At 46.4% G+C, this 124,486-nt stretch overlaps 2 protein-coding genes across 2 annotated transcripts; one reads left to right on the top strand and one right to left on the bottom strand.

Annotated features, from left to right (window-relative positions):
* The first annotated feature begins 10,680 nt into the window (after positions 1-10,680).
* Positions 10,681-92,222, top strand: LOC119283591. Its single transcript, XM_037563070.1, has 4 exons — positions 10,681-10,769; positions 88,221-88,560; positions 91,730-91,786; positions 92,217-92,222. The coding sequence occupies exons 1-4, from the start codon at positions 10,681-10,683 to the stop codon at positions 92,220-92,222; spliced, it is 492 nt and encodes a 163-aa protein (XP_037418967.1).
* Positions 92,223-104,009: 11,787 nt separating this feature from the next.
* Positions 104,010-108,197, bottom strand: LOC119286476 (proline-rich receptor-like protein kinase PERK14). The gene is made up of 11 exons (XM_037565859.1): positions 107,840-108,197; positions 107,572-107,669; positions 106,947-107,068; positions 106,710-106,846; positions 106,063-106,620; positions 105,734-105,982; positions 105,485-105,651; positions 105,315-105,394; positions 105,072-105,219; positions 104,784-104,933; positions 104,010-104,685 (listed from the first exon to the last, which is right to left on the bottom strand). Exons 1-11 carry the CDS (start codon positions 108,051-108,053, stop codon positions 104,416-104,418), a joined length of 2,193 nt encoding a protein of 730 aa, XP_037421756.1. The 5' UTR covers positions 108,054-108,197; the 3' UTR covers positions 104,010-104,415.
* Positions 108,198-124,486: the final 16,289 nt, after the last annotated feature.

The following is a 124,486-nucleotide window of genomic DNA, read 5'->3' as shown; positions in this document are numbered from 1 at the left end:
GGCGGTCGCCGGCGGTGGCGGGGTGTTGGCGGGGCGGTGGGGTGGGGATCGTTGGAGAAAAAGCTTGGCATGAGGGGGGCTAGAGGGATGGCCGAGGCGGCGGCGGACCGGTGGTGGGGAGTGTTTTTGGGGCGGGCGGGGCGGTGCACCGCCGGCCGCGGGCGGCGGGGGGCTACTATTTGGCTGGTGGTAGCTGGCGGCTCAGGGGGGTGGAGGTTGAAGATGAACCACATGCCCTTGATTTCGTATCCAACAGCTGCAAAATCGACTGACCAGAGATGAAAAAGTCAGTCGGCCGACATGTAGCCTCACCTTGCTAGTGCGTTCAGTTTTGACAGCAAAATTCAGTTTTGACAGCAAATTCAGTTTCGACAGTTAAGTTTAGTTTTGACAGTTAAGTTTAGTTTCGACAGTTAAATTCAGTTTCGACAGTTAAGTTCAGAGATAAGCTGCTGATGTATTTTACATCTAGCACTTTGTGGTTATGTATTTTACGTCATGTATTGGAGATGCTATTAGAATTCCACTCAGGTTAACGTTGTTCGTTGTCTCTCTTGTCCTGCTTCAGCCTCAGCGTCGTACAACTCACCGGAGCTGATCCAACAGCGAAACCCTCCATCACAGCGGAGCAGTACCTCGGGCTCCATCTCCAGACGCCTAAGATCTTCTTCCCCTCCTCCGACAGCCAAGTCAGCCGGAGCATCCTCACCGGCCAACCCAATCACGCTGAGATCGACATGGCTTCGCCAAAGAGGTTGTACACTTGTTGCATCTCTTTTTTACTCTACATGTTATATATATTGTCCACTGAGCACTCGTAGTAACGGGAAATACGATTATTTTATCCTACTATATGACAAGCAGTGAGGTACCAGGCAACTTAGCTATCCGTGATGGACTCTCTTGAATGCCATTATTATTTATCTTTGCATGTTTGAGCTGTGCATTTGTCGATGGGCCTGGGAGTTGAGCTAGTATGGCAGTGGCCTGGGTCCAATGTAATAGAAGTAGCACAAAAACATTTTTCCAGTGTAGGATTTTCCTTGCTCAAGCCTGCCTACTAGAATCACCAGTGCTTGAAAGGAAAAGTGAATGAAAAACATCGGAATTGGAAAGTTTCCTATGGTACTACTTTTCATGAATTTGGTGCAAAGGAATGGAGCAAAGGAAAACTGTAGGATTTGTTCCTTTAGTGTCTCCTTGAAAGAAAAACCGTAGGAATTCTAATTTCCACTTCTCCTCCTTTTCATATTCCTATTCATCAAGCACAAGACTAAGAGATAGTAGCATAATAGCATTATAACCGTACATTTTCTTGCGGTTTGACTTAATCTCACCATGCTTTTTTGCATCTTGTGATCTTCCAATTGTTGTGAATCAAACACCCAGATTGGCAGAAATCCTGTGTTTTTAAATTCTCTGTTTTGCACGTGCATTCCTATCTATTTCCTATCCCTGCATTGTTAGAATCCTCAAATTCAAACAAGCCCTTACTCAATTACTTCTGTTATAGATATGTGTCAAAGAAAACCTTGTGTGGTTTGTCCTGCTCCTGCGGCGTTGTGTTCCACCCCAACTCAGCTGCTCCAATGATGGAAGGGTTCACCACAGCAGGCATCCGCTCTCCAGACTGTCTTTCGCCGCCTCAGATCTTCTTCCCCGCCGCCGGCAGCCACGACAACTGCATTACCATCATCAACTGAGCAGATGACCTTGAGGACTACACGGGTCCACAAGAGAGGTCGCACTCTTCCGTGTCTGCTTACGTTATGCGTCGCTTAATATGATGACATGCTACATTATCGTCGTGTTCACCTATTAGACTCCGAGTCAGGTCCAAACTGATGCTGAAACTTGAGTTTTTAAATGGTTGTGGGGTACATATTGGGGCAGCAATCAGTACTATTTGTCTACTATCTGGTTAATCTCCGGTGTCTACTATGAGTTTCATGTTGGGTGCAAACAAACATTAAAGGAGCCATTATCTGTATTTTTTAACTAAAGCTACTATCTGCATGCTATCATTTGTTTTGGGTCTATCCACAGTTTGCTACCATCACTCTAGATTTGTGCATGCACTCCTTACATAATCTCACTATGTTTTATTCCTATGCATGCCAGTTATTGTACACAATGGAACTGATCATGTAGAGCAAAAGAGACGAGCCTTGCGTGGCAATAAAATTTCATGCAGACGTCGTTCCATTGTGGGCGCAAAGGCAGCCCCCTCCACCCATTTCAGATCGTAATCAAGAGGAACATAACTGTTCTGAGGGGGATTCAGAAGGAGAAGACCACTCCTATTTACCCCATGAGGTCTTCGCTCTAACTTGGCATGCTGATGTTGGTAATATCATGCATATGGCGCCTTGCATTGCTTACTGTATACATAGAAGATGTCATCTGCTTAGTTTAGACATGCTTTGTGTCAATGCCATCTGTTTAGTTTCTTTATCGTATATGTGAATCATGCAATGCCATCTTGTCTAGCCAGGCATCATATATGTGAATTTTGCAATGCCACGCTGGTTAGCCAGTCATCTTATATGTGAATTATATCATGCCATCATTTTTTTATTACGTGTTAAATTTGTCAACAATTTTAGTACATTCAATTACTCTTCCTATGCATCAGCCATTCGGCACGGTCATGGAAAAATCTGGAGTGGAAACAAGGTCTTCAGAGCAGACAATGCTATCTGACGAAGCACATGTCCTGCTGGTTACTGATAGCTCCTCAGAGGAAGATTCAGAGACAGATGACCAGTCATATCCCCCCCAAGGTGCATGCCCTAACTTGGCAGGGTTATGTTGCTCATATCGTGTGTATGGTATCTTGCATTGCTATGTCATTTGCTTAGTTTAGACATGCTTTGTGTGAATGCCACCTGTTTAGTGTCTAATTATCATATATGTGAATTATGCAATGTCATCTTGTTGCAAGACATTATATATGTGAATTATGCAATGTTATCTTGTTGCAAGGCATTATGTATGTGAATTATGCAATGCCATGCTGTTTAGGCAAGCGTCATATATGTGAATTATATCATGTCGTCCTTTTTTTGTATTTCTCATTGCTTTTGTTGACAATGTTTGTATATTCAACTGCTCTTCCTATGCATCAGCCATTTGAATTGGTGATGGAGAAATCTGGGGTGAAAACAAGGTCTTTAGAGCAGACAATGCTACCTGCTGAAGCAGATATCTTGCTGGTTACAGATAGCTCTTCAAAGGAGGATTCAGAGGCAGATGACCAGTCCTATTATCCCCCTAAGGTGTATGCTCAAACTTGGAAGGGTTATATTACTCATATAATGCATATGTTGTATTACAATGCTTAGTTTTTACATCATATACACAATATTGAATGCCATCTCCTTAGTTGACACATCATATATGCGATTGCCCTCTGCTCACTTCCTTACTATATAAATCATATATTTGAATTATGTCATGCCATGATGTTTACATAGACAGCATGTATCTGAATTATGGCATGCCAACCCATTTTCTAAAGACATAATATAGTTATATCATCTCATCTTGTTTACATAGTCATCATATTTTAAATTATGTCATTCTATCCGTGAATTATATCATGCCATCATGTTTCCATCGACGACATGTTTGTGATTTATGGCATGCCAACCACTTTAATAGACACATCATATAGTTATATCATGTCATCCTGTTTACATAGTCATCATATTTTGAAGTATGTCATTCTATCATGTTTAGTTAGCCATCATACATGTGAAATTGTGTCATGCTATCCTGTTTAATTAGCCATCATATATGTGAAATTATGTCCTGCTATTCTGTTTGCTTAGACAACATAAATCTGAATTATTTCATGCCCTGTTTTCTTCCCTACTATCCATTGCACCTGTCTATCTTACAATGTCTGTACATTCAATTACTTTTCTTGTTTATCAACCATTTCAATTGGAGGGAGTGATGGTAGTATCTGTGGGAGTAAAAACATGGTCTTCAGAAAAGATCGTGCTACCTGCCGATGCAGATATAACCACGGTTGTACTTGCCCAAGAACCAGCCCCACCACACATAACCCACACTCATGCAGATTGTATCCCTACCCAGTTGGACAGAGAAGCAGCTACACCCCTTCTAACCCCAACCCCAGCAGATAGACACCCAGTTCCCATTGACACAGCACCGTCTCCACCACGGAGCACCCAAACACGAGCAGTTAGTAAGGCAACTGCAGTCCCCAAATCACGAGGACCACCACTCCGAACCCAAAGTCAACGCTTAAAGCAGAAGAAGAATTGTTCTCATGTCAGGTTCCGTAGCTATGGTTCATACTACTTTGCTCTTGCATCACTGTATTTACTGATACCAACTAATTTCAAATTTAAAGGATGCAATTGAAACTCCAATGGCGCAACAGGTATGTTTTAAACCTGTTTCTTCAACATGTTTGGTTGTTTGCTGGTGTAACTTGCTCTATGTTGATTTCAGTTTCAATTGAATAAACAGTTATGTTCTCATGCCATGCACATTACAAGTGTTGTTATTGCTGTGTAGTTTCCCACACTTATATTCTGTCTATGTTGCTTTGTCTTAAATAGATATGATTCGAACTATATCTATCTTGATTTGGCAACATAAACTAGAATGATATAGACCATACAGTGACCATACTACATATATATATATATATATATGTTTGTTTCATGCTGTTATCCTGTCCACCTTACTACTGAACTGTTTTACCAAAATGAGTCTCATATACTACATTGTAAACCTGAGATGTGTTTGTTTGTTTCTCTTTTAGAACACGGATAAAATATTGCAGGAGAGTACCCTGTTATGCAATGGTAAAGGAAGTAATGTAGATAAGGTTCAAGATAGTGAGACATCCCTGTTGGTCTCCAAGAAAGCTGATAAAAACTATACTGAAGACACTAAGACAACCCGAAAGTCCTGTCTTGATGTAGTGTTTGAGTTACTGGCTATCACTGCTAGCACCAGCTCTTTGAACTCGTTGCCTGAATCAGTTCGACTTCTTGAGTCTCAACTTCAAGTTGAAAGACATCGATCAGATGTATGTGACAGGAAGCCGAAGGACTGAGGAAGTCCCTGCAGAATTCAGATGCATACTTTCTGGTGCAACAGCAAGCGCTGGAGGACTTAAGCGCCAAACAAGAGAAAGTTAATAAGCTTGCTAAGCATCTTACCAGCATTATGGGTACCCAGGATATTGTTTCTTGAGCTCTTCTGAAGTGGTTTCAGTTCTGGACTTGTTTTGCTGTAGCGTTTATATGCTGCTGTGTTCCCTATATTTGCATTGGTGGCGAACTTCGATGCCCAGTGGATGTAATATGTGTAATAGCCATGATAGCCTAGTGTAAGTTGCTTGCTTATTTATTTCCTTGTTGTCTTGTTTATTTGTTTGCTTGTAGTCAGTGAAGTTCTTTTTCTGCGGTTTGCTAGTGGCTGCAATAACCTATTTTATAAAACTAGGCCACAATAACCGTGTGCTAATATTTACTATAGTGACACTGGGCCTCCTACGGGCCGTAGAAACAGTGGGCCTTCTACGGGCCGTATAAACAGTGTGCCTTCTATGGGCCGTAGAAACAGTGGGCCTTCTACGGGCCATAGAAACAATGGGCCTTCTACGGGCCATAGAAACAATGGGCCTTCTATGGGTCGTATCATCAATGGGCCTTATACGGGCCGTATGATCGATTGGCCAAACATGGGCCAAACAGACCAAATTCTGGCCATAAATGGGCTAGAGTTGGAATTGTCCGTTCATGGGCCGACCATAACGGGCCATCGTTAATAGGCCGTATTTGATGACACTATGAAAATGGCCCAACGTATTAACGGACCACAAACGTGCCGACTGTAACCATGGGCTGAATTTGGCCCACAAGCAGAAAATGACAGTAACGGGTTGTAAGTAAAGAATGCTGGAAAATAGCCCAAGAATAAATGGGCTCTGAGAAGGCCGAAAGATAACATGGGCTGGAAACGGCCCAACGGAATAACGGGCCGTTAATGGGTATAAAGTGATACACTGTTCTTTACGGGCCAGTTTCACCATGGGCCTTTAATGGGTGCAAAGTGATACACTGTTCATTATGGGCCAGTTTCACCACGAGCCATTAATAGGCCAAGAGTTACATAGGGCCTCATATGGGCCGAAAGACGTCATGGGCCATACATGGGCCAGAAGTGAAAACGGGCTGGAATCATATTGGATGGTCCAGATGACGCTACTAGGCCTAATTCGAATAGGGCGTAACGGGCCTTGGGTTAGTGGGCTGTAAATGGGCTATATGCGAACAGGCTGTTAACAGGCTTTCCATGGGCCGGCCCGCCGCTTTTTGACTAAGTCAAACGGGCCGGCCTTTTCACAGGAATGGGCCTCTGTTGGGCTGTGCCACGTGTCGATGTATCATAGGTGCCTTCTGTCCAATGAGTGGATGACATATGTCCCAGCGATGAGCCGACATGTGTTTCCTCCAGCCAATGATGATTTTACACGTGGAAAATCCCCATTGGTCGGGGCTGTTAACGGGTTATTAGATCCAAAACCCGACCTGATAGCTTAACGGTGTTCCGTTACGGTGGATGCCATGTGTCGGTCACCCTTGATGAAAGCACTTCTGTGACGCGCGATTTATCGTCATGGAAGTGGACACTTCCGTGATGATAATTTTGGTAATGTCATGGAACACTTCTACGACAGCACAGGTATGACTATCTTGATTCTGTCAAAAAATCATCATGGATGTACATGCATGACAGAAAACGCGACCTACTGTGACAAACACGTATCATCACGGAAGTGTATTTTTTTGTAGTGATATGTGCCCCGCATGATGGACTAGGAGTACACACTAGAAGACGATCCCGGTTCGTTCCTGGAGCCGGGCTGGGAAGAGGAAACGCTGGAAGCCGAGGCCTTCCAAGAGCCGCCCAAGGGCCTCGCCGACCATGCCAGCGACAATAGCTATAGGGTACCACTAATCTCTCAGGAACAGGCTTACGCTAACCATGGGTCGCGAGTGAATCAGGTCACAGCGGTGGACAATGGCCCCAGCGCTGAAGCCCCCCTCTCACCAGGGGAAGCGCATTGGGGGCTGTGGGGGAGGAGCTGGGAGCAAGGCCCCTCCCCGCATCGTACGGAGCAAGGCATCGCCCGGAGGTAGGTCCTCTGCCGAGGAGGCACTTGCGAGCCTTCCCCCCGGCAGAGGGCCCGTGATCCCCGACGGCGCCGCTAACGTCCCCTTTGCCCCTTGGTATCGTCCTGGTTTTCGGACACCCCAACGGTGGTCAAGGGCGGCGCAAGGTGGGGTCCTCGCCTGGCGATACGAAGTAAGGCTCACGCCTATGAAGGTCTCCACTCGTGACACTCTCACGTAATAATGAGTGGGGTTGTACACGCCCCGGAGTCTCCGGAGTGCCGCCCTCGGGCCTCGGGGGCTCCCGCCCACGTCCTAGTGGAAGCACCATGCTCCATGCTGGCCGTCGACACTGTCCCCCAATGACTATGCTCACGGCCGTGAAAGCACTTAGCTCCGCGCTAGTGAGAAGACTCGAAGACAAGAAGGCTAGCTAGGTGCCGGACGTGGCCATTTGCTTTTGACCTCTTTTCGGTATCTCAAGCTTGCAGCTTTTGATCTTGAATTTGAAGTTGCATTTTCATTAGCAATCGCGGGGGGGCATCCTTTCTTGTTCGCGTTGATTTCGTGAGTTTCTGGATTCGTGTTTTGTTTGAGATTTACGACCGCTATCTCCCCCCCCCCTTAGAAAACCTCGCCAACGGGGCAGCGGTGCACACGCACTGCGCGTGCGTCTCGCCATTACTGGTGCTCGCTACTCACGAGGCCCCCTCGGGTGGACCGATAGACCCCTCAGGAAACCAGAACCTCGCAAGCTCGTGAGGGGCTCCTCTCGGAAGGAATGCACGACCACGACAGCCAAACCAGTTTGAAGCTCAGCTAAAACAAAGTAAGTTACAACATCAAGCCTGCAAGGGGAGTTGCAAGCACCCAAAAGCACACTTTAAGCTTAGCCTAAGGAATGAAGTAGTAGTCTATTTACATGAGGGGCTTCCCCTCTCCAAAATACTCTTACATCGTGAGGGGCCGTACCCAAGCTTTTTGCGTGCAGGTTCAAAATAAAGGAGCAAGGGCTCAGCCGGACATATCGCTCGCCTCATCCTCCGAATCGCTCCCGGACAGGCCGGTAGCGCCGTCGCTGTCGCTGTCTCCACCGCCATCAGCAACACCACCATCAACCACACCACCATCAACCACGCCAATATTGACCACGTCGCCCTCATCCATCGCGACCACCACCGCGTCGTCATCAGAAGCAAAGTCCCTAACTAGAGCATCCACATTATCGTCCACCTAGTGCGTGAGGTTGCCCCAGACGACCGTGGGCACTGGGGCAATGGCGGCAGCAAAATCAAAGTCGGGATTGGTGTTTAGGAGATGGCTGAAGACGCGAGAGAATGCGCGCCCGAGCAGGCCTCAGCTCTTTTCGTCCACAAGCTCGCGAGCCCTCATAGCACGGTTCTCCAGGCGCGTCACAACATTAGTGAAGAAGCGAAGATGGCTGGCGTAATCCTGGGCGTGGGGATGAGGGACATGCTCATCGCAGATGACACCAAGCGCCTAGTTGGCCCTCGTCCTGAGGTCCCGAAGCATGGGAGCATGCTCGCGCAGCAGTGTCTGCCAGCAAAGTACCTCCTCCCTGCTTTGTTGTGCGAGGGACTCGGTGCTGGAAACTCGCTGCTGAAGGGAGAGCATCTCAGCACAGGCAGAGGCCAGCTTGGCCTGCGCCGAGATCAGGGCAGCTGCGGCGGCCTTCTCGCGCTGTTCCGCCTCAGCCAGCTCTGACCCGAGGGCAGCGGCCCTACCCACACCTTCGGCTTCCACGAGCTTCAACTTTAGGTCATACCTGCCAGCAAGATCCGGGCGAGCCTCGGCCACCCTGCGGTCGACCTCCTCCTGGGCCCTGGCCTCACGCGCGTCGACAACATCCTCTGCTTGGGACTTGGTGTTCCCTCGACTCCAACCGCTCGAGCTCGAGGCTGCGCTCTGTGGCCTCCAGCAACAGTGCTTCCTCGCGCCTCAAGATATCTTCCTCATTGGATGGGGCGCCCTTCATCGACGCCAGGGCAACTCTGCACGCCTCCACCTGCTGCTCCAGGGCGGCGTTCAAGGCCTGGAGTTCATGCCTGCGCTCCTCGGCGGCCGAGCGGCGATTTTCTGCCTCCCTGGCCTCCTCTAGGGTCCGGGCGCTGGCCTCTCAGGAGGTCGCCAGGGATGCCTCGGCCTTCGCATCGGCGTGCTCACGCTGGAGGCACCCGAGGTTGATAGCCACCTTCAGGCGATGCCACTCCTCCACTAGCCGGAGGCCTTCGGCTTCAAGGCGAGCACCGACATCTGCAAGTTCTCCACCGAGTCAGCTCATCGCGCCCATTGCCTCCTGAAAGAGCTCATGGCGGACGACACTCTGCTCGTGCGCAAGCTTAAGCACACAACCAGGTCCGTCCCCCGCAGTGGGTTCGCCGACAGGATCCGAAGCGGCTCACCCCCCTGCGCCAGGGGGCTGGGGCTGGCGCCTCCCGGGCCGCCGAACGGGCTTCGGCAGGGGTCCGGATTGGTTGAGGTCCGTTGATCGAAGAAGGAGCCAGGCAGAGGAGGAGGCCTTGGCACGCTTGACGCACCCCAGGCGAGGCCACGAAGGAAAGATGGAAAGGGCGCGGGCTCCAGGCGCCAAGCTAGCGTGTTTGCCTCTCCAGTTGACCTCGCGCCGGGCGCGGCATGCTGGCTTGGGGCGCTCAAGGCTAGCGGGGGATCCGAGGCAGGAGGAGGCTGCTTCCCCGAAGACTTCGCGGCCTTGGCAGAAGGGACCCTGAGGAGCCACTGTCAGGAGGTGAAGCAACACTTGAGAAATCACAAAGATAAGATACTCACTCATCTATGGCGATGTACTTCCTCTGCTTCAATGGTCGGAAGGCATCACTGCTGCAGCTTTGGGACCCCTTCCTCTTGCGGAGTGCATCAAAGTCCAGACGGAGCCGGCCGAAGCGTTGGACGTGGCAACCAGCGCGGGGCATGGTTGGTGAGGCTCCCGAGGAGGCGACCTCAGGGGTGCTGGGCTGAGGAGAACCCTCGGGCACAGCCTTATGATGGCTCGCTATGGCCTCGGAAGCTTTGGTCTCAGGAGCAGCGGATTGCATTGCCCCCTCGGCTGTCGCCCCAAGGCAAGAGTCGCAGGCTCCCGGGGATGGCACCTCGGGAGCCTCGAGCAGTGTCGACGCCTCAGCGCCCACGCCTCCGGCCTCCAGCGAAGCTCGCCCACCTGCACCCACACTTGGGGTGAGTTCGGCGCTGGCGGCAGGGAGGGGAACCACGAAGACAGATTTCTCACGGGGCCCTTCAAGGCCAACTGGATGCAGCCCCCATTCATCGAAGGGGGCATCTGCCCCGCAAGCTCCACCCTGTCCGAGCAGCAGTATAGAAGATAGCCCTCCGACAGCATGTCAGCTAGCGAGGGGTCGCCCGTCAAGACCTCGAGCACCGTTCTTCATGCCTCGAGCGGAAGCCCGCTTCCTGAAGCCTCATGCGATCCTGGCCACCGGACAAGGCCCACATCAGCCGGGAATGACGCTGGAGGGCAGCGATGCGGCGCCGGAGGAACTCCTTCATCACCATGGGTGCAGTCATGCCGATGTCCTTCAGCCTCTTCAACCGGTGCCAGACGAAGGCGAGGTGGGGGTCCACGAGCTTCTCATGACCCTAGTCGGAGCTGGGGACGGCGGGCGCCAATGGGGCGAGAGCAGGGGCTGAGCACACTGACGTCCACGAACACCCACCGTGTGCGAAACCCGCTCGCAGATGGTGGGAGCTCAAAGTCAATCCCCGAGCCTATCGTCACGGCCACAGCCTGGAAGTTCAGGCATCCCAAGCATTGTCGAGGATCGGTGAGGGAGTCCTGGATTAGGGGGTGTCCGGATGGCCGGACTATACCTTCAGCCGGACTCCTGGACTATGAAGATACAAGATTGAAGACTTCATCCCGTGTCCGGAAGGGACTTTCCTTGGAGTGGAAGGCAAGCTTGGCGATACGGATATGCAGATCTCCTACCATTGTAACCGACTTTGTGTAACCCTACCCTCTCCGGTGTCTATATAAACCGGAGGGTTTTAGTCCATAGGACAACATACACAACAATCGTACCATAGGCTAGCTTCTAGAGTTTAGCCTCTCCGATCTCGTGGTAGATCTACTCTTGTACTACCCATATCATCAATATTGATCAAGCAGGACGTAGGGTTTTACCTCCATCGAGAGGGCCCGAACCTGGGTAAAACTTCGTGTCCCTTGCCTCCTGTTACCATCCAGCCTAGACGCACAGTTCGGGACCCCCTACCCGAGATCCGCCGGTTTTGACACCGATATTGGTGCTTTCATTGAGAGTTCCTCTATGTCGTCGCCGTCAGGCTCGATGGCTCCTACGATCATCGATGGCGATGCAGTCCAGGGTGAGACCTTCCTCCCCAGACAGATCTTCGTCTTTGGCGGCTTCGCACTGCGGGCCAATTCACTTGGCCATCTGGAGCAATTCGAAAGCTATGCCCCTGGCCGTCAGGTCAGATTTGGAAGCTTAAACTACATGGCCAACATCCGCGGGGACTTGATCTTCGACGGATTCGAGCCACTGCCGAGCGCGCCGCACTGTCACGACGAGCATGATCTAGCTCTGCCACCGAACAGTGCCCTGGAGGCCGCACCCGTATCGGCTTCGACCCTTAATTCGGAGCCAACTGCGCCGATCGAGGATGGGTGGTTGGACACCGCCTCGGGGGCTACGATCCCAACGGTGATCGAGTCGAACACCAGCCCCGTACTCTGCGAGACTCGTGGCTCCAAGGAGCCGGACTCCTCTCCGGACTCCGAACCCTCCGCGCCCCTGCCAATCGAATCCGATTGGGCGCCGATTATGGAGTTTACTGCCGCGGACATCTTTCAGCCTGGCCTTTCGGCGATATTCTGAAGACACTAAAGTCTCTCTCTTTATCAGGAGAGCTCTGGCCGGACTACGGTCAGCAAGGTTGGGATTCGGACGATGAAGAAATTCAAAGCCCACCCACCACCCACTTTGTAGCCACTATCGACGACTTAACCGACATGCTCGACTTTGACTCCGAATACATTGACGGTATGGACGCCGATGAAGGAGACGATGAAGAACCAGCGCCTATCAGGCCACCTCGTCATATGACATATACATGGTGGACACCCCAAAAGAAGGAGATGGCGATGGAACAGCGGAGGATGACCCCTCCAAGAAACAGCCTAAGCGCCAGCGTCAGCAGTGCCACTCAAAATCCCGCCAAAACAAATACGGTGATTCCAGCACGGGAGATAACAATACTCCGAAAAGTGCCAAAGAAAACCCCCTCCAGCAAGATTTAGCACAGGGGGATGGAGGAACCAGCCCTCATGAGAGAGCGGCAGACAGAGAGGTCGAGGACGATAATTATATGCCTCCTTCCGAAGAGGAGGCAAGCCTCGACGACGACGAATTCGTCGTGCCAGAGGATCCCGTCGAGCAAGAGCGTTTTCAACGCAGGCTTATGGCCACGGCAAGAAGCCTCAAGAAAAAATAGCAACAGCTTAGAGCTCAAGATTTGCTAGTCGACAGATGGACTGAAGTCCTTGCGGCCGAAGAGCATAAACTCGAACGCCCCTCCAAGAGCTACCCAAAGCGCAGGTTGCTACCCCGATTAGAGGAGGAAGCACTTGATGCGGCCGACCGGCCACCTCGCAGCCACGACAAAGAGGCCTCTTGGCCCTCCACTCAAGCCGCACCCCATACCAAGGCACGGGAATATGCGCTGGATTTACGAGATATGTTGGAGGACAAGGCAAGGCAAACAAGATCGATCTGCGGATCACGTGGGCGCCCCGCGGCTCGAGACAGTAACCGTCACGCCGGCCACAAATTCGGCAGGGCCGAACATAGTAGACAAAGCTCATTGGAGCTACGTCGTGATATAGCCCAGTACAGAGGCGCCGCACACCCACTATGCTTCACAGACGAAATAATGGATCATCAAATCCCTGAGGGTTTCAAAACGGTAAATATCGAATCATATGATGGCACAACAGATCCTGCGGTATGGATCGAGGATTATCTCCTTCATATCCACATGGCCCGCGGCGACGATTTCCATGCCATCAAATACCTCCCACTCAAGCTTAAAGGACCAGCTCGGCATTGGCTTAACAGCTTGCCAACGGGATCAATTAGTTGTTGGGAGGACCTAGAAGCCGCATTCCTCGACAATTTCCAGGGCACTTATGTGCGACCCCCGGACGCTGATGACCTAAGTCACGTAATTCAGCAGCCAGAGGAATCGGCCAGGCAATTCTGGACACGGTTCCTAACAAAGAAATATCAAATAGTCGATTGTCCGGACGCTGAGGCCCTAGCAGCCTTCAAGCACAATATCTGTGACGAGTGGCTTGCCCGGCACCTTGGACAGGAAAAGCCGAAGTCTATGGCAGCACTCACGACACTCATGACCCGCTTTTGCGCGGGAGAAGACAGCTGGCTTGCTCGTAGCAACAATATGACCAAGAACCCTGGTAATTCGGATACCAGGGACAGTAGTGGCAGGTCGCATCGCAACAAGCAGAAGTGCCGCATTAACGGCGACAATACTGAGGATACGATAGTTAATGCCGGATTCAGAGGCTCTAAATCCGGTCAGCGGAAAAAGCCATTCAAAAGGAATCCCAGGGCCCGTCCAGTTTGGACCGTATACTCGACCGCTTGTGCCAGATACATGGCACCCCCGAAAAGCTGGCCAATCACACCAACGGGGATTGTTGGGTGTTCAAGCAGGCAGGCAAGTTAAATGCCGAAAACGAACACAAGGGGCTGCATAGCGATGACGACGAGGAACCCCGGCCGCCGAACAACAATGGACAGAAGGGTTTCCCCCCACAAGTGCGGACGGTGAACATGATATACGCAGCCCACGTCCCCCAAAGGGAGCGGAAGCGCGCGTTAAGGGACGTATACACGGTAGAGCCAGTCACCCCAAAGTTCAACCCATGGTCCTCCTGCCCGATCACCTTTGATCGAAGGGACCATCCCACTAGCATCCGTCATGACGGATTCGCCGCATTGGTTCTAGACCCAATTATTGACGGATTTCATCTCACTAGAGTCCTCATGGACGGTGGCAGTAGCCTGAACCTGCTTTACCAGGATACAGTGCGGAAAATGGGCATAGATCCCTCGAGGATTAAGCCCACCAAAACGACCTTTAAAGGCGTAATACCAGGTGTAGAGGCCAACTGCACAGGCTTAGTCACACTTGAAGTGGTCTTCGGATCTCCGGATAATTTCCTAAGCGAGGAGTTAATCTTCGACATAGTCCCATTCCGTAGTGGCTATCACGCACTGCTCGGGCGAACCGCATTCGCCAAGTTCAATGCGGTACCGCACTACGCATACCTTAATCTCAAGATGCCAGGCCCTCGAGGAGTAATTACGGTCAATGGAAACACCGAACGCTCCCTCCGAACGGAGGAGCACACGGTGGCCCTTGCAGCGGAAGTACAAAGCAGCCTCTCCAGGCAGTTCTCCAGTCCGGCCATTAAACGACCGGACACCGTCAAGCGCGCCCGGAGTAACCTACAACAAGACCGCCTAGCACGATCCGAGCAGGCGTAGCAATGCGGCCCCAACCCCAACCCTCGCAAAAAGGTGACACTAGTACTTCACGTACATAACTATGCTCTAGAAATACCATGGGTACAGGGGGAGGGGCACCATCACGGCATGCCCGAAACACGGCTTAAACCACACCAGGGGCTGCCGATTTTTTAATTTTCTCTTACTTTCAGGACTCCACTCTTCAGAAGGCCTGTTCGGTAGTTCAATTGCCGCACAAACGATGCAAGAACGAGGGAAGCAGACAAGCCACGCCGCATTACGGAACTCCCAGGTGGTCTCTATCACGAGCAGTATACCTGGTTCGCATACTATTCCGCAGCTTGCCCCTGGAACGGACGTGCTGCATAGTCCAACCTTTTGCTTATCGCATTATTTGTATCATTCTGCTTTGATCGCAACCCTCTTTAATAAACAGTGCATAGCTTTTATCTATTTTTGCATTACTCTTTTCTTTTATATATATATATATGTTCCTTACCGACATATTGCACCCGTACACTTTGGCACGGCCTAAATACGCCAGGGGCTTTAGCACCCCTCAATATGGTGTGAGAAGTCCGAACACTTTAACAAAGTGCGGCACCTCGAACTTATAGCATTATATGCATCGGCTTCGAATCATGTCTTGGGTCAATAGTTGGGTTTGCCCGGCTCCTATGTTTTGGTGCCTTAGGTTCCGCTATATCGGCTAAGGTACCACTAGGAGAACCACTGCGATTGTGCCCCAGTTGATCTGGGTCGAGCACCTCAGTGGAGAAAGCTAAAACTGACTGTCATGATGAAGCGAGAGCTGGTCGTTGTTCGAGAGGTTTTTCGAGTCCCTAATGACTTATGCCGCTTAGAGCGAGGAGCCGGCTCTGTCCGGCCAAGGCGTGGATAGCGCCCCGAACTCGGTCTTCCGAATACCAGGGGCTTCGCCGAAATTTAAAATTATAGAATTCTATGGCTAAGTGAGAGTGTTCACGCATTATAGTCCGATTGCCTTGTTCGTTGGGCTGAGCGCCTCCCTCGAAGGACCCAAACATGGGAAAAAGAGCGCTCAGGTTTATCCCCGAACACCCCAGCACTAGCGGCACGGGGGCAGAAGCCGACGACTTGCCATCTCTCAGAATTGATAAACAGCCGCACAAAAGGTAATATTTTAAATTCCAACAGCATTTCTTAGCGCATATGAACAAGTTTTCAGCGCACAGGACAAAACGAGCAAGTTTCACTCAAAAATTACATCCCTAGAACATTCATCCGCCACAAGGCATGCACCCTTCAGAACATCCTTATAATAATTCTCAGGCTTGCGATGCTCTTTCCCCGGCGGTGGCCCGTCCTTCACAAGATTCTCAGCATCCATCTTTCCCCAGTGCACCTTAGCACGGGCAAGGGCCCCACGGGCACCTTCAATGCAGACGGAGCGCTTGATGACTTCGAGCCTTGGACAGGCCTCCACCAGCCGCCGCACCAGCCCGAAACAGCTCCCAGGCAGAGCCCCTCCAGGCCACAGCCGAACTATGAGGCCCTTCATGGCCTGTTCGGCCGCCTTGTGGAGCTTGACCAGTTGCTTCAGCTGGTCGCTCAGGGGCACAGGGTGTCCGGCCTCAGCATACTGAGACCAGAACACCTTCTCTGTCGAGCTGCCCTCCTTGGCTCGATAGAATGCGGCGGCATCAGACACACTCCGGGGAAGATCTGCGAACGCTCCTGGAGAGCTCCGGATTCAGGTAAGTAACAAGTAACTCACGTTTATGTGTTTGCTTTGCATAAAGAATGCCTTACCCGCCGCTATCTTCTTCACCTCATCCAACTCCTGGAGGGTCTTCTGGGATTCGGCCTTGGCAGACTTGGCATTTTCAATAGCCACCGCGAGCTCGGACGCTCGCCTCTTTGAGTCAAGCTCCAAACTCTCATGTTTTTCCATGAGAGCCTGGAACTCTTGCCGTACCTTGCCAACCTCGGCCTCATACTTCTCCCGCTCGGTGCGCTCTGTGTCCGCCCTCTTCTCGGCCTCGACCAGCGCTTGCTTAAGGGTCGCCACCTCAGACGTGGCCCCTACAATAGCCATGATAATCCTGTCATTTTTTGCAATTGCACCTTTTTATATATATTTAAAAAAACAAGGTATTTCTTACCTTCATTGTCCTCGAGCTGCTTCCTGGCAAGCCCGAGCTCTTGCTCGGACCGCTCGAGGTTCTGCTTTAGCGTGTCCACTTCCGCAGTCAGTGCGGCGGACGCAAGCAGAGAAGCCTGCATACGCATATTGACTCATTTTTGTTAGACTCCTGCGAATTTTAGTTGATCCTCTATTCGTCTTTTCTTCCCGAACGCCAAACAGAGCATCAGGGGCTACTGTCTATGCGGCAATATTATTTACACATTCTTTACTTACCTCAAAGCCTGTTAAAAGGCTAGTACAAGCTTCAGTCAGTCCACTCTTGGCGGACTGAACCTTCTGGACCACCGCACTCATAATAGTGCGGTGCCCCTCGTCGATGGAGGCGCCTTGGAGCGCCTCCAATAGATTGTCCGGCGCCTCCGGTTGGACGGGGGTCACCGGCACGGTGGGCTTGCTCCTCTTGGAAGGAGGTCCCCCGCCGGACTCTGGAACCTTTGAGGGTTCCGGAGCGGTGTACGGCCTAGAGCCGGACTTGGAGCCCTGGGGGGGTTTCATCCCCTTTACTCCTAGAGTCCGGGAGGTCGCCTTGCGGTGCCTCCAGGACCACGTCCTCCCGGCTTGAAACCTATTGGGACAACACTTCGGTGTCGTCCGTAGGGCGGGGGGAGTGGGCCGTCGGAACCGAGTTCACATCCGACGAGTCCAGTGAGCCGCTCGACGACGCGTCGAGCCGGTGTTTGGGTGGGCTGCATAAACATATTCGACATAAGGGAAAGCTGTGCAATAAACGAATACTATGAATTACTCTGGTATCCGGATACTTACGATTTTGCCAGGGGCTTGGCCCTGGGCGGCCACTCCTCTCCGCCGTTGTCAATGTCGGTGGAGTAGTCCGGAGGAAGGGTTTTCCCCTTCTTGGACCCTCAGGCCTCCCCAGAGAGGGCGGCCTTCCTTTTCTTCTCTCCTCCCGCTGGAGGGGGAGAGGTCTCTTCTTCTTCCTCCTTGTCTTCACGGGAGGAATGCGCCTCGGAACCGTCGGATGATGGATTCGACACCTCCTGGCGCCGGGCACTCTTTCGAGTCCCCGTGGCCTTTTTCGCGGCCTTCTTCTCCGGCACCACATAGGGTGCCGGAACCAGTAGCTTCGCCAAGCGAGCATCCGCTGGGCCTTCGGGCAAAGGAGCCGGACAGTTGATCTGTCCGGATGTCACCTGCCAATCCTGTCAAAGGTAAGGGAGCTTAGATCCCGCATGGAGTCAAACTATGAAAAACAGATACCCTGTAAAAGGAAAAAACAGCTTACCGCATGAGCGTGACGCTGCGTGCTGAATCCGCGATCCTCGGTAGTGGAAGTGGGGGCCTCGGCGCCCTTGAAAAGCACCTTCTAGGCATCTTCGTACATCGTGTCGAAGAGCCTGCTCGGAGTTTGGTGCCGCGCTGGGTCGAACTCCCACATGTTGAAAGCTCGTTGTTGACACGGGAGGATCAGGCGGATGAGCATAACCTGGACAACGTTGACAAGTTTGAGCTTCTTGTCCACCAGGGTTTGGATGCATGTTTGGAGTCCGGTCAGCTCTCCTTTTTTACCCCATGACAGGCCCGCCTCCTTCCAGGAGGTGAGCCGTGTAGGGGGTCCGGATCGAAACACGGGGGCTGCGACCCATTCGGGGTCGCGCGGCTCGGTGATGTAAAACCACCCCGACTGCCACCCCTTCAGGGTCTCCACAAAGGAGCCCTCGAGCCATAAGACGTTGGCCATCTTGCCCACCATGGCGCCTCCGCACTCTGCCTGGTTGTCGCGCACCACCTTCGGCTTGACGTTGAAAGTCTTGAGCCATAGGCCAAAATGGGGGCGGATGCGGAGGAAAGCCTCGCACACGATGATAAACGCTGAGATGTTGAGGACAAAGTTTGGGGCCAGATCGTGGAAATCCAGACCATAGTAGAACATGAGCCCCCGGACAAATGGGTGAAGAGGGAAGCCCAGTCCACGGAGGAAATGGGGGAGGAACACCACCCTCTCATGGGGCCTAGGGGTGGGGATGAGCTGCCCCTTTTCGGGAAGCCGGTACGCAATGTCATTAGACAAGTATCCGGCCTTCCTCAGTTTTTTGATGTGTCCCTCCGTGATGGAGGAGACCATCCACTTGCCTCCCGCTCCGGACATGGCTGGAAAAGGTTGAGGTGGGGAGTGCGGACTTGGGCGCTGGAGCTCGAGTGCGCGAGAATGGATAAGCAAGGGAGGAAGAAGGCGTAGGTGAAAAGGTGGATCCTTATCCCCTTATATGGGTGGACGCAACTACGTGTCCCCACCAGCCTGGTAAAACTCGTTTATCTCCAAGCGCCGTAATCAATGGCGCGGTTGGGTTACCCACGCCCGTATTGATGAGAATCCCGGAATAAGGGGACACGATCTCTGCTTTAACCAGACATGCCAAGGAAACCGCCTCGCATGACGCGGTGAGGTGGGATAATGAAACGACTCGGATAAAGGCTTGACTGTGGTGTGTCACACTACGGAATACGTCAGCAGATTAGATTTGTGTAAATGTTATTCTCTCTATGGCAATATGTGGAAACTTATTTTGCAGAGCCGGACACTATCTTTGTGTTCAAAATCTTCTATGAAGTACTTGGAGGAGGAACCCGCCTTGCAATGCCGAAGACAATCTGCGCGCCGGACTCGTTGTCATTGAAGCCTGGTTCAGGGGCTATTGAGGGAGTCCTGGATTAGGGGGTGTCCGGGTGCCCGGACTATACCTTCAGCCGGACTCCTGGACTATGAAGATACAAGATTGAAGACTTCTTCCAGTGTCCGGAAGGGACTTTCCTTGGCGTGGAAGGCAAGCTTGGCGATACGGATATGCAGATCTCCTACCATTGTAACTAACTTTGTGTAACCCTAACCCTCTCCGGTGTCTATATAAACCGGAGAGTTTTAGTCCGTAGGACAACATACACAACAATGGTACCATAGGCTAGCTTCTAGGGTTTAGCCTCTCTGATCTCGAGGTAGATCTACTCTTGTACTACCCATATCATCAATATTAATCAAGCAGGACATAGGGTTTTACCTCCATCGAGAGGGCCCGAACCTGGGTAAAACTTCGTGTCCCTTGCCTCCTGTTACCATCCGGCCTAGACGCACAGTTCGGGGCCCCCTACCCGAGATCCGCCGGTTTTGACACCGACAATCGGTCAAGTGTAGCGAGAAGAAATGGCGCAATAGGGCCACGGAAGGGGGAATGCCCACCATGGCCTCATAGACGAAAGCAAAGACAGCGAGAAGGCAGATTGATTGGGGATCCAGGTGCAACATATGGATCTGATAGTGGGAGAGCACGGCATTGAAGAAGGCAGAGAAAGGAGGAACCAGGCCAGCCCACAAGGCGTCGATGAAGAATGGAACCTCGGTGGTTGTCCTGTTAACGGAGGCGCGAGAGGTGGGCCAGGCCGCCGTCCTCCCCCATTCGTTGGAGTCAGCAGCGAGCGCAGGGCGAACCTTGTCCATGGCTTCCTGGTTGAGCACCAGTGACCGGCCAACGGCGGGTTCAACGGCCGGGGTGGCCCGGCTAAAGACTGAGGCTTCCTCCTTTCCTTCTCTGTTCGCCAGGGTGCCATGGCAACGAGGAGGGCTGAGCTCGGAACCGATTGGAAGAGATGGTTATTGTTTGGAAAAGGCAGGAGAGTTGGAGGGGTGTGTCACCAGCAATAGGGGGATAATTGTGTAAGTCACGGTGGCCGCCTAGCCAGGCGGATATCAAGGCTGCGTGGGGAAGCGGAGACACCCACGTCCAATCGACTGCCACGCATCAAACAAGGTTGCATGCTGTTGGGGCCCACGGCGCTCCGCACTTGCCCCTTGGCTTCGCCTCGAAGCCAAGCCCGAACGTGCCTTGGGCCTGGGGGCTACTGTCGGCATCCTGGGAACGGGGGTCCCCAGACTTGCCTGCCTGCAGCCCACGGCGTGGCTCCACCAGCGGCCCTGTACGACCCCTCTTCACCAGCAAACACTCAAGACCCTCGCGAGGGGCCAAGCCTCGCGGGGCGGATGATGCAAGACCTCCTTGGGGGCGGCCTCACCAGGCTAGCTCACGAGGGGCGGAAAGATCAAGGCACGGGGCACCTCGCGAGGTTCCTGTGATGCAAGCCATGGCGACCAAGGCCAGGCGTGCACCAGGAGGGCGCCAGTGCGCTCAGTGTCCTCGTTTCCTCTTTGGTGCTAAATAAGCAAGCGCAGGCGCGGAGTCCCGAGGCATCAAGCAAAGGTTTCCATATCGGTGCAACGAGACCAAGACCAGCAGGACGGCAGGACGGAGGTCAGCGTGGATCCCAAGACAGTGTCATCACAAGAGCCTTTGGCAGGCGAAGACCATCTTTTGTCAGGATAGCTTGTACTAGTTGTCCCCCTTCAAACTGGCCGTTGTGGGATACCTTCCCGCCTAATATTTGGGAAGAGGACCCGGGCCTCTATAAATAGGGCTAGCCACCTATCGGCGTTCTGGGAACGGGGGTCCCCAGACTTGCCTGCCTGCGGTCCACGGCGTGGCTTTGCTAGCAGGCCTGTACGGCACATCTTCATCAACAAGGCATTCAAGACCCTCGCGAGGGGCCAAGCCTCACGAGGCGGACGACGCAAGACCTCCTCAGGAGCGGCCTCACCAGGCTGGCTCGTGAGGGGAGGAGAGTTCAAGGCTAGGCAAACCTCGCGAGGTTCTTGTGACGTGAGCCATGACGATCGAGACCAGGCGGGCGCCAGGAGGGCGCCAGCGCGCGAAGCGTCCTTGTTTCCTCTTTGGTGGTAAGGGGGCAAGCGCAGGCGCGGAGTACCGAGGCATCAAGCAAAGGTTCCCATATTGTTGCAACGAGACCAAGACCAGTAGGATGGCAAGACGGAGGTCACCGTGGAGCCCAAGAGGGCGTCACCACCAGAGCCTTTGGCAGGCAAAGACTGCTTTTGTCAGGATAGCTTGTACTACATGTCCCCCTTCGAATTGGCCATTGTTGGCTCCCTTCCCATTCAATATTTGGGGAGAGGACCAAGGCCACTATAAATAGTACTAGCCACCACCATAGCTACAGGACCGGATCTTAGATTGACGAACCAGATCTTATATTAGAGCCACCACATCCTTGGCCACACATCCACCGAGCACAAGAACACCTCAACCTCAGGAGGCTGTTCTTCTACTTGTACTGTTCATCATCAACCCAAGAGGAAATCCACCACCACCACACTGGAGTAGGGTAATACACCACAACGGTGGCCCGAACCAGTATAAATCTTGTGTCCTTTGTGTTGCAAGTTCGCCGAGTTAGTTCGTAAGATCTTAGATAAGTTAGGACGTGGATTGGCAGGGGGGAAATCTTCGCGCACCCCAGTGTTCGAACCTTAAGGGTTTTGCCGGAACCCGTGATCCGACACCACCACCTTAGAAAAGGGAGAAGAATCCTCAACCGCATCAAGCTCACCAAGCACAGGAGCACCTCTCCTCGGGAGGTTCTTCTTCCCTTGTAACTGTTCATCCCCAGCCCAAGAGGCAATCCACCACACCACTGGAGTATGGTATTACACCACATCGGTGGCCCGAACCAGTATAAATCTCGTGTCCCTTTGTTCTGTGAGTTTGACACGCTAAGGCTTGAGATTGCGGTGGGGGTGAGAGCTTAGGGGAGGAGAGATCTTCGTGTGCACCCCAGTGTTCGAACCTCAAGGGTTTTGTCGGAACCCGAAATCCGACACCGTCCTAAGTAAATTTGCATGTGCCACCTCTAAAAACTTCTAAAAAAATTATCCGTTTGTGTGCCTGGATCGTTCATGCAACGACAGGAGGTGGTCGATATCTTCTGTGCTAAGCATGTTATCCTCAGATCGAGTGTTTATTCACTTGCCGTCGCACGAGGAAATGGACGGTAATAGGGATGCCCAGTCCCAAACTGCAAAATACAAATAGAGTTCATCTCTTACATAATTAAACAAAAACTCCCAATGGAGTCAAAACCTTTACTTTCTGCTTGGGGACCTCTACCAGCGTGCTTAGCATGGAAGATGTTGATAGCTGATGGTCGTGAAGTGAATAAGAAGGGTGCATATCTCAAAATATCATTTATCTATGTTTTAAAAATTGAGCTCTGGCACCTCTGCAAATCACTACTTCCCTCTGCGAAGGGACTTTCTATTTACTTTTATGTTGTGTCACCACATTCTAAAAGCAAGCGCCAGAAACTGAGTAGAGCACAGCGGTCATGATTTATGCATTGTGTATATCTAATGTTGGGTGCATCATGACTGGATCTTTTCTACCATGAAATACAATGTTTAGTCGCTGCTTGAACTTCGGAGGTTCTCTGCATTTATGTTTTGCGGTCTCTGAAAGGGCTAGCGAGATACCATTATTGTCATATTATATCATGGTTGTTTTGACAATGTGTTGCTATTTGAGATATCTTATTATTGCTCGCTAGCTGATTATCTCATTGATATGAACCATTATAATCTTTAAGAGTTATTGTTGACATGGTTAGTAATAATGTTGGCTAAAAACCTAGGTGTTTTTAAGCCTATTTATGCAAACAAGAGCAAAGGAGTTCGTAAAAGTTTTTCTTTCTCACTTTCAGTTTATTAACTGTATTGCTTGAGGACAAGCAAAGGTTTAAGCTTGGGGGAGTTGATACGTCTCCAATGTATCTACTTTTTCTCACGCTTTTCCTCTTGTGTTGGACTCTAATTTGCATGATTTGAATGAAACTAACCCCGGACTGACGTTGTTTTCAGCAGAACTACCATGGTGTTGTTTTTGTGCAGAAATAGAAGTTCTCAGAATGGAACAAAACTTTGTGAGGATTTTTATACCAATAATAAGAATTTCTGTTGCCAAGACCCACCAGAGAGGGGCCCCTGGGTGGACATGACCCACCAGGGCGCGCCCCCCTCTCCTGGCGCGCCCAGGTGGGTTGTACCCGCCTGGTGGCCCCGCTGATGACCCCCTGATACTATAAATTTACATTATTCCAGGAAAAAAATCAGGGAGAAAGAATTATCGTGATCCATGAGACGGAGACGCCGCCAAGCCCTGTTCTTCCTCGGGAGGGCAGATCTGGAGTTCGTTTGGGGCTCCAGAGAGGGGATCTTCGTTCTTCGTCATCACCAACCCTTCTCCATCGCCAATTCCATGATGCTCCCTGTCGGCGTTGGAAGTCATGTTGCTAGACAACAATGAACCTACGAGCTATGGAGAAGCGATGGTGGGCCCGAATTCCGATAAATGGCTCGAGGCCATAAAATCCGAGAGAGGATCCATGTATGGAAACAAAGTGTAGACTTTGACAGAACAGCTCGATGGTCGTGAGGCTGTTGAGTACAGATGGATTTTGAAAGGAAGACGGACAATGATGGTAAATGTCACCATTAAGAAAGCTCGACTTGTCGTTAAGATGTTTTCCGACAAGTTCAAGGCTCTGCTGATTTTTAGTGAGGTTTGCCAAACTTTGCTCAATTCTCAGCGTGGATGCAATCAAGTAACTGAGCTGCTCTTGCTTGGTCTTCAAGAAATGGTCAGATGCCTCCTCTTGAGTAGGCATCCTGGCATCTTTTTCCTTCTTCGCCTTCTCCTTCTTTGCAAATGCTTGTGCAGACGATGGCTCATTCTCTGTCATCACAACTTCATTGTCCTTGAAATCTGGACGGATGGACAGGTGTTCCTTATCCAACAAATATACGCCCGTGCCCATCTTGGAGTTGATGAGCTCCTGAATCTGAGGGGCATATCCACAGCTCCTCTTCTGATCTGCAGTTGTCCTCTTAACGGTTTCCACAATGAGACTCATGACCTTGAATTTCTGAGGCACATCAAACACATGTAGCAAGTTGATAGCATGGCCTCTGATCATCTTGTGATCTCCAGACTTAGGCAACAGAGTGTGCCTTAGTATCCAATTGATAGTAGGCAATCCTGAGAGCAGATAATGCACTGAGCCAAACTTGAATGTGTCAAGTGCTTCATTGGGGATCTCCTTGTACATGTTGGACATTGAGTTATGATCCATTTTCTTCTTGGCATAGATATCCAAGTCCTCATCTTGCTCTTCTGGGGCATTAATGATCTGTGCCCACTCAGCCACTGTAGATTGGTACCTTGTACCCTCAGACATCCATGTGATCCTCCCATCTGGATAAAAGTGTGCCGTGGAGTAGAACTGCATGATAAGTTCCTCGTTCCACTTTGTGAGCTTCTACCCAACAAAGTTAGCTACTCCACAAGCACTAAAGCTGTCAAATACTCCTGGGTAGTACTCTTCATTCTCCTTGATATAGGTCCAGTCGACCCATCTCATGTCACAAACGATTGGCTTCTTGTCAAGCAAAACAGTCTCATAGAAATCTTGTTGCTCCTTGGTGTGAAATCTGTAAACCACGGCAGTCCTTCTCCTAGAAGCATATGGATCTACTTCTCTCCACTTCCTGAGCCCTGAGTCTCTCCTGAGCTTCATATCCTTAGCCACAGGATGAGCATCGTTGTGGTCTGGGATCTTGGGCTTGAGCTTCCGAAGGACACTCTCTTCCTCTTCTTCTGCAACTGTCTCAGGCACTGGGGCCTTGTTCTTTTCTGCAGCTGGGATGCTCCATATGTTTCTCTTTGGAGCTGTCTTAGGCTTTGATGCAGCCTTAGGAGCTTCCTTGGGCTTGGATGCAGCTGTACCTGACTTTATGGCATCTCCCATAAGTTTGGCTGCTTTGGGCGCTGGTGCAGCTGCCTCTTCTTCCTCCTCCTCTTCTACCATGATGGAGGCTCTCCCAAGCACTTTGGCTACAGTTTTCTTTACCCTCTCTTTCCTTTTCTTGCTCTCAGCAGCAATGGGCTCAATGGGAGCAGGTGCAGGCTTCTCAGTTGAAGCTCTAGCCTTTGACATTGGCTGCATGTCTGCTGGCCTCTTGACTTTCAGTCCTGGCTTTGAGCCTTGAGCTGGCTCAACTCTCTTGGAAGTGGCCTCTTCCTCTGCCACATAGTCCTCATCTTCAGAATCAGACGTTCTCTTCTTCCTTTGACGTGTGGCAGCCTTAGGCAGATTGCTGGGGGTGCTTCTGCTGCCATCATCAGAAGAACTTGAGGGGCTAGTGCCATCATCCGAACAACTTGCTGCTCTGAGAGGTTCTGGCTGTCACTTTGATCAGACATGTTGCAAACTGACTGCTGACCCTGTGAATAGATTATAGAAGAGATAGATTGGATGAGCATCACAAAAAGCAGAGATTTTTGCAAAAGATTAATTCAAAAACTTAGTTTTAGTTTTCCACAGAAAGCATCTTGGATCTACCGATTTTCAAACTCGGTGACACCGAAGCAGTTTTGGCACCAGAACTGGTGAACTCGGTAGGACCGAGTCACAGTTCGGTGGCACCGAGACTGCTAGGGTTTCACAGAATTCCAAAATCGGTCGCACCGATAAGTTATTCTCGGTCAGACTGAGTTTCACTTGTGCAATGGCAAAAGCCAGATCGGTGGGACCGAGTTTTTCAACTCGGTGGGTCCGAGATGGTTTCGGCGGAAACCTAACCCTAAAATTTTCGAATTAAACCTAATCTACGAGCGTTTTGACTGGATAGAAGTGTTTCAATCGTGGCAAGAATCATGATGATCACAATGTGCTAGGAATCAGATTGAGGAATAGCACAAAGATCAAGTCCATACCCTAGTTTGGCGTGGACTTGCTACGGCGGCAACGGCGGGGCAGAAATCCGTTGACGGCGGCGGAGACCAGCGACTTGAGGCTGCTGGCGGCGAGGAGGACGATCCGGAGACCCAGGAGGCAGAGCGAGCTATGCGCGGGCGAAGAGGTTTCAGAGAAATTTCCAAAATTCTGCCCGTGACTATATATAGCCCGACCCTGTCGGTGTGACCGAGTGGAACAACTCGGTGGCACCGAGATTCATAACTGCGTGCAGTTACTGAAACTCGGTGTGACCAAAATGTTCAACTCGGTTGCACCGAGATCGAAAACTTAGATCAACTTAATGATCTCGGTAGGACCGAAAGTGGAGTATCGGTCAGACCGATAATCATAAAGAGGTTTTGGAAGTTTAAGTCTATGACGAATCGGGGACTCCGATCGCTCCTCACACAGAGTGGTTCGAATCTGACTTGATCAAATTTTGTGATGCAGCATGAATAGAGTTTGAGACGAGAAAAGCATAGATAGCTAGAGGAGGTTCTTAGGCATTCTTGTCCATCCACTTGGCAAAAGAAGATAAAGCCGAACAATCAAAGCAACAAGTGGATGTCCTCGAATGAGTAAAATATGCAATCAGCATGCTCACACAATAAGATAGCAAATGAAATATGTGGCAAAGCATGCACAACCAATTTTAGCATCTATCAGGCAATTTGCGATGACTAGGTCATCTATATATGAGTATATTGACTTAGGATTCAAGTGAGAGCACTTGATCATAGGTCATACTCATCGTTTAAGCTCAAGTGGGGTTACCACTTTTACATAAAGCATTGTTTTGTTCACATCTTTAGAGTTGCTTTAGCTCATTCTTAGAGTAAAGCTCCCCCTAGATGTGATATCCCCCCTTAAGAGGGATGAACTAACCTTGGGTTTTGTCGATGATGACTTCATGTAGACATTGAAGATGTGGATGCTCAATGTTGATGTAGATCTCTTGGAGCTATCCATTTGAGTGAATTGCACTTTCAATACCTACATGGGTTAGTCCCACAAGGAACAAACAAGGATATCCATAGACATAGAGTGATGCACACAAAAGATGATGTCCATGAAAGCTTTGGGTTACCTTGTCCCTTGTCTTACCAACCAGAGGGTTTGTGACTCCTTGAACTAGTGCAAGATGTGGAAGTTGATTGCACTTGTTCTTGCCAAAATGATAAGAGTGAAGTATGTTGGCGGAGTCACCCTCAAGAACTCTCTAGTTCTTGTTCTTTTGGATCCACATCATCTTGATGGGAATCCTTGGAGTTGTAGTCGTACTTGATGAAGTTAAACTTGAAGTAGTCTTGGGAATCCACTTGACTAAGGTCTTAGGAGCTTCTTCAAATGCATCAATTTCCTCTTGAAGCTTGTCCTTGCCTTTTTGCTCGTAGTCTTGTGGTGGAAGATCATCTTGAGCTTGTGTCCCCTTGAAATAAGTATACTTCTCTTGTTGAGGGACAAACTTTGTCTTGGGGTATTGATCTTCTTCCCATTCAACTCCATTGGCATTGAACTTTCGTTCAAAACCAATACCTTGATTCTTCCGGTGCATTCCTTGCTTGCGCACAATTTCCTCGAATTGCTTACTCCCGGCAAGGCTTTTGTACACTCCTTTCTCTATAATTCCCTTCAATAAGCTATTTTCTTGCTCAAGTGTAACTTGGCTAAGAGAATCATTAGTGGAATTAAGAGAACTACTAGAAGCAACAATATTGGATTTAGCATGATCATTGTTACTACTAGCGGAAGAATCTTTCTTGTTAGATTTGACTTGAGGCATGTAAGTGGATATGAGTAAACGCTTGGCAATGTAAGAAGAACTTTTCTTGCGGAGATCATCATTGATTGCCTTTAAGAACTCATGCTCTTGCTCAAGATTGAGCTTTTCAAAGCGTAGCTTCTCATGAGCTCTTAAAAGTTCTCGATGAACTTCGAAGATAGTGTCATGAGCTAATTTAAGAGTTTTTAGTTCTTTAGTTAGAGCCTCAATCTTCTCCTTATCATTGTCATTCGTTTTATATTGATTAGCATGATTAATTGGTCTTTCATCATAGTATTCATCACTAGAGTTGTCACCAAGCAAATCATCACCTAACAAGTCATCTTCATCACTATCGAAATCAACATACTCGGGGTGTGTTACCTTAGGACCTTTGGCCATGAAGCACCTTCCAATTCCTTCATTTGGTGAGTCAAATATGTCGTAGGAGTTGGTTGACACAAGTGCTAGACCGGCAACACCTTCATCTTGAGTATCTTCGGAGTCGGAGTGATAACTTCTCTCAGAGTGGCTGTCGGAATCGGAGCCGGATACCCATTCACCAACATGAGCTTGATGTCTTCGTCTTGTGTAGCTCCTTGATGATTTTTCCTTCCTTTCCGAATCCTTGCTTCTCCGTGAGTATCTTCGTTCATAACGATCATCTCTACTCCTTCTCTCTCTTGGTGGTGATCCTTTGCTTCTTCTTTTTGGAGAATCTTCTCTTCTCTTGTAGGGAGCCGTACACTCATTGGAATAGTGTCCGGGTCTTCCACAATTGTAACCGTCTCTCTCTCGACTAGAAGATCTTTTGTCACTGTAGGACCTTGACTTGGAGCTTCTATCTTTGCTTCTACTCTTGTATAACTTGTTGAAGTTCTTCACCATTAAGCTCAATTCTTCATTGAAGTCTTGTTTCTCACTTGATGATGTAGGAGCTTCACATGAGGCTTTATAGGCACCACTTGACTTGTTGTGAAGTTCCTCTTTATCCTTAAGTGACATCTCATGAGCAACAATTCTTCCAATCACTTCCGTTGGCTTGAGATCTTTGTAATTGGGCATCATTTGGATCAATGTGCACACGGTATCATATTTTCCATCCAAGGCTCTTAGGATCTTCTTGATGATGAATCTATCGATCATCTCTTCACTTCCTAAGCCGGCAATCTCATTTGTGATGAGAGCAAGCCTAGAGTACATTTCAGCGACACCTTCACCATCCTTCATCTTGAACTTGTCAAGTAGGCTTTGAAGCACATCCAACTTGGATTCCTTGACGGAGTCGGTACCTTCGTGCATATCAATCAAAGTATCCCAAATTTCCTTTGCATTCTCAAGACGGCTGATTTTGTTGAATTCTTCGGGGCATAATCCGTTGAAGAGAATATCACAAGCTTGAGCATTGTATTGCAACATCTTCAACTCATCCGCGGTAGCTTCACGGTTTGGTTTTCTCCCATCAAAGAAGTCACCTTGCAAACCAACACACACAATAGCCCAAACAACGGGGTTATGTCCAAGAATATGCATTTTCATTTTATGCTTCCAACTAGCAAAATTAGTACCATCAAAATAAGGACCTCTATGGTGATAATTTCCCTCGCTAGACGCCATACTCTCCTAGGTTGTGAAACCAAGGCTATGACCACCAAAAGCTATGGAGATCAAGCAAGTGGAGACCAAAGCTTTGATACCACTTGTAGGATCGAAAGTATGTCTAGAGGGGGGGTGATTAGACTACTTGACCAAATAAAAACTTAACCTTTTCCCAGTTTTAGTTCTTGGTATATTTTAGCTGTTTTAGGACAAGTCAAGTAATCATCACACAATTCAAGCAAGCATGCAAAGAGTATATTGGCAACGGAAAGTAAAGCATGCAACTTGCAAGAATATAAAGGGAAGGGTTTGGAGAATTCAAACGCTATTGGAGACACGGATGTTTTTCCCGTGGTTCAGATAGGTGGTGCTATCCTACATCCACGTTGATGGAGACTTCAACCCACAAAGGGTAACGGTTGCGCGAGTCCACACAGGGCTCCACCCAAGGGCAACGGTTGCGCGAGTCCATGAAGGGCTCCACCCACGAAGGGTCCACGAAGAAGCAACCACCCACAAAGGGTCCACGAAGAAGCAACCTTGTCTATCCCACCATGGCCATCGCCCACGAAGGACTTGCCTCACTAGCGGTAGATCTTCACGAAGTAGGCAATCTCCTTGCCCTTACAAACTCCTTGGTTCAACTCCACAATCTTGTCGGAGGCTCCCAAGTGACACCTAGCCAATCTAGGAGACACCACTCTCCAAGAAGTAACAAATGGTGTGTAGGTAATGAACTCCTTGCTCTTGTGCTTCAAATGATAGTCTCCCCAACACTCAACTCTCTCTCATAGGATTTGGATTTGGTGGAAAGAAGATTTGAGTGGAAAGCAAGTTGGGAAGGCTAGAGATCAAGATTCATATGGTAGGAATGGAATGTCTTGATCTCAACACATGAGTAGGTGGTTCTCTCTCAGAACAAATGAGTTGGAATGATGTGTGTGTTCTGATGGCTCTCTCACTGAATGAGAAAGAGGTGGAGGGGTATATATAACCTCCACACAAAATCCAACCATTACACAGTTTTCCAATCTCGGTGGGACCGAATCATAAAACTCGGTCTGACCGAAATAGTAAACCTAGTGACTTTTAGGAATTTCGGTGGGACTGACATGCAACTCGGTGGGACCGATTCGGTTAGGGTTTGGGCATAACATAATCTCGGTGAGACCGATTACACAGACTCGGTGAGACCAAATTTGGTAATTAGCTAACCAGAGAGTTGGTCAGGCAAACTCGGTGGGACCGATTTGCTCTTTCGGTGAGACCGAGTGGAACTCGGTGAGACCGAAAAGTTACAAAGGGGAAACACTGAGTTTACATTGCAATCTCGGTGGGTCCGATTCGCTCTTTCGGTGGGACCGAAAAGTTACGAAAGGGAAACAGAGAGTTTGCAACCCCATCTCGATGGGACCGAGATCCTTATCAGTAGAACCGAATTGCTAGGGTTTGGCAGTGGCTAATGACAAGTGAAACTCGGTGGCGCCGGATAGGAAAAATCGGTAGGACCGAGTTTGGCTTAGAGTTTAGGTCATATGTGGATGTGGGAAAGTAGTTGAGGGTTTTGGAGCATATCACTAAGCACATGAAGCAAGAGGCTCATTAAGCAACACCGCATCCCTCCTTAATAGTATTGGCTTTTCCTATGGACTCAATGTGATCTTGGATCACTAAAATATAAAATGAAGAGTCTTGAGCTTTTGAGCTTGGGCCAATCCATTTTCCTTAGCATTTTGAGGGTTCCACTTTCACATCCATGCCATGCCAATCATTGAGCTTTTCCTGAAATAATCATCTTGGAATAGTATTAGCTCAATGAGCTATATGTTGTTATGAATTACCGAAACCACTTTCAGTGGGCTGCATAAACATATTCGACATAAGGGAAAGTTGTGCAATAAACGAATACTATGAATTACTCTGGTATCTGGATACTTACGATTTTGCCAGGGGCTTGGCCCTGGGCGGCCACTCCTCTCCGCCGTTGTCGGCGTCGGTGGAGTAGTCCGGAGGAAGGGTTTTCCCCTTCTTGGACCCTCAGGCCTCCCCAGAGAGGGCGGCCTTCCTTTTCTTCTCTCCTCCCGCTAGAGGGGGAGAGGTCTCTTCTTCTTCCTCCTCGTCTTCACAGGAGGAATGCGCCTCGGAACCGTCGGATGATGGATTCGACACCTCCTGGCGCCGGGCACTCTTTCGAGTCCTCGTGGCCTTTTTCACGGCCTTCTTCTCCGGCACCACATAGGGTGCCGGAACCAGCAGCTTCGCCAAGTGAGCATCCGCTTGGCCTTCGGGCAAAGGAGCCGGATAGTTGATCTGTCCGGACGTCACCTGCCAATCCTGCCAAAGGTAAGGGAGCTTAGATCCCGCATGGAGTCAAACTATGAAAAACGGATACCCTGTAAAAGGAAAAAACAGCTTACCGCATGAGCGTGACACTGTGTGCTGAATCGGCGATCCTCGGTAGTGGAAGCGGGGGCCTCGGCGCCCTTGAAAAGCACCTTCCAGGCATCTTCGTACATCGTGTCGAAGAGCCTGCTCGGAGTTTGGTGCCGCGCTGGGTCGAACTCCCACATGTTGAAAGCTCGTTTATGACACGGGAGGATCAGGCGGATGAGCATAACCTGGACAACGTTGACAAGTTTGAGCTTCTTGTCCACCAGGGTTTGGATGCATGTTTGGAGTCCGGTCAGCTCTCCTTTTTTACCCCATGACAGGCCCGCCTCCTTCCAGGAGGTGAGCCGTGTAGGGGGTCTGGATCGAAACACGGGGGCTGCGACCCATTCGGGGTCGCGCGGCTCGGTGATGTAAAACCACCCCGATTGCCACCCCTTCAGGGTCTCCACAAAGGAGCCCTCGAGCCATAAGACGTTGGCCATCTTGCCCACCATGGCGCCTCCGCACTCCGCTTGGTTGTCGCGCACCACCTTCGGCTTGACGTTGAAAGTCTTGAGCCATAGGCCGAAATGGGGGCGGATGTAGAGGAAAGCCTCACACACGATGATAAACGCTGAGATGTTGAGGACAAAGTTCGGGGCCAGATCGTGGAAATCCAGGCCATAGTAGAACATGAGCCCCCGGACAAATGGGTGAAGAGGGAAGCCCAGTCCACGGAGGAAATGGGGGAGGAACACCACCCTCTCATGGGGCCTAGGGGTGGGGATGAGCTGCCCCTTTTCGGGAAGCCGGTACGCAATGTCATTAGATAAGTATCCGGCCTTCCTCAGTTTTTTGATGTGTCCCTCCGTGATGGAGGAGACCATCCACTTGCCTCCCGCTCCGGACATGGCTGGAGAAGGTTGAGGTGGGGAGTGCGGACTTGGGCACTGGAGCTCGAGTGCGCGAGAATGGATAAGCAAGGGAGGAAGAAGGCGTAGGTGAAAAGGTGGATCCTTATCCCCTTATATGGGTGGACGCAACTACGTGTCCCCACCAGCCTGGTAAAACTCGTTTATCTCCAAGCACCATAATCAATGGCGCGGTTGGGTTACCCACGCCCGTATTGATGAGAATCCCGGAATAAGGGGACACGATCTCTGCTTTAACAAGACGTGCCAAGGAAACCACCTCGCATGACGCGCTGAGGTGGGATAATGAAACGACTCGGATAAAGGCTTGACTGTGGTGTGTCACACTATGGAATACGTCAGCAGATTAGATTTGTGTAAATGTTATTCTCTCTATGGCAATATGTGGAAACTTATTTTGCAGAGCCGGACACTATCTTTGTGTTCAAAATCTTCTATGAAGTACTTGGAGGAGGAACCCGCCTTGCAATGCCGAAGACAATCTGCGCGCCGGACTCGTCGTCATTGAAGCCTGGTTCAGGGGCTACTGAGGGAGTCCTGGATTAGGGGGTGTCCGGATGGCCGGACTATACCTTCAGCCGGACTCCTGGACTATGAAGATACAAGATTGAAGACTTCTTCCAGTGTCCGGAAGGGACTTTCCTTGGCGTGGAAGGCAAGCTTGGCGATACGGATATGCAGATCTCCTACCATTGTAACCGACTTTGTGTAACCCTAACCCTCTCCGGTGTCTATATAAACCGGAGGGTTTTAGTCCGTAGGACAACATACACAACAATGGTACCATAGGCTAGCTTCTAGGGTTTAGCCTCTCTGATCTCGAGGTAGATCTACTCTTGTACTACCCATATCATCAATATTAATCAAGCAGGACATAGGGTTTTACCTCCACCGAGAGGGCCCGAACCTGGGTAAAACTTCGTGTCCCTTGCCTCCTGTTACCATCCGGCCTAGACGCACAGTTCGGGGCCCCCTACCCGAGATCCGCCGGTTTTGACACCGACAATCGGTCAAGTGTAGCGAGAATAAATGGCACAATAGGGCCACGGAAGGGGGAATGCCCACCATGGCCTCACAGACGAAAGCAAAGACGGCGAGAAGGGAGATTGATTGGGGATCCAGGTGCAACATATGGATCTGATAGTGGGAGAGCACGGCGTTGAAGAAGGCAGAGAAAGGAGGAACCAGGCCAGCCCACAAGGCGTCGATGAAGAATGGAACCTCGGTGGTTGTCCTGTTAATGGAGGCGCGAGAGGTGGGCCAGGCCGCCGTCCTCCCCCATTCGTTGGAGTCAGCAGCGAGCGCAGGGCAAACCTTGTCCATGGCTTCCTGGTTGAGCACCAGTGACCGGCCAACGGCGGGTTCAATGGCCGGGGTGGCCCGGCTAAAGACTGAGGCTTCCTCCTTTCCTTCTCTGTTCGCCGGGGTGCCATGGCAACGAGGAGGGCTGAGCTCGGAACCGATTGGAAGAGAAGGTTATTGTTTGGAAAAGGCAGGAGAGTTGGAGGGGTGTGTCACCAGCAATAGGGGGATAATTGTGTAAGTCACGGTGGCCGCCTAGCCAGGCGGATATCAAGGCTGCGTGGGGAAGCGGAGACACCCACGTCCAATCGACTGCCACACATCAAACAAGGTTGCATGCTGTTGGGGCCCACGGCGCTCTGCACTTGCCCCTTGGCTTCGCCTCGAAGCCAAGCCCGACCGTGCCTTGGGCCTGGGGGCTACTGTCGGCATCCTGGGAACGGGGGTCCCCAGACTTGCCTTCCTGCAGCCCATGGCGTGGCTCCACCAGCGGCCCTGTACGACCCCTCTTCACCAGCAAACACTCAAGACCCTCGCAAGGGGCCAAGCCTCGCGGGGCGGATGATGCAAGACCTCCTCGGGGGCGGCCTCACCAGGCTAGCTCGCGAGGGGCGGAAAGATCAAGGCACGGGGCACCTCGCGAGGTTCCTGTGATGCAAGCCATGGCAACCAAGACCAGGCGTGCACCAGGAGGGCGCCAGTGCGCGCAACGTCCTCGTTTCCTCTTTGGTGCTAAATAAGCAAGCGCAGGCGCGGAGTCATGAGGCATCAAGCAAAGGTTTCCATATCGGTGCAACGAGACCAAGACCAGCAGGACGGCAGGACGGAGGTTACTGTGGATCCCAAGACGGTGTCATCACAAGAGCCTTTGGCAGGCGAAGACCATCTTTTGTCAGGATAGCTTGTACTAGCTGTCCCCCTTCAAACTGGCCGTTGTGGGATACCTTCCCGCCTAATATTTGGGAAGAGGACCCGGGCCTCTATAAATAGGGCTAGCCACCTGTCGGCGTTCTGGGAACGGGGGTCCCCAGACTTGCCTGCCTGCGGTCCACGGCGTGGCTTTGCTAGCAGGCCTGTACGGCACATCTTCATCAACAAGGCATTCAAGACCCTCGCGAGGCGGACGACGCAAGACCTCCTCAGGAGCGGCCTCACCAGGCTGGCTCGTGAGGGGAGGAGAGTTCAAGGCTAGGCAAACCTCGCGAGGTTCTCGTGACGTGAGCCATGAAGATCGAGACCAGGCGGGCACCAGGCGGGCGCCAGGCGGGCGCCAGCGCGCGAAGCGTCCTTGTTTCCTCTTTGGTGCTAAGGGGGCAAGCGCAGGCGCAGAGTACCGAGGCATCAAGCAAAGGTTCCCATATTGTTGCAACGAGACCAAGACCAGTAGGATGGCAAGACGGAGGTCACCGTGGAGCCCAAGACAGCGTCACCACCAGAGCCTTTGGCAGGCAAAGACTGTTTTTGTCAGGATAGCTTGTACTACATGTCCCCCTTCGAATTGGCCGTTGTTGGCTCCCTTCCCGTTCAGTATTTGGGGAGAGGACCAAGGCCACTATAAATAGGACTAGCCACCACCATAGCTAGAGGACCGGATCTTAGATTGAGGAACCAGATCTTATATTAGAGCCACCACATCCTTGGCCACACATCCACCGAGCACAAGAACACCTCAACCTCAGGAGGCTGTTCTTCTACTTGTACTGTTCATCATCAACCCAAGAGGAAATCCACCACCACCACACTGGAGTAGGGTATTACCCCACAACGGTGGCCCGAACCAGTATAAATCTTGTGTCCTTTGTGTTGCAAGTTCGCCGAGTTAGTTCGTAAGATCTTAGATAAGTTAGGACGTGGATTGGCAGGGGGGAAATCTTCGTGCGCACCCCAGTGTTCGAACCTTAAGGGTTTTGCCGGAACCCGTGATCCGACACCACCACCTTAGAAAAGGGAGAAGAATCCTCAACCGCATCAAGCTCACCAAGCACAGGAGCACCTCTCCTCGGGAGGTTGTTCTTCCCTTGTAACTGTTCATCCCCAGCCCAAGAGGCAATCCACCACACCACACTGGAGTATGGTATTACACCACATCGGTGGCCCGAACCAGTATAAATCTCGTGTCCCTTTGTTCTGCGAGTTTGACGCGCTAAGGCTTGAGATCGCGGTGGGGGTGAGAGCTTAGGGGAGGAGAGATCTTCGTGTGCACCCCAGTGTTCGAACCTCAAGGGTTTTGTCGGAACCCGAAATCCGACACCGTCCTAAGTAAATTTGCATGTGCCACCTCTAAAAACTTCTAAAAAAATTATCCGTTTTGTGTGCCTGGATCGTTCATGCAACGACAGGAGGTGGTCGATATCTTCCGTGCTAAGCATGTTATCCTCAGGTCGAGTGTTTATTCACTCGTCGTCGCACGAGGAAATGGGCGGTAATAGGGATGCCAGTCCCAAACTGCAAAATACAAATAGAGTTCATCTCTTACATAATTAAACGAAAACTCCCAATGGAGTCAAAACCTTTACTTTCTGCTTGGGGACCTCTACCAGCGTGCTTAGCATGGAAGATGTTGATAGCTGATGGTCGTGAAGTGAATAAGAAGGGTGCATATCTCAAAATATCATTTATCTATGTTTTAAAAATTGAGCTCTGGCACCTCTGCAAATCACTACTTCCCTCTGCGAAGGGACTTTCTATTTACTTTTATGTTGTGTCACCACATTCTAAAAGCAAGCGCCAGAAACTGAGTAGAGCACAGGGGTCATGATTTATGCATTGTGTATATCTAATGTTGGGTGCATCATGACTGGATCTTTTCTACCATGAAATACAATGTTTAGTCGCTGCTTGAACTTGAGAGGTTCTCTGCATTTATGTTTTGCGGTCTTTGAAAGGGCTAGCGAGATACCATTATTGTCATATTATATCATGGTTGTTTTGACAATGTGTTGCTATTTGAGATATCTTATTATTGTTCGCTAGCTGATTATGTCATTGATATGAACCATTATAATATTTAAGAGTTATTGTTGACATGGTTAGTAATAATGTTGGCTAAAAACCTAGGTGTTTTTTAAGCCTATTTATGCAAACAAGAGCAAAGGAGTTCGTAAAAGTTTTTCTTTCTCACTTTCAGTTTATTAACTGTATTGCTTGAGGACAAGCAAAGGTTTAAGCTTGGGGGAGTTGATACGTCTCCAATGTATCTACTTTTTCTCACGCTTTTCCTCTTGTGTTGGACTCTAATTTGCATGATTTGAATGAAACTAACCCCGGACTGACGTTGTTTTCAGCAGAACTACCATGGTGTTGTTTTTGTGCAGAAATAGAAGTTCTCGGAATGGAACAAAACTTTTTGAGGATTTTTATACCAATAATAAGAATTTCTGGAGCCAAGACCCACCAGAGAGGGGCCCCAGGGTGGGCACGACCCACCAGGGCGCGCCCCCCTCTCCTGGCGCGCCCAGGTGGGTTGTACCCACCTAGTGGCCCCGCTGATGACCCCCTGATACTATAAATTCACATTATTTCAGGAAAAAAATCAGGGAGAAAGAATTATCGTGATCCATGAGACGGAGACGCCGCCAAGCCCTGTTCTTCCTCGGGAGGGCAGATCTGGAGTTCATTTGGGGCTCCAGAGAGGGGATCTTCGTTCTTCGTCATCACCAACCCTTCTCCATCGCCAATTCCATGATGCTCCCTGTCGGCGTTGGAAGTCATGTTGCTAGACAACAATGAACCTACGAGCTATGGAGAAGCGATGCTGGGCCCAGATTCCGATAAATGGCTCGAGGCCATAAAATCCGAGAGAGGATCCATGTATGGAAACAAAGTGTAGACTTTGACAGAACAGCTTGATGGTCGTGAGGCTGTTGAGTACAGATGGATTTTAAAAGGAAGACGGACAATGATGGTAAATGTCACCATTAAGAAAGCTCGACTTGTCGTTAAGATGTTTTCCGACAAGTTCAAGGAGTTGACTACGATGAGACTTTCTCACTCGTAGCGATGCTAAGAGTCTGTTGGAATTATATTAGCGATTACTGCATTATTTATGAAATCTTGCACATAGGATGTCAAAACATTGTTTCCTCGACGATTTTCTTGAGGAAAGGTTGTATGTGATACAACCGGAAGGTTTTGTCAATCCTGAAAGATGCTAGTAAGTATGCAAAGCTCCAGCAATCCTTCTAGGGACTGGAGTAAGCATCTCGGAGTTGGAATGTATGCTTTGATGAGATGATCAAAGATTTTGGGTTTATACAAAGTTTATGAGAAACTTGTATTTCCAAAGAAGTGAGTGGGAGCACTATAGAATTTCTGATGAATATATGATGTTGACATATTGTTGATCAGAAACAACGTAGAATTTCTGGAAAGCATATAGGGTTATTTGGAAAGTATTTTTCAATGGAAAACCTGGATTAAGCTACTTGAACATTGAGCATCAAGATCTATAAGGATAGATCAAAATTCTTAATGGTACTTTCAAATGAGCACATACCTTGACATGATCTTGAAGGTGTTCAAGATGGATCAGTCAAAGAAGGAGTTCTTGCCTGAGTTGTAAGGTATGAAGTTAAGACTTAAAGCTCGACCACGACAGAATAGAGAGAAAGGACGAAGGTCGTCCCCTATGCTTAAGACATAGGCCCTACAGTATGCTATGTTGTGTACCGCACCTGAAATGTGCCTTGCCATGAGTCAGTCAAGGGGTGCAAGAGTGATCCAAGAATGGATCACAAGACAGCGGTCAAAGTTATCCTTAGTAACTAGTGGACTAAGGAATTTTCTCGATTATGGAGGTGGTAAAAGAGTTCGTCGTAAAGGGTTACGCCGATGCAAACTTTGACAATAATCCAGATTATTCTGAGTAGTAAACAGGATTTGTATAGTAGAACAGTTATTTGGAATAGCTCCAAATGTAGCGTAGTAGTTGCATCTACAAGATGACATAGAAATTTGCGAAGTACATACGGATCTGAAAGATTCAGACCCGTTGACTATAACATCTCTCACAAGCATAACATGATCAAACCCAGAACTCATCGAGTGTTAATCACATGGTAATGTGAACTAGATTATTGACTCTAGTAAACTCTTTGGGTGTTAGTCACGTGGGGATGTGACCTTGAGTGTTAGTCACATAGCGATGTGAACTGGATTATTGACTCTAGTGCAAGTGGGAGACTGTTGGAAATATGCCCTAGAGGCAATAATAAATTGATTATTATTATATTTCCTTGTTCATGATAATCGTTTATTATCCATGCTAGAATTGTATTGATAGGAAACTCAGATACATGTGTGGATACATAGACAACACCATGTCCCTAGTAAGCCTCTAGTTGACTAGCTCGTTAATCAATAGATGGTTTCGGTTTCCTGACCATGGACATTGGATGTCGTTGATAACGGGATCACATCATTAGGAGAATGATGTGATGGACAAGACCCAATCCTAAGCCTAGCACAAGATCATGTAGTTCGTATGCTAAAGCTTTTCTAATGTCAAGTATCATTTCCTTAGACCATGAGATTGTGCAGCTCCCGGATACCGTAGGAGTGCTTTGGGTGTGCCAAACATCACAACGTAACTGGGTGGCTATAAAGGTACACTACAGGTATCTCCGAAAGTGTCTGTTGGGTTGGCACGAATCGAGACTGGGATTTGTCACTCCGTGTAAACGGAGAGGTATCTCTGGGCCCACTCGGTAGGACATCATCATAATGTGCACAATGTGATCAAGGAGTTGATCACGGGATGATGTGTTACGAAACGAGTAAAGAGACTTGTCGGTAACGAGATTGAACAAGGTATCGGGATACCGACAATCGAATCTCGGGCAAGTATCATACCGCTAGACAAAGGGAATTGTATACGGGATTGATTAAGTCCTTGACATCGTGGTTCATCCGATGAGATCATCGTGGAACATGTGGGAGCCAACATGGGTATCCAGATCCCGCTGTTGGTTATTGACCGGAGAGTCATCTCGGTCATGTCAGCATGTCTCCCGAACCCGTAGGGTCTACACACTTAAGGTTCGGTGACGCTAGGGTTATAGAGATATTAGTATGCGGTAACCCGAAAGTTGTTAGGAGTCCCGGATGAGATCCCGGACGTCACGAGGAGTTCCAGAATGGTCCGGAGGTAAAGATTTATATATGGGAAGTCTTGTTTTGGTCGCCGGAAAAGTTTCACGCATTATCGGTATTGTACCGGGAGTGCCGAAAGGGGTCCGGGGGTCCACCAAAGGGGTCCACCTGCCCCGGGGGCCACATGGGCTGTAGGGGTGTGCGCCTTGGCCTATATGGGCCAAGGGCACCAGCCCCAAGAGGCCCATGCGCCAAGAGATAAGGAAAGGAAGAGTCCTAAAGGGGGAAGGCACCTCCTAGGTGCCTTGGGGAGGAGGGACTCCTCCCTAGCCGCACCCTTCCTTGGAGGAAGGGCCAAGGCTGCGCCCCCCCCCCCTCTCCCTTGGCCCTATATATAGTGGGGGGGAAGGGAGGGCAGCCCCATCTAAGCCTTGGCACCTCCCTCTCCCTCCCGTGACACATCTCCTTCCTCCCGCAGCGCTTGGCGAAGACCTGTTGGAATCCCGCTACTTCCACCACCAAGCCGTCGTGCTGCTGGATATCCATTAACCTCTCCTTCCCCCTTGCTGGATCAAGAAGGAGGAGACGTCGTTGCTCCGTACGTGTGTTGAACGCGGAGGTGCCGTCCGTTCGGCGCTAGGATCATCGGTGATTTGGATCACGACGAGTACGACTCCATCAACCCCGTTCTCTTGAACGCTTCCACGCGCAATCTACAAGGGTATGTAGATCCACTCCTCCCTCGTTGCTAGATGACTCCATAGATTGATCTTGGTGACACGTAGGAAAATTTTGAATTATTGCTACATTCCCCAACAGTGGTATCAGAGCCAGGTTTATTGCGTAGATTCTATGCACGAGTAGAACACAAAGTAGTTGTGGGCGTTGATTTTGTTCAATATGATTACCGTTACTAGTATAATCTTGATTCGGCGGCATTGTGGGATGAAGCGGCCCGGACCAACCTTACACGTACGCTTACGTGAGACCGGTTCCACCGACAAACATGCACTAGTTGCATAAGGTGGTTGGCGGGTGTCTGTCTCTCCCACTTTAGTCGGATCGGATTCGATGAAAAGGGTCCTTATGAAGGGTAAATAGCAATTGGCATATCACGTTGTGGTCTTTGCGTGGGTAAGAAACGTTCTTGCTAGAAACCCATAGCAGCCACGTAAAACATGCAAACAACAATTAGAGGACGTCTAACTTGTTTTTGCAGGGTATGCTATGTGATGTGATATGGCCAAAAGGATGTGATGAATGATATATGTGATGTATGAGATTGATCATGTTCTTGTAATAGGAATCACGACTTGCATGTCGATGAGTATGACAACCGGCAGGAGCCATAGGAGTTGTCTTAATTTATTTATGACCTGCGTGTCAATATAAACGTCATGTAATTACTTTACTTTATTGCTAACCGTTAGCTGTAGTAGTAGAAGTAATAGTTGGCGAGACAACTTCATGAAGACACGATGATGGAGATCATGATGATGGAGATCATGGTGTCATGCCGGTGACGATGATGATCATGGAGCCCCAAAGATGGAGATCAAAAGGAGCAATATGATATTGGCCATATCATGTCACTATTTGATTGCATGTGATGTTTATCATGTTTATGCATCTTGTTTACTTAGAACGACGGTAGTAAATAAGATGATCCCTCATGATAATTTCAAGAAAGTGTTCCCCCTAATTGTGCACCGTTGCAACAGTTCGTTGTTTCGAAGCACCACGTGATGATCGGGTGTTAGATTCTAATGTTCACATACAATGGGTGTAAGACAGATTTACACACGCGAAACACTTAGATTGACTTGACGAGCCTAGCATGTACAGACATGGCCTCGGAACACAAGAGACCGAAAGGTCGAGCATGAGTCGTATGGTAGATACGATCAACATGAAGATGTTCACCGATGATGACTAGTCCGTCTCACGTGATGATCGGACACGGCCTAGTTAACTCGGATCATGTAATCACTTAGATGACTAGAGGGATGTCTATCTGAGTGGGAGTTCACAAGATGAACTTAATTATCCTGAACATAGTCAAAAGGTCTTCGCAAATTATGTCGTAGCTCGCGCTTCAGTTCTACTGTTTAGATATGTTCCTAGAGAAAATTTAGTTGAAAGTTGATAGTAGTAATTATGCGGACTAGGTCCGTAAACTGAGGTTTGTCCTCATTGCTTCATAGAAGGCTTATGTCCTTAATGCACCGCTCAGCGTGCTGAACCTCGAATGTTGTCTATGGATGTTGCGAACATCTGACATACACATTTTGATAACTACGTGATAGTTCAGTTAAACGGCTTAGAGTTGAGGCACCGAAGACGTTTTGAAACGTCGCGAAACATATGAGATGTTTCGAGGGCTGAAATTGGGATTTCAGGCTCGTTCCCACGTCAAGAGGTATAAGACCTCCGACGATTTTCTTAGCCCACAAACTAAGGGAGAAAATCTCAATTGTTGATCTTGTGCTCAGATTGTCTGAGTACAACAATCATTTGAATCGAGTGGGAGTTGATCTTCCAGATGAGATAGTGATGTTTCTCCGAAGTCATTACCACCAAGCTGCTAGAGCTTCGTGATGAACTATAACATATCAGGGATAGATGTGATGATCCTTGAAATATTCGCGATGTTTGACACCACAAAAGTAGAAATCAAGAAGGAGCATCAATTGTTGATGGTTGGTGAAACCACTAGTTTCAAGAAGGGTAAGGGCAAGAAGGGATACTTCATGAAACGGCAATTCAGCTACTGCTCTAGTGGAGAAACCCAAGGTTGAACCCAAACCCGAGACTGAGTGCTTCTGTAATAAGGGGAACAGCCACTGGAGAAGAATTACCTTAGATACTTGGTAGATGAGAAGGCTGGCAAGGTCAATAGGAGTATATTGGATATACATTGTGTTAATGTGTACTTTACTAGTACTCCTAGTAGCACCATGGTATTAGATACCGGTTCGGTTGCTAAGTGTTAGTAACTCGAAATAAAAGCTGCGGAGTAAACGGAGACTAGCTAAAGGTGAGCTGGCAATATGTGTTGGAAGTTTTTCCAAGGTTGATCAAATATCATACGCTCCCTCTACCATCGAGATTGGTGTTTGCGTTGAGCATAGACATGATTGGATTATGTCTATCGCAATACGGTTATTCATTTAAGGAGAATAATGGTTACTTTGTTTATTTGAATAATACCTTCAATGGTCTTGCACCTAAAATGAATGGTTCATTGAATCTCGATCATAGTGATACACATGTTCATGCCAAAAGATATAAGATAGTAATGATAGTACCACCTACTTGTGGCACTGCCACTTAAGTCATATCGGTATAAAACGCATGAAGAGGCTCCATGTTGATGGATCTTTGGACTCACTCGTTTTTGAAAAGTTTGAGGCATGCGAACCATGTCTATAGGTGTATATGCATGAAGAAACTCCATGCAAATGGACCGTTTGGACTCATTCGATTTTGAATCACTTGAGACATGCAAATCATACCACATGGGCAAGATGACTGAAAGCCTCGTTTTCAGTGAAATGGAACTAGAAAGCAACTTGTTGGAAGTAATACATTTTGATGTGTGCAGTCCAATGAGTGATGAGGCGTGTAGTGGATATCGTTATGTTCTTACTTCACAGATGATTTGAGTAGATGTTGAGTATATTTACTTGATGAATCACGAGTCTGGATTATTGAAAGGTTCAAGTAATTTCAGGATGAAGATGAAAGATCGTCGTGACAAGAGGATAAAATGTCTATGATATGATCATAGAGATGAATATCTGAATTACGAGTTTGGCACAGAATTAAGACATTGTGGAAATTGTTTCACAACTAATACAGCCTGGAACACCATAGTGTGATGGTGTGTCCGAACATCATAACTGCACCCTATTGGATATGATGCATACCATGATGTCTCTTATCGAATTACCACGATAGTTTATGGGTTAGGCATTAGAGACAACCACATTCACTTTAAATAGGGTACCACGTAATTCCGATGAGATGACACCGTATGAACTATGGTTTAGAGAAACCTAAGCTGTCATTTCTTAAAAGTTTGGGGCTGCGACGCTTATGCGAAAAAGTTTCAGGCTGATAAGCTCGAACCCAAAGCGGATAAATGCATCTTCATAGGACACCCAAAACAGTTGGGTATACCTCCTGTCTCAGAACCGAAAACAATAAGGGATTGTTTCTAGAATCGGGTCCTTTCTCGAGGAAAAGATTCTCTTGAAAGAATTGAGTGGGAGGATGGTGGAGACTTGATGAGGCTATTGAACCGTCTCTTCAATTAGTGTGTGGAAGGGCACAGGAAGTTGTTCCTGTGGCACCTACACCAATTGAAGTGGAAGCTTATGATAGTGATCATGAAACTTCAGATCAAGTCACTACCAAACCTCGTGGGATGACAAGGATGCGTACTACTTCAGAGTGGTACGTAATCCTGTCTTGGAAGTCATGTTGCTAGACAACAATGAACCTACGAGCTATGGAGAAGCGATGGTGGGCCTGGATTCCGATAAATGGCTCGAGGCCATAAAATCCGAGAGAGGATCCATGTATGGAAACAAAGTGTAGACTTTTACAGAACAGCTCGATGGTCGTGAGGCTGTTGAGTACAGATGGATTTTAAAAGGAAGACGGACAATGATGGTAAATGTCACCATTAAGAAAGCTCGACCTGTCGTTAAGATGTTTTCCGACAAGTTCAAGGAGTTGACTACGATGAGACTTTCTCACTCATAGCGATGCTAAGAGTCTGTTGGAATTATATTAGCGATTACTGCATTATTTATGAAATCTTGCAGATAGGATGTCAAAACATTGTTTCCTCGACGATTTTCTTGAGGAAAGGTTGTATGTGATACAACCGGAAGGTTTTGTCAATCCTGAAAGATGCTAGTAAGTATGCAAAGCTCCAGCAATCCTTCTAGGGACAGGAGTAAGCATCTCGGAGTTGGAATGTATGCTTTGATGAGATGATCAAAGATTTTGGGTTTATACAAAGTTTATGAGAAACTTGTATTTCCAAAGAAGTGAGTGGGAGCACTATAGAATTTCTGATGAATATATGATGTTGACATATTGTTGATCAGAAATGACGTAGAATTTCTGGAAAGCATATAGGGTTATTTGGAAAGTATTTTTCAATGGAAAACCTAGATTAAGCTACTTGAACATTGAGCATCAAGATCTATAAGGATAGATCAAAATTCTTAATGGTACTTTCAAATGAGCACATACCTTGACATGATCTTGAAGGTGTTCAAGATGGATCAGTCAAAGAAGGAGTTCTTGCCTGAGTTGTAAGGTATGAAGTTAAGACTTAAAGCTCGACCATGACAGAATAGAGAGAAAGGACGAAGGTCATCCCCTATGCTTAAGACATAGGCCCTACAGTATGCTATGTTGTGTACCGCACCTGAAATGTGCCTTGCCATGAGTCAGTCAAGGGGTGCAAGAGTGATCCAAGAATGGATCACAAGACAGCGGTCAAAGTTATCCTTAGTAACTAGTGGACCAAGGAATTTTCTCGATTATGGAGGTGGTAAAAGAGTTCGTCGTAAAGGGTTACGCCGATGCAAACTTTGACACTAGTCCAGATTATTCTGAGTAGTAAACTGGATTCGTATAGTAGAATGGTTATTTGGAATAGCTCCAAATGTAGCATAGTAGTTGCATCTACAAGATGACATAGAAATTTGCGAAGTACATACGGATCTGAAAGATTCAGACCCGTTGACTATAACATCTCTCACAAGCATACCATGATCAAACCCAGAACTCATCGAGTGTTAATCACATGGTAATGTGAACTAGATTATTGACTCTAGTAAACTCTTTGGGTGTTAGTCACATGGGGATGTGACCTTGAGTGTTAGTCACATAGCGATGTGAATTGGATTATTGACTCTAGTGCAAGTGGGAGACTGTTGGAAATATGCCCTAGAGGCAATAATAAATTGATTATTATTATATTTCCTTGTTCATGATAATCGTTTATTATCCATGCTAGAATTGTATTGATAGGAAACTCAGATACATGTGTGGATACATAGACAACACCATGTCCCTAGTAAGCCTCTAGTTGACTAGCTCGTTAATCAATAGATGGTTTCGGTTTCCTGACCATGGACATTGGATGTCATTGATAATGGGGTCACATCATTAGGAGAATGATGTGATGGACAAGACCCAATCCTAAGCCTAGCACAAGATCATGTAGTTCGTATGCTAAAGCTTTTCTAATGTCAAGTATCATTTCCTTAGACCATGAGATTGTGCAACTCCCGGATACCGTAGGAGTGCTTTGGGTGTGCCAAACGTCACAACGTAACTGGGTGGCTATAAAGGTACACTACAGGTATCTCCGAAAGTGTCTGTTGGGTTGGCACGAATCGAGACTGGGATTTGTCACTCCGTGTAAACGGAGAGGTATCTCTGGGCCCACTCGATAGGACATCATCATAATGTGCACAATGTGATCAAGGAGTTGATCACGGGATGATGTGTTACGAAACGAGTAAAGAGACTTGCCGGTAACGAGATTGAACAAGGTATCGGGATACCGACGATCGAATCTCGGGCAAGTATCGTACCGCTAAACAAAGGGAATTGTATACGGGATTGATTAAGTCCTTGACATCGTGGTTCGTCCGATGAGATCATCGTGGAACATGTGGGAGCCAACATGGGTATCCAGATCCCGCTGTTGGTTATTGACCGGAGAGTCATCTCGGTCATGTCTGCATGTCTCCCGAACCCGTAGGGTCTACACACTTAAGGTTCGGTGACGCTAGGGTTATAGAGATATTAGTATGCGGTAACCTGAAAGTTGTTCGGAGTCCCGGATGAGATCTCGGACGTCACGAGGAGTTCCAGAATGGTCCGGAGGTAAAGATTTATATATGGGAAGTCTTGTTTTGGTCGCCGGAAAAGTTTCGCGCATTATCGGTATTGTACCGGGAGTGCCGAAAGGGGTCCAGGGGTCCACCAAAGGGGTCCACCTGCCCCAGGGGCCACATGGGCTGTAGGGGTGTGCGCCTTGGCCTATATGGGCCAAGGGCACCAGCCCCAAGAGGCCCATGCGCCAAGAGATAAGGAAAGGAAGAGTCCTAAAGGGGGAAGGCACCTCCTAGGTGCCTTGGGGAGGAGGGACTCCTCCCTAGCCGCACCCTTCCTTGGAGGAAGGGCCAAGGCTGCGCCACCCCCCCCCCCTCTCCCTTGGCCCTATATATAGTGGGGGGGAAGGGAGGGCAGCCCCATCTAAGCCTTGGCGCCTCCCTCTCCCTCCCGTGACACATCTCCCTCCTCCCACAGCGCTTGGCGAAGCCCTGTTGGAATCCCGCTACTTCCACCACCAAGCCGTCGTGCTACTGGATCTCCATTAACCTCTCCTTCCCCCTTGCTGGATCTAGAAGGAGGAGACGTCACTGCTCCATACGTGTGTTGAACGCGGAGGTGCCGTCCGTTCGGCGCTAGGATCATCGGTGGTTTGGATCACGACGAGTACGACTCCATCAACCCCGTTCTCTTGAACGCTTCCGCGCGCGATCTACAAGGGTATGTAGATCCACTCCTCCCTCGTTGCTAGATGACTCCATAGATTGATCTTGGTGACACGTAGGAAAATTTTGAATTATTGCTACATTCCCCAACACGTTCTTCCCCTGTATTGTTCATCATCAGCCCCTGAGGCAATCCACCACACCACACACTGGAGTAGGGTATTACACCACATCGGTGGCCCGAACCAGTATAAACCTCATGTCCCTTGAGTGTTCTTCATCCCAACCTAGATTTCTTGCGAGCCATAGGAGCGCGAGTCAGTAGGGGAAAGATCTCCGTGCGCACTCCAGAGTTCGAACCTTAAGGGTCTGCCGGAACCCGAAATCCGACATTTGGCGCGCCAGGTAGGGGTGCGCCGGAATCTTTCTTCCGCTGTTCACGTGTGATCTTCCGTCGTGTCCATGGCTGACGCTCCTCGGGCTCGCGCCGAGCGCCGGGCTACTCTCGCCACCCGCATCGCCTAGACGGGGCCCGTCGGTGGACGCCCTCGTCATTTCCCGTCGCCTGCCGCCAACGCCGCCACCGGCCCGTCGAGGAACGAGCAGCAGGCCTCGTCCCAGCATCCTTCGGTGCGGCGGGAGGGCCGCACCGCAACCCCATCACTGACTCCAATCGGTTCGTCATCCCACGCCCGTCGCGCCCCCATGGACGCGCACGCCGCACTACTCCTGGCAAGAGAGCTCCTGCACTACCGCCCCGTCGACGACCTCTACTAGGACTGGCTCGCCCGCATCACCGAGCTCGTCAGCGCCGCAGGGGGCTCTCCTTTGCCGTCCTTCTCGCTGCCTCACCCTCCATTCCGGCAGGGGGCGAGGATCAGGAGGCGCCTCCGCCACCTCCCCCCCCCCCAAGAAGGCGCGCTGGCTCCAAGGCGCGCACCCCTAGGGCGAGACCCTCCACGTCTAGCGCCTGCGCGGCAAGAAGGGAACTGCCAAGAGATCCCTCGTCCCCAAGAAGGTGCTCGCATGCTCCCAGCACCGGCGCGCCAAGATCACGTCCCTGCGCCTCCACGCCGAGACCCTGTGCTGCTCCAAGCGGCGGCGTGTGGTAATCACCAGGAGCAGGCCCAGCACCAGCAAAGGGCGCCGGTGGCCACAGCAGGCTGCCGCGCCTTCACCCTCGAGCTATGCAGCGTCACATGGCCAGGCAAGTTCAAGCCTGATCTTCCCCCTTGCTATGATGGCACGGCGGACCCTGCGGAATTCCTACAGCTCTATGAGTTGGGCATCGAAGCCGCCAACGGAGACGAAAAGGTCATGGAGAACTGGTTTCCCATGGCGCTCAAGGACGGCGACCGCACCTGGCTCCTGAACCTGGCTCCCAGCACGATCTCCTCCTGGGACGAGATGCGCACTCGCTTCATCGCCAACTTCCAGGGCACTCGCGACCGGCCATCGGCCATAAGCGACATACGCCGCATCAAGCAACAGCCAGGGGAAACCCTGCAGAAATACATCCAGCGCTTCAACAATGCTCGCCTCAAGATCCCCAGGGTGACTGAGGAAGCCATTATCTCAGCCTTCTCCGATGGCATGCGCGACATCAAGATGAAGGAGGAGCTGGCAATCCATGAAGACCTGTGCACATCCCTGGAGCTGTTCAACTTGGCGACCAAGTGCGCCAGGGCTGAGGAAGGACGCCTCTCCCTCCTCGAGCTCCCAGCTGCCGACCCAGAAGAGAAAAAGCCCAAGGCCAAGGACGTGAAGCGTAAGGGAGCTGCCGTGCTCGCAGCGGAACCAGACACCAAGCGAGGCAGGGATCAGCCTGAGTCATCCAAGGGCAGCCGATACTGCGTGTACCACGACCTCCACACCCACAACACCAACGAATGCCAAGAGCTCAGGGCTGTGCGAGATGGGTGTATCGGCCGATGCCCTGAGCGCAATGACAGGGGCTATGGCCGAGGAGGAGGAAGAGGTGGAGGACGATGGGAAGACTGTGGCCCTCGCCAAGGGTGGCGTGACCAACCTCGCGAGGATCACTGGCAGGACCAGCCTCGCGAAGGAGGCTGGAGGGATCAGCCTCGTGAGGATCACCCGCACGGCAACGCAGGCCTCCCTCCTCTACCGCCGCCACCAAGAAGGAACGAAGACCAACATTAAGACAAGGGGCTGGGGGCTTCCAGGAGCCGCGCGCAATCACTTGCATCTTGGGTGGCGCCCAGGCCCCAGCATCACAGCGCATCTTCAAGCAGTTTGCTCGCGAGGTGAATGCAGTCCTCCCCAAGCTTGAGGCCACGCGCCCTCTCAGGTGGTCTGCGTGCGCCATCACGTTCAGCTCAGTAGATCAGCTCAAGTGCGCGGCGATGGACGGAGTCCTCCCAATGCTTTGCTCCCTAGTCATCAGCAATGTGCAGGTCACCAGGACCCTCGTTGATGGCGGAGCAGGACTCAACGTCCTGTCCATCGTAACGTTCGACAATCTCCAAGTGCCGTATGATCAGCTCCAGCCGACCAAGCCTTTCTCAGGAGTCACTGATGGTTCCACTATTCCGATAGGGCAAGTTCGCCTGCCAGTCACCTTCGGGCAGCACAACAACTACCGCACCGAGCTCATCGACTTTGACGTCGCCCACATTCGCCTGCCATACAATGCCATCCTCGGGTACCCAGCCCTAGCCAAGTTCATGGTAGTGAGTCACCATGGCTACAATGTCCTCAAGATGCCAGGAAGCGGTGGAGTCATCACCATACCCTGTGAGAAAAGGGACGCGGTGTGTTCACTTGAGCGTGCGTTCCAAGCCGCAGCAATCGAAGACCCAGATCACAGGAGCGGAAGACTTCCCAAGGCGACCCTTAAGAAGAAGAAGGCTTCGCCTGGTCCAAGCCATAAGGAGGCAGGCGCCTCCGGAGGCGTTGCATCAGGATTTGCGCCCGTTCAGGGAGCGCCACCCTCTATTGCATAGGAAAGCGCGCCCGGCGCCCTCCTCAGGCAGGGCTCGGGGGCTCTTTCTTGGAGAACCACCGACTTTGCCAAGGTCACTAGGGAGGCACTCAGGCACCAGTTGGAGGGGTGCTTCCAGGCACGTTTCCCTCAGGAAGGTACGAGGCAAGGAAGACCAAACCCTCGGGAGTTCATCGCAGGAAACACCCAGGAGCTACAGGAGTCGAGAGTCATGTGCGGCAGCCGCCGCTTGCCCGCCGTGGCCCCACATCCAGGCGAGGATGGTGGGCTGTGCGTCTGCATCGACGTGCCAGGGCTCAACCGAGCCGCGTCTCAGGAGTGCCTCTGGCCTTCGCGTGTGGGGCGTTGCGAGGGTCCACCTCACAGCTACATTCGCATGCCTTTCGGCCTGCCGAACGCGGTCGCTGCTCATCAGCGCCTGCTGAGGAGCATTCTGGAGGCTCAGGAGGTCAGGCATTGTGCGGTCCTGGCAGAGGTGGAGATGGCCCTTGAAGACCTACCCGTGTCCCCGGAGCCTCCCGAGGCTCCTGGGCCTGGGGGCTCGTGAGGGTCGACGTCTTCACCGCGCGTCGCCCACTTCTTCGGCATCACTTCATCTTCAACGGCATCAGGTGACATCTTTCAAGTTACATTTTTAGCTGGGAGAGCCCACAGGGCCGCGTCGTTCCCAGGTCGCATGGGTCCGTCCTTGCGGCATGTATCCGTTTTGCTTACGCTCTTTACCTACCTTGTTGGGGGCGCCCCTCGGGATGCATCATCCCCAAGCTGCTCGGGCCTGGCCCAGCGGCGTTTGCTTTTCCCGCATCTACTTGAAATGAATTTGCTCCTCCGCGCTTAACCTAGTTCCCATGATCGCCATCTATTGCTTATCACGGACGTCTCCGCTCTCATGCAAAGCGCTTGCACGTTAAAAGGGGGGTACCTGAGCATCGCGACTCATGGGCTCCTACTGGCTCTCCAGCCCTCACCCCCTGGCCTTGACCCACGGCATCGCGACCTGTCATACCAGCGGCGGCTGAGCTTGCTTGAGGGCCGAGACCTGAGGACGTAGAGCATTTGCATTCTAACCACCCTGCAGGAACACACCATTGATAAAGGCCCAGAGCCAGGCGCAACCTGCCTCGAGGTAGGGCCTCGTGAGTCCCGCGCTGGCTCACGAGTGCCCAGATACACCTCTCCTAGCCCTACCGTGCCGGCCACGTGTCAGGCTGGGGCTGTACACGCCCCGGGGGCTCCTCCCGGAGGGGGCCCCCTTCCCATGTACCAGTGGAAGCACCATGCTCCGCGCTGGCTGACGACACTGCCGCGGAGCGGCTATGCCCGTACACATACGGAAGCGCTATGCTCCGCGCTGGTGATAAACAACTGAGAGCGGCCCATGGCCGTACCAACCTCAGGGAGCCCGGAGCTCAGTGTCTGGCACCATCGCAACGCCTCCCCTCGGGAGTGCCGCACGAGGGGGCTGGACACGGGGGCTACGCCCGGGCCATGCCCGAGCACACGCCACCCAGCCAGGTCCCTCGGACCTGTCGTCGCGCGCCCCTCCCCGAGCGGAGCCAAGGTATGAAAACCCATTTGAACGTCAAGGGGGACTCCTGAGCATCGCGACTCAGGAGCCTAACTTGCCATGTAGCCCCTCACTCCTCAGTCCCGTCCTGGTTTCCGGTCAGGGCTAACAGCGATTGAGGTATGCGCGGGGCCAGGCCCTGCCGACGCAGAACGACCAATCCACTCCTTTGCTCCCCCCTTCCCTACTTGTTGCTCGCGTGTCAAGGGGGACTCCTGAGCATCACGACTCAGGAGCCTAACTTGCCACGTAGCCCCTCACTCCTTAGTCCCGTCCTGGTTTCCGGTCGGGGCTAACAGCGGTTGAGGTATGCACGGGGCCGGGCCCTACCGACGTAGAGCGCAAGCAAATAGGAGGGGAAAATGCAAATTCCAGGGAATTTAAAGCAAATATTACAAGCCATAGATTGTTTCACGATGCCAAACACAAGTTTTAATGCCTCCGCGAGGCATGGTGCATGTTGCAGGAGTAAAAACAAGACAGAAGCCGCGAAGGGATCACTCTCCAGTGGCACCGCCGCCTGTGGTGGAGTCACGCTGGGCGACTCCGCCTCCTGAGGCCGCAGAGCTGGCGGCACCGCCCCCGGGCAAGGTACTGAAGGCGCGGAACCTCTCCAGCAAAGCCTCGGCTCGGCCTTTCACAGCCTCAGTGGCAGCGGCGGCACGGTCGCCGCTCACGGGTTCCAGCAGGCTGTCGAAGTTGACGTTGGGGTCGCGCAGGTAGACGTGGCTGAGGACATGCGTCAGCGCTGCAGAAGACAGGGCACGCGCCTCAGCCTCGTCCGTGGGGCCGAGGCCGTCTGCGACATATTCAAGCACACAGACCAGGAAGGGAAGCAGCTCAGCGGGGCCGTCCTCTGCACCAGCCAACGGCTCCTCCAAGCCGCCCTCGTAAAGCGTCTTCAGCACGGCGCGAGATTTCTTCTCCAGCTGCGCGAAGGCCACCCGATCCTCGGCCAGCACCTTCGCCTTGGCATCTAGCTTGGTCCTCTCCGCCTTCAGTGACCGCTCCAGCGTCTCCAACCGGCCGCAGTGGTCATCAAGATTGGCGCCCCGATCCTTGATGGCAGCCTCCCGAGCCTTCATCTCCTTCTCCTTCTCCTGGCGGCCGCGGACCTCCTTGGCGAGCTCGTCGCACTGGCCTTGCAGCTCGACCTCCAGCGCCTTGCAGCGGCCCTAGGCAGCTGCAGCGTCGCCCAAGGTAGCGTCGCGAGCGGCCTTGGCTTGGCTGGCGGCCTGCTTCTCCCCATCAGAGGCCGACATGGCCTGGCTCAGCGCTGCTCGGACGGAGGCGGCAGAACGGGCCCAGCCAGAAGCTAGCTCCAGGCGCCCGGCGACTAGGCGAAGGTCCGCGCTTAGAAGATCCTCCCGCAGCTGGCTTAGTTCGTTGGCGACCGGGTCCAGGATGGTGGCAGAGGGATCGAAAGAGACGGGAACCTGTGGAGCGGGCGGAGAGGATGGCGGCGTGATCACAGCTTGGCAGGAAGGAACCCCCTGGGCCTTGGCCACCCCGGCTGCAGCATCGAGCGCAGCCGCCTCCAGGGTCAGCGGGGCCACGGGGGCTGACTCCTCGCCAAAGCATCCCAGTTGGCCTCGCAAAGACGATCGGGCAGGGGAGGCGCGAGCCTCGCCGTCTCCTTCCCCAGCAGATGAAGGCGCCACCCCGGCAGATGGACTCGCCCCAAGCAGGGCCGCAGAAGCCCCTCTCAACCTTTTCGCTGCAAATGCCGGCCTGGCAAAAGAGTGCAGCCGTCAAGCCTCGGCGGCAGAAACCAAGCGAAGCACGAATCGAGCACTTACTGGTCATCGTTCGTGGACTCAAGCAGCTTCCGGCCAAACTTGAAGCCCAAGAGCCTGCAGCTGGGGTCAGCCTTGGGAGGCCCAGAAGCAGAAGGCACGTCAGGAGGGCTGGAGCTGGCCTCAGACTGCCCGGGGACCAGAGCAGACCCTGGAAGAACCGGCCCCGACTTGCCCTTCCTTCTGACCAAGGGAGAGTCCTCCCCTCCTCGCCTGGCGCCAGCCTCGTCATCGTCCGGCATGGAGTGGAGGGTCCGGGACCTGCGCCGAGGGAAGGACTCCCCCGACTCCTCGCTAGTCGCCTCAGAGTCAGACTCTTCCTCCTCCGCCTCTTCTTCCCTCTCACTCCCGCTGGAGCTTCCGGAGGACACGTCCACCATCGCCAGCGCCGCCAGATCCTCAGGAGCTTCCGCAGGCACCAGCCCCTCACCATTGAAGGTGGGCATGGTGTTCACCACCTGCTCCCAGTCGTCATGAAGGAACAGGGGGACGGGGGCGCCCACCGGGCTTGCCACATCTCCCCCAACCAAGGAGTGGAGGGCCGCGACCAGATCCTCATCGGTCAGGGCCTCGGATATTAGGTGCAGGGCGGTGTCCGCTTCCCCAAGCCTCCACAATGGAAGCAAGTGCTCCTGGAGTGGAGCCACCCGGTGCTCCAAGAACTCCCTCAGGAGTGTAGCCCCGGTCAGCTTCGCCGTTGCCAAGTTGCCTAGCCTTAGGTCCGCGTTCATCCTCTTCAGCACCGCCTTAGCACGGGGGTCGACGAGCTCCGCGCGGGACCACACGTCAACGGCCTTGGGCTGCCCCGTAGGCAACACCAGTCGGAGGTGAAGGCGCCCGACGTCCACCATGATCCACTTGCACCGGAAGCCTTTGATTCTCTTCCCAGGCTTCGAGATAGCATTGGAGTTGGAGTATGCGATAAAGCTCGTGCATGCGGAGACATGGGCACGAGAAACCCGGAGGGAAAAATAGTGGCGCAACAAGGCCACCGAGGGCTTCACCCCAATGTGAGCCTCGCAATAGTAAGCGAAAAACGCCAAGAGAAGAACAGAGTTGGGGTGGAGATGCAGAGCTTGCAAGTTGTATTGGTCGAGAACAGCAAAGAAGAACTCGGAGAAAGGAGGCACCAGACCGGCGATGATGGCGCTCACAAAGAATGAATAGAAGGTGCTCCCCTTGCCCTCAGGCTGGTCGGAGCCGGCCTTGAGCACAGTCGCCCCCTTGCTGCCCTGCAAGACCGTCATCAGGCGCGTGAGGGCGAGGTTCTTCTCCGACAAGTTTGGGGGATCTAGAGCTGGCAAGTACCAGGCCTCGGTTGGGGACTTGCGAGGCGCCATGGCGTGCCGGATGGGAAGGATTGAGACAGATCTGGAGGATTTTGGGAGCAGGAAGGAGAAGAGCGAGAAAGGGGATCTGGGGCAAGGCGAACAAGAGCAAAGCAAGTAAGCCTGGCCCGGGCACCTCTTTGTCAGATGGACGGTTGCCGAGGCGTCATGGAGAAGCGCAGATGCCCACGTCCAATCAATCGCCACGCGGCGCCTAAGACCGCAGGCTATTGGGGCCCGCGGTGCTTCGCGCTTGCCCCTTTGCTTCTCTGCTAAGCCAAGCCCGGACGCGCCTTGGACCCGGGGACTACTGTCGGCATTCTGGGAACGGGGGTCCCCAGACTTGCCTGCCTGCGGCATGGCTCGAGTGGGGGCCCAGTGTGGCCCAGCTTCATCAGCTCAAGCTCAAGACCCTCGCAAGGGGCCAAGCCTTGCGGGGCAGACGACAGGAGGCTTCCTCAGGAGCAGCCTCATCAGGCAGGCTCGCGAGGAGGCAGAGAGATCAAGGCAGGGGTGCCTCGCGAGGAGCCCGTGACGCAAGCCATGATGATCGAGATTAGGCGGGCGCCAGGCGGGCGCCGGCCTGCGCAGTGTCCTTGTTTCCCCTTCGGTGCAAAGGGAGCAAGTGCAGGCCAAGGCATCGGGCAAAGGTTACCATTCCGGTGCAACGAGACCAAGACCAGCAGAGCGGCAGGACGGAGGTCACCATGGAGCCCAAGATGGTGTCATCACCAGTGCTTTTGGCAGCCGAAGACCACCTTTGGTCAGGATAACTTGTACTAGATGTTCCCCTTCAAAATGGCCAATTGTTGGCGCCCTTCCCGCTCATTATTTGGGAAGAGGACCAGGGCCTCTATAAATAGGACTAGCCCCCGAAGAGGAGAAGAGAGGAAAAAAGGCAGGAAAAAAGAGAGGAAAGAGAGGAGGAAAGAAGAGAAAAAGAGGGAAGAGAGAGAGAGAGAGAGAGAGAGAGAGAGAGAGAGAGAGAGAGATCTGGACCAAGTAGAACACACCGCACCAGCTCAAGAACACCTCTCGCGAGGTCGTTCTTCCCCTGTATTGTTCATCATCAGCCCCTGAGGCAATCCACCACACCACACACTGGAGTAGGGTATTACACCACATCGGTGGCCCGAACCAGTATAAACCTCGTGTCCCTTGAGTGTTCTTCTTCCCAGCCTAGATTTCTTGCGAGCCATAGAAGCGCGAGTCGGTAAGGGAAAGATCTCCGTGCGCACCCCAGAGTTCGAACCTTAAGGGTCTGCCGGAACCCGAAATCCGACACTCCCCACCGGGAGTGAGTAATTCCTTCGTAGGCTCATTGGTCGGTGAGGAGTTGGATGAGATTCATCATGTAATCGAGTTAGTTTTGTTAGGGCTTGATCCGTAGTATCCACTATGTTCTTAGATTGATGTTGCTATGACTTTGCCATGCTTAATGCTTGTCACTTTGGGCCCGGGTGCCATGATTTCTGATCTGAACCGTTTATGAATTCATCATTGTATTCATGTTTTAGATCCGATCTTGCAAGTTATAGCTACTCACCTACTACGGTTATGATCTGGCAACCCCGGAGTGACAACAACTGGGCCCACTCCCGGTGATGACCATAGTTTCAGGAGTTCATGTATTCACTATGTGTTAATGCTTTGTTCTGGTTCTCTATTAAAAGGAGGCCTTAATATCCCTTAGTTTCCAATATGGACCCCGCTGCCATGGGAGGGTAGGACAAAAGATGTCATGCAAGTTCTTTTAATAAATCACATATGACTATTTATGAAATACATGCCTATGTTATATCGACGAACTGGAGCTAGTGTTGTATCGCCCTAGGTTATAACTGTCTCATGATGAATATCATCTAAGAAGTCACCGATCCAATGCCTATGAATTTATCTTATATTGTTTCTGCTAAGTTACTATTGCTATCATCACTGTTACACTTGCTACAAACTACTGCTATCACAGTTATTGTTGTTGTTGTCACTATTATCAAAACTATCAAACTAGTTTGCTACTGATCACTTTGCTGCAGATAATTAATCTCCAGGTGTGGTTGAATTGACAACTCAGCTGCTAATACCTTCAAATATTCTTTGGCTCCCCTTGTGTCGAATCTATAAATTTGGGTTGAATACTCTACCCTTGAAAACTATTGCGATACCCTATACTTGTGGGTTATCACTTACTTGAACAAACCTCCTACTTATGATTAACCCCCTCACAAGCATCCGCAACTACAAGAAAAGTATTAAGAATAAATTCTAACCATAGCATTAAACTTTTGGATCCAATCGATCCCTTACGGAATAGCGCATAAACTAGGGTTTAAGCTTCTGTCACTCTCGCAACCCATCATCTAATAACTACTCCAAAATGCATTCCCTTAGGCCCAAATATGGTGAAGTGCCATGTAGTCAACGTTCACATGACACCACTAAGGGAATCACAACATACAATCCCTCAAAATATCGAACACGATAAAATTCACATGATTACTTGCAACAAGATTTCTCCCGTAACCTCAAGAAAAAAAGTAAATACTCACAAATTACAATCATGCTCATGATCATAGGGGTATTAAATAGCATATTGGATCTGAAAATATAATCTTCCACCAAATAAATCATATAGCAATCGACTACAAGATGTAATCAACACTAATACTCACCCACAAGGACCAATCTATAGTTCCGCTACAAAGATTGAACACAAGAGATGAACCAGGGTTTGAGATGAGATGGTGTTGTTGAAGATGCTGATGGAGATTGCCCTCCCCAAGATGGGAGAGTTGTTGGTGATGATGATGACGATGATTTCCCCCTCTGGGTGGGAAGTTCCCCCGACGGAATCGCTCCGTCGGAAGGCAAAAGTGCTACTGCCCAAGTTCTGTCTCGAGACGGTGGCGCTTCATCCCGAAAGTCCTCTCCTTATTTTTTCTAGGTCAAAATGACTTATATACCAGAAGATGGGCACCGGAGGTGGGGTGGGCTGAGCACAACCCACCAGGGCGCGCCTGGGGTCCCTGGCACGCCCTGGTGTCTTGTGCTCACTAGGTGGCCCCCCTCCGGTAGTTGTTTGCTCCAGTATTTTTCTTATATTCCATAAAAAATACGCGTGAAGTTTTAGCTCATTTGGAGTTGTGCAGAATAGGTAGCCTAATGTAGCTTTTTCAGGTCCAGATTTCCAGCTGCCGGAATTCTCCCTCTTTGTGTGAACCTTGCATATTATGAGTGAAAAGGCATTAGAATTACTCCAAAAAGCATTATTATGCATAAAAACGTTATAAATAATAGTAGGTAAACATGACGTAAAATGGACGTATCAACTCCCCGAAGCTTAGACCTTGCTTGTCCTTAAGCGAAAACCAAAATCGAAAAACATGTCCACGTGCTTAGAGAGAGAGGTGTCGATAAAAACAAAATATGGACATAGAAGCATCATGTAAATTATTATAACAACAACAAACGTTAACATATAACTTTTATCATAGACTTCTCATGAATAAGTAACAATTCATCACAACATCAAAATATAAAGCATAAGCTCTATTGGAAACCAACAAACTATGTTCTCAGTCAACTTTGCAACTACAATTCATCATCTTTTCAGGAAGGGTCACGTATCTGAGCCTTTAGGCAAGTCCACATACTTGATGTCTACTAAACAACTTTATTCTTGTAGACACGTGTTGGGCCTCCAAGCGCAGAGTTTTGTAGGATAGTAGCAATTTCGACTCAAGTGGATGACCTAAGGTTTATCAATGTGTGGGAGGCGTAGGATGAATATAGTCTCTCTCAAACAACCGTGCAACCAAATAATAAAAAGTCGCTTGTGTCCCCAACACACCAAATACAATGGAAATTTGTATAGGTGCACTAGTTCGGCAAAGAGATGGTGATACAAGTGTAATATGGATAGTAGATATTGATTTTTGTAATAGGAACAATAAAAAACAGCAAGGTAGCAATTGATAAAAAGGAGCACAAACGGTATTGCAATGCTTGAAAATGAGGCCTAGGGTCCGTACTTTCGCTAGTGCAAACTCTCAACAATGCTAATATAATTGGATCATATAACCATCCCTCAACGTGCAACGAAGAATCACTCCAAAGTTCCTATCTAGCGGAGAATATGAGAAGAAATCATTTGTAGAGTACGAAACCACCTCGAAGCTATTCTTTCCGATCAATCTATCCAAGAGTTCGTACTAAAATAACACCAAATAATTTCAGATTCATAATATTCAATCCAACACAAAGAACCTCAAAGAGTGCCCCAAGATTTCTATCGGAGAAACAAAGACAAGAATGTGCATCAACCCCTATGCATAGATTACCCCAATGTCACCTCGGGAATCCGCGGGTTGAGTGCCAAAACATACATCAAGTGAATCAATATGATACCCCATTGTCACCACAAGTATTCATTTGCAAGACATACATCAAGTGCTCTCAAATCCATAAAAGTATTCAATCTGATAAGACCAAATCTTAAAGGGAAAACTCAATTCATCACAACAAGATGGAGAGGGGAAAACACCATATGATCCGACTATATCAACAAAGCCCGCGATACATCAAGATCGTGACATCCCAAGAACATGAGAGAGAGAGAGAGATTAAACACATAACTACTGGTACAAACCCTCAGCCCCAAGGGTGGACTACTCCATCCTCATCGTGGTGGCCGTCGGGATAATGAAAATGGCCATCGGTGATGATTTCCCCCTTCGGCGGAGTGCCGGAACAGGGTCTAGATTGGTTTCTCGTGGCTACAGAGCGTTGCAGCGGCGGAACTTATGATCTAGGGTTACCCCGAGGGTTTTTGGAATATTTGGGAATTTTATAGGGCGAAGTGAAGGAAATATGCCCTAGATGAATAATAAAGTTGTTATTTATATTTCCTTATATCATGATAAATGTTTATTATTCATGCTATAATTGTATTAACCGGAAACTTAGTACATGTGTGAATACATAGACAAATAGAGTGTCCCTAGTATGCCTCTACTTGACTAGCTCGTTAATCAAAGATGGTTAAGTTTCCTAGTCATGGACATGTGTTGTCATTTGATAAACGGGATCACATCATTAGAGAATGATGTGATGGACTAGACCCATCCGTTAGCTTATCACTATGATCGTTTAGTTTATTGTTATTGCTTTCTTCATGACTTATACATGTTCCTATGACTATGAGATTATGCAACTCCCAAATACCGGAGGAACACTTAGTGTGCTATCAAACGTCACAGCGTAACTGGGTGATTATAAAGATGCTCTATAGGTGTCTCCGTTGGTGTTTGTTGAGTTGGCATAGATCGAGATTAGGATTTGTCACTCCGATTGTTGGAGAGGTATCTCTGGGCCCTCCCGGTAATGCACATCACTATAAGCCTTGCAAGCAATGTGACTAATGAGTTAGTTGCGGGATGATGCATTACAGAACGAGTAAAGAGACTTGCCGGTGACGAGATTGAACTAGGTATGATGATACCGACGATCGAATCTCGGGCAAGTAACATACTGATGACAAAGGGAACAATGTATGTTGTTATGAGGTTTGACCGATAAAGATCTTTTTACAATATGTAGGAACCAATATGAGCATCCAAGTTCCACTATTGGTTATTTACCGGAGATGTGTCTCGGTCATGTTTACATAGTTCTCGAACCCGTAGGGTCCGCATGCTTAACGTTCGATGACGATTTGTATTACGAGTTATGTGATTTGATGTATCGAAGGTTGTTTGTAGTCCCGAATGAGATCACGGGCATGACGAGGAGTCTCTAAATGGTCGATACATAAAGATTGATGTATTGGACCATGTTATCTGGACACCGGGAGTGTTCCGTATGGTTTCAGATAAAACCGGAGTGCCGGAGGGGTTACCGGAACCCCCCGAGGAAGTAATGGGCCTTAGGGGAGAGAGAGGGAAGCAGCCAGGAGGTGCCCCCCCCAAGGGGAGTCCGAATAGGACTAGGGGAGGGGGCGTGGCCCCTCTTTCCCTTTCCCTCTCCCTCTCCTTCCTTCTTCTCCTACTTGGACTAGGAAAGGGGGGGACCGATTCCTGCTTGGAGTAGGATTCCCCCTCCTTGGGCGCGCCCCTTGTGGCCGGCCGGCCTCCTCCTCCCCTCCTTTATATATGGGGGAGGGGGCACCCCATAGACACAAGAGTTGATCTTTAGCCGTGTGCGGTGCCCCCTCCACAGTTTTACACCTCGGTCATATCGTCGTAGTGATTAGGCGAAGCCCTGTGTCGGTAACTTCATCATCACCGTCGACACGCCATCGTGCTGATGGAACTCACCCTCGGCCTCAGCTGGATCAAGAGTACGAGGGATGTCACCGAGCTGAACGTGTGCAGATGGCGGAGGTGTCGTGTTTTCGGTACTTGATCGGTTGGATCGCGAAGACGTTCGACTACATCAACCATGTTACTAAACGTTTCCGCTTTCGGTCTACGAGGGTACGTAGACACACTTTCCCCTCTCGTTGCTATGCATCTCCTAGATAGATCTTGTGTGATCGTAGGAATTGTTTTGAAATACTGCATTCCCCAACAGTGGCATCCGAGCCAGGTCTATGCGTAGATGTTATATGCACGAGTAGAACACAAAGAGTTGTGGGCGATAATAGTCATACTGCTACCAACATGTCAGACTTTGATTCGGCGATATTGTTGGATGAAGCGGCCCAGACCGACATTACATGACCATGTTCATGAGACTAGCTCTACCGACGTGCTTCGCACACAGGTGGCTAGTGGATGTCTATTTCTCCAACTTTAGTTGAATCGAGTGTGACTACGTTCGGTCCTTGTTGAAGGTTAAAACAGCACACTTGACGAAAAATCGTTGTGGTTTTTGATGCGTAGGTAAGAACGGTTCTTGCTAAGCCCGTAGCAGCCACGTAAAACTTGCAACAACAAAGTATAGGACGTCTAACTTGCTTTTGTAGGGCATGTTGTGATGTGATATGGTCAAGACGTGATTATATAAATTGTTGTATGAGATGATCATGTTTCGTAACAGTTATCGGCAACTGGCAGGAGCCATATGGTTGTCGCTTTATTGTATGAAATGCAATCGCCATGTAATTGCTTTACTTTATCACTAAGCAGTAGCGATAATCGTGGAAGCAATAGTTAGCGAGATGACAACGATGCTACAATGGAGATCAAGGTGTCAAGCCGGTGACGATGGTGATCATGACGGTGCTTTGGAGATGGAAATCAAAGGCACAAGATGATGATGGCCATATCATATCACTTATATTGATTGCATGTGATGTTTATATTTTATGCATCTTATTTTGCTTAGTATGGTGGTAGCATTATAAGATGGCCTCTCACTAAATTTCAAGGTATAAGTGTTCTCCCTGAGTATGCACCGTTGCTACAGTTCGTCGTGCCGAGACACCATGTGATGATCAGGTGTGATAAGCTCTATGTTCACATACAACAGGTGCAAGCCAGTTTTGCACAGGCAGAATACTCAGGTTAAACTTGACGAGCCTAGCATATGCAGATATGGCCTCGGAGCACTGAGACCGAAAGGTCGAGCGTGAATCATATAGTAGATATGATCACCATAGTGATGTTCACCATTGAAAACTTCTCCATCTCACGTGATGATCGGACATGGTTTAGTTGATATGGATCACGTGATCATTTAGATGACTAGAGGGATGTCTATCTAAGTGGAAGTTCTTAAGTAATATGATTAATTGAACTTTAATTTATCATGAACTTAGTACCTAATAGTATCTTGCATATCTATATTGGTGTAGATAAATGGCCCGTGCTACTGTTTCTTTGAATTTTAATGCGTTCCTAGAGAAAGCTAAGTTGAAAGATGATGGTAGAAACTACACAGACTGGGCCGTAACTTGAGGATTATCCTCATTGCTGCACAGAAGAATTACGTCCAGGAAGCACCGCTGGGTGCAAAGCCTGATGCGGGAGCAACACCAGATGTTATGAATGTCTAGCAGAGCAAAGCTGATGACTACTCGATAGTTCAGTGTGCTATGCTTTACGGCATAGAATCGGGACTTCAAAGATGTTTTTAACGTCATGGAGCATATGAGATGTTCCAGGAGTTGAAGTTAATGTTTCAAGCAAATGCTCGAATTCTGAGATATGAAGTCTCTAATAAGTTCTATAGCTGCAAGATGGAGGAGAATAGTTATGTCAGTGAACATATACTCAGAATGTCTGGGTACCACAACCACTTGACTCAACTGGGAGTTAATCTTCCTGATGATAGTGTCATTGACAGAGTTCTTCAATCACTTCCACCAAGCTACAAAAGCTTCATGATGAACTATAATGTGCAAGGGATGGATAAGACAATTCCCGAGCTCTTCGCAATGCTAAAAGCTGCGGAGGTAGAAATCAAGAGGGATCATCAAGTGTTGATGGTCAACAAGACCACTAGTTTCAAGAAGAAGGGGAACTTCAAGAAGAACGACAAACAAGTTGCTGCTCAAGTGAAGAAGCCCAAGTCTGGACCTAAGCCTGAGACTGAGTGCTTCTACTGCAAAGGGGCTGGTCACTGGAAGCGGAACTGCCCCAAGTATTTGGCGGATAAGAAGGATGGCAGAGTGAAAGGTATATTTGATATACATGTTATTGATGTGTACCATACTAATGCTCGCGGTAGTGCCTAGGTATTTGATGCTGGTTCTGTTGCTCATATTTGCAACTCGAAACAGGGGCTACGGATTAAGCGAAGATTGGCTAAGGACGAGGTGACGATGCGCATGGGAAATGGTTCCAAAGTCGATGTGATCACGGTCGGCACGCTACCTCTACATCCACCTTTGAGATTAGTATTAGACCTAAATAATTGTTATTTTGTGCTAACGTTAAGCATGAACATTATATCTGGATCTTGTTTGATGCGAGACGGTTATTCATTTAAATCAGAGAATAATGGTTGTTCTATTTATATGAGTAATATCTTTTATGGTCATGCACCCTTGGTGAGTGGTCTATTTTTATTGAATCTCGATAGTAGTGATACACATATTCATAGTATTGAAGCCAAAAGATATAAGTTTAATAATGATAGTGCAACTTATTTGTGGCACTGCCGTTTAGGTCATATTGGTGTAAAGCGCATGAAGAAACTCCATGCTGATGGACTTTTGGAATCACTTGATGCTTGCGAACCATGCCTCGTGGGAAAGATGACTAAGACTTCGTTCTCCAGAACAATGGAACGAGCAACAGACTTATTGGAAATAATACATACTGATGTATGCGGTTTGATGAGTGTTGATGCTCGTGGCAGGTATCATTATTTTCTGACCTTCACAGATGATTTGAGCAGATATGGGTATATCTACTTGATGAAACATAAGTCTGAAACATTTGGAAAGTTCAAAGAATTTCAGAGTGAAGTGGAAAATCATCGTAACAAGAAAATTAAGTTTCTACGATCTAATCGTGGAGGTGAATATTTGAGTTATGAGATTGGTTTTCATTGAAACAATGCAAAATAGTTTCGCAACTCACGCCACCTGGAACACCACAGTGTAATGGTGTGTCCGAACGTCGTAACCGCACTTTATTAGATATGGTGCGATCTATGATGTCTCTTACTGATTTGCCGCTATCGTCTTGGGGTTATGCTTTAGAGACGGCTGCATTCATGTTAAATAGGGCACCATCGAAATCCGTTGGGACGACACCATATGAACTGTGCTTTGGCAAGAAACCCAAGTTGTCATTTCTTAAAGTTTGGGGTTGCGATGCTTATGTGAAAAAGCTTCAACCTGATAAGCTTGAACCCAAATTGGAGAAATGTGTCTTCATAGGATACCCAAAGGAAACTGTTGGGTACACCTTCAATCACAGATCTGAAGGCAAGATATTCGTTGCTAAGAATAGATCCTTTCTAGAGAAGGAGTTTCTCTCGAAAGAAGTGAGTGGGAGGAAAGTAGAACTTGATGAGGTAACTGTACTGTCTCCCTTATTGGAAAGTAGTTCATGACAGAAATCAGTTCTAGTGATCCCTACACCAATTAGTGAGGAAGTTAATGATGATGATCATGAAACTTCTGATCAAGTTACAACCGAACCTCGTAGGTCAACCACAGCAAGATCGGCACCAGAGTGGTACAGTAATCCTGTTCTAGAGGTCATGTTACTTAACCATGACGAACCTATGAACTATGAGGAAGCGATGATGAGCCCAGATTCCGCAAAATGGCTTGAGGCCATGAAATCTGAGATGGGATCCATGTATGAGAACAAAGTATGGACTTTGGTTGACTTGCCCGGTAATCGGCAAGCCATAGAGAATAAATGGATCTTCAAGAAGAAGACTGACGCTGATGGTAATGTTATTGTCTACAAAGCTCGACTTGTTGCGAAAGGTTTTTGACAAGTTCAAGGAGTTGACTACGATGAGACCTTCTCACCCGTAGCGATGCTTAAGTCCGTCTGAATCATGTTAGCAATTGCCATATTTTATGATTATGAAATTTGGCAAATGGATGTCAAAACTGCATTCCTTAATGGATATCTTAAAGAAGAGTTATATATGATGCAACTGGAAGGTTTTGTCGGTCCAAAAGGTGCTAACAAAGTGTGCAAGCTCCAGTGATCCATTTATGGACTGGTGCAAGCATCTCGGAGTTGGAATATATGCTTTGATAGTGTGATCAAAGCATATGGTTTTATACAGCCTTTTGGAGAAGCCTGTATTTACAAGAAAGTGAGTGGGAGCTCTGTAGCATTTCTGATATTATATGTGGATGACATATTGTTGATCGGAAATGATACTGAATTTCAGAATAGCATAAAAGGATACTTGAATAGGAATTTTTAATGAAAGACCTCGGTGAACCTACTTATATATTGGGCATCAAGATCTATAGAGATAGATCAAGACGCTTAATTGGACTTTCACAAAGCACATACCTTGGTAAAGTTTTGAAAAAAATTCAAAATGGATCAAGCAAAGAAAGGGTTCTTGCCTGTGTTACAAGGTGTGAAGTTGAGTCAGACTCAATTGCCCGACCACTGCAGAAGATAGAGAGAAAATGAAAGTCATTCCCTATGCCTCAGCCATAGGTTCTATCATGTATGCAATGCTGTGTACCAGACCCGATGTGTGCCTTACTATTTTAGTTTAGAAGTGAGGTACCAAAGTAATCCAGGAGTGGATCACTGAACAGCGGTCAAGAACATCCTAAAATACCTGAAAAGGACTAAGGATATGTTTCTCATTTATGGAGGTGACAAAGAGCTCGTCGTAAATGGTTATGTCGATGTAAGCTTTGACACTGATCTCGATGACTCTAAGTCACAAACCGGATACATATTTTTATTGAATGGTGGAGCTGTCAGTTGGTGCAGTTCTAAGCAGAGTGTCGTGGCGAGATCTACGTGTGAAGCGGAATATATAGCTGCTTCGGAAGCATCAAATGCAGGAGTTTGGATGAAGGAGTTCATATCTGATCTAGGTATAATACCTAGTGCATCAGGTCCAATGAAAATCTTTTGTGACAATACTGGTGCAATTGCCTTGGCAAAGGAATCTAGATGTCACAAGAGAACCAAGCACATCAAGAGACGCTTCAATTCCATCCACGATCAAGTCAAGGAGGGAGACATAGAGATTTGCAAGATACATACGGATCTGATTGTTGCAGACCCGTTGACTAAGCCTCTCTCACGAGCAAAACATGATCAGCACCAAGACTCCATGGGTGTTAGAATCATTAATGTGTAATCTAGATTATTGACTCTAGTGCAAGTGGGAGACTGAAGGAAATATGCCCTAGAGTCAATAATAAAGTTGTTATTTATATTTCTTTATATCATGATAAATGTTTATTATTCATGCTAGAATTGTATTAACCGGAAACTTAGTACATGTGTGAATACATAGACAAATAGAGTGTCCCTAGTATGCCTCTACTTGACTAGCTCGTTAATCAAAGATGGTTAAGTTTCCAAGCCATGGACATGTGTTGTCATTTGATAAACGGGATAACATCATTAGAGAATGATGTGATGGACTATATCCATCTGTTAGCTTAGCACTATGATCGTTTAGTTTATTGCTATTGCTTTCTTCATGACTTATACATGTTCCTATGACTATGAGATTATGCAACTCCCGTATACTGGAGGAACATTTAGTGTGCTATCAAACGTCACAACATAACTGGGTGATTATAAAGATGCTCTACAGGTGTCTCCGATGGTGTTTGTTGAGTTGGCATAGATTGAGATTAGTATTTTTCACTCCAATTGTCGGAGAGGTATCTTTGGGCCCTCTCAGTAATGCACATCACTATAAGCCTTGCAAGCAATGTGACTAATTAGTTAGTTGCGGGATGATGCATTACGGAATAAGTAAAGAGACTTGCCAGTGACGAGATTGAACTAGGTATGATGATACCGACGATCGAATCTCGGGCAAGTAACATACTGATGACAAAGGGAACAACGTATGTTGTTATGCGGTTTGACTGATAAAGATCTTCGTAGAACATGTAGGAACCAATATGAGCATCCAGGTTCCGCTAATGGTTATTGACTGGAGATGTGTCTCGGTCATGTCTACATAGTTCACGAACCCATAGGGTACGCAGGCTTAAGGTTCGATGATGATTTGTTTTATGAGTTATGTGATTTGATGTACCGAAGGTTGTTCAAAGTCCCGGATGAGATCACGGACACGACGAGGAGTCTCGAAATGGTCAAGACATAAAGATTGATATATTGGACCATGTTATTCGGACACCGGAAGTGTTCCGTATGGTTTCGGATAAAACCGGAGTGCCGGAGGGGTTACTGGAACCCCCCGAGGAAGTAATGGGCCTTAGGGGAGTGAGAGGGCAGCAGCCAGGAGGTGGCGCCCCCCCCCAAGGGGGTCCGAATAGGACTAGGGGAGGGGCGCCGCCCCTCTTTCCCTCTCCCTCTCCTTCCTTCTTCTCCTATTTGGACTAGGAAAGGGGGGGACCGATTCCTACTTGGAGTAGGATCCCCCCCTTGGGCGCGCCCCTTGTGGTCGGCCGGTCTCCTCCTCCCTTCCTTTATATACGGGGGAGGGGGCACCCCATAGACACACAAGTTGATCTTTAGCCATGTCGGTGCCCCCCTCCACCATTTTACACCTCGGTCATATTGTCGTAGTGATTAGGCGATGCCCTGCGTCAGTAACTTCATCGTCACCGTCGACACGCCGTCGTGCTGATGGAACTCACCCTCAGCCTTAGCTGGATCAAGAGTACGAGGGACGTCACCGAGCTGAACGTGTGCAGATCGCGGAGGTGCTGTGTGTTCGGTACTTGATCGGTTGGATCGCTCAGATGTTCGACTACATCAATCGCGTTACTAAACGCTTCCGCTTTCGGTCTATGAGGGTACGTAGACACACTCTCCCCTCTCATTTCTATGCATTTCCTAGATAGATCCTGCGTGATCGTAGGAATTTTTTTGAAATACTGCGTTCCCCAACACGAAGAGGGGTTGCAGGAGGCCACCGAGGTGGGCACAACCCACCTGGGCGCGCCCTGGACCTCCCAGGCGCGCCCTGGTGGGTTTTTCCCCCCTCGGGGCACCCCCCAGGTGTTGCTCTGGCCCAATGGATGTCTTCTGGTCCATAAAAAATCCACAAAAAGTTTTTGGTGTTTGGACTCCGTTTGATATTGATTTCCTGTGATGTAAAAAACAAGCAAAATAGCAACTGGCACTGGGTCAATAGGTTAGTCCCAAAAAATGATATAAAGTTTCTATAAAATGATTGTGAAACATCCAAGAATGATAATATAACAGCATGAATACTTCATAAATTATAGATACGTTGGAGACCTATCAATACTCAACCATCCTGTAGTCTTCCATGATTGCTAACACTCACCGCATACACATGAGCAAAACGTTTCAACCAGACACATTGAAAGATAGGGGCTTATAGTTTCGCCTCCCAACGTATTCACCTCAAGGGTGATGTCAACAATAATAACTCATGCTACCCATATCCAACTGGATATATGTGCCTAGATCTTTCCTCACCACATGATGCTTGCCAAAAGAGAAAAAAGGAATAGAGAGAAGAACTTTGACTCTTGCATAAAAGTAAATACATAAAAGTAAAAGATAGGCCCTTCGCAGAGGGAAGCAAAGGTTTCCATGCGCTTTTTGTTTGTATGCTCAATCCCTTAGTGCAAGAGAACGTCACGTTATATTGCCCCTTGTGATAGCAACCGTTATTATGCAATCTGTCGCTTTTATTCTTTGCCATCACAAGTTCATACAACGCTCAATTTTATCCTACATTAAATGATCTAACACTTTTAGAAGCAATTTTTATTGCCTTATTGCATCGATGACAACTTACTTGAAGGATATTACTCAATCCTTAGGAAGGTATGGTGGACTCTTGAAAATAAGATTTGGGTTTAAGGGTTTTTGGATGCACAAGTAGTATCTCTACTTGGTGCGGAATTTTGGCTAGCAAATATGGGGGCAAGCACCACATGTTAAAGGATCTATGACAATATAACTTCTATGTGAATATGAACAAACATAAATCATTACGTTGTCTTCCTTGTCCAACGTCAACAATTTTGGCATATAATAATTTGATGGGGGCTCACAATCACAAAAGATTTCCAACATAGTGAATTTGCATGTGAATCTTCTCTTCCCTTATTAATTCTTTCATGAATTGCATCATTAACCAATGCTATGTTTGTCAATCTCCAATAAAATTTTCTACTTGTACTTTTCCTTATGTGGTGTCATTACTTACCATAAGATTAGCATATGATCTTTTTCACTTATTTCCTTTCTTTTTATTGAACATGAAAGTAAAGAAAGCAAAACTCAAACTAAACTTTATTATATATCTCGCACACGATTACAAAGATAGACCACTAAGAAAACTCTCGAAAAGAAAGGATCGAACTAAACTTTTATACATCTAAAGCAAAAGATAAGTATGGATTGAACTAAGGTAAATAAAGGCAAAAGATAGTGGAGGTGATACAATACTGGGGCACCTCCCCCAAGCTTGGCGCAAGCCAAGGGGAGTGCCCATATCCGATACTCAATTTCCTTTTGGTGATGAAGAAGGAGGTGGTGGTGTGGTGAAGTGGAGGCGATCCTGTCCTTCATGATCAAGAGATTCTCCAGTCTACGGATGATGCTCCGAAGGGCGATGATGTGCTCTTGCAACAGAATATTTCACGGGTGAGATATTTATTTTGCACACGAACCGTTTCGATGATCCAAAAGGCCTCGATCTCGGTGGGGGTGAGATGAGCATAGTAAGGTTTAAGGATATCTTCTTCCTCTTCCTCGGCAGGCCAGACTTGCTCAACCACCGGCGCTTGATCTCTATTAGCCTCCTTGCTCTTGTCCCTTTTGATGGCTTCCACGGGCTCTTCTCTTTTCAGCTCGATCTTCATCAACCAAGCATCCTCTTCCACGTTGTTGGAGGAAGAATAAGATGATACGTCTCCAACGTACCTATAATTTTTTATTGTTTCATGCTGTTATATTATCATTCTTGGATGCTTTATAACCATCTTATAGTCATTTTATATCATTTTTTGTACTAACCTATTGACATAGTGCCAAGTGCCAGTTGCAACTTTTTGCATGTTTTTACATTGCAGGAAATCAATACCAAACAGAGTCCAAACGCAGCAAAACTTTTTGTGGATTTTTTTGGACAAGAAGACATCCAATGGGCCGAAGAAGCGCCCTGGTGGGTTGTGCCCACCTCGGGTGCTCCCCGGACCGCCTCTTTGCTCTATAAATACCCCAATATTCCAGAAACCCTAGGGGAGTCAGCAAAAATCAATTCCAGCCGCCCAGAGTCCAGAACCACCAGATCCAATCTAGGCACCATCACGGAGGGGTTCACCACTTCCATTGGTGCCTCTTTGATGATGCGTGAGTAGTTCTTTGTAGACCTTCAGGTCTGTAGTTAGTAGCTAGACGGCTTCCTCTCTCTCGTTCGATTCTCAATACAATGGTCTCTTGGAGATCCATATGATGTAACTCTTTTGCGGTGTGTTTGTTGGGATCCGATGAACTTTGAGTTTATGATCACATCTATCTCTTTTTATCCATGTAAGTTATTTGAGTTTCTTTGATCTCTTAGATGCATGATTTCTTATAGCCTCGTATTTATTCTATGATATTTGGGTTTTGTTTGGGAAACTTGATCTATTTATCTTGCAATGGGAAGAGGTGCTTTGTAGTGGGTTAGATCTTACGGTGCTTGATCCCAGTGACAGAAGGGGAACCGGCACGTATGTATTGTTACTACTAAGGATAAAACAAAAGGGTCTATTTCTACATAAATAGATCTTGTCTACATCATGTCATCATTCTTATTGCATTACTCTGTTTCTCCAAGAACTTAATACACTAGATGCATGCTGGATAGCGGTCGATGTGTGGAGTAATAGTAGTAGATGCAGGCAGGTGTCGGTCTACTAATCTTGGACGTGATGCCTATATAATGATCATTGCCTGGATATCATCATGATTATTTGAAGTTCTATCAATTGGCCAACAGTAAAATATTTACCCACCGTTTGCTATTTTTATCGAGAGAAGCCACTTGTGAAACCTACGGCCCCCTGGTCTCTTTCTCATATTATTTGCCTTTGCGATCTATTTTCCTTTGCTTTTATTTTGAGATCTGTTAAACAAAAAATACAAAAATACCTTGCTGCAATTTATTCTTATTTATTTTATTTGGCGTTTGATCTATCAATCTACTACAATTTCACGTTCGTTTGCCAATTTCTGGCGTTGTTACCCGAAAGGGAATGACAACCCCTTTAATATGTCGGGTTGCGAGTATTTATTATTTGTATGCAGGTGTAATTTACATATTGTTGCTTGGTTCTCCTACTGGTTCGATAACCTTGGTCTCATCACTGAGGGAAATACCTACCGTCGTTGTGCTGCATCATCCCTTCCTCTTTGGGGAAATACCGACGTAGCTTCAAGCCGCATCAAAAGGAATTTTTGGCGCCGTTACCGGGGAGGATCTTTAACATATACCACGTTCTTAATCACAAATCTCATCTCCTCGCAATTTACATTATTTTCCATTTGCCTCTCATTTTCCTCTCCCCACTTCACAAAAAATTGTCGTTTTATTCGCCCTCTTTTTCGTTCGCCGTTTTCTTGCCATATCTGTTTTTTGCGTGCGTTCTTGCTTGCGTAGTCATGATGCCTCAATGAAAATATTATGATGTTCCTTACCCCAATATTTTGCTTGAAATTGATAAAAGTACTAAGGAATATATGACTACACAATTTGAGCATAATAAGTATTTTACCGAAGAACTCAAGGAGCACTCCGTTGTGCTAGATGCTATAACAAAACAACTTGATGATATTAGTAGAGAAGTTTGCAATCTCCAATCTAAGTACGATTTTGCTGAAAGTTTGCTAGGAAAAATATCCGATGCACAAGCTACTCTAGTAAATCAAATGGCCGCTAAACCAATCTCACTAGAAGATAAAAATGATGATCTTAAAATGATTGGTGTTTCTTATATTGATTCCTTGTTTAGTAAAATTAAGATTAATGAAAAAGGGACTGGAGAAGAGTCAACTTTAGTTAGAAGGCGTCCCGATTTTTCGGAGAGTGAAAATCTTGTTGAGAAAATTAATAGAAGTGGGTTTAAAGAGGTCAAAACTTTAACTAGTGATGTGCCCACTCTTTTGGATTACAAAGACTTTAATTATGATAGTTGCTCTTTGATTGATTGTATTTCTTTGTTGCAATCCATGATAAATTCACCCCATGCTTATCAACAAAATAAAGCTTTTACTAGACATATTGTTGATGCTATGATGAAAGCTTTAGAAGAAAAGTTGGAATTAGAAGTTTCAATTGCTAGAAAATTGCATGATGAATGGGAACCTACTATCAAAGTCAAGATTAAAAATTATGAGTGTTTTGCTTTATGTGACTTGGGTGCTAGTGTTTCTACAATTCTGAAATATTTATGTGATGTACTTGGTCTTACCCATATTGAAGAATGTTCTTCGAATTTGCACTTAGTGGATTCTACTATTAAAAAGCCTATGGGAAGAATTAATGATGTTCTTATTCTTGCAAATAGGAATTATGTGCCCATAGATTTTTCTCGATCTTGATATTGATTGCAATCCGTCTTGTCCAATTATTCTTGGTAGACCATTTTTACGCACTATTGGTGTCGCGATTGATATGAAAGAAGGCAATATTAAGTTTAAATTTCCACTAAGGAAGGGTATGGAACACTTCCCTATAACAAGAATTATGCCACCATATGAATCAATCTTGAAGGCATCTTATGGATCTCGAACCAAAGATGACAAAACTTAGATCCTTGCTTTATTCCTAGCTAGGGTTGTAAAAAAATAGTGCTTGTTGGGAGGCAACCCAATGAATAAAATTTATTTTTGCTTTTTGCTTTCTGTTCTTGAGTGTTATCACGATTATGCTAATATTATGATTGTGTTTTTTATGTTTTAGTTAGTGTTTGTGCCAAGTAAAGCCTTTAGGATCTTCTTGAATGATAGTTGTTTGCTCTTGCTGAAAACAAAAACTTTTGCGCTCACTGAAACAATTCTCATTTTTAACCAGAGAGCGATAAAATATCAATTATTTTTGTAGAAGATTAATATGCAAATTGCTCATCTTTTCCTAAATTTTCGGAGTTTTTAGAGTTACAGAAGTATTCGAAATATCCAGATTGCTACAGACTGTTCTATTCTTGACAGATTCTATTTTCTTTGTGTTGTGTTCTTGTTTTGATGATTCTATGGTTTTCTTTGATGAGTTTTTGCCATTGAAAAGTTGGAATACAATAGATATAATGCAAGAAAAAAATATGAATTGGTTTGCTATAGTACTTATAGTAGTGATTTGTTTTCTTATACTAACGGATCTCGTGAAGGTTTTGTTGAGTTTTGTGCGATTAAAGTTTTCAAGTTTTAAGGAGTAAGAAGAGCCTAAGCTTGGGGGTGCAAGCTATTATCCAAAGAGAGCAAGCAACTAAGCTTGGGGATGCCTCGAGTGGCATCCCCTATTTCTTCTAACGACCATCGGTATTTTACTCGAAGCTATATTATTATTTGTCACATACTATGTGTTTTGCTTGGAGCGTCTTGTATGATATGAGTCTTTGCTTATTTTATTTTGTGTTTTAAGTCTTGATTCCTTGCTGGACACACCTATTTGAGAGAGCCAAAATTATGCCATGACTTGTTAGAATTGCACTCTATGCTTCATTAAATTTTTTATGAGCTGTGGATTTGCTCTAGTGCTTCACTTATATCTTTTTGAGCACGGTGTGCTTTAGTATTTTTGAATAAATGCTCTCTTCCTTCACTTAGATTTATTTGAGAGTTAGTAAAATTTTCAAGAAATTCTCTCTTGCTTCACTTAAATTAATTTGAGAGAAAGAAATTTTATGCTCGTGATCTTCACTTATATTTGTTTGAGCTTGTCAAAAGCAACACATTAAAATTAGTTCCAAAGTGATAGATATAAAAGAAGGATATAATAAAAACTTTCATGAAGATCATTGGACAAAATAAATTTGATTCTTAGTAATATTTTTGAGATATGATGATGTGATATGTGAGTCATCTTGACGAGTAATTATGCTTTTATAAGAATATTGGTGTTAAGGTTAGTGATTCCCTATGCAAGCATGAAAGTCAATAGTTATGCAATGAAATTATATCCTACTTGTGGTGCATTATTCAGTGTTAATTATGCTTAATGCTCTTTTATGAGATTATTTGTTTCTTGGTTGGTCACTTCTCAATCTTTTGCTAGCCTTCATTTTTGCCCTAAGTATGATCACTACTTGTGCATCCAAAATCCTTTAAACCATTTTTGCCACATGAGTCTACTATACCTACCTATATGCGGTATTCTTTTGCCGTTCTAAGCAAATTTGTATGTGCCATCTCTAATATTCAAAATAAATTTCTCTTTTGTGTGCTCGTACCGCTCGCGAGGCGGCGAGGGGTGGTTAATATTTTCCATGCTAGATGTGTTATTCCCACGATGAGTGTTTATTCACTTGTCATTGCACAAGAGTGAGGCAAAGGTATTAGGGATGCCCAGTCCCGAAATGAAAAATGAATTTACTTTATGTTGTCAAATAATAAATTCCTTGGAAAGTGTTGGTATGGAAGGCACCCGTGGATACGGTTAGCCATGGAAAGTGAAAGTATGGTGGAAAAAGGAATAAACTTTAATTTCTGTTTGGGATCCGCCTATGATATTTCTAGCATGGAAAGTGTTGGGAACTCTAAGTCATTTTTTTGGGTGGGAAAAGTATGCCTCTCAAAATGTTTTTATCTCTAAATTTTCGCTTTGAGCTCTAGCACCTCTACAAACCCTACTTCCCTCTACAAAGGGCCTTTCTTTTACTTTATGCAATTTTTATTTTGAATTTGAGTCTCCATCTTCTCTTCTAAAGCACAAACTAGGGGGCACTATGATCGTACTTGAGCATTGGGTGTAGCTAATATGCGAGTGTGTTACATGAATGGATCAATGATTGAGCATCATGGGCTAGGGATAACTTATTTTAGCGTTAATATTTTGAAAGACTTGGTTGCTTGTTGGTATGCTTGAGTATTTAAGTTATCATGTCAAAACTAGACTATTTCTTTGAACAATATAAAAGTCCAAATGCCCATGCTATAAAGAAAAGAATGTGAGATGAAATGTTAGGCAGCATTCCACATCAAAAACTCTGTTTTTATCATTTACCTACTCGAGGACGAGCAGGAATTAAGCTTGGGGATGCTGATATGTCTCCAACGTATCTATAAATTTTTATTGTTCCATGCTGTTATTTTATCATTCTTGGATGTTTTATAGTCATTTTATATAATTTTTTGGTACTAACCTATTGACATAGTGCCAAGTGCCAGTTGCTGTTTTTTGCATGTTTTTTACATCGCAGGAAATCAATACCAAACGGGGTCCAAACGCAGCGAAACTTTTTGTGGATTTTTTTGGACCAGAAGACATCCAATGGGCCAAAGAAGCGCCCTGGTGGGTTGTGCCCACCTCGGGTGCCCCCCGGACCGCCTCTTTGCTCTATAAATACTCCAATATTCCAGAAACCCTAGGGGATTCGAAGAAAATCAATTCCAGTCGCCGCAGAGTCCAGAACCACCAGATCCAATCAAAACACCATCACGGAGGGGTTCACCACCTCCATTTGTGCCTCTCCGATGATGCGTGAGTAATTATTTGTAGACCTTCGGGTCCGTAGTTAGTAGCTAGATGGATTCCTCTCTCACATTTGATTCTCAATACAATGGTCTCTTGGAGATCAATATGATGTAACTCTTTTGCGGTGTGTTTGTTGGGATCTGATAAAATTTGAGTTTATGATCAGATCTATCTCTTTTTATCCATGTAAGTTATTTGAGTTTCTTTGATCTCTTATATGCATGATTGCTTATAGCCTCATATTTCTTCTCCGATATTTGGGTTTTGTTTGGCCAACTTGATCTATTTATCTTGCAATGGGAAAAGGTGCTTTGTAGTGGGTTTGATCTTACGGTGCTTGATCCCAGTGAGAGAAGGGGAACCGACACGTATGTATTGTTGCTACTAAGGATAAAATGATGGGGTCTATTCCTACATAAATAGATCTTGTCTATATCATGGCATCGTTCTTATTGCATTACTCCGTTTCTCCATGAACTTAATACACTAGATGCATGCTGGATAGCGGTCGATGTGTGGAGTAATAATAGTAGATGCAGGCAGGAGTTGGTCTACTAATCTTGGACGTGATGCCTATGAAATGATCATTGCCTCGATATCGTCATGATTATTTGTAGTTTTATTAATTGCCCAACAGTAATTTGTTTACCCACCGTTTGCAATTTTTCTCGAGAGACACTACTGCAGGATGTTGCTAACGCGACACTATGACCAGAGACCCTTCGACGAAACTGTGTGCGATGCAATAATCACAAACGGTGGTGTAAAAAATGTCAAAAGGTGCAAAACATTTGTGATGGAGGATGCATCAAACATAGTTCAAATTTTAGTTGCTTGTGTGATGCAGGGCATACGGTTTAGTTCAATTAACCGTTTGCGATGAGGAGGAACAAAAGAAACGAGCAGCCAGATGAAGGTGTGTGCGATGTACAGCATACGGTTCACTCGGATGAACTGTTTGTGATTAGGCAACACAAAATAAACGGTCAGCCAAATCAAGGTGTGTGCGATGTACAACATATGGTTCACTCGGATGAACTGTTTGTGATTAGGCAACACAAAAGAAATGGTCAACTAGATCGAGGTGTGTGCGATATGCGACATGCGGTTCACTCGGATGAATCGTTTGCGTTGAGACAAGAGAACATAAATGGTTCAATATAACAAATACCATAAATACTGCAAGGTTCAAATTCAAAGATTACAATGCCCAAATTCACACATTGCATACTTCATCATTTCTGCAAAGGGATCAGCCGCTGACAAGTCATGTATGGGTTTGACACAATGACTTCCAGTTGCTCTGTCATATGCTCTTCCAATACGAAGTTTAACTTTTTTGGAGCCTCTTCCATTCTACAGTACCTGTCGGCTCTGATCAACATACCATTCATCTTTCCTAATTAAATGCGTGTTCAACCTTAGTACCCTCAACACCCTTGCTCTGGCAAGAAAGAACCTGTCGAGTGTAATCTCTGGTAAGGTCCCTCGGTAGGAGTTGAAAGTAATATTTGAGAGATGCAGATCCAGGCATTCAATGTGATTGTCGTTATAAACATTATCCACCTCCGGGCCTATTATTATCCGCAAAAGAAGAGAACGTGTTAGTGCCTACATGCAGTTTTGAACACTACTACAGTCATATTTGGTTTGCAGGATTTGTAAAATGCACCAACATGCCATTTTCGATCTGATATGATTAACATGGGCATTTTATTACAATCTAGAAACATGTAGCCTTCTTCACAAGAGGTTGGATTGGATGAAAAATTCCCTAAGAAAACTACTACAGATGAATCCAAAGGAGAAATGCTTATGGATTGTAACCATATGAATCAAGCAACCAATATGGGGTGGGGGTGTATGTCCTGAAATCCTCCAAAATTCCTTCAGAAATTGTAGTAAATTGTCATTGTAAACTTGGGAAAAGGTGGAAAAATTGAACTCCCTTATGGTTAAAATTTAACAAGGAACGTCACCTCGATATACAACTTCTTCAGGCACGGAAAGCATCTCAGGCAACTGACAAGTTGGTCCAGGTTGGGACCGACAGATTCTAGTGCCAAGACCTTCACTGTGCCAAGAATCTAGGTGAAGCTTTGCTGGATGACAGATGAACATACATCTTCAAAACTAGAAATAATGTTGATATCAAGAAGGAGAGGTATAAGGCGACTGTTGTACCTGAAAGTAGTAGTATTTGACAGACGAGTAGCCCACCACTGTCAATTTCGGCGCAGAAATGACATCAATTCTTGTTGGACCTTCTTGATCAACTGCAAGTAATATCTCAAGTGAAGGTGTCTCCTCAATGACCATATTGTGGTCTAGCTTTTGTGATCTCTCGTTGCAGCACCGGCAACACACATAAATAGTCTGGAGAGTCTGGATGTGATGTGCAAGGTACTCAACCAATTCATCGCCTGAAGACGAAGGAACTCGAGTGCAGTACAGCCGCGGAACAGGCGCTCCATATCATCCTTTGGGATGTAGACGGCGACGAGCTCGAGGTGCTTCAGTCGTGGTAGAAAAAGAGTGGGCACGTCATTAAGGGGGGATGGCAGTTCATTAACTTGGCGAGGTGCAGCGTGGGCGCGAAGCGGAGCGCGAACGTTGGTAGCAAGCGCATATGCCCATCATTAAAACTGAGCTTCTCGAGCGGATCTATGGTGGGGGATCGGAACCACTCGTCGAGCTTGGCTCGGTCCTTGCCATTGGAACGGAACTTGCCCGTGATAAGTCCTTTGATTGGGCCATGGTGACTGCTGAGGATCTGGTTTGTGAGAGCTTATACCCAAACCTGCCCCAAATGGGACAATTTTTTTACCACGGCATGTTGATGCCGCTCCATGATACCATGCCAAGGTTCATGAATTTCAAACAAGTTTGGGATTTACTAGAATTTAAAAGACAGGTATCTCTATGTTTTGCCAACAATCAATAGCGCCCTGGTGTTTGAAATTCATTCCCATTTCTTGCATGGGACCTAAGCATGCACCCAAGGACACATATTTGATTTTTCAACCAATTTATATGCACTAGAGCATGTGCATGTATTTCAAATTTGAATTATGCACATAAAATGCCTAGAAAACCCAGTTAATGTATAAAAATGTCCAAACAAACCCCGAAAAATTCCAAAACTTAACACAACACTCATGTTGTTCTATGCTGGCACTGGAAATTTTTTGAAAGCAATAAGAGGCAACGGATATCGTTTCGTCCCAAAAGGTGGCACGTTCCGTACCGAAACCATCATGCTTGTTCTGAGAAGCTCTGGTTTCTGAGAAGCTTGTACCCAAACTTGCCCCAAATGGGACAATTTTTTACCACGGCATGTTGATGCCGCTCCATGATACCATGCCAAGTTTCATGAATTTCAGACAAGTTTTGGATTTACTAGAATTTAAAAGCCAGGTATCTCAACGTTTTGCCAGCAATCAACAGTGCCCTGGTGTTTGAAATTCATTCCCATTTCTTGCATGGGACCTAAGTATGCACCCAAGGACACATATTTGATTTTTCAACCAATTTATATGCACTGGAGCATGTGCATGTATTTCAAATTTGAATTATGCACATAAAATGCCTAGAAAACCCAGTTAATGTATAACAATGTCCAAACGAACCCCAAAAAATTCCAAAACTTAACACAACACTCTTGTTGTTCTATGCTGGCACTAGAAATTTTTTGAAAACAATAAGAGGCAACGGATATCGTTTCGTCCCCAAAGGTGGCACGTTCCGTACCGAAACCATCAGGCTTGTTGTGAGAAGCTCTGGTTTGTGAGAAGCTTATGCCCAAACCTGCCCCAAATGGGACAATTTTTTACCACATCGTGTTGATGCCGCTCCATGATACCATGCCAAGTTTCATGAATTTTAGATGAGTTTCGCATTTACTAGAATTTAAAAGCCAGGTATCTCAACGTTTTGCCGGCAATCAACAGTGCACTGGTGTTTGAAATTCATTCACATTTCTTGCATGGGACCTAAGCATGCACCCAAGGACACATATTTGATTTTTCAACCAATTTATATGTACTGGAGCATGTGCATGTATTTCAAATTTGAATTATGCACATAAAATGCGTAGAAAACCCAGTTAATGTATAAAAATGTCCAAACGAACCCCAAAAAATTCCAAAACATAACACAACACTCCTGTTGTTCTATGTTGGCACTAGAAATGTTTTGAAAGCAATAAGAGGCAACGGATATCATTTCGTTCCCAAAGGTGGCACGTTCCGTACCGAAACCATCAGGCTTGTTGTGAGAAGCTCTGGTTTGTGAGAAGCTTATGCCCAAACCTGCCCCAAATGGGACAAATTTTTTACCATGGCATGTTGATGCCACTCCATGATACCATGCCAAGTTTCATGAATTTCAGACGAGTTTTGGATTTACTAGAATTTAAAAACCAGGTATCTCAATGTTTTGCCAACAATCAATACTGCCCTGGAGTTTGAAATTCATTCCCATTTCTTGCATGGGACCTAAGCATGCACCCAATGACACAGATTTGATTTTTCAACCAATTTATATGCACTGGAGCATGTGCATGTATTTAAATTTTTAATTATGCACATAAAATTCCTAGAAAACCGAGTTAATGTATAAAAATGTCCAAACAAACCCCAAAAAATTCCAAAATTTAACACAACACTCCTGTTGTTCTATGTTGACACTAGAAAATTTTTGAAAGCAATAAGAGGCAATGGATATCGTTTCGTCCCCAAAGGTGGCACGTTCCGTACCAAAACCATCAGGCTTGTTGTGAGAAGCTCTGGTTTGTGAGAAGCTTATACCCAAACCTGCCCCAAATAGGAAAAAAGTTACCACATCATGTTGATGCCGCTCCATGATACCATGACAAGTTTCATGAATTTCATACGAGTTTCGCATTTACTAGAATTTAAAAGCCAGGTATCTCAACGTTTTGCCGGCAATCAACAGTGCACTGGTGTTTGAAATTCATTCCCATTTCTTGCATGGGACTTAAGCATGCACCCAAGGACACATATTTGATTTTTCAACCAATTTATATGTACTGGAGCATGTGCATGTATTTCAAATTTGAATTATGCACATAAAATGCCTAGAAAACCCAGTTAATGTATAAAAATGTCAAACGAAGCCCGAAAAATTCCAAAACATAACACAACACTCCTGTTGTTCTATGTTGGCACTAGAAATATTTTGAAAGCAATAAGAGGCAACGGATATCATTTCGTCCCCAAAGGTGGCACGTTCCGTATCGAAACCATCAGGCTTGTTGTGAGAAGCTCTGGTTTGTGAGAAGCTTATGCCCAAACCTACCCCAAATGGGACAATTTTTTTACCATGGCATGTTGATGCCACTCCATGATACCATGCCAAGTTTCATGAATTTTAGACGAGTTTTGGATTTACTAGAATTTAAAAACTAGGTATCTCAACATTTTTCCAGCAATCAATAGTGCCCTGGTGTTTGAAATTCATTCCCATTTCTTGCATGGGACCTAAGCATGCACCCAATGACACAGATTTGATTTTTCAACCAATTTATATGCACTGGAGCATGTGCATGTATTTCAAATTTTAATTATGCACATAAAATGCCTAGAAAACCCAGTTAATGTATAAAAATGTCCAAATGAACCACGAAAAATTCCAAAATTTAACACAACACTCCTGTTGTTCTATGTTGACACTAGAAATTTTTTGAAAGCAATAAGAGGCAACGGATATCATTTCGTCCCCAAAGGTGGCACGTTCCATATCGAAACCATCAGGCTTGTTGTGAGAAGCTCTGGTTTGTGAGAAGCTTATACCCAAACCTACCCCAAATGGGACAATTTTTTTACCACGGCATGTTGATGCCGCTCCATGATACCATGCCAAGTTTCATGAATTTCAGACGAGTTCTGGATTTACTAGAATTTAAAAACCAGGTATCTCAACGTCTTGCAGGCAATCAACAATGCCCTGGTGTTTGAAATTCATTCCCATTTCTTGCATGTGACCTAAGCATGCACCCAAGGACACAGATTTTACTTTTCAACCAATTTATATGCACCGGAGCATGTGCATGTAGTTTAATTTTGAATTGTGCACCTGAAATGGCTAGAAAACTAGTGTAATGTATAAAATGTTCGAACAAACCCTGAATAATTCCATTTTTTACGACACACATATAGTTGCATGTTCACTGGAGATAAAAGGTCTAGCAATTCAAACACCGTCCATTGCCGTTGTGACCCCATTATGTAATTCAAATCAAGATGAAAAATCACGTAGATCCCACACAGTTTATTATCACCAACCGTGTGGGATGTAGTACAAAATATCCTGGAGCACCGTTGGTGTATAGTATGCCTACGGCTTACGCGAGAAGGTGCGTCGGCTACAGTCCACAGCAGGTGTGTCAAGCACACTAGCTCGCTCCCCAAATACTCCCACCTCTACATCCCTCGCAATCTCGAAAATATTACTGCCTCGTAATCTCAAAAATAGCTACCGCCTGGAAGGTTTTAATGTTTGATAGCACACGATTTGTATGTGTGGATCGTGTGTGATGTTTGTTACTCCCGCTCTGCTTTAGTCCCTTGATTCAAATTTTTAGTAGCCCCGGCATTTTACTCCCGCCTGTGCATCCCTCGCAATCTCGAAAATATCTGCTCACCCTTGATCCAAATTTTAAGTAGCCCCGCCTTGTTACTCCTGCCTAGTAAAATTTTCAGTTGCCGCAGTATTTCCTCAAACACAACCTTGCCCCCCTCCACACACACCACACACTCCCCAAAACCTCCGCTCACACAGACACACACCACCCCCGAAAGCATTGGTAGGTCGCCGCCATCGCTGGCACCTCCATCCTCAACCTCTACCTGTGTGCCGGGAGCTCGAGGAGCCAATGGCCAAAAAGAGGTTTATCGTGGCCTTTTTGCCCGACGCCGGTGAGGTGGTCGCCGAGGTGTCCCCGTCGCCCTCTGCGGGCTCGATCCGCCATCGCCGATCCCCCGATCCGCCCGCCGCCGTGCCCCTACGCCGGTTCGTGGACTTCCCCATCCTCCCTCAGACCCGGCAGCCGACGAGGTCCTACCTCGGGGTCCGGCAGCGGTGTTGGGGGACGTGGGTCACCGAGATTACAGATCGGGAGACCCACAGATCGAGATTACCTATTTTTTGACATTCATCACAAGATAAGACAAACTTACGAGTATCCTTGAAGAGAGTAGGCTAATAAAACCTAGATTGCAATACCTTGTGACGAGTTCTGTCTCCCGCATGATGTCCTCCATAAGCTTCTGAGTGACATTTCCATAGGATTTGTTCCTGTTCATGCCCAGGTACACAACGTCTAATAATACCATCTACTCCTTCTTTATAAAGATGTGGGTCATCCCAAAAGTAATGTCTTAAATCATAGAATATTTTTTCTTTTGTTGGTAAGTAAATCTAGGGGGTATGTATTTAGCAACGATATAATTAGCATAGTCAGCATACCAAGGTGTACTATTAGAAACATTTATTGCAGCTAATTGCTCATCAGGAAAGCTATCATTAATAGGTTGTGGGTCATCAAGAATATTTTCAAGCCTAGACAAGTTATCAGGTACGGGGTTTTCCGCTCCTTTTCTATCTGTGATATGCAAATCAAATTCTTGTAGCATGAGAGCCCACCTAATGAGTCTAGGTTTAGCATCTTTCTTTTCCATAAGATATTTTATGGTAGCATGGTCGGTGTGAACAATAACTTTAGAATCAACAATGTAAGATCTGAATTTATCACAAGCAAACACCACTGCTAGAATTTTTTCAGTAGTACCATAATTTCTTTGTGCACTGTCTAGAGTTTTACTAGCATAATGAATAACATTCAGTTTCTTATCAACTCTTTGTCCTAGAACAGCACCAATAGCATAGACACTAGCATCACACATAATTTCAAAAGGCAAGTTCCAATCAGGAGTTTGAACAATAGGTGCAAAAATTAAGGCTTTCTTGAGTGTTTCAAAGGCTTCTAAACAATCATCATAAAAAACAAATGGAGTATCCTTTTGCAAAATATTTTTAAAAGGCCTAGAAATTTTAGAGAAGTCTTTGATAAATCTCCTATGGAAACCAGCATGACCAAGGAAACTACGAATACCTTTGATATCTTTAGGACATGGCATTTTCTAAATTGCATCAACCTTAGCTTTGTCCACCTCAATACCTCTTTCAGAAATTGTATGGCCCAAAACAATACCTTCGTTAACCATAAAGTGGCACTTCTCCCAATTCAAGACAAGATTTGTTTGCTCACATCTCTGCAAAACTCGATCAAGATTTCTTAAACAATCATCAAAAGACTTCCCGTAAACAGAAAAGTCTTCCATGAAAACCTCAACAATCTTTTCACAAAAGTCAGAGAATATAGCAGTTATACATCTTTTAAAGGTAGCAGGTGTGTTGCATAAACCAAAAGGCATACGTCTATAAGCATAAGTTCCAAAAGGACAAGTAAAAGTGGTCTTTTCTTGATCAGGTTGAGAAATAGGTATTTGTGAAAAACCAGAATATCCATTAAGGAAGCAAAAATGTGTGTGCTTAGATAATCTCTCTAGCATTTAATCAATAAAAGGCAGAGGGTAATGGTCTTTTCTACTTGCTTTGTTTAATTTGCGAAAATCAATTACCATTCTATAGCCTGTAACAATTCTTTGTGGAATAAGTTCATTTTTATCATTAGGAACAACAGTAATACCTCCTTTCTTAGGGACACAATGAACAGGACCTACCCATCTACTATCAGCTATAGGATAGATTATACCTGCTTCCAGAAGTTTTAATATCTCCGTTCTTACCACTTCTTTCACCTTCGGATTTAACCGACGTTGGTGACCGACAATGGGTTTAGCATCAGGTTCCATATTAATCTTGTGCTGACATAGAATGGGACTGATGCCCTTAAGATCATCAAGAGTATATCCAATAGCAGCTCGATGCTTCCTTAGAACTTTCAATAATCTTTCTTCTTCATGTTCTGGAAGGTTAGCACTAATAATAACAGGATAAATCTTTTTCTCATCAAGATAAGCATATTTCAAAGTGTCAGGCAATTGTTTTAATTCAAACACAGGATCACCTTTAGGCGGAGGAGGACCTCCTAGAGTTTTAATAGGCAAATTGTGTTTAATCAGAGGACGTTGTTCAAAGAAAATCTTATCTATTTCTTTTCTTTCATGCATATGCATATCATTTTCATGGTCTAGCAAATATTGTTCTAAAGGATCAGTAGGATGTACAACAATAGAAGCAAGACCAATAATTTCATCCTTACTAGGCAATTCTTTTCTATGAGGTTTTCTACTAAACTTGGAAAAATTAAATTCAGGAGACTCATCACCAAAGCTAACACCGACGGTTTGTTTTTCACAATCTATTTTAGCATTAACAGTGTTTAAGAAAGGTCTACCAAAGATAATGGGACAAAAGTCATCTTGTGGGGAACCAAGAACAAGAAAATCAGTAGGGTATTTTATTTTCCCACACAAGACTTCAACATCTCTAACAAATCCCAATTGGTGATATAGTATCTCTATTAGCAAGTTTAATAGTAACATCAGTGTCTTCTAATTCAGCAGGTGCTATGCCATTCATAATTTCTTGATATAAGGTAAAAGGAATATCACTCACGCTAGCACCTATGTCACATAGACCATGATAACAGTGATCTCCTATTTGAACTGAGACAACAGGCATGCCAACAATTGGTCTATGTTTATCTTTTTCATCGGGTTTGGCAATTCTAGCAGCTTCGTCACAGAAGTAAATAACATGCCCATCTAAATTTTCAACTAAGAGATCTTTAACCAAAGGAACACTAGGTTCTACCTTGATTTGTTCAGCTGGTTTAGGTGTTCTAATATAACTTTTATTGACCACAATTGAAACTTTTGCATGTTCCTTCATCCTAACAGGGAAAGGTGGTTGTTCAATATAAGAAGTAGGAACAACCGGATCAATATTATAGATAATAGTTTCATCTTTAGCTGTTACTAGTTCTTTAATTTCTTATTTAATAGGTGGATGATATTTGAACCACTTCTCCTTAGGGAGATCAACATGAGTAGCAAAAGATTCACAGAAAGAGGCTACTATCTTAGAGTCAAGTCCATATTTAGTGCTAAACTTTTGGAAAGCATCGGTATTCATAAAAGATTTAACACAATCAAACTTAAGCTTAATACCTGACTCTTTACCTTCATCGAGTTCCCAATTTTCAGAGTTGTGTTTAATTCTTTCTAGAAGATCCCACCGGAATTCAATAGTCTTCTTCATAAAGGAACCAGTAGAAGAAGTATCAAGCATGGATCGATCATCATGAGAAAGTCGAGCATAAAAATTCTGAATGATAATTTCTCTTGAGAGCTCATGATTGGGACATGAATATAACATTGACTTAAGCCTCCCCCAAGCTAGAGCGATACTTTCTCCTTCACGAGGCCAAAAATTATATATATAATTCCGATCACAATGAACTAGATGCATAGGATAATTTTTGTAACACCCCGGTCGCTAAGCTATAGTAATCACACACTAATGGTGCCAGGTCATCATGATTATTTTTCTAAACCTCACTTTGATCCAAACCGGATTCAAATTTAAATTAAAATAATGTCAAATTGTTTTTTCTTCAAACGCTAAAACAAAAATGTTTGGTGGTTTGCAAATATTATTTAACTAATTATCAGGGAGAAACCAACATTAATAAAATGTTTAATTGCCCTAAAACATTTAAAACAGGGGCCAAGTCTTTACTAAAATGCCTTTTCAAAATTATAGGAATTCTAAAATATTTTATTTAAACTCCAAGACTTTTTGTGGTAGTACTAAATAATGCCTAGTTTTTGTTTTGACAAGTGGCACTTTCTACAAAATCCAATTGGTGCCTCAACTTAACACAAAACAGAAGCTTTAAAAAAACAAAAAAGGGTTTAAGTAAAAGAAAGAAAGTGAGAGGGAGGCCCAAGTGGGGCTGGAAGGCCCAGCCCACACTTGTTGCCTTCAACCTGTAGCAGGGAGGCATCGTGGAGCACATCCATAGATGCCATGGTGCCGTGGCGCGCATCCACGGCCCCCATCGCCCTACTTAGCACCGGTAACCCCCTCCCCCGAACCCTAGATGCTTTTCCCCCTTCGCCCGCTTCCCCTCGCACCTCCCTCGCTTCGGCCCGAGCACTCCCCATCCCCGCGCCATCTTCGTCAATGTGGCCATCGGCCACAACTCGCCAAGCCGAAGCGTCGAGGGGCCTTGCTGGACTGATCTTCGTCGACCCCATCGCCTAGGAGCACACCGGGAGCCCGCCGTCGACCTCCACTGCGACTACGACCGGTACCTCGAGCTCGAGGCCACTCCACCATCGTCGGCATCCTCTTCTTCCACCTCGGCCGCGACGGGCGCCATCGACGTTTTGCCATCGCATCGCATCGACCGTCGCAAGCTCCCCACCGGTCACCTCTCGGTGAGCAGCGCTGAACCCGCTCCTTCCCCCTTTTCCCCACACACCCCGTGCTCGATTCATCGCCGTAGGTCACCGTGGCCGGTGCTTTGTTCCTCGCGCACCCGTCACTGTCATCGCCGTGACTGCCACCCCTTGTACCCCGCGCCGGCCCCGACCAAGACCGCGCTCGTCTGCCCGCGCGTGGCCGCGCCGTCCCCGCTCGCCCTGTACGCTGTAGCCTTCGTGCCCGCCTGCAGCAACCACTGCCGCCTGCTGCTCCATGCGGCTGCTTACTGTGGCTCCTTCTGCCGCTGCCACTCCTGCTTTCGGCTGCGGTCGTCGCTCCCCACACCCACCGCCGATCGTTGCTCCCCTTCCACTGTCGTCCCGTCTGTGTCGGCCAATGCTCCGCCATCCGCATTGCCCACCCATGGCCGAGCCGCCTCTGCATCTCCCGCCCTCTGGCCAAGCCTCCTCCGCCTCGCGCTGCCTGGCCTAGCCCGCCTTGGGCCGCCGCTGGCCACCGTCGCCGCCGTTGGCCGGGGCTCGCCCTGCTTCCCGCGTGCCCCTGCTGGCCAACCAGGCTAAGCTTCACTGCCCCGCGCCCACGTGTTACGGCCGCCCCCCTGCGCCGCCTGCAGCGCACCCCTAGCCTCCCGCCTGTGTGCCGCCGGCGGCGCCTGGCCGCGCCCACCAGGGCCGCCGCTGCCTGAGGCCTCCCCCTGCTCCTGCCTGCCGCCTCCTACCGCACAAGGCCGTCGGCGCCCTCCGCACAAGCGTGCAGCCCAGCCAGAGAGGTCGTTTGACTCTCTGGATATGAGGTCGGTCCTTATTTATTTAGCTCTAACTAATTTTGCTTAATAGAAGATGACAAGTGGGCCACCCCTGTTGATTATCTTTTAATTATTGGGTTAATAAAAATAGTGCCTATGACAAGTGGCCCCATCACTTAAAAAGTCTATTAAAACTTTTCTATCTGAACATGAGCCTATGACATGCGATCCCCCCTTGTTAGTTTAACCCAGTCAACAGTCAAACTAGTTGACTGCTGACTGGACGTTGACTTGGTCAACTAGAACCCCTGGCCCCGCTGTCATACACATGGCTAGCCCCCTAGTTGGTGTGAAAAGTATTCTTTCATCTAGTATTAGAGTAAATAGATAAAAGGAATTTCAGAAAAATGAATTAAAGCTTTAGAAATTCTTATAAAATAAACCGTAGCTCAGATGAAAATAATTACTACATCAAAAGTTGCTCAGAACAATGAGACGAATCCAAATACGCAGTCCGTTTACCTATCAGATGCCTCTAACTATCTGAACATGGAACATTCCCCCTCCGGTCATCTATCTGACACAGGTGTGGAACCGGGAAAGCATTCCCAGCTGAATTCCCCCTTCACCTATTCGCGTAGACATATGTTAGGTCACACCCGGCACGTCATATTACCATGTTATGTTTTATGATGCTTTGTTTGTTTTATATTTATTGTTTCTTCCCCCTCTTCTCTCCGATAGACCCCGAGGCCGATGATGCCCCGGTGATCGACTACGTCGACAACGACACTTCTTCCTTTTCAACAGAGCTTCCGGGCAAGCAAACCCCCCTTGAGCATTTCGATATCGCCCATTCCCTTCTCTCTTATGCTTGCATTAGAATCTGTTGCTACTACTATTATCCTATTTGTGCTGCATAGCCTGTTTATTGTAACCTGCTGTTGTTACCTACCTGCTTATCCTAAACTGTTTAGTATAGGCTGGGTAGAGACCCATCAGAGACCCCCACTTTGTCCCAACTGCCCCGCTGGATTATCAGAAGACCCGATCAACGGGATCGAAGACCAGGCCCCCGCACCGCACATCACTTTCCCCTTAGTTGCTCGACACTACTGGGTTACTATCGAGTGCCGAGGTTGATACCTCATCAGCACTTCTGATGTTAACCTTGTAGGTTAGTTCATCGGTTATGGTCATCGAGGGTGATTCCTCCTTCTCCACTCCTGATAGTGACACTGTCGTGCAACTCCTCAAGAGTGGACCTCGAGGGTGATTCCTCCTTCGTTCACCTTGACAATAACATCAGGTGGAATTCCATCGAGGGTGATCCCTCAAGGTTCCCCTTGGTGTTAGACACACAGTTACTAGGACTTTACACTAAACCATGTTACTAAAGATGGGTCGGCCCCGAGGGGTACCCGCGCGAGCTTAATTGCGAGTGATGCGGAGTCGGGTTGATCTGGAGGATACCCGCAAGTTTTCCACGCGGCGCGGCCGGGCATTCTTAGCCCTTGCCGCAAGTCCGTGGGACGGGGCGACGGGACCACATATCGTGAATCATTGATCGTTACCGCACTATCAAGACACTAACGGTTTGGATATTTGATCTGAGTAGGCCTCTGGCCTTTTTCGCACTAACCACCACGCAGGAATAAGTATGGGCACTCTGCGTCGTATGTATCAGCCGAAAGCTCAACAGACATCAGCGATGGAGCGGCGCGCGCCGGGTTGGACCGGAATGCCTCGCCTTGTATAAGGGAGGCTAGGTCTGCTCATCGGCCGCGTACGTAACATGCAGGAGTGCAAAGGGTGATGGGCCCAAGACCCCTACGCGCTTAGGATGTAGACCGGCGTGCTGGCCTCTCTGTTGAGCCTAGGTAGGACCACGGTGTGTTGATCGGCCGAGGCCGGTCATGACCTGATGGTGTGTTCGGCCGGAGTTGATCGAGCGTGTTGGGTAAGTTGGTGCACCCCTACAGGGAAGTATTCTATCTATTAGAATAGCCATCTCCACAGTAATGGAAGCTCGGAGTTGTATCCCGATCGATACAACTAGAACTGGATACTTGAGATGATAACTAGATAGTATGGCTCTGGGATTGCTTTCTCGCAGGGAGTCAGGAAAGGATCTCTGGGCGAGGATGATGACACTGCTACTACTTTACTTTATGCTAGTCTGCACTCTTCTAATGCCGAAAGACCGCTAGAGATGCTGAAGATGATAGTCTTTCATAGGACTAGGCTCTCCCCTCTATTCTGGCATTTCTGCAGCCCAGTTCACATATATAGCCTTCCTTTGATAATGTTGCATATGTAGTGTAGATCCTTGCTTGTTGAGTACTTCGGATGAGTACTCACGGTTGCTTTGCTCCCTCTTTTCCCCATTTTCCTTTCTTTCCGGATGTCGCAACCAGATGGTGGAGCCCAGGAACCAGATGCCACCGTCGACGACTACTACTACTACCGCGAGGGTGCTTGCTACTACGTGGAGGCCGCCGACGACCAGGAGTAGTTAGGAGGCTCCCAGGCAGGAGGTCTTGCCTTTTCGATCATAGATGCTTTTATGCTGGCCTTCTTAAGGCAAACTTGTTTAACTTATGTTTGTACTCAGATATTGTTGCTTCCGCTGACTCTTGTGTATTCGAGCTTGTGTATTCGAGCTCTTGAGGCTCCTAGCTTGTAACATAAAGCTTGTATTATTTTAATTTGTGTCTAGAGTTGTGTTGTGATATCTTCCCGTGAGTCCTTGATCTTGATCGTACACATTTGCGTGTATGATTAGTGTACGATTGAATCGGGGGCGTCACAATTTTTTTGGTAAAACTCCAATCTCAATCGATTCCAATTCCAAGATCCAATATCATCGCATAGCCTATACCATGCCAATGCTTTTCCCTTCAGAGATAAAGGAAAAACCTTTTTCTTAGCTTCATCTCCGGGTAAACCTGCATGCTTAAACAATCCAGAAATTTATTCCACATATATCAAGTGCATATCAGGATGTTCGGTTCCATCTCCTGCATAAGGATTAGCTAGCAGTTGTTCTATCATACCCGAAGGAATTTCATATTTAATATTTTCAGTAGGTGTAGTGGGTTGAGGGGTGACTAATTGTGGTTTCGGTCGAGGTGAAGATACCCCGAACAAAACCCTAAAAGGATTGTTTTCCATAGTAACAAGTGACAATAAATTTCAGCACGTAGTAATAATTTTCCTTCTCAATTTCCACTTACCAGGAGCACTTCACTCCTCGGAAATGGCGCCAAAAAAGAGCCTTGATGACCCACAAGTATAGGGGGTCAATCGTAATCCTTTCGATAAATAAGAGTGTCGAACCCAACGAGGAGTAGAAGGAAATGACAAGTGGTTTTCAGCAAGGTATTCTCCGCAAGCACTAAAATTATAAGTAACGAGTAGTTTGATAGCAAGATAATTCGTAATGAGCAAGTAACAATAGTAGTAACAAAAGTACAGCAAGGTAGCCCAATCCTTTTGAGGAAAAGGACAGGCCAAAACGGTCTCTTATGATAAGCAAAGTATTCTTGAGGGTACACGAGAATTTCATCTAGTCACTTTCATCATGTTTTTTTGATTTGTGTTCGCTACTTTGATAATTTGATATGTGGATGGATCGGTGCTTAGGTGTTGTTCTTACTTGAACAAACCACCTACTTATGATTAACCCCATCGCAAGCATCTGCAACTAAGAGAAAAGTATTAAGAATAAATTCTAACCATAGCATTAAACTTTTGGATCCAATCGGTCTCTTACGGAATAGCGCATAAACTACGGTTTAAGCTTCTGTCACTCTGGCAACCCATCATCTAATAACTACTCCACAATGCATTCCCTTAGGCCCAAATATGGTGAAGTGTCATGTAGTCGATGTTCACATGACACCACTAAGGGAATCACAACATACATAATATCAAAATATCGAACACATATAAAATTCACATGATTACTTGCAACAAGATTTCTCCCGTGACCTCAAGAAGAAAAGTAACTACTCACAAATGATAATCATGCTCATAATCAGGGGGGTATTAAATAGCATATTGGATCTGAACATATAATCTTCCACCAAATAAACCATATAGCAATCAACTACAAGATGTAATCAACACTACTAGTCACCCACAAGTACCAATCTATAGTTCCGGTACAAAGATTAAACACAAGAGGTGAACTAGGTTTTGAGAGGAGATGGTGTTGTTGAAGATGTTGATGGAGATTGCCCTCCCCAAGATGGGAGAGTTGTTGGTGATGATGATGACGATGATTTCCCCTTCCAGGAGGGAACTTCCCCCGGCGGAATCGATCCGCCGGAGGGCAAAAGTGCTCCTGCCCAAGTTTCGCCTCGAGACGGCGGCGCTTCATCCCGAAAGTCCTTTCCTTATTTTTTTTTCTAGGTCAAAATGACTTATATACCAGAAGATGGGCACCGGAGGTGGGCTGGGCTGAGCACAACCCACCAGGGCGCGCCTGGGGCCCTAGCGCGCCCTGGTGTCTTGTGCTCACCAGGTGCCCCCCCCCCCCTCCGGTAGTTGTTTGCTCTAGTATTTTTCATATATTCCATAAAAATTCCTTGTGGAGTTTCAGCTCATTTGGAGTTGTGCAGAATAGGTAGCCTGACATAGCTTTTTCAGGTCCAGATTTCCAGCTGCCGGAATTATCCCTCTTTGTGTGAACCTTGCATATTAGGAGATAAAAGGCATTACAATTACTCCAAAAATCATTATTATGCATAAAAACATTATAAATAACAGTAGGTAAACATGATGCAAAATGGACGTATCAGACACAGGTTGGGCCAATGTGGGTCCACCCGTGTGGCCATATGTAGTGTTCCTCTAGCCATCTCTTGCTACTCTCATCTCGGTTTGTTCCAGTTGTCAATTGCCCAATCCACATAAGAGATCCATCCTCACTACCATATTTATCTTTACATACAACCTATCCACTTCATCAGTTTGCCATGTCATCGTTTTTCTTCAATTAGCACACCAAAGCGCAACCTTCTATCCCTAGAAATAAAAGTGAAAATCTCTTTTCTTGGCACCGTCCAAAGAATAATTACTCTAATCTCTTCGCCTTTCTGTCTCTTCACTCAATTCACCCTTCCCCTTCTCTCACCTCTCCACTCGATCGCCTTCCCCTTCACCCTTCCCCTGTCGCTCACCTCCCCTTCCGAGTCGAGTCAACATCTTCCATGGCATATGCAACATACACGACGTACGAACCATCCTCCACATCGGAGACACCTCCATCATCATCGACCAGTGCCGCGGCAGTTGGATGCCCTACCTTGTCCCCCACCTCCTGCTTGCATATCATGTCCGAACAACATTCAGATTTTAGACATAGCGCTTGAAGTCCGGCACGAAGCAGAAGTGCCTTTCCCGATCACCTCGTCTACGGCCTGGTCTGCTTCCTCCGGCAGGCCAGTGGTGCTCCATGCATCGACCGACGCCTCCGCGCTGGAAGTGTCCTAGAACTGCGATCATAAGAAACTGACTCCACATAAAACCCATATATACAGTATATGGAAACGATTCTGCAGGCGCACGTACCTAGAGATCGATGCTTGCACGACCCAGGTTTTCGAGAATGGCATGTACGACCGATCTGATCTGTTACTCAGTAACACACACAATGATCTGGTCCACGGATAAGGATGCCGTCCACGCGCTGCAGGACGCCCACTTCACCCGTTGGGCCCGCCAAACACGCACTATTCCATGTAGTATACGCGGCGTATCCTATTTTTCCATTGTTTCTACTGTTTAGTGTCGGACTGAATTCTTAGAATCCCAAGACAGGAACTCTCCATAGACGTGTCAATGATAGGTTGTGTATATGCTTTATATTTCACATGACGTTATGTAGGTCTACTTTTAAATCTCAACCATTAATTTTTATGGTTAACAAAAAATCAACGGATATAAGGCAATGACGTATGGAGAACCTTGAAAGCCTTCGTTTTTAATAATATTAGGTATTAGGCATAGAATAGCATATTAATGCATATACAACATCCAAAACAGATAATATAATAGCATGAAACAGTAAAAAATTACGGATACATTGAAGACGTATCACTTGCAGGATCCAAGTTCTAGTTGGGGCAATCACTATGGACGAGGAGGGGAGGAGATGCTGCGATGCCGATGCCAACTGTCGGGATCAAGCAGGTGAGGTGCGGCAGGCATATACCTGCTAGATCTTGTGGGCGGCGCCTCAACCTGCCCGGTCAATGGATAAGGGCACGTTTGGTTGCTCGCATTAAACCCGGTCAGGCCTGCGCGGGGTAAAATTAAGCTATTTGGTAACCTGCTTTCACTCTTTAACCCGCATAGCACGAAACTAAAACATCTCTCAGCCAGGCTCGCTAGGAACGACCGAATCGGCCGTTTCCAGCGAGGCAGGGTGAGGCGAACTACATCAGACACACGTGATGTGTCCCGTTGCACCAGAGTATACAACTAGTATTACACCATGTATGTGCTATCTTCTCCTACCTCCGTTAAACTCTCCCTAATCTCCTTTCTTCCTCTTGTCGCAAATAGCTTAACCATCGCGCAACACCCGGTCCCTCGTTCGGGCGGCGAAGTTGGCGGCGCCGCCGGCGATATCGAAGCCGATCCGGATCTTGCATGCGCTTAGGCGCAGCACATCGTCGACGAGGAACTTATGGCCGCCGCGTGGAGGGCCCGCCCAGCGGCGGTGATCGAGGCCCATGCCGGAGGCCGGTAGTAGGGCGCGGAGCCCGCAGCAGAGGCACCAGCGGCGGGGCAGCGGAGGCCAGCATGTGGGGGAGCCCCGTCCGCGCGTCGCGGCCGAGCGGGAGCGCGTGCTGGGTGGGGAAGAGCAGCAGCTCCCGGGGCAGGCCGCCCGGGAGGCGGGAACCGGAGGAGGAGGCGCCGCCGATCTCGCGCGTGATGGCGGTGACGTGCGCGGAGAGGTTGGAGGAGGCGGAGGAGATGCCGGTGGCTGGGTCGTGTCGGGGAGGGGGCGGGAAGAAGACGAGAAGGTTGGTGGAGAGGAGGGAGAGCAGCATCGGTGGGTAGAGGCAGGAGAGGGCCCGGCCGTGCCGGCGGCGGGCCGCCAGCAATTTCAAGGACACGGACCCCCATGGCGCGCGTCGTGGGCTCCGGTGCTCCCCGGAGCGAGTTAGATCAATTCATCGTTTGTTCACCTAAATCTGGTGGTACTATTTCTAATTCAGAGCACACTCTTGTATTGATTCATCTTTAGCTTGATGTGTACTTTGCACATCTGCAACTCTGGCGAATCAGAGGCCATAGCCGGCGGCCTTGGTGTCCTTGCAGCCACAGCCGAGCGCGAACCTCACGTTGCTGAACCGCTTCGTCGCCACCATTGTCCACCGCAATCGCTATGGCACTATGTAACTGTGTGTTATATGTAGCTGTCAACTTTTAATCATATCCAACGTGTGCAACCAAATAATGTGCACTCGTATGAGTACAATCAATGCGAGCAACCAAACATGATGCAAAGAGGCCTTGCTATAATGCAGGAAGAGGACATGCAGGTAATCAATCAACATACAGTTGATTTTTTGCTTGTATATGATCAACCAGGCTTAACTGAAACAAAGTACGCAAATGGACAAAAATTATGCAGATAATCAAACGCACCCTAAGAGATGCATTGTGTGCAGGTCTTGAGACACTTGTGCAGGCAGGGCTGTGCAGAGAGCTCCTCACTGGCACACGTGGGCAAGCCCAAGAAGGAGCCCCTGAGCTCGCGCACGATGCACGCTTCCATGAAAAATCCGGAAATCCCCATTCGCCGCTCGCTGCTGTAAACTGTTAGGCTACCGCACAGGGCAGTGATGCAAGCGACAAACATGGGCCGGCCAACTTCAAGATTTACACAGGTGTAGTCAACCGGTTTTAGGAACCTTCTTCTAGAAGGTTCCCTAAACCAGGTTTTTTTCTGTGTTCGTTCCTTTTCGGTTTTTTGGTTTTCTATTCTGTTTTATTTTTCATTTTTTCGTTTTATTTCTTTTTCGTGATTCCATTTTCCTTTTTCTGTTTGTTTCACAAAACTGTACAAAAATTTCAATAAAGATTGCATTTTTCAAAAAATTATTTAAAGTTTCAAAAACTATGCTTGTTTTCAATTTTTGTTTGTAAATTTATAAAATATTAGAATTCAAAATATGTTCGCATGTTTGAAAATATGTTCACAAACTTAAATATCGTTCTGGTTGTCAAATTTTTACAGAAATTTAAAAATTGTTCAATTTTTAAAAAAATATAATTTCCAAATTTATGTTCAATCTTTTAGAAATTTTTCCTGTTTTCAAATTTTTGTTCAGAAATTTCATAAATTTTCAATTTCAAAAATTGTTCACTTAATTTTGAAAAATGTTCTAAATTTCAAAAAGTGTTCACCTTTTTAAATTTTGTTCACAAACTACGAAATGTTTGGTTTCAAAAATATGTTCCTGTTTTCAAAATTTGTTCAAAATGTTGAAAATATTAATATTTTAAAATTTGTTGACAAATTCAAAAAATGTTCGTGTTTCAAAATTTTATTCGCAACTTAGAAATTGCTCAGGAATTTTAAAAAATGTTCCCATTTTCAATATTGTTCACAAAATTCAGAAAATGTTCCCGTTTTCATAATTTTTTCACAAATTCAGAAAACATGTTCTTGTTTTCAAAACTTGTTCAAAAATTCAAAAAATGTTCAGGGAAGTTCGTAAAGGTTTGTGTCTTGTAAAAAATGTTCATAATTTCAAAAAATGTATGCAATATTCGACAAATGTTCTAGTTTATAAAAACACAAATTCAAATGATTTTGTTTTCAAAATTTGTTCACAAATTCAAAAATATTGGGGAATTTTGTGAATGTCTGCATTTCCAAAAAAATGTTTGCAATTTTCAGAAATTTTCGCAACTTCAGAAAAGGTCTGGGGAATTTCATAAAATGCCCTGTCGAAAAAATTGTTCATAATTTTGAAAATGATTCTTGTTTTTCAAATAATGTTCCTCTTGTCAAAATTCCTTCGCAAATTCAAAGATATTCATGAGTTCAAGATTTTGTTCGCACATTAAAAGAATGTTAGGGAATTTCATAAGATGTTCATGTTTTGAAAAGAAAATAATAATTTAGGAAAATGATTGCATTTTTCAATTGCATTTTTCATATTTTGGACGTGGTTGACTCTCTGCATGTCGTGTGTTCGATCCTCTAGTTCACATAATTTTTTGGGGATTTTTTTGAATGAGTGTTTAAGTTGTGTCACAGTCGCTCGTTCTTTAAGTTTCGGCCTGCAATTTTTTCGTTAAAGTGAGCTTGCTGCAGTGGTAGCAGCGCGCCCGCATGTTCTGCTGGTCCCGGGTTTGAATCCCCCGGTTTTTATTGGTTTTCGAAACCTTCTAGAGGGTTTTCTGAACCGAGTTTTTTTGGTTTTTCTATTTGTTTTTATTTTTTCTATTTTTTGGTTTTCTGTTTCTTTCTTTTCTCTTTTTCCCTTTTCTGTTTATTTTCTTTCCTTTTTATTTTATTTAAAAATATGTTCACAAATTAAAAAATGTTTGAATTTCGGAAAAAATACAGGAATTTCAAAAAATGTTCCTGTATTTTAAAAAAACATTGATTTAAAAATGTTCTTGTTTCAAAAAAATTCTGGAATGGCAAAAAATGTTCACAGTTGCAAATTTAGTCTGAAATTCAAAAAATGTTCACGTTTCAAAAAGTGTTCAAGAATTTCAGAAAATGTTCACCTTTGCAAACTTTTTGTTAGATGTCCCATGGAATGATTCATTTTTAAATATTTTTTCATAAATTCAAAAAATGTTCGCGGTTTCAAATTTTTATTTGGAATGTCATGAAATATTCTATTTTTAAAATATTTGTTCACAAATTCAAAAGTAAATTCATGGTTTGAAAATTTTGATCGGAATTTCATAATTTGTTCACAACTTCAAAAGAGGTTCAAGTTTTAAAACAAAACTTTCTGCAATTTCAATTTTTCTCGCATATGCAAAAAAATATTCCTGTTTAGGAAAATTTGTTCAGAAATTCACGCATTTTTCGAAATATACACTTTCAGTAGAAATGTACACCTTTTTGTTAGATGATGACTATAGTAACTAATTCCGGTTGGATATAGTGCATCAGTCTGGTTGTACAGTCATGCTATTATTAATGTGCGTTGTTCTATTGCATGGGACGCTAGTCAGCTGGAGTGGCCAGAAGCGCTCAGTCGCAATTTGCTGGTCGCTAGTTTGACTCCTTGCATTGCGCCTTTTTTTGCTTCCTTTTTCTTCCCACAGAACAGCTCGATGGGCCGGCCAGTCAGGTTGCCTCCCTGTGCGTGGCGGCGCAATTTAAGGAGAATCCTATTTAGCGCTGCAGACGCCCGTTAATGTGTATTCTGCACTTTCTTCCTTTCCATTTTGTAGATGCAAAAAAAGAAGCGACACAGCGAGGAATCGAACTCCCGACCTCCACTACGAGGTAGCAGAGAGTAAACACCGCGCCACCATGCCCGACCTATTGACTAACATCCTTATACGTCTTTTCTTATTTCTTCTTTCATTTTACCTTCTTTATTCTTTTTTTTGTTTTTTGTTTTTGTTTTTGTTTTTTCTTTTTTCATTTTCTTCTTCCTGGCTTGATGATTTTTTTACAATTCGTGAACTTTTTCTTCAAATCGATGAACATTTTTTAAAATTGGCTGAATTTTTTTCAAATTCAATGAACTTTTTCCAAATTCGATGACTTTTTAAAATTTTAATGATTTTTTTCAAATTCGATGAACTTTTTCCAAATTGGATGAACTTTTTTCAAATTTGTATTTTTTTTGAAAATTCATGAACTTTTTTCCCATTTCTATGATTTATTTTTAAATCTATGAATATATTTTTCAAATTTGATGAACACTTTTTGAAAATCAATGAACTTTTCAAGTTTGTGAACTTTTCTTAAAAAATGATGAACTTTTTCCAAAATTCAGTAACTTATTCTAATCTCGATTTTTTCCCAAAAAACTGACACAATACAGTACATGGTTATGTGCAACAAATATCATTGCGACCATGTTATTTATTGTTTCACGCTGTTTATAATTGCTCAAGGCCAGTGGCTCCAGTGGTTGGCGAGTTTTGATGTGGAGCGAACTGCGTGAGTTTGAATCCCGTTAGTAGCTACTCCCTCCGTCTCATAATGTAAGACGTTTTTTGACACTACACTAGTGTCAAAAAGTGTCTTACATTATGGGACGGTGAGATTACTTTTTTGGAGGGATTTTCTGCGCTAATTTACTGTTTGACGCATTTCGTGGGCCGGCCCAACCTGCAGGGCGTGTGGGCACCGTTTCTCCTAGCCGGCGCTTAAGGCGCCGACTAGGAGTTCCCCGCTTCCCTGCCTTTCCCTGCTCGATTGTTTCCTTTACTGATGAAAAAGGAAATAAGCTCCATCGTTTCGTGGTTGACTGGTAGTGGTAGACCGGTCAATCATTGGCCATTGACTTTTAAAAAAAAATCAAAAAATAGAATTCAAAAATAAAATGCTCACGGACTCTAAAAAGTTCGCGGGTTTTCAAAGAATTTCCTCAAACTTTTAAAAAAGTTCACCGATTTGAAAAAACCCATGAATTAAAAAAGCAGTTATGGAAAACAGTTTGTTAATTTTAAAACAAGTTCAGCGATTTTTTTAAAAAATCGCTACTTTGAAAAAAGTTCATCGATTTTGAAAAAAAAGTATCTACTTTCAAGAAAAAAAGTTCACGAATTTCTTTCGCAATTTTTTTTCATGAATTTGAAAAAAGAAATTAAAAGGGAATAGGGGAAAAAACGAAGAAAGAAGAAGACGAAGTAGGATTTGGCGGCTGTGCAGCCTGGAGAGCTAACGCTTGTGATTTTCTGAAGGCCCAAATTGACACATGTAAGCTGACTAGTCACTAGTAGGCTACGGGCCTAATGCGTGGAGTTGGTTTGTTACTAGTTTTTTCGGTTTCTTCAGTCGTTTCGGTTAACAAAGTTTTTTTTAAGGAAAATCCTTCATGATGCACTTTATTTCGCTTTAAAAGGAGATACATCGTTTATTACATCAGAAACAATAAAAGTAGGTGGGGTATCATCCAAAAGACAGTAGAGTTTGAAATACTAGCATGCCTAGCTAAATTGTGTGCCACGTGATTTGCTTCTCAGTTGTAGTGTTGCAAGAAAATATCACCAATCCTCTGAGCTATTTGAAACCAATCTACAAGTATAGCCGCGTAAGGACACCAAACCTGAGTTGTGCCATTGAAAGCTTGAACAAGTTCCAAGGAATCCGATTCTACATTGACTGGAATATACCCCAAGTCTTCAATGGTGTTTAAGCCATGTTGTAGTGCTTTAGCTTCTGCTATTGCTACATCTAACAGGTGGTGAAGAGGCCAACATGCACCAGCTATGGCCTCGCCTTTATCATTTCGAATAACCGCTCTTACACCTCCTCTGCCTTTATTCTCAAGAGTGGCATCTACATTCAGCTTGTATACATCATTTGGTGGTTTTTATCCAAGTGAGTTCTTCTTGCTTGGTCCATGAATGCGCGCCTGCAAAATTGCTTGCTTGCTAGAGCTTAAAGTAAAAGATGTGTGAGGCAGCGGGGCTACAGATCCCCCTTAACAAACTCCCGTCGCTGCCACCATACATACCATGCCCTAACTGCAATCAGCTCTTTAAGACCAACATGACCAAGAATTGGTGATTTGTTACTAGTTCGACGCAGCAGCTCTTCAAACACAACGGATCTGGATCTATCTATACATGACACTTCTTCAATAATTTTTAGAAGACCCAGGGGAGCCCACAATTGCTTCACTCGTGCACAAGTAAACATCAAGTGTAAGACGTCCTCCAGACCCATAGAACATAATGGACATTGTGAAGTACGGATGTGCCCATAGAGAGCATTCCACACAAAAAAATCCACTTTACTCAGTACCTGCAACTTCCATGGAATTTCCCAAACTGGGTTCCGTGACGATGTACCTTGACCATCAGTACAGGTAAGTCTATGCCGGTGAGAATAATCCCATTCAACATAATATGCTGACCTAACCAAGAACGTGTATGACTTTATATAGTGCCATGCCACAAAATCTTCATCCATATGATCGCTAAGGGGTAAGAAGAATCCTGTCAACTTCAATAGGGTAAAAAATCTCGTATTAACACAGGGTTAAAACCGAACTGACCGAGCTAATTTCGGTTGTCTAGGCTTCAGTCCCGGTTTTTTTTCAGTTTGGAATTCGGTTCTCGGCTAAAATACCCACCCGTTGCCCCGGGGGTGAAGCAGCCAATGACCGGGCCAAGAGTTTCGTCTCCATTTTGGAAGTTTCGGCTCGATGTTTTGCATCGCTCCTCTAGCCTCTGATATGAGTTAGAATGCTGCTACACACACGGCAAACTCTGAACGATTTTCTAATGATGCAGCAATCAAGCCGTCCATGCGCAGAGCAAGCTTGGATAGCACCGTTCAATCTCCATCGTCCAAAGTTCAGACGGGTCTCTGTCGCCTGCACAGTAGTTTCGCATGAGTTGAATGGCAGAATTGTGAAACACAGGAATGTGAAAAACTCAGGAATCTGATGGGGCTCACAAAGCGAAACAGAGGATTACAAAAACATAGGAAAACCGCAAGAATAGTCATTTGGATGAAATGTAGGGGAAAAAACATAAGAAAAGCGCCTCGATCCTCCACGAGTAAGTCTAAAAATGAGGTTGGAGTGGATGTTCAAATTCCTATGAAATTGAAGCATAACGATCCATTCCATACGGATTTGGGTGCCATCATTCCTCGATCCAAAGGCAATCCTTAGGAAAAATTCCAAAGGATTGAAATCGTACAAAATTCCTGCAATCCAGGAGGGCCTTAAGTTACACTGAACTATTAGCATGTTCAGGAGGGCCTTAAGTTACTCTGATTGCTTGCGGTTTGTTTTGCTCATCCATGCGTGCCATAATAAGTGTGTGTCCCCATTATTCGCTGTGTGTCGCCAAGCTTCTCGTCGATGTTGGCGTGCACAGGTAACGCTCCCAAGAATCCTGCCATTGTCGGTTCTCTCCTCTCATGCAGTACTAACATCCAGGGGGGTTGGTTGGTTGGTTGGTTCATGTGAGTGTGAAGTGAATGTGATTCCCCCAGCCCCAGCCCCAGGCCCATGTGATGCAACATGTCCCAACTGTGCCTGCGATCACCAAATGATTTAGGGAGCGTTCGGTTCCTCTCCGCTCTCTTAACTCTGCTCCCGGAGCGGACCTCACTTTAACGGAGCTGCGAAGACCGAGCTCCACGGAGTGGAGGAGCAGAGAGATTACGAACGGGGCCTTAGTATCCTACTACTAGTAGGGCAGCTTTACTCCTCCTGCACCATCTTCTCTTTTCTTTCCTTTTAATGATGATGAGCTCTGTTCGTTGGTTGGACCGACCTGCTCAGGAGTCGGGACCATGAGATGCCATGCCGAAGCAGACACCCATTAGTTAGTTATCAGAATCACTGGCACTTCATTGTATAATGGATGCACAAGCAGAAGCATCATCGTGGAGCACAAGCCTGGATTAATAATATGCTAGCAGGATCTGGGTGTGAATACATTGATCCTGACCTTATTCATGATCTGGAGCGATGTGATGGGTAATTAACACAAGGCACTAGCAGAAGCAATTCAACATCCACAGTGAAATTCAGCAGTAAATATTCTCTCGTACCAAACACGTTTGGCAGTCTCAGTCTCATGATGATCTTACTCTTAACAAGTGAGCAGAGGGCGGAACAATCACTAATGATTTGGGTGTGGTGTGGGCAAACAACCCACGGTTACATTCTCCCTGCTCTACTTTATTCCTCGTCTCATCCTTTGGGTGAGAACATTACACTCATAACAACTCTAGGGGGAAGAAAAATAAACAAGAAATAATGATCAGAACATAGACCCTGAGGAGGGCGTTGCATCGCATGTGCCGCCTCTCACCCAAGGAGCAACAGGTTAACTTAGGAAGTGGGAGAGGGGAAGGATCTCTATGAACAAAACTTGGGCACCAACTCTGCCATGGATCTGCTGCCGGTCAGTCGAAGCTCGACGATCGACTCCATCTTCCCTGTAGGTACTCTTCCAGGGACGTGTTTGCCGTGATGAAGTCGTTGCTGCTCACCGAGGCGGAGTCGTCGTCCACGTCAAAGGCGAGATTGATGTACGACTGGATGTTGGTGCTGTTCTCCGGCGGTGGCGCGAGCGTGACGACGTCGTCTTCGTCACCATCGCTATCGTATGATAAACCGACATGAGATCTAGCCCACTTGAGAATGTCATTGTCGCCATCAAGTAGCTTCAAAACCTGATGTTTACAGATGGAAGCTTGTAAGATGGGAGTACAAAGGAAATGCACAACATGATAAATGGCGCAATCTATATGCATCACAGACGAAATCTCACCACTGTGATATGAGGACGGTGTTGAGGCGTCGGTCTGATGCAGAGCGAAGCAGCAAGTGTCATCCTCTCAATTTCATCGTTATGGCCTTCGGTAGGCAAGCTAGGATCTGCCAGTTGCGTGAGCTTTCCTCCTTGGATGATAGAATTCGCCTATACAACACAAACAACCAAATTCTCTGTTAAAACTACAGGAAGGAACCATTGTTTACAATAGATCAAGCAAATTTTTATTTTCAAACAAACAAGCAGCATGTGATCTGGGGTGTTGCATAGGGATGATGCACTTACCCACATAACTAGGCTCTCCTGGCCTTTCGGACAACCAGTGCACAGCGGTTTCCTGCCTGAGACGAGTTCAAGAAGAACAACACCAAAAGCAAAAACATCGATTTTGTCGTTCACCTTGCCATGCATGAAGTATTCAGGAGCCAAGTACCTGGGGGAAGGTATGTATACATACATCAGTAAAGCAAATGTTGCAGCAGAGCATAAAAAAGGGAAAGCTAGTGTGCACATGATCAGCTAGCTAACCCAAAAGTTCCTGCTACATCATTGCATGTGATCTGGGGTGTTGCATCAGCGGCCCAAAGCGCAAGGCCAAAGTCTGATAACTGCATCACACAAACGTAGATATCTTGATTCAGCTAATTTGATGCCGCACAAGAACTGAAGCATGTTGTGGAACAGGGTGATAGGTTTACCTTTGGCTCAAAATCCTCTGAGACGAGGATATTTGACGACTTGACATCCCTATGGATCACTGGGCGACTGTTGCCGTTACCATGGAGATAATCCAGTGCATGTGCAACACCTACCGCCACATTGAACCTCTCGGTCCAACCAAACATGCTTTTACATTCTTTCTCACCTACATCACGTTAACAATAAGATGAGTTTTTTCATGGAAACAGCACAAGGAGAAAACAGGTGACACAAGCTATGGAACATACCATGCAGTATTTCTTCTAGGCTGCCTCTTTGCAAGTATTCATATACCAATAGAAGATCATTGTTCTTGAAGGAGAAGCCAGTGATGGATATGATGTTCTTGTGAACGACGGAGCTGACAATCTCGATCTCTGATGTGAACTCCTTCAGTACCTCATCGGAATACTTCAGGATCTTCACTGCCAACTCCTTGCCATTTGTCAAACAACCTTTGTAGACTTGGCTCGTGCCACCTTGTCCAACTATACACTCTGCGCAAACAAGCACCTAATGGCTAAACATGACATGTCTAGGGAAGTGGGAATAATAGAAATCAATATGAAACACATACCAGATGAAAAATTGGAAGTGATATCTGCAAGCTCATTGTAACTGTACGAAGAATAAAGGGATAAGAATTTCTCTTTGAGTGAGATCAGCTCCTCTGGAATTTCTTTATCCAATTCCTCAATCACAACAGAAGTGCCTCCTGAATTGCTTCTGGAGGGGATAACTACCCTATCACGCAAGATACGACTGACATTGTTGGTTGAGTCTGGTCTCGTGGCTCTGTGTTCAACATGGACCGGCGAAACAGCTGAATACCTGCTCGGAAGCCGCATTGCCCACTGCACCACAGACATCTTGGGCTTGTCAGACAACGCATCCTGTCGGTTTGGCAATAACTTCTTCCTTAGGAATGGCCAGCCAGTTGCTACTTCTGGCGATTCACGTCGGCTAACCTTAACTGGAACCAATGCTAGCGAAACTTCCTTTGGCGATGTGTGAGACCTCATTGGCATGGTGACAGCCCGAGAAATGGACCTGTTATCCTTTATACATTCATCCTGAGATCTCTCTCCTATCAGGGAAGTCAAAAGCTTGCGGTAACTCCTCCTTGGAGTCTCGGCTGCATTCCAGTTACAGAGTTTAAGCATACTCATGGCAACCACAGACAGGGAAATGAACAAATGCAAGTGATATGGTTGACTGACTTACGTGCGCTAGTGCTATTGAATGGTTCTTCGCGTGCTGCAGCTCTTTGGTAAATAATCTTGCCATTGTTGACAGCAAGAACCGAGCAACTCGTGGGAACTCTCTTTGCACAGTACTTGGCAACTGAAGTGGAGGAGGATCTGATGGAAAGTTGAAAAGAAACAAGGACACTAATATGAGGAACAAACTAATTTGGACCAATTTAGCAACAAGGAATGGAGAATGTGCGAAATTCAGTACCCAAAAGACCGAGAATTCTTTGCGACACCGAGGATCAGATGCGCAGCACCACATGAAGCCGCCTCTTTAACCAGAGTTTTCCGGATAGACGATCCTGCGCAGACCTTGAGCTCCAAATTGATCTGCCGAAGGTAAGTGGAACAACAAAGCGATGAGAATTTTGAGGAGGAAAAACTTTAAAAGAGAGAGAGTTAATTTTGAGGCAAATTCCCGGTGGTAGGATCAAAGGGCTACAAAGTCCTGGTCCCTCAACCTCTTGCAGATTGACTTGACAAGCAGTGGCAGTAAAAATTTAATGGTTGGAGGTGAAAATTAAGAGGTGCCAAAAATTTCAAGCCGCCAAAACTGAATGAAAACACAAGAGTTGGACCACCCGGTAAGCTATTGTCAGCATCAAATGGTACCGAAGAGGTGGAAAGTTTTAAGTTTGAGACATAAAATTGGATGGCCTGCAAATTAATGACGGGTCAAATTGGCAGCTCTCCGTGACGAAAAAGGCAAGTGCTTTGATGAACCGCAGCCATTGAATAGGAATCCGGAAGTTACTCCCGCGAATAATAATAGATAAAGTAGCGGTAACAAAAAAATAGAGAGCGTTTTGGGAAGCAAGGAGGGAGGGACGGACCTGCTTGAGGTTGCAGAAGCCGTCGTACACGGCGAGCACCGTCGCGAGCGAATCCGCGGCCTTCCTCCTCTCCTCCAGCCCAGCCCCTCCTCCGCCTCCTGAACGAAAAGGCAGGAAAAGGGAGGAGATTAATCTCATGACAAGAGACAAGACCGAAGGAATTTTTTTCGCAACCACGGAACTCGAACTTGGTAAAAACTGACGGCGAGGAAATTAGAGACGCGGGCGACCGGCGGCGCTGGGCCGGGGAGAGAGAGGGGGGACGCACCGGCGGCGACGTGGAGGGCGACGACGCGGTCGCCGGCATTGGCGACCTTGACGAGCGCCCAGGTGAGGAGCTCGCGGCTGGCGGCGTCCCACCTGATCCCGACCGCCACCGTCCTGCCGCTGGCCTCCGGCGGCGCCTCGGGCGGCGGGCGGTGCCGGCGCGGCGTCGCGGCCTCGGAGTGCTGGCGCGCGCCGTCGGGGACGAGGAGCCTCATGGCGGGCGGCGGCGTCACGCTCCCTTCCGCCTCCGGCCGCTGCTTTTCGATTCGCGTTCCACTTGACTTGCCGCGGAGGACAGCGAGAGATGGGGGAGAGAGAGAGAGGAGCGTTGTGTTGTATCGGGGGGCGCGTGGGAGTGTGGGGAGGACGACGATCCCAGGGGGAGGGGGGCCCTGCGTTTTATGCGGCTTTTTTTTTTACTCTTTTTGTTTGCTGGGCCTTCGCGGTTAAGTAGAGGACAATCTTAACGGCGCTTAGAGACATGTTTAATTGGTTGCTATATTTCCGAACTGAGGTCGAGAAAATAGTGATTTACTATAACTGATCCTTATAAATCCATGCAGTTTATGGTGTCTACTCCTTCCATCCTTAAAAGAGCGTACTTCCAACAGTCAAACTCTTTTTACGTTTAACCATATTACACAATAATAGACCAACATTTATACCATCAAATTACATTAGATTCATGATAAAATATATTTTCATCACATACTACCTATTTGATTTCACAAGCATTGATATATTTTCTTACAAACTCGATCAAATTTTAAGATATTTTGACCCTCCAACAAAGTTGAAAGTACACCCTTTCAAGGACGGAGTGAGTACTATGAATACACGTGAAATTGAAATTTTAGTTGGTTATAAAGGATAAAATAGAAATTTTAGTAGTAATTTTTTTGCAGGGTATAATTGGGCAATGTCCATGAAGAATATGTTAACAATTTTTTTTGAAGGCTTTGTTAGCATCGTACAGGTTGCCTTGCCTGTGGATGGTTCCTTTTTGATAGAGTTGGGCGGCGGCGGCAGGCATGATCGTGCAGCGATATGATGGGTCCGTCATTTTTTGCAGCTTGTCGATTTGTGTTTAACTACAATGACGCCCTGAAGGTTGAAATCCGTGCAATCATGCATGGGATGGCTTTGGCGCTACAAGCCTACAACACTCTAGCTCGTCGTAATTGTCCAATCTGACTCCACGGAGACCTTATCATGTATTACTGGCGATGGACTTATTCGTTCGGCATACAGTCATCTTGTTGCAGAGATCAAAGCTTTAATGGTAGATATGGAGTTTATTCCTCATAAATAGTAGGGAACAAAATAGAGTTGTCGATTGTTTGGCGAATTATAGTCGAACGGAGTGTATCATGGCTATGTGGTTGCATCAAGGACCCCATATATGAAGAAACTTTTGCCTCTGACAGTAACTGCACTCATGAAATAAAATTCCCTTTACCCCGCATAAAAAATAACATTGTACATGTGTCAGATGGTTTGGTTCCTTGTGATGGAACTAGCCCACCAAGATTCAAGTCCTAAACTTGCTATTGGCGCTCGCATTTTTCTTTTATTATTTTAATCTTTTGGCAATGTTCGTTCGGTGGGAGGAGATGTTACCGTCGACTTCGAGGCGCCTATGATGACTTTGTCAATATCAAGATGTTGTGCCGGCTCAGTATTTCAAAGGCGCTCATACGAATAGGATGTGCGAGTGTGCTTTCATAGGGGTTAGTGTATATTAGCATCTACGATTGTACTGTGTTAAAAAAATTGAATATGTGTCAGGAAACTTAGTAAAAGAAATACATGCATAGGAGGAAAAATATGAAAAGCAATATACATCTAGATTAAGGGAGGACCAGGTCCATGTAATTTTGTTTGTAAAAATAAATAACATTTATGAGTTGAGCAAAACTTACAGAGTGAGTTGTTGTACAATATTTACTACTGTGCAATTCACTTTAAAATAAAATTCACCATGTGACTTTTATGCGGCTTGCACATGATCATATTCTAGAATCAAAATTTACAAACATATTTGAACTTGCTTGTTTTTCGTTTAGCATATAACCTTCGGAGAAATTTTATGATCCTTCCACTTACCTACCGAGCGGTAAGAGGAGAATTCAATTCTAGAGGTCAACTCGTTGAGGGTAAATTGGCTATAGTAAATGGTAAGTCTAACAAGTTTGAAAATAATTATAAATGAAATGTTTGCTCTTTTCAAATATAGAGATTTTCATACGCTATGTTTGCTTTTTTAAAACTAATGTTAGTTCAGTGTAGCACACGGCATGCATATGAATCTTGTTTTAAAGTATGCATAATTTTCTGTTTTACCACGTAATTGGTTGTACAAGAGATAGATTTCATATTTCTTAAAGATATGCTAAATGCATAAGCCATTTGTTGTATGTATTACAAATGTTATAAAATAGTTTCTCTCAACTGGATAATTAATTAGTAATACACATACTTTTTTGAAACCTTTAATGCACATACTTGGTATACTTACGTATAGCACCTAAAACTGTTGTTACAACTTTATATATTTATGCATGTGCTTTAATGCCATAGTTCACTTCCTTGTTTGTATGAGTACAAAAATACATATTAGACCTATACTAGCACAGTACTACTTATATATATTTTTAAACACAATACTTATAATACTTGCCACTTGGTCGGAAAAAATGAATGGTTCATAGTATTAATTTGGGAACATCATAAAACCCTATATGTTTCAATAAGTGTTTTCCGATTATTATTATTTTGACGGGAAGTGCTTTCCGATTTTTATGGTAGGTTGCTGGTGTCTACTAGCTGCTTTGGAAATTTCGGTTAGAATCGGATGAACCTCGGGGCGGGGGTGTCACACATGGGAAGATTCCTCACCCCACCCATATGCACGATATTACACTGTCTTGCTCCGTTGTTAATGGCTGTGTTGTGTGTGGCTTCGTACCCTGAGCCAGTGCACGCGGTATGGCGCTGACTTTGGCAAGCATGTGATGTGATGTCTCCAGGTTCGATGACATGAGAGTCAGGATGCCTGCATGCATGTGCGCCCGCCAAGGGTAAAAATGAAATGAAAAGAAAAACATCTCCTACTACATAAATCCAAACTTACTTAGGATTGAATCCAAATTCACTGGCACTGGAACTGAATCCTGGCCCCTTATTTGATCCGTACGTCCAGGTCTCTCTTGCATGTGTCTAGTTCTAGAGTCAAAGAAGAAGAAGAAGAAGAAGAAGAAGGCATTCTTGGTGAAAACCTTGGAGTTCGTTGTGCTTCTTGCTCTGTACTGCCGTCTCCCCGAAGTACCAATCAAATCTACTAGTAATAGCTAGGCCGCGGGGATGTCAATGTCCACTATCTTTATGTGAAGATTGATCCACACAATTATACACTACTAGTAGTAAACTTAGCCTACTACTACTACTAGTATATCTACTGCTGCTCGTACTAAACGTGGCTAGCTATATGTAATCTGGAGATGAGTTAACTTATTAATCCTCCTCCGCGGTTTGATCTGGCAATCCAGATACCATCTCGTGGAGGCCGGAGACGAGATGACGCGCGAGCCAGCTTGGACGGATCGATCCGGCGTAGTACAGCTAGCGTCACGTCACCGGCATCGGCATGCATCCCCTCCCCGTGAAGTGATCATGTGCGGCAACGCTCCATCCATCGGCCACGGAGAAGATCCACGGACAATGACGTCCAGAGATTACTCCACCCACGAGCGCGTGTTCTATCCAAATAGAGCAGCTTTTTTCCCGCGGTGTTCTCCTTGTCTAACCAACTAGTATTAACTAACTCGCCGGATCAAAAGAGCACCTTCCAATGTACCAACATATGGTTAGATGGTTAGAGAGATAGTGATATCCCCAGTCTAACAGAGTTCAAACCCTCTCGCATTATGTATGAATTTATTTCAGGATTTTCAACAATGCGCTTTTAGTGCGAGGAAATGTTCCCGTCGACGACGGGACGCCTATGACGACTTCATAAATCTCAAGATGATATGTCGGCTCATCTTTCAAACGTGCTCATAAAGATAGGATGCCATGTGTGCGTTCATATGAATGAGTGTATGTGCATATATATGAACGCTTGTGTCTATACTGTATTAAAAAAAATGAATCTACCAGGTTTGTTTACCATGGCGGTTGAGCCACTTTGATATAGGAATTTATAACCAGCGAGTGTTCGCTCGGATGGCATGGCAAAGGGAACGATTTTCATGGCAATTTATGTTGTCCGTGGACGGCAAATTTCTCAAGCAAGCATGGTGAATTCATCCAGTTCAATTTTCTTGTCAGGATATGTCATGCTTCATGAGGGATTTGCCATCCTCACAACACCTAAAATTTCCTATAAAACGTTTGTTTTGCCATGCCCTCCTAGTGAACGTCGGCACAATAAAAAAAATCTTAATGTATACTCCAATGAAGACTTCAACTCTTCTCTCGTGAATACAAAAATGAAAAGTTTATTACAGTCACAACACATGCATTAAGCGTTTAAATACTAAACACATGACCATTGAGAGGAGATTCCGCGTTTTTAATAACCACGAAAAGCTTGATCTTCATTTAGGTTGTAGATGTAACTTTTTCACCTTTCCTTTTGACGGCTCCTATCCCTAGACACCAGCCTGTATGTTTGTACTCCCTCTGTTTTTATTTAGTCCGCATATTAGCTTTGGTCAAAGTCAAGCTACGTAAATTTTGACAAAGTTTATAAATAAAAAGATTAACATATACAATAACAACTCAATACAATTAAGTTTATTATTGAATGTATTTTCACATCATATAGATTTCTAATGGTAAATGTTTATATTCTTTTCTATAAACTTGGTCCAACTTTATGAAGTTTGACTTCACTCAACTCTAATATGCAGAGTAAATAAAAACGGAGGGAGTATTTTGTATACACAAAATCTTCAAAGCCTTTTAGCATATCAGATCTGTTTATCTCCAGTACTATTAAATAAGCGAGTTGAGGTGGAAATATTATATCTCAGCCACATATCCACCATCCATCATGGACAGGACTGCCCCAATGTTTTATCACCTCAAATTCATATATTTACTACTTATTTTTTATCATCTTCACAACACAATCGTTGCACCTTAATTATACCTTCATTAGGAAAAAAATCATCACACCATATATCACATAATTGAAAAAGAAACATCAGCGATCATTTCCACAACATCTTAATCGAGATTAATTATACCTTAGCATGTAACTGAAAAACACATCAACCAAAAATCACGCGTCGCACATCTCTCACCACTGTATCTCCTCCCCTAAAACTGCCTCCACTCAGGTAAAAAATGTTAAGTTTCATTCACTAGCCAATGTATAATGTAACACCCCTTCTCACGTGTGACGGAGAAGACAAGTCAACACGTGCAACCGAAAGAGAATGACGGCACGCGAAACTCAAATATGACTCAAGAGGCCTATACATTTTTTTTAAGACGGGCGCCACCCCTTTCCATTACTCATCATAACGGAAATACAAAGTTCCAGTCGATCCACAATTAACGAAGATCACACGAACAAATGCAAAGACCTACCAACAACCAAAAGGAAACCGGAAAGGGAGCGCGAGCTCCGAGCACCACTGGGAAACCCACCACAAGCACCCGTCATCGGGCAGCTCATCGCGGGGCGAAAACCCAGTGACACTCAACTCCACCCACAAACCACATGCAGCAAACGAACCAACAGTATCAAACTCGAGGACACCGGCTCACGGCTGAGCAAACAAACACCCACACAGGAGTGAAAAATACGCAAAAGAACCAGGCAGCAGATCGGACCGGGATGAAGTCCTTATCACCAGAAGTCATCAGCTTCAATCCATCATCGCCCTGGTTGGAGCTGCACAAATTCTCATCATTGCCGACGTGTTTGTCTTGAGCATCTTGGCACCACGCTCCATTGCCTCCTTGTCAGCACCAGTCATCAAGCCTGCCCAGTATGTCAAAAAGCGACATGCAGAGTACACCACATTAAAAGGTGTTTTAAGTTGTTTATGCTCAAAAGTAACTTGGTTACGGCTGTTCCAGATAGCCCAGCATACGGCTGCCAGTCCAAAGGTATAGAATCTGGCTCCATCAGGTAAGAAAACATAGCACCAAGAAAAAAATTGCCAGATGTTATTCGGGCATAGGTCTGTGCCCAGCACACAGCCTATCGTTCTCCAGGCAACCCGAGCCACTGGACAAGTAAAGAATAGGTGCTGAGATGTTTCAATGCTCCTACAAAATGAACATCTAGGATTCCCAGGCCAGTTCCTTTTTTTCATAACCTCTCTAGTCAAAATGGCATCTTGAAACAATTGCCAAAGGAAAATCTGAATTTTTAGGGGTATCTTCGCTTTCCAGATCCACCTGTAATCACATCCTACCAGCTGCCTCTCCAGGTAACCATAAACTGATTTAGTAGTGAAAATTTTTCTTTTTCTTTCCGAGGGCCCAACAAACCTGGTCAGGTTCCGTAGACCCTGGCCAGTATCTAACCACCTCTCCCAGCTTTTTCCATTGATCTACTAGAGGAGGATGTAATTGTCTTCTAAAGAAATCATTGCCCACAAAGCTCTTAAAGCCAGCTACTGTAATCTCTTGATAATTACAAATCCCAAATAAGGCTGGGAATCGATCTTGCAAAGGGGGTTCCCCCATAATGGTGTCTTTCCACAACCTAGTAATATCTCCAGATTTCATCACCACTTCTCTTCCTGCCAAGTATGTCTCTTTAACTTTCAAAATGGCTTTCCAAATGGGGGAATCCCCAAATTTACACTTCACCAAGGAAACTGTGTCATTCTTAAGATATTTGGCCCAAACCACCTCTTGCCAAAGGCCATGTTGTGTCTCCAGCTTCCACCACCATTTGGTGAGGAGGCTGATATTTTGCTTATGAAGATCTTTGACTCCTAATCCCCCTTTGCTTTTGGATCTACAAATTCTACCATTTCACCAAGTGGTATCTTTTTCGACCACTTTTTTCCTGCCAAAAAAAACTTTTTTCTGTGCTTGTCCAATTTCTCAATAATTTTTTTAGGTATCATGAACATAGACATGTAGTAATATATGATACTAGTAAGGGAAGAATTCAGGAGTGTCAATCTTCCCCCAGAGGAGGCCGCGTTACTAATCCACGACTCGCAACATTTAAGGAATTTGTCATCCACAAAGCTCCAATCAAGAACTCGCAAAGTGGAGAAACTTACAGGCACTCCTAGATACCTCATAGGAAAGTGTCCAATCTGGCAATTGAATAGATCAGAGTAGAAAGTTAACAAATCATCATCTCCTCCTACACAGAGTATTTCACTCTTAAGGAAATTTATCTTAATCCCAGACATGAGTTCAAATATGTATAGTAAGAGTTTGAGGTTAATTGCCGCTTCTCTATCATGTTCAAAACAAATGACAATGTCATCAGCATACTGAAGGATAGCTACCCCCCATTAATCAAATCCGGGGCAAGGCCTGTCAGCAGGCCTTCATCTTGGGCGTTGCGGATCATTTTGGACAGGGCTTCAATAGCTATATTGAACAAAAAAGGTGAATGAGGGTCCCCCTACCTTACCCCTTTATGACTCTGGAAGTAGGGGCCAGTTTCATTATTCAGCTTGATACTAACAGTCCCATTTTAAAAAAAAAATTGAATCCAACCGCACCAGGTAGGGCCAAAGCCTCTAACCTTGTGACATTCCAACAGAAAGTCCCAGTTAATTTTATCATAGGCCTTTTCGAAGTCTAATTTCAGCACCACCCCGACCCTTTTTTTTGGTGCGTGTGATGAAGAACTTCGTGCAAAGTCAGTATGCCATCCATAATATTTCTGTGTTTAATAAATGCATTCTGATGCTTACTAATAAGCTTGTGAGCGAATATAGCCACTCTGTTATCCAAAACTTTTGTGATAAGTTTGTATGGGCAGCGAAGAAGGCAGATAGGCCTATATTGCTGAATTTTCTTGGCTCCACTTATCTTAGGGATTAGAGTAATGATACCATAGTTGAGACGGGCCACATCCAAAGAGTTGTTGTGAAAGGCCTCAAACAGGTGCATGATATCATTTTTCACAAAATTCCAGCAGTGTTTATAAAACTCTGCTGGAATGTTGTCCGGTCCAGGCGCACGATTACTATCCATGCTATCTAGGGCTTTTTTCACCTCCTCTTCTGTGAATGCGCCGGTTAGGATTATATTATCTTCTGCGTCTAGCTTTTCACTCTCAGGCCACATATCAGGGGATAATCTAAAAAGGTTTCCACTACCATGCCCAAAAAGCTCTTTATAGTAGGCTGTGGCATGAGCAAGAAGGTTGCCAGTTCCCTCAATCGTTATTTCTCCGTCAGTAAAGGACTGAATTGTGTTCTTACGTTTCTTCCCATTAGCTATTCGATGGTAGAAGGCTGTATTGAGATCACATTTTAATAGCCATCTTTCATTAGATTGTTACAGCCAGAACAATTCTTTATTGACCAGGATATCGTTCAGTTCAGCTTGCAAACTAACCTTTTTTCATATATCTTCGGATCGAGGGGGCCCTCTTCTTCCTCCTGTTCAATTTTTTCCAGCTCCGCTTTGATGCATTTCTTCCTTTTTCTATTATGCCCAAAGGTATGGAAACCCCACCCTTTAAAATATTTCTTAAGTCGCTTCAGTTTAATATTAAGAACATCAATAGGATCTGTAGCCCGAACTGGCTGTTCCCAAATTTTTTTGGCCGTAGGATAAAACTTTTCATCTCTCAATCAACTTAGTTCAAATCTGAACTCTCGTTGTCATGGGGTGTCAGGATTTTTCGCCCCCGAGGAAATTAAGAGAGGGTTATGATCAGATACGTCCCTTACCAGCTTACGGACTGTAACCAAAGGGAATAAATCTTCCCACTCAAAACTCATCAAAATTCTGTCAAGTTTCTCTAGGGTAGGGTGCTTTTGATTGTTAGTCCACGTGTATCTACCTCCACCCATGTGAATCTCTCTAAGACACAGAGAGTTAATAAGGGAGTTGAACTTGTCAACATAAGGCGATCGACTCATAGGTTTATTTTTATCATCATTACTTTGCAAGATATTAAAGTCACCCCCACTATATAAGGGACATGAATTCACGAGCACATTGAGGCAAGCTCAACAAGGAAGTCATCTTTACTGTCGTCATGAGCCGCCCCGTAAACTATAACGATCGCCCAAACACGATCGAGCTTAACATCATATAGGTTTGCCTGTAAACAGAATCTACCCGAGGTCCAGGATATTACTTCTAAGGTTTCCTTCCTGACACCACAAAGGATACCGCCTGCTTTACCATTTGAGGGTACCCAATTCCAATCAAAATTATTCATACGATCAATCTTTCTAAGATTTTTCGGGGGGAAGTTTTTTTTCATAGTTTCTTGAAGGCAAATGAAATCTAGGGAATGATCTTTGATTATATCAGAGAAGCATGAAGTCATTCCTTTCTTCCCCGCTCCTCTGCAATTCCAGAATAGACCATTCATTTAATAACAGTAGGTTTCTTTCCCTGTTTGGCATTCCTACCAGGAGGCAAGGTAGGGCTACCACTATATTTCTCAGGGGCTTTCCTGTTTCTTTGACTTCTAGTTACAGGTCTAGAGATAACCACATTAATTTTCTTTTCTCTCTTTTTTCTATACCGAACTACAGTAAAGGATTCCTCATCAACTTCATTTTCCTCACACCACCTCAGATCCAAAGGTGTCTGATCCCCCTTCCCATTAGTTAACATCAAGACATTATTTCTTTTATCATTGTCATCCTCCTTCCCCTCTTTGTATTCTTTGTTTCTAGCTTTTCCCAGTTCTTTAAGTATGTCAATGCTAGTAAAATCAGTATCAGGGATATTTATGCCCATCTTGGCAGCTCTAAGCATTAACATAGGATGGGATAACGATTCAAAGGAGTTGATGTTTTGGGAGTTACCTTCTAGATCCCTCTTTTTTGCCGCAGCAGCAGCTTTGACATCCACACGCTCCAGATTACTCTGCACATTCCTCAGACTGAAGCAAAGATTTTCTTCAGTAACAAGAGGGGGGGGGGGCAGGAATCACCTCTGTCTCAGGCGACTCCACCCTATAGTCACTGACCACCTTTAAACCAGAGTCATGTTGACCAATCACCTCCACCACCTGGGGAATTTTTTTAACCGCATCAGCATATGACTTAAATTCATTTTTATTGATTTTGTTCTCTGTCACCAAAGGATGCTGGCGGGGTGTACTTACTTTCTCTTTTTCTTCAAATTCATGTTCCATTGTATCAATGAGCAACATAGTATGGAGCGAATCATCAGATTCCATGCTCTCTTGTGACTCCCGAATCGGGTCAGGGACTTCTCTCTGGGGAATGGAGGGAGATTTCCTTCCAAGCCCAGTCGAAGAGCTGCCCATGTTAGCTCCAGGAGTCACGTTTTTCTTCTGATTTTTTTCATTGTCCCCATCTGTGTTAGGAGACACCATCATATGTTTTTTCACACGATTCGGATCCCTCACCAGAACTTGCTCCACCTCATAGAAGAAGTCATAAACGTGTCCCCTAAGACTGATTCGGCCACCCCTGGTATAGCATCCACATTTCTACACCCAATATTAACCCGAGCCAACGCTGGGCGGTGCAGAGTAGCAGAATCAATCTCTCGAGGCACACCCACCAACGATGCCACAAAAGCAAGGTTCCTCTCACTCCTTTTGTCTAAAGGCACATTGCTAATTTTCACCCAGGCTACCTCCATCAAACCCTTCGCTCCCACTGCAGAAGACCAAGGGGTAGCATGAATCGTGGCACCACTTGTTTTCAGAGTGACAGTTTTCACATAGCAGATTTGAGCAACAGCCCGTGGGTTAGGAAAACGCACCACAAATATCCCAGGGCCTATGGCATGAGCCGAGCAACGCCAACCCGTGGCCAAATAGTCCGAAAGATCTAACTCCATCTTCCTGGTCGACGTCTCTCCCTCAACTATAGTAACAATAATGTTGTTCGATCTCTCCTTAAGCTGACTAGCCGTACAGGAATCATGGATGTAATAGAACCCCTTCCCTTTGGCTTGAAAGGCGCACATCGGAGCAATACACTCCCAGGGAAGGAAAGCAACACATGCAGATGCAAGGTGTCCTAGCTTGTTACAGCGTTCACAGAAAACTTGAGGACATCGAGCAGGAATGTGTTCATGCGACTTGCAGATGGGCATGGAATAGGGTTTTTGGTAGGGTACACCTGATTCACATTCTGCTTTCCATGGGGACGACGGATTGGAGACGAGGTTTGATGCCCGCTCCCCGTGCCCTCAGATGAAGCCGCAGCCAATTTCTTCTCCACCCAAACGCCTCCGTCCTGGAGATCCTGGCGCTTTGTAGCGGCCGCAGCATCCCAACGCGAGTTGTCGTCCGAAGCAGATGCTGGAGTAGATGAAGCAGAGATGGCGCGGTCGCCACTGCCCTCGGTCCGCTTCCAGGAGAACTTGCTCTTGTCTCCACCGCGTCCGTAGCCGCGGCCGGAGTTCCTCCCCGCGCCGCGTCCCGCGCCGCCAACATCAGCGCCTTGACGCCGCTCTCCGAGGAAACCCCGCCCCGCATCAGTCGCCATGGGATGCGAGGCCACCACTTCTGCGAAGGATCTGCAATCTCCGCCTACCTTGCCTTCCCACCACCCCCAATCGCCTCCAGATCTCGATCTAGGGTTTTTAGCCGCCGTCCAGAAGTGGGCGAGGGCAGCGTCTAGGTCAAGGACTTGTGGAGGGGAGAGATTTATACGCCCGCCGTGCGCCCGCGGCTGCGAATGAAGGCTGGGATGCGAGCCCACGTGTCGCGCATCCGCCATGGATGGTGGGGGGGGTGGGAGGTCGGGCCCGCGATGTCGTGCAGTCGCACCCCCGTGTACCGATCCGTGTCGCACCCGTGCACCGCATCCGCCTGGCCCCATCCGCCGCAAATCCCGGCGATGGCCCCGTCGCCGGTGCACGGTCTCGAATCCTGGCAAAGTGACAAGGGAACGAGATCAAGTCACCTATATCGATGGATTCCCCCTCGCGGAGATAGCGAGCATCGACCACAACTCCACGCTCATCCATGAGGACGAGGCGCAGAGCCTCTCGTCGGAGGACGAGCTCCCCGTCGGCGAATCTAAGGGCCTGACTCACGAGATCTGCGGCATAGGAGACCCGCCATCGGACTTCACGTTCGCAGGAGTCCATGGGCTTAGGAGGGAGTGGGCTCCAATGCGATGTTCCAGCGATACCCGCCGGTCAACCGGACGTGACACACATGGCACCTCCTTGCCCCCCAAGAGGCCTATACATGGACACAAAAGGGGGCGGCAACAATTTTTTAGATAAATTGCGAAAGCCAGTACTTGAACTCAAGACCTCAATTAGCTCCAATACCATGTTAAGCTTCATGCACTAGCCAACGCAAACAAAAGTCCGAACTGATGAAAAGGGCTAGTGTAATCCACGTAAACCGTGTGCCCATGCTCGCGTCATCATCGACGAACCTGTGCCGGCGGCCTGCCATGCCTGCCCAGCTCTCTCCCATCACATGAGGCTCCCGACTCGACTGCTTGCACTATTCACTGATGGCCCAACACTCCTGCCGCGCCCGCCGGCCACCCCTAGCCGTGACCGGGCACACCCATCTATCGTGCCTACGACCTCTAGACTCACAGCACTTGCTTCTCCCCCTTGCCGCGACCGGACACGTCACGCAAAGCCGCTTCGGCCAGCATGTCTCAATCAAAACCTGCCAGGACTAGACACATCGTCCGCCTGTGTCCATAGCTCTTGTCCAGCTCGAGCAACACATGCCGGTCGCGCTCCTATTTGCTCTGCCCGCCCAGGTCCAGTTGCTTCATCGACGTCGGGTCACCGAACAAGAACATCCCATGTCCACCTGGCTATAAAGTTTATTTATTTTCTAAAGGTATGCATATGCTTTTTCAGAAAATGTTGTCTGTTTGTGTTTGTTCACCTTAGCTCTCTTTTTTCCCTTCCGTCTCAAAAACTTCTAGCATATTAGCTAATGTCATGTGCATTTTGTTACCTGTTTGATAGACCTACAATTGTCAGTTGTGTTGTGGATGCATTATGTTGACTTTATGTTGTTAATACATATTTGCTAATTACCCGTGAGCAGCGTAGCAGCGAGTCGACGGGTCGCGGCGGCGATAGTGGTTATTCAGCAGTCGAGGGAACTTGATATGTTTTTTCTTTTGTTTAGCGTGCTTTGTACTTTTGTTGTGGTCAATGGTCATCTTGGTAAGCTATAAAAAAAAGATTTGGGTCCTTTTGCCAAAAAAAATAGACTCCAAATATCCTCAGTCCGGAAATTCCGACATGTATTTCGGGACGGAGGGAGTATATTTTAATTTGGTGAGTCCTCAACAGGAAATACTAGTCTTAACAATTCAGACACTACACTTAAAAAGAAACCTGTAGATCAGTGTGGAACCGTGTCAGTGGAAATAAGCAAAAGCTAGCTAGATAAACCATAAGTAGATTGACTGAAATATACATTAAAGACGAGATCATTGATGATAATCCAATGCATATTGCTTAAAACGCCTTGTGCAATCGTAGATCAAACTGATAGTGACAACTTCACATTTTAAGCTGATGCTATATCTCAGATCCGGACCACGTTTCAAGATGCTATGAACAAGTGCCGTGCACGGCAACTTAACCGGTCGATGAATCAGACGGACAATTAATACGGATTTTGGTGAACTTTGTGCGTTGGAGTAGTTTCAGAGGTGTGCGTTTTATCAACCGCTCTAATTTGGCTTCTACGATCAGCCATGTGCGTGATGATTATCTTTCTCTAAACAAAGTGGCAGGAGCACAGTAGTAGCAGCAACGGCTGCTAATGGTATAGGTCTCCGCTCTCCAATGGAAGCTTCAACAGAGAAATAAAAAGGACCGTTCAATTCCATGCTGATTTCTTCGACTACCACGAGCGCACAGCCTCTCTCTCTTGGTTGATCAAATTAATAATCAACTCCCTTAAAAAAATTAACGAAGATCTCATTGGAAGGTATTATTGCATTTCGTTTTCAAAATTGAAAAGCGAGAATGATTACGTTGCCCTTTACTTGAAAACTTCCAAAAGGTAGTACGTACGGTTTTCCTATTCCTCATTTGAACAACACAAGCTAACATCCAACAACCCAGTAGAGAAAAAGAAAAGAAAAGAAAAACATCGTAGTGATCACGTTGCTCCTTCTATTGAATTTTGTATCTTTACTGAATTGACTGAATTTGGGTCATCCAGAACGACGGTCAAATCACTTTGGCCACCTTTGACACTTTGGTTTGATTGATGACAATGGTGGAAATTAACAAGAAAAATAATCTCCCAAGGAAGTGACAAAAATATCTCTTGGCTTTTGTCGGAAATTAAGTTACGCACACTGTACTTTAGCATATATGTTTAGTAACTCATTTTATGTTTTTTGCATGGCTCGTACATAGTCATGTTCGTTTTGGCCGAAATTTACAACATCTACAAACGGACTTGGTAATCCGGACCCTATACGCTCTTAAATCCATGCAAATTCATACACGCTCATCATACACATCAATGCCACACATAAATAACAAATGTTGGATATGAAAAATATATAGCTCTTACACAAATTTTATTTTAAGTGCACAACTCAAACATTAGCTTTTTGGTTTTCATTGTGGGTCATATATGCTTCACAAGATCATTGAGTAGGTGTGTGTGCACCTGATGATCTCCAAGACTCTGATGTATCTGTAGAAAGTTCATAAGCTAAGCTGCATCTTAATCTTTAGGGATTTGAATTTGTTCTCAGGTGCTTAAAAATCATTGGTTTGGGATCTACACTATCACCCTCATTCTCGACAATTATATTGTGTAAAATAACACATATGTCACGAGCTGCCACAAAGTTTATGATTCCCACATCATTGCAGCTCCACAAACAATTTTCCACGAGTTTGAATCACAAAAAACCAGGTCGTACAATGTGTCGAACACATAGAGCACAAAGCGAAGCCAGAGAGTTGTCGGACGTACTGCGGTGACGTCCAGGCCGACGACAAGGAAGGGAGAGAGGATTGTTGTGGCGGTACTGGCGACACAGAGGCAGGGAACGGCTGCGGAGTGACGAGACAGACGTCGCGAAGGAGGAAGAGAGGAGAGAGTAAATGGATATGGTAGGTCGAGGGGGTAGATTTGGTGCAGTTTGTGATGGGGTCGGCCTATCGGGTCCGACGTGCGGACGCGCCTGGAAGCCCCTATATTCGCTCCATATTTGGACATGATATGAGGGGTGCTGGTTAGCCCAGGCATTTGAGGCATTCATCTGGGTCGAATTTTTGTGACCGGGATGTTCGTCCGAGCGTTTAAGGCGTGTTTGGGGCGCCTGCCTATAGATGCTCTTACATGGACAAGTATCCACCCTTTGTCTATATTTATATACTTTTTCCTAATTTCTGATAACTCATACTACCTCCGTTTCTAAATACTCCCTCCGTTCCATAATGTAGTGCGTCCACGCATCCCGAGGTCTAAATTTGACCGCAAATTTAACCGACAAGACCGATTGCGGCGGGGTCAAAAATTATACCACTGAATTCGTATTTCGATATGAATTCAGTGATATAATTTTTGCTCCCGCTGCAGTTGGTCTCGTTTGTTAAATATATGGTTAAAGTTAGATTTCGGGAAACACCGACGCACTACATAGTGAAATGGAGGGAGTATAAGACATTTTGATAGTTTAATTTTAACTGTCGAAACATCTTATATTTAGGAACAAAGAGTTTAACTGATACGAATTCTAGACTTAGTTTGGCGTCACTCTTATTTAGGCTCCAACAAATTGGCTCCGTGACTACCGTGACCAGTACTATTCCACAGAGAGAAACAAACGAAGGACACCACCTACAACCTCACTACCTCAGCTAGCAAACTGGCCGCCATTCCTTTTCCTATGGACGTTTATAGTGGACACGGTCGCATCCAAAATCCCGTGATCCACACAGCGAAAGTGCTGGATCAACTTGTTCTTTCCATGAAGGCGAGAAAAGGGATCGCCATCTCCTAGTGACCTGTGATCATTTCGATCGTGAAGAATGTTCTTTAGCTCCCTCCCTAGTCCCTATAAAGGCAAAAGTAGCTATGGGTCAGAGATAAGAAGCATCGATTCCTTCCTTGAGTGGTGTTCCACGCACTTGCCGACCCATCGAGAAGTCATGACAAACAAGCTTGGGAACAAGAACGTGTATGCCTGAATAAAGATACAACGAATACACTCATGTGGGTTCGATCCTTCTTTTTAGGATGGTATTTTTCACCGATCCGAATGCTCAAGGATGTATCGTTCAAAAACATACTCTTTTTTTGCGGGTGTTCAAAAACATACTTAAAACCCGGTTGATATGCCTTTGTCGTGAGACAAGAAATTTGAATGCAGGACGATTCGAGTTGTTGTGCCACCACAACTCATATCATATCTTAGAGCATCTGCAATAGTTGAATTTTTTTCATGCACTGCTTGGCACACAATTAGCATCATGTGACCTAGTCTATTGCACTTTCACAATAGTTTATACTTCAGTT

Source organism: Triticum dicoccoides, chromosome 4A (genome assembly GCF_002162155.2).
Source record: "Triticum dicoccoides isolate Atlit2015 ecotype Zavitan chromosome 4A, WEW_v2.0, whole genome shotgun sequence".
NCBI classification, from domain to species: domain Eukaryota; kingdom Viridiplantae; phylum Streptophyta; class Magnoliopsida; order Poales; family Poaceae; genus Triticum; species Triticum dicoccoides.
This window is presented reverse-complemented; position numbering and strand designations above follow the sequence as displayed.

Bases quoted from the DNA above. Each gene is read 5' to 3' on its own strand.
- LOC119286476 (XM_037565859.1), bottom strand. From the start codon at position 108,053: ATGAGGCTCCTCGTCCCCGACGGCGCGCGCCAGCACTCCGAGGCCGCG. The intron at 105,395-105,484 runs GTAAACCTATCA...TGTGTGATGCAG, and splicing joins CAGAGGATTTTGAGCCAAAG to TTATCAGACTTTGGCCTTGC. The intron at 104,686-104,783 runs GTGAGATTTCGT...TGTAAACATCAG, and splicing joins ACCGTCCTCATATCACAGTG to GTTTTGAAGCTACTTGATGG.
- LOC119283591 (XM_037563070.1), top strand. From the start codon at position 10,681: ATGCGGCGCCGGAGGAACTCCTTCATCACCATGGGTGCAGTCATGCCG. The intron at 10,770-88,220 runs GTGGGGGTCCAC...CCCGAACCCTAG, and splicing joins CGGTGCCAGACGAAGGCGAG to ATGCTTTTCCCCCTTCGCCC. The intron at 88,561-91,729 runs GTGAGCAGCGCT...TGTCGCAACCAG, and splicing joins TCCCCACCGGTCACCTCTCG to ATGGTGGAGCCCAGGAACCA.